The following is a 137,331-nucleotide window of genomic DNA, read 5'->3' on the forward strand; positions in this document are numbered from 1 at the left end:
GCCTATTTGCGCCAACTTAGGCTTACACAACCATGTGCTATTCGTTTCTGTTTGTCTGGGTTTTTCCAAAGGAGTCAGGTGTTGGTACTTGATACAGTCTGTTGCAGATGGCTTTACTTTTTAGGATTCCTGTTATACCTATTAATGAATTTTAAAACTAATTTCTAGAACTTAGCAGGAATGTTTTAAGACTTTAATTCTTACAATATCTTATGTCTTATGTCAGGACAGTGTGTTTGTTCCCGAATAAGACTTATTTTTTTGAAATCGTGTCATGGGCATGGAAAGAAACGTCAAAAGTGAGTAGAGTATGAGTCAACAAATGCCTTAATATTGATCTGTTACCGTCGTTGTCGTTATTGGAAGCTCTCGTAGATGTAATACTTTTCCCTTAGTTCTCTTAAGAATCAGCTTTGGAAAATGCAGAAGTAAAATTCAAACTTTCAGTGATTATATTTTACCTTGCGGTACTCTCAACGTTAGTTTTTTAATATAAGTGATTGTCATATATTTCCATCTGATGTGCTGTGAAACCTACTGAAGAGCTGTGTTATCTGATTAGGATTTTGTTCAAATAGTGTACTTTCAATATATACCTTCCTTAATGTTATAGTGCAAATTATCAAGTGCTTCCATTGGTTAGTGTACATGTAATCTTTCAAAAGGCAGTATTTCATTTTCCTTTTAAAATTGCTCATATAGTTTTTCATGTGTTTTGGTACTTACACATCCTTAACTGTTGGCTTTGAGCGTTCCTAGAAAAGCTGTTTGGACGCTTACAAATTGTTATTTTAATTTCTTTTAGTAAAACAACACAATACCGTTTATTTTGCATGTATATCATAATAACAAAAGAGGAAATCTGAAAAAAAACATACTTTAAAACAAAGCACCTACTACTTTGAATAAAGTATTATTTTGATTTTTTCAATTCTTGTATCTACACACCTTCAGGAAATATTTGTTTGTTTATCGCCTCAATGATGTAATATATCATAAATAAAAGTTCATTCTTCAAAGTTATTTCAACACGATTTTTTTTCTTAAAACTATTTGTTTTTTTTCTTATATAAGTTAACTGAAGGCCAATATAAAAAAACTTTGTTTGGTTAGTTGGCTGCATATGACAATGCTAACATTTATATAGTATCAGTTATTTAATTACCGGTATTTGGCTGGAACTTTCTAGCCACGCTTCTAATTAAAATAAAAATACAAAATTTGTTAGAAAGTATGTTTTTTTTTCAGATTTCCTCTTTTGTTATTATGATATACATGCAAAATAGACGGTATTGTGCTGTTTTTCTAAAAGAAATTAAAATAACACTTCTTAAATTTGTTTGACTGAAACACTTTGCTGTGTTTACCTTCATCAGGGATGGTTAATACCCCAAAATTGTAAGGCCAAGGATGTATAAATACATTAGCACATAGAGAGGTATATGGTCAAAAGGGACAAAAAAGAATACCTCAATAAATCCAAGATCATTGCCTGAGGAGGTATGCACATTTTGTCATTACCAAAGCACCTACTTCTTATTCGATGAACCTGTCGGAGACTTACCAGCAGGGTATCGACCCAGAGCTAGAAAAAAATAAAATAACACTTTCTAATTGTGCGGCGTCCGAAACGCTTTTCTACATCACCTTTATCTGGAACGCTCATATCCATTATATTGAAAGCCAATAACGTATAACTACATAGACACGTGAGGAGCTATTAATCAAAAGAGACATAACAATAACCAAATCAATCTAAGGTTAAGCGGAGTATTTTATTAGCACTATATTTAGAATTAATATGAATTCGACGACAATGAATAATGGTGTATTGACTGATAAAAGGACGTAAACGCATCCATCACTCAACGTTGTTTAGTCTTTTTTAGAAAGTTGTTAATTATTTGTTCGATTTAAAGGCAAATCCTCACGTTTAATCACACGTTGTGATGCGTTCAACTTCATGATAATTATGTTATTCCAATCGCATTTACCGAAAAGATTGTAATAGGTTTCAATTTTCAAATATTTTGGCATCAAAAACCAAAGAAAACATTAATTGTCAAAATCCGCAGCTGGGGCAGTTATATTGGTATCGTCTATAAAACCAGGTTTAATTCACCATTATCTACACAAGGAAATGCCTGTTCCAATGTAGGGATATGACAGTTGTTTTCCATCTGTTTGATGTGTTTGGGCTTTTGATTTTGCCATTTGTTAAGGGACTTTCCGTTTTAAATTTTCCTTGGAATTCTGTATTTTTGTTATTTTACTTGTAAATGTATTTTCCACCACTTGGTCAATTACACTGCTAGTGAACTGTTTGTCCCTGAGAGAGTTTTTGAGCACAATCCTTGGTAGTTTTTAATGAATTACTCCCCAAGTAATAAAACAAAACCTTTTAAAAAAGGATTTGTCAGCTACTTTGTTTTGACAATAATAGGATCAATTATTTCAGAATAGCGCTTTCCTGCAATCAAGTGGCTTAATATTGCATCACGTTTGTTATACTCGAAGATAAAACACATGATCTTTTTCTAATCATGCAATGTCCGTGTTTTCATAGTCTTTTTACTATTTTATTTCAAGGTAAAACCTCAAGCTCAAGCTCAAGCAAGCTCAAACAAATCTTAATGTTACTATTAATTCCTGACGCAATGTCCATTAGTACCTGGCAAATCAAAAATATGTATCATATGTTGCATAACCAATCCTAAAACAACCCTGCAACTGTGTTTGAAACATTAACAGTAACTAGCCAGATTGGATGACTCTGAGGATAGATTCGGATACTGATAGATACGATCATTGCAGAAAGGGCTTGATCTGTCGACACATTCGGTCTGCCGCCGATTGGAGATCATACGAAATACTCAGTATTTGATGTTAACTTCCTTTGTATATTCTCTAATAGAGAATATGAAAACGGAGAATGTGTCAAAGAGACAACAACCCGACCAAAGAGCAGAAATCAGGTCATGGATCGCATTGAGGAAATCCTCCCATTAACACCTAGTCCTTTGTTAATTCTATGTTGATCATTGTCATTTTGTGCTTTTGTTTATTTCACTTTGGCAGTTACTAACATGCCAGCTCCAGACCTCAATTATACTCATCGAAAGATTATTTCTTCATCATATGAAAATCAACCACAATCCCTCCCGTTAGTTTAGTATTATGTCATCATTAATTATGCAAGAAGAACATAACTCGTATCATGCCAAACATTTGTTTTTGAATAACTGTGTTTATTTTCGATGCAAAGACCCTATGAGTGAATCCATATGGATTTTTTTTTAAAAATGCCATATTTAATGACTTAAAAACAATATCGTAACTACATCCTTTGTGGATAAGTCTGTTCAAAAGTTTGGTTAGTTTTTAAGGTTATTGACGACATTTTTGTGCCTTGTAAAGAGTTTTACCATAAAAGATGGAATGCGAATACATTAAGGTATAAGATGTCTAGATCTGCAAGTTGATTTCTATTTACGAATGACGTCCTTGTACCGATGATAAAATTGAGTAAAAATGTTGACAAGTTTGTGATATCGACAACCCTGGTGTAATAATTTTTCAGAAATACAGAAATTATTTTCGTTAAAATAAAATATATTGTCACATACACCAGCGAATCGAGAAAGTTGAGATATAAACTCCATACGATGGAGCCGATGGTACGTCACCATCTAGAAACGGAAATTTAACAAATCATCTTTTTTATCGCGAAATGTAGTATTAAGCTTCCTGTTAGAGATATAAGTAGCAAGATCCAGGAAAATGCAGTGTTTATTGTAAGTATTAGCTTTATTTAAAGTGAGTTCAACAGGAAAGATTTCTTTTAAATGTAAATACTGAAGTCGTCATTATTGAGAGTCAAAATATCATCCAAATATCTAAAAGTGTTATTACAGGTTTGTATCTGATGTTGTTTCGATGTGTGTTTACTGATGTAGACATACATTGTGATTAGTAACATCACGGAAACAGGTCTGTAATAAGTGGTGCATTTTGAGTCCACCTCGGAATTCCGATAACTGGGCAATATACGAAATCTCCATAGCAAACAAAAATGTTATCTTGTAAAAATTTAAGTACAGTTAGCATTTCAAAGCAGGCCCAATTGACATAGTTCTTTTGTTTATCGTTTCTAAAAAATTAACTAAACGAGTTCGAACATGTTGAATATATATATTCACATTCTGACTTTTTAAAAGCCCTAAATAGATTTCCAATAACAAGTTAAACATTGCATATCCTACCAAATACTTACATTATCGAAATCAATATCACGTGCAATATGCATGAAGTGCAGAGTTAATGGAACTACAGGTATATCAATAAAGAACAGCAATCAATAAAAAGTGAATATATGTAAATATTTTAGGAATACGAGAAGATTTCACATGTGCCTAGACACATATCAAGCTTTGTTAGTTCTTTGAATTTTAATTGTCGCAATTTTCATTTCTAATTATTTCTTCTGCAAGCTCTCTCTGCTTTTTCAACATTTTCTCCGCATAACCTGAAACAAAATTATTCATTATAATCAATAAGAAAAATTTCATGTGATAATACATAAGACTAGCATACAATCATATCTAGATAACAAATTTGAATACGATAAACATATATTCGAAATTCAGCTGAAAATCATTAGACATGCACGAGTAATTGCTAGTACTATCAACTTAACGTTTGAATGTTCCAGGAAAGAGATTAAAAAACTGATGTTTAGAATGGAAAATTGTTATACCAATATAGTCCGACATTTGAAGTTCAATATCATTAATAGCAATTGAGAAGGTAGAAGCTATGAAACAGTAAATGTCAATGAATTGCCCATTACAATTTAATTTTCATGTATTTTGTCATAAATTTTAATTAAAATGACAAATTAATTTAATACATAATTATCACTTATTTAATATCACGATAAACTGAAACTGTCAACTTCACAATCCGAATTTCCAAGGTTTATGAAAGTAACCAAAACCTGTTTGTAAGAAAAAATCTACGTTAGTTGGTCTCTAGTGGAGAATTGTCTCATTGGCGATCATATAAAATCTTCTTATTTCTATAAAAACTACTTCATAAAATATGAACGAAAGCATGCCGATAATACAACATAAAAATGAAATATGATACAAGATATACATTTTTTATTAAAATTTAAAAGAATAACCACACCAACCACATCAAACCGACTCTTCCCAAACAAAGACTGGTATTGATGCATATACTATCAATGGATGTACAGTAGACGTATAACTTCATGTTGACAAAATTTTCATATCATGTTAAACAGATCTAGACAGTATATTTTACCAAAATATCCTAACATACTCATTAAAATATAAGAACAAAACCTGCCTTTTGGTCTGTCTTTGAAACAAGGACAACACGGACACTTTGCGACATAACAGACACAGCCTAATGGCCTCATGAAAAGATTTATTGGTGAAGGAATTCTATTTTCATAACTAATAACCACTGAATGTCTATGGTATCGCCATTTCTGTTTTGACTTTTCTGTTATTGAGTTGAATCGTGCACTGCAAATGAAGTCAAATATTTTGTAAACATTGAATACTCAGACATATTTGACAGGCTCAGCAACATGCTATTTAACGCTATGCATTTTAAAGTCGAATATAGAACATCAATCACACGTCTTTCTGAAGATGAAAGTCAACTGTTACAAAATAGTCAAAGAAGTGATTGGGATGTATGTAGGTTAATAACGATGCTTTTAATTATCCATGTTTGCATCGGAGCAATCAGCATGGAATGGGTTGACTATAATTAAGAATTGTTTTGTTAAAGAAGACTTTATTGTTAAATTGTTGATATTTTCTTTTTGCATTTCCATATGTAATCTTTTGTTTACTTCTTTTTTTAAAGTTTGATCTCCACAATACATTATGAAGGCAAATCCGCTGTAAGAACGCAAATTTGTGTCTTACATTTGTCTATAAATCACATAAATTGTTGCACATTGGAACTTTGGTACATTCATAATATATAACCATAAAAGTCGCAGATAATGAGACAATGTATGAAATCTGAGGTTGTTGTAAAATTGTAATACATCAAATATATACTTGTATGTAAACATTTAGATGTAAATATTTTAACATTAAAAACCCAGGATGTTGGCATTATAATTGTATAGCTATTGTCATATTTGATTCTTCGATGACATTAATTTTATAGCTAAGATACGAAGAAAACCCGATTATGGGTCCAGTGCTATCACCAATATATACGTTTAGTCATAAAACTACTGTCATTCTATATAGACGTAGGAGAAACAAAAGGATGCATCAACAGCGCTTAAAAAAATGTCCATTCTATTTTCTAATTGATTTGTTGATTTAGAAACTCATAGTTATGCCGACAAACAGGTGTCTGGTAAAGCATTTTTTTTAAATATTTTGTCTTACACATGCTGTTGTTATAAACAAACTTAAAACAGGCAGTTTATGATAATATTTAAATCTATGCAATGTTCAATGCATTTTCTGTAACTTGAATCGAATACGAAGCTATAGAAAATATTTCACATTGAAAATTTTGGTTGCTACCTCAAGAAATACAAATAAATAAAAACTAGACATGCACATTTGTAAACAGAATTATATTGTTGGTTGCAAGAAAAATTGCTCGCAGTTTCAGTACTTACAGATTTTTAATAAAAAATATGTATGCAAACCTGAACATAGCTATGACTATGTTTAATAACAACCAGTTGGACAGCATCATGTAAAACGCTGCTATTACAGGAGTTATCCAGTCCTTAGTGGGACACCTCTCAACCGTTGGATCATTTCTCCAAACTGTTGTATTATCTGTACAATTACTGTTATCTGACGTGTCGAATGCTACAGTAAACAGTGTAAACCCTTTATACTGCAATGTTAGTTCTTCAAATATCTAATGTAAAAATGAGCTACATGAGTAAAAGACCAAATAGCCTATTTTATGCGCCTTAGCTAATGCAACTTGATTTGTACATGAAAGCTCTATGACGTTGCCTTCTTTTCGGCAAAAAGCGGAAATTTATAACATCCCTTCTTAGATTCAAATCTACTGTTAAACGTGAGAAAAATTTATTGCTTTATGTTCGATAATAAAGGATTATTTAAAGTTTTGATTAAACAATGTTCATATTTGGGGAAAGCACGAAACTAGGGTTCTTGTAGTGTTTATGACCCCCCCCCCCAATTTTTTCATCATATTTTGTTCCCAAAGTCATTTTAAAACATTGAAACAAAATTTTAAGAAAAAAATCACTCAGTCTGGTAGTACTAAATAGACTGTTTGGTCTTTAAAGTAATAACTTAAAAAAAAAAACATGATCGTGTGTATATTTAGGTGCCATTTTTTCACACCCTTTATTTAGACTGTAAATATATTATTATTTTTCAGGTAGAATCAACTATTATAAAACATTTAAAACTAGTCATGGATTCATGTTAAAATAAGTGTATCATCATTCTAAATATTATTTTCAATTAATGTAGATATTTTTGTGGAAGTTTCAATCTGTTCTAACGCCATATGTTTGTTAGTGTGTTTAATACTTGGTAATATGACAGCTTTGCAATTGAATTGATCTACAACATGCAAATAATTTCCTTCTCGTATGCGCCAGAATTCATCTCCGAATGAAGACTGTATTTTGCATGTAAAATCACAAAAATACTGAACTCCGAGGAAAATTCAAAAAGGAAAGTCCCCAATCAAATGGCAAAATCAAAAAAACAAACATATCAAACGAATGGATAACAACTGTCATATTCCTGACTTGGTACAGGCATAAACATTACATATTGAATAACAAAACAACACAATATATGAAGTGCAACGAAAAGGTAAAACATTACTGCTACAAATTATAAATCGATAATACAAAAAATACAGTAATACAAGTTTCAATGTCGCCAGATTTTCGGGAAGGTTTTAAACAACTCGAATATAATGAGTGTCAAATAAATTCTACACCAGTCTCAAAGGGGATTTGTTGCATCTCTAAGAAACAACGAAGTATATATTCATAATGAGGTTTACAAAATAATTGATTCAATCACTTGTAATGCAACTATGACTACAATCTTTTAAGGACACAGGCAAATTGACGACATTTAAAAAGATCGGATGAAAACAACTTAACATATTATAATGATTCTAATATCGTTTCAGGGCCTACACAAGCCAATAACGGTTTTGGAAGAATGATTCGAATATTTAACTAGTATAATATATTTAATCTTTGCGAAATTGATTTTTCCGATTTAATCAGTTCATTTAGCAAATGTATAGCATAGGCTTTAAATTTGTAAGTACTTTCATACAAATCCCATCCCTTGAAATTTAGAAACATTATATATCGTCTACACCGATTTCATCTGGGTTCTTCTTAGAATATTTGTAATATTCATTTTTCATTTATATTTTTTGAACACGTGATTCCAATTTCGATTTATCAAATTTGCCTTGATTGAAATTGAGTCATTTGGAGGGAAAACGGGTCATGGAACATTTTTGCATACAGATATATGCTTTATGACGTCAAATCTTTCCGGGAAAAAGCAACAGTTGGAAGATCATGTATCATGCTCAAAAACGTTTAATTTGCAATGCTTTTATCTGTTTTTCTGGAATTTAAGACACTAGTGACACCAAGTTGAATAACCAATTGCATGTTTTGTCAGCAGGATTAAATATCCACAAGGCACACATAATTATGATTATATTATGACGTTCTTTTTTCGCTTTGTAAAGCCATGTTTTAATTCCTATAGAAAAGGAGGTGCATAATATTGGCGTCACAATTATAATTGCAACATTACTTGTATTTTGAATAACGCAACACAATAAGGCACAAGGTACGATTACGTTGAAACGTAACAATAACTGTTTTTGTTATTGTCACGTTGGACACTAATTGCCGGAATGTTAGGTTGGGTTTGGAACCGACTAATTACTAACGTAACAATAATGTGTGTGTCTACAGTGGTTACGTTGCGTTATTGTTACGTTAAATTTATCAAACTTCTAACAGACTAGTTTTGAACACGAATTCTCCGATGTGCTTGATAATTAAATAGTTTTTATGTATTAATTATTTTAATATTATTCAAGATAATAATACAGGTTAGTAGTGCCAAAGGCGAAAATATATAGTTCAATGGTTCGATATTTGGAAGAACAGTATTCACTTGTATGTACCTAACTACACACTCACGCTCATAACTTTCAATACACTTTGAACAATGGACGAAGTAATTCCCATAACCAAATTTTCATTGGGTGAAAAATTAAAACTTTGGATGCGTTTGAATAAAAAAAAAGGAAAATTAAAACTTTGGATGCGTTTGAATAAAAAAAAAAGAAAAATTGTACAGTTATATAAATGGAGCTCGCTAAAAATTGATACATCAAAAGCAAATTTTGACAGAAGTGAACTAAACTATTGTGAATTTGTGTGTGCATATATCCACGGAAGACGTAATTTCGTTTCAAAATCAGATAAAGGACGTCCAAACCAAAGGTATGTTTTTTCTTCCTATATAAATATCAATGTGTTATATCATCAATACGAATTTAAAACAATTACATTCATGTGGTAAAATCGAAGTTTAAAAAGACACAGACTTCAAATTATCCGTGTTGTCGTGCTAGGTTGTATATTTAAAGCCGAATTGAACATAACATCAGTAATGGAAGGAAATGAAATAATATCGACAAAAATTTTGGACGAAAATATAAATATATCAAGAATAAGAAAAAAAAGGTTTTCACCTGAAGCATGGAAGGCATTGAAATCTGGTACAATTTCAAAAAGGAAAATTTCAGAGTGGAACTGTTTAGTGTGCAAAACCGACGTGCACATTGCAGCTTCTCTCGTTTGTGATGGCTACCAAAATGCGTCGGGCTAAAACATGCACCAAAAAGCACAGACTGGATATGCAGAAGCTGTCATTGTTAATAAGATATGTCATCTGTATGCATTATTTCATCACTGAACTGTTTACGAATAAACATGTTCAAGTTGTATTTTAATATACTACACACATATGAGACATACTATGTATATTACTATTACCATTATACATTGAAATGCATTAACATTAACACAACGTAACCGGAGACACAAATAGTATTGATACGCTCGTAATTTATCGGTTCCTGACCCAGCCTAGCATTCCGACAATTAGTGTCCAATGTAACAATAACGTTATTGTTATTGTTTCGTTTCAAACGTTATCTGGGCCAGTGCCTTAAAATAAAGGTAAGTGTTGGTGTTCCACGTTTAGAAATTAACTACAATTATTCTTTAATAAAGTTGCATATATCTATTCATTTTCTAATTGTGAAACGGTTTGTTTTCTATAACGTTTTAGCTTCATCAAACAAAAAATGAGTGAGTTTCTAACGTGTCTTTTAGATCCATTCCTAAGTACAAAAAAATTAAACATTCCTTTTAGAATCGAAAACAATATATCCCGTCATGTGCTATGGTTAAATTTAACATTGGGTGGAATTATAAATGTCAATATTCCGCATTTTAGTATTTATAGGCCAAACACATACAATATAATCATGAATCACAAAATATATAAAATTAGATCTTACAAAAGTAAGAGGCAACTTTAATATTTAATTCCTTTATGTGATCCAAAAATAGATTCAACACCAGAGTACCCATTTGATACGTTACCCTTCTTATACTCTTTTTAATTCTTACCTTCCAGTATGTCCAAGAACGGCTCGCCGTAAACCTGCCATTACGGTATTTTGAGTATTGTCCAAATTCGCCAGTTCTGAATTCCATCTGGAAATGGTTTGACATCATGATTTGGATATATGTTTGCATGATAAACCGTACCAGCAGCAATAATCAAAATCATCAGAATGACCAAGTAATACAATAAATCCATAAGCTGAAACATATGCACATATAAAACAGAGCTATAAAGACTGAATGCTTTCTTAGATAAACATCTGAAAATACATTATTGTTAAAATACAGATACCTGACAAATATTTCTGTCCTGAGATTTATCAAAGTTCTTTCAATGAACTTTCTTTGGTACTTGAGATTACAAAACATTTAACAAGGGAAACTGGAAAATCACATTGCTAAGATACAAAACATCAATATGAATATCGTAATTGAAACGACTAGACTGAAAACGGTCGCAATGATCTAACTAAACAGTTAATTATTAAATTGGTAAAGATGAATATTTCATAAACTCCAATTTCTCACGGATGACATTACGGTTGTCTTTGGTTCACCGTAAAATCCGGCAATTTAAGAAAGGAAAAAGGGAGGATAACAAGAACTCATCATCAAGAAATAAAACGACAAAATAGCAAACAATGGTCATTTAAACAATTCAGAATTCTCAGGAAACATGATGCGTAGGACATACTTAAGAAAATGAGGAACACAGATTCAGTATGAACATTCTAAATAAGAGATACAAAATTCATAGTATAGTATAGTAAATAATACTTGCCATTTCTTTGATCATAATAATGATGATACCAATATTTTGAAACATTAGAAGAATATTGAATGAGCGAAGGAACATAAGAAACAATGCCAAACTATATATTCTTCTAGTATGAACAAGTATTTCCTCGGGACCAACTGCATGCATTATGAAGGCAGTGATGTACAAAACATCACATAAGATGTCCACAAAGTTCCATATGTCAAAAATATGCAGAAATATACGTTGTGGCGACCAGTTTCCATCTTCCGGCCTTATCTAAAATATAGAATGGAAAGGAATAAAAAGCAACAGAAAAAGCTGTCAATTTTAATTTCAGAAAACCTAGTTCAGTTGTTTTTGTTCTTGAAACGTATTCAGTTTGTAAAATGGAGTAGTTCTAAGAATAAATGAAATAGTTTCTTTTTCTTTCTCGTCTTAACATTACGATAAAAAAGGATTTAATAAGTAACATTTAGTTTAATAGTTTATGGTTATTTAATTGATAGCATTAACGGTACCAATCTTATTGACCAGATGTGCAATTCGACAATTGTTGTCTTTTCGGTGACTTTTAAAGCCAAAAGATTTTAAATTACAAACAAAATTCAAAATTAGTAATACTGATAAAACAAATAGCAAAACAGACCAAAAGTAAATCCATTCCTTGACGAGGAATCAGAGGGATATGTCTATTTCTTATGCTCTGGGTAATGGTAATTGAATTCTAACTGTAGATAAAATGTAACTACAAGAGAAAAACTCAAATGGTATTTACTTTGCTTGTTTAAGTTAAATGTTATGAAAGCTGTCAGTCAGATACAATAACAATTTCCTGAAGGGTAGAAATGATTTTAAAATTGAAAACAACACCTTCTAAACGACATGCATCCGATGCGCTATTCTGGATTTACCAGGAATGCTCAATGCTGAATATTTGTAAGCCACGGATGTATAAGAACCGAAACATTTAAAGAGCTATATGACCAAAAAAGGACATAATAAGAATATTCATCTTTGATAAACTAAAACATTGATGGACCATGTATTTTTCTCTTCGAAATGTAATATGTTGCAACTAGAATAAACGCGCACACTATTACTATCTACAAGTTAATCTTAGTGAAGAATTATTATGATGATCCTACAATGAACAATTGATAATTACTTTTTTTTTTGTAATTGCATTTTATGCATTGTGGGCATTTACATTTTGTACACCTACATTGAAATTTGTATTTCTGCCAGATTTGAAATCATACTTATATCTTGAAATCAGTTCACAGTGATACATATTTAGTTAATATAATATTTACTTCAATTTGCAGTCCAACTCAACACTCACGTAATGAATTCCGAAAAGATAATTAAAATATATACTAAACAATGATTTCAATTTGTTCTCTACAGAGAACATTTTATATATATTCACCATAAAAAAAGCAAACCTACTAAATTAAATATTTCTTCTATGAAGTCGCCGATTATCCAGACGGAAACTATCCATTCCAATACAGACACGGAATTGTATTTCATGTCAGTCATTAGGAAAATCGAGAACATAATGAGAACTGCAATAAAGAATGCCTAAAATAAAGAGAATAAATATCAAAATGCAAAGCAGTAAATGATTATTCATATACGACGTTGCACACTATTATAGAATAAAAAAGAGGCGGAGTATTTTTTCTTGGTGTTACTACTGTGTTTACTGTGCCACAATGTACTGTTAAACTAAATCAAAGTCTGAAACACTTTTTAAGAACAGTTTTTGAATACATCGACCCAGTTTAACATCAATAATTGGTAGTACGGAATGACTGACAGAAGGATCACATAAATTCAAGTATTTAAGTGTATCGTTTTTTCGGAATGTCGAATTCTTATCAAAATTATATTATTCTTTTTCGTAAGGCTCCAAGTGAGATTCAGTTTCTGCAATTAAAATTATTTCAACGTTGATTATGAGATATTTGTTTTTAATAAATCAAAGTAATATATCGCATGTGTTGACGAATTATTTTATTTCTAGATAAAAACTGACATACATGACAAATACCAGTATTCTTAATTATGGGGAATTTAATCCTAATCCTTTTGAACAATATCGATCGGTTCATTTAAAAAAAGGTGAGTTGTTAGGAGATAGAAACTACGTGACTATAAAGGTATAATCAACTAAAAACCACTATAAGTAGTACTCAAACTAAGTACGCTCACGTGACGAAGGATAATAATGCTTTTGTCAAGGATTAACAAACCGTTCCAATTAGAAAACTTCCGTCCAAATCAGAATAAAATCAAATTGATACTTGTGGCGTCTTTTTACGATCAATACAATTAAGATGTTGAATTAGAACTCGGAAGATCTTCTAATTTTATGCATTTAGTAAGATTTTAGTTACCACATCAATCATCATTCTGCTCACTGGTGCTGTAATATATTTATACCATTTTTGTTCTCGGTGGTGGTGCTTGAAGAAAACAAAAGACATAAAATGGGCGTTACATAATGGTTATCAATGTAATTTAGTTTAACACGAATGTAGTAACTTTTTTCAGATAATTTAAAAAAAATGCAAGAGTCTCCAACACTCAGTCAGGATTCTACTTCGTCAAAACTATCTCCCCATTACGCCACAAAATTTTTTCAATCGTAAAAATGGAAGCCATTATAGGGATGACGCGCTGTCAATTAGCTCTCGAAACCCAATAAATTTATCCATATAGCATCATTACGATCCTTATATCTACTAGCTATTTAGCATCGTTTAATGTACTTTTTGGCCCTTAGTCAACTTAAAACTACCGTCTGATTTGCTGTCAGGGGGAATTTTCTAAAGTTCAACAACACCTAAAAAAAATTCTAATTTAATATATCTTTGAAGGGCAGACTAAAAATTTTCAGAGATTGAAGACGGATTACCCTAGATAATACACACAAAAAAATTTAGGTTTTTGGAAGATATGTATTTTTAAGATTCACCTGTAAAGTTTGTCGTCAAGGGTTTTCAGTAAAAATTTATTATTCAAACACCAACTCTTGTAATGACTAATTAGAAAGGTATTTACTTGACCCATATATTTCATTTTTTTAGGACTGTGAGTTTTTAATGTTACTATATCAACCTGTAGCCTAAATATATAAAAATAATAGAATATGAAGCGAGATGATGTGTTAAATATTTTTGCTTTATACGTTTTGAAGACAAAATAGTCAACTCAAACACGCCCAAACGTAAAAAGATGTACTCGACTTTCCCTTTTCCATGAAATTATTCCCCATTTTTAGGATATTTTCCCCCAAAAACTTGTTTATTTTTCTGTGGAATATTTTTCGGCGGAATTTATGTTTATGAACAAAAAAGATCCACATGTATTTACAACTACCACAGTCCACTGAACTATGAAAATTTATCTTTAATTCAAAAGTCAACAAAAACCTCGAAGCTCTATACTACAATTTAAGTAAAAACACGTATATAAGATGCATACAATTCTAAATTATGCACCTACAATAACCTTTTAAAGCTCATAGAAACAGATATAAAAAATTCGAATATACCATCTTGGCCTATTTTACCTTCTCTAATAAAGAGTTCCATTTCTTTTGTTTAATTTAATGAGAAAACAAATGTTACATAAGTTACTCTTCGACTGTTTGGGTACTTATACTTCCCTCGGATTTCAAATGTTTGGCTTTGAGCGTTCCTGATGAAGGTAAATCCAGAAAAGCGCTTCGGACGCCTGAAATTATTAAACGATTTAACGTTGTTTTCAATTTTTTACTATTGTGACGTATAGTTCCATTCAGTTTGCGGCGTATCCATGTTTTCTATACACATGTGGCAGATCCCCAAATTATCGTCAATAAATTTTAAGTTTTAAAAAATGAATGACTCATTCTGTCTTTAAAAGTAATGATCTGGAAGCGAATTTTTTGTTAAATTTAGATTAAATCAATTAGACAGTAAATAACTACACGTTAATGCCAAGTGTTTAATTCCTAACAAAAATGAGAAAAATTAAGATCATCATTTATATATAACAGAGTAAATGACCAAAACCATATTAATTTCTTTCGAATAGCTATACCTTGATAAAGGCTGCACACTCCGGGTGTTCAGCATTATTTTCAGTGTCATTTGTGTTGTCCTCATTATTAGCTGGTCTATCATTTCTATAGGAATACAGACGTTTGTTTGCATCTTTCTGTGTAGAAGTATGGGAAATAAATTCTTCCATGCCAAACTGATGTCCAAAATGAAGAGGACTTTCAACGTATTCCCAAACATCAGAAACATGATCCAGTGCATCAGTTGCCATTGCTTCATTATATGTAAACATTTTGTCTAGAAGAATTTCGGCTCTCTTTGAAAATAGGCTGGAATTCACCAATAGCAAACGTATATAGCAAATAAATTCATTCATACTAAGAAGAGATAAAGGAATAGGGGGAAACTGGAGAACAAGAAATGAAAGCTCAAAGGTTTGACTAAACACAATAAAAGAAAGTAAAGAATGATATTCCATATGTCTCATGGTAGAAAATATGTATAAACATGGGTATACTATGGACAAGCTTACATCAGACAATCATTCATATAATTAGAAATATCGAAATATCAAACTAAAACTCATAAAGCAAATACAGTTGATATTTGTAAAAAATAATAAAATAATTGAGGTATAAATTGCCTTACTAAGAATGGTCTTCTAAGTTGCGTTGAAGTGAATCCTCAAACCAATTTTCTGCAATCTTAGCCATAGCCTTTAGATAGCAACTGGCTATCAAAGCTGTCACTGAAAATTTACAATAAAAGACAATGACAAATTTTAACTCAGTCTTTATGGATATCTTGCAAAATTTTACGTCCTATATTAGAAAAAAACAACCAGCAACACTAATCGAACAGATGGAGAACGATTGCCATATTTCTATATGCCACACAAAGAACACAAGATGGGGTTTACATGTTTGTAAGAATCTAACTTCAACTGGCTATCAAAGCGGTCACTGAAAATTTACAATGAAGGACAATGGCAAATTTGAAATTTTGTATTGATATCTAGCACAAGTTGACATCCTTTATTGGAAGATACAATCAGCAATATATTTGTTATTTTACTTTTTACACTTACAAAACAAACGGAGAACGATTGTCATATTTCTATTTGCCACACAGGATGGTATTTAAAGGTTTCTAAGAATCTTACTTTAGTCATTTTGCTGACAACTTTATAAGAGTGTGTTTAACTTCTAGTCTACAGAAGACCGTAACTTATCTAAGTACATCCGGTCACTATAGTAATTGGCTAGAATGTCAAGTAATCTAGCAGCCGAAAACACCAACACAAAATGTGTATCTCAAGTATAATTATATAATAACACTCTCCAGCAGATATAGTTTGGAATTTTATTGAGTAAATTGTATTTCAAAAAAAATATTTCAAGGTTTGAAAACATTTTAACTTCTCATTCTGCAATGTAGATGATGCCTTTTTTCCAACTGAATAATTACAAATTTGGTGACGGTTAGTGAATTGCGAACTTTTTGTTAATGTAGCAGTGTTCTAACAGTGCCTTTATATAGAATATATATCTCCCAGTTCCTAATATATTACAGGAAAGTGTTTCCTATTTTTTTTGCTAAATGGTTGTTACTGCTTAAAGGAAACTATTAAACGAAGAATTCCATTTACTAACGTTAAAGTTCGTTATTGGAAGAGGCCAAATGTAATTATTTGCGAGATGCAAAGATTAAAGGGGAAAATTCTATTGCTACACCAAATAAAAGCAAAGATTTAATTGTTTGATTAAGAATACAAGTACGAATAATTTCCCATTATGTGAATAATAAATGGATGTTTTCATCATAATATTAACGATACTTACACATTGGATTGTTACATGTTGTCCATAATTCACTAGCAACTGTTTTGTTATTTGACAAGACACAAAATCTAAAACCACTGTCACCTTGTTCATGTTCAAAATTCTGTAGGTCTTCCTTTGACTCTTGTTTTCTCGTTTTCTGACAACAAGTTACCAATCCAACTCTTGTAAAGCAAAGCCCTAATGACAGTAATGCATGCATTCTTAAATTTAGTTTAGAATGTTGTTAGCTTTGTTCATTGTGTGACATATTATTAAAAGGGATACAAAGTTTACGGTTGAACGGGATTTCAGTCAATTGGATAACGACAATGAACATCTTTATACTTAATTGGGTTGCATATGACATTTAAACAATGCCGAGTGTTGATCTTTCAGTGCTGGTATTGCGTGAATTTTTAGAGGAATTTGATAAGGCTGGACATGGACAGTGTCTTTTCATGGCTCAGATAGGTATTTGGTTTCTTTCAGCTTAAGATATCAAACCTAAGATACGTATTGGCCGATAATACACATTCCAAATATATAAAAGCACTTTCCACAATTTAATATTCACTTAATATTCAAACAATTGGTGCTATCTGAATTTATTCAAAGATAAGTTATCTGTTGCTGTTATGCCATCGAAACGTTGGTTCACAATCAAGTATTTAGATATGACGCATGTGGATAATAAAATAATCATCATTAAAGAAGTTAAATAATGCAGGACCGTGACAAATCTGTACAGAAATGAGACTTGAAACCAAAATTACTTGTCTTGCTGTGAAATTTCAAATATCAAGTACTATTTAAACACTTCCCGATCGGAATATACATCTTTCGGTCTATTTTCAAAATAATAAATAGCTTTAATAAACACAACAATGTGCTTGCCCAGTATTCAAATTGTATGAAATGTATGCTAAAGAAAAAACAAGATATGCGTAAGATAAAATCATATGTCGGGCGAAAGTTTTCTCCAAACGTTTTAAAGACTGGCTCAAGATGTCATGTTTAAAAATTTCATATATATCGTTTAGCAGAAATGTATTGCCTGGCAAATGTAAACATAATTGCATTTCAACATAATACAGTTCTTGATCAAGTTTAAAGTTATGACGTTATACAGAAGCTGTGACAAATGAGAAGATGTAGTATGATTTCCATTGAGATAAATCGCCACCAGAGACCAAATGACATAGAACAAGGGCGAAAGATACCAAAGGGACAACTATAGGTCACCGTACGGCCTTCACCAATGAGAAAAACCTATAGGCTATACAAGGTCCGATAATGACAAATGTAAAACAATTCAAACGAGAAAACTAACGGCCTCATTTATATACATAAATTTAAACGAAAAACAAATATGATATACAGCAACAAATGACAACCACTGAATTTCAGGCTCCTGGCTTGGGACAGGCACACACAGAATGTGGCGGGATTAAACATGTTCGCTGGCGCCACACCCTACTCCTAACCTGGGACAGTGGTGTAACAGTACAACAAAAGTGAAGGCTGAAGTGCCAAGGGAACATTCAAAGCTCATATGTCGAGAAAACTTAACAACGCAATTTAAAAAAACGAACGACGACGAAAAGGCAAACACTTTTACATAAAACTACACAACAAATAACAACTGACCAATCCGAACTCCTCCAAAAATGGGGGAGGGCAGTTTTAGGTGATACGGGAATGGACTCAGATCGTGCTTGATGATTATGGTAAGTACAAATTTTGTGATGAGTCTCATTTGATGATGTAACGATCGCGAAAACGGGAGGACTGGATAGTGGTATTACGTAATATCCGTGGTCGTCTGTGAAACAGAAATTCCGTTATGGTCAATTAAATGGCATCCATAAAACTGTCGGATGGATGATTTCAACTTTAACACTTGGAAACCTTGGTTCAAAAGCTGTCGTGGAAGCAGCAATCCTTTATCATGGAAATCATGATGAGAAACGCACGCTCTGCACTATGGTGTCAACTAGAAGATGTATACTTCATATGCAGCAACTGCAAAAATGCTATAACATAGAGGTTTCCTTTATTTCAAGTTTGATGGGATAGATGCGGTTAATATAGTCACAAAACTTTGAACTAGTAAGTAAAAGGACATCACCTATATAGCGGAAAGTGAAGTTAAAAAATAATGCAAGCTCCATTCTATTCTTCTGGGAGTGTTTTATGTAGAAATTGTGATTTATCCAATCATAAAACAAAATATTTGTTTCTACGTTGGTATTTATTCGTATGAAGCAAAGTAGGACGAACTATTGCAATCTGTGTTGCATTGAAAATTACGGATAAATGTATGATTGAACATACGAAAAGACAGACAATTTCGTTCAGTATATCATCCACTTTGAAAATTCACAATAAGTCCTAATATTTCATGTTCAGATATTCAAGATGATGTTTAGATTTTGATTCAGAAGAAAAGTCGCAGACTACCATTCATTTATTATAGACCACAATATTTAAAAAGGGTAACAGAAATTACCATATATACTAGTAAGCTGAACTGACCGGTCATATCACCAACAACCGACCTCTTCGACAAAATATATAAAGTGACAAAGACAACCGAACAACCTATATATAATTTGTTTCCGCCTTATCTGGTACAAGCATAAGATGTAAGTATCTATATTTGTGTGACTGTGTATTTTGTGTGATGTGGGATTTTTAACCCATATGTTTTAAAAGAATGATATGACAGAAGAATACAAATTATAGATCTTGACAGTACTGGTATGCACTTTATCATACGTGTCATAATATATCTTACATTTTAACAAGTGATTTCCTATTTGGAATTCAGCATTTTTTGCTGATTTCGTTTGCACATGTTGGTCTGTCGAAGTGTCCTGTTCGAAGTAGTCAAATGCCTCTGGACTAACATTCTAATAAGAAGAAGAATACAAAGAATAATCAAATCCCTATACAACTTACCTACTGCATATTTTACCAAAAATGACAATGGTCAGGACTATTCTTTCCAAAATAGATATAACGATATAACGACGAAGAAATATGACGTATTTATTGATATTGCAAAAGGTATTTTGTGGACTATAGTTTAAATGTGACTTAATGTTGACTTTTAAATTTGAATTTGCATATTGTATTTCACAGTAATGTTAAATAACGAGCGCACAAAGCCAAATGTCCTCGCCCAATGTCTTAAATACCGTGATTCGGTAGCATTCTTTGTTTTAATTTTACCGCTTAAAGAGTATCTAACAAATACAAACCTTCCATATATCGACTACAGTATGACCTTCGTGCTCATTTTTCTTGTTCATTTGAATTGTCTGAAAAAGAGACGTATTCAAAATAATGCATTGTAAAATATTTATTGCAGATACTGAGTTTGAGTACTCTTTTACTTTAACCTCTGAGTAAATTTTTTACCTATTATACTAATCGTTAGCATTATATACATGTTTTCAATTTTACTTAGGTACGTATTGCAATTTTAAAAGAAAATAACACTGTATACATTTTGTGAGTCTGTAGCGCTTTTATTAATCTACGCTCAGACCTAAAGCTTTGAAAGCCATAGGCGCATAAATAAGTAATATGATCAAAACGGTCTTTAAAAGAATAATCAAATTCATCTAAATTCATATTTGAATGAGAGAGTTGGAACCTTAGCTTTTTAATAAATTCTAAATTATCAACGGTAAAATATTTTATTACAAATCATATTACTACTGAGATGATGATACGTCCGGGGATCAACAATATACCAGCAGTGGTATCGACCCAGTGGTAGTTAATAAAAATACACTTATATAATATAAATTCAGTGCGTCCGAAGCGCTTTTCTTGATTTAGCCTCATCAGGTACGCTTAAATCTAAACATTGGATTGCAATGAATGTATAAATACATAGAAACGTTATAACCTATATGAATTAACATGATTTTGAAGATGAGTTAATTGTTTCTTTTTTGTTTGTTAAATTCGTCGTAGATTTTGGTTCCCAAATGTTTTCTTGATTGTAACAGGACTTTATTATTAAACGTAATTACAAGTATTTAAATATGTTTTACAATTGGTGACTTGCCACGTTGTATAACTTTTAGCTGTATATATATGTAGGACTCTGAACAGCGATGGCACTCCGAACCGCGATGGTCACGCTGATGTGCGCTGGTTAGATCACACTGAAGTGCGATGGTGGCATTGTTACGCTATCTTGTTGATAGCTACGCTGAAGTGCGATGGGTTACATAAAGTATAGTTTTAGTGTTTTTTTCATGTTCACATGTCGATGAAGAAATAAATATGTTTGCTAGAAGCTAGAAGCAGCTTTCTTGTTTATTAAGTAAATCATCGAGAATATTTCCATAATTGTAACGTTGTAGTTTTCTTTGGACAAAAAGAAGTCAACATCCATACAATCGTTTTAGCCGCTACATGCAAAGATTTTCTTTCCATTGCAACCAGTGCTTATTTCAATGACTGAAAATGTGATAGCTGTTTAAAACGCAATATAATAAGTGCCTAATAAACTTATCACCGTATGTGGTCTTTACTTCAACTAGAGAAAATACGGAATGTTTTTGTATAGCCAACATGAATACAAGTAAATAAATTCTTACTACTACCGGTAAAGGGAAATGATTAGTAAACGGGAAATTTAGCCTCTTTGTAGCAGATCCTTTTTTCGAAATTTAAAGCAGTTTTGTTTTTTACGAACGATCGTGCCTGAAAATCTCTAACTACATACGGGTCCGCAGACAGACTCTCCGTCTTAGGATATTACGGTAAACGTAGAACGCATGAGAGCTGAGATTACTATAACACATATAATAATCTTAGATGAGGGGAACAAAGTAAAGATAAACTGTTAACGCAGAATAATGTCCTCGTGCTGCAAACTTAAAGAGAACGAGCTCTCATTTAGTATGAAACTATAACTAAGGACATATATAGACCATCACACTTCAGCGAACAGACCATCATACCTCGGCCAAGACCGTCGCACTTCAACGTGACCATCGCACTTCAGCGTCACCATCGCACCACCAAGTCCTACATATTTATATCCTTTAGAGATAATTGCGTTTTAGTTTACCTCTTTCTATGGGATCTCAACATTTTCTTACCAACTTTTTTGTATTGATAAAATGTTTACTTTTCTATACAAATCTTTTACAAAACTGTCATCAAACTTGATATCTCTGTTCTTCAAATGCCGTATAACATCGGTTGTTTGGTCAATGATTGCTGAAGATACAATCTCTTTAAACTGAAAAATTTGAATGTGATTAAAAACGAATTCCAACATGACTGCCGATTTCCGAAAAAAAAAAAAAATCAGAGGAAGACTTTGAGCACGCAAATTTTCGAAATACTATAATTGTTTTCAATTCTTCTATTACAATTCAAGTTTTAATTATTTGTTGATACTGAATCTTTTCAATCAAAATGACCATTTGGAATTTAAACTTTATATTGAAATTATTGTTTATCTAAACATACGAACCATACGGTAATGCATTTGAAATTGGTATGTAGAGTTACCTGTTCATTGCTTTGATTTGATGAATTTAAACAGTATCCACCGAAAAGTTCTCTTTTAGAGAGCCAATCAATATCGACAACATATTTTGAAATTGAGATGACATCAGGGTCAACTTTTTGAAAAGATGGCACATACAAACTGTAGTCTGCCTCTGAAACATGAATGCAGTTGATTTAGTTTCACGAAGTGAAGTAATCTATTTCGGATCCAAGAGTTGAAACAAAAGTTATTTGAAATGAACTTCGAAGTTTTAATATAGACTTTGTATCGATCTTATGAGTTAAGTCTTTTTCAACTAATTTTTATAGTTTGTTCTTATGTTGTGCTGTTACACCACTGTCCCAGGTTAGGGGAGGGTTGAGCGCTCACAAACATATTTAATCCCACCACATTCTGTATGTGCCTGTCCCAAGTCAGGAGTCTGTAGTTTAGTGGGTGTCGTTGGTTCATGATTGTCATATTTGTTTTTCGTTAATTGTTTTGTTATAAATCAGGCCGTTAGTTTTCTCAATTGAATTGTTTCAATATTTTCATGTCGGGGCCTTTTATAGCCGACTATACGGTATGGGTTTTTCTCATTGTTCAAGGACGTACGGTTGCCTCATCTCCTTATTTTCATATTGTTTAGTATGATCAATATTGTAAATATTTTTTTTCAAACTTAAACATGTTAAACATGTGTGTTTATCGTGTACTATATCATAGTTTATATTGTTATTCATTACCGTTTTAATCATATTCTGTTATGCGTGTATTTTAGCCATTTAGAAAATTCTACATAATAAGCTATGACAATTAGTCTAATCAGATATTTAAAGAAACAGCATTTATTAACAACTTTTTGGCTTTACGCTTGAATCTCTTTAGGTTGATATCAGCTTTTCCAACGTTTGTATTAGGTTTTGAACCTCAAGAATTTTGGCCTCGAGCATCACTGAAGATACATTAATTGTAGAAATGTTCATCTGTTGCAATGAAATTGGAACCATTACTGTTATATTTGCAGGCATGCATATATTGATGATATAGGATACAGTCGCAGAATTACCATAGGAAGGCAAATTTTAAGTCAAAGACAATAAATCTATGGCATAATAGTAAATATATATACCTTGATCATATGACCAAGCTCTGATTATCCCATCTGTTAACCGTTCCCAAAGGCTTTCTGGACTGTCGCATATCAAGTCAAATATTGTGATCTGACAAAAAAAAAAGATGACATGATTGCTTATGAGAAAAGCAAAACAAATTATGATACAAATAAAACATGCACACATATATAAGGTAACATAAATGTTTATCAAATATTTTATTTCATAACTTATAAAATACACTATTTATAACAGGGGCGGATCCAGCCATTTTTAAAAGGGGGTTCCAAACCCAGGATAAAAAGGGGGGGGGGGGGGGGGGGGTTCCAACTATATGTCCCCATTCAAATCCATTGATCGTCAAAAAAAGGAAGATTCCAACCCCCGGAACCCCCCCCCCCCCCCCTGGATCCGCCACTGTATAAGAATGATGATCATGATAATACAAACTAAATAAATATAAATAATAACTTAATTGCAAAACCGTCACAACCTAGACCATATTTCCTGATTTTTAATTCAATTAACATTTGAAATAAAAAAATCAAGATTAATCTATTAAACCAAACAATCTTTTAAACGAAGTCCTGAACTATAACAAATAATCATTTCGTTTTGCGTACGACATTTATGTTTAAAAAAAAAAATCACTGAAACAAAGAACCCAATTGAAAAATAAACAAATATGCAAAACAAAATTAGAAAGATAAATTACCAGCCAATATCTTTTGGCGATGATATTTACAGCTGTTTCCATTCTCGTATATATGTCCTCTGTTATTTTTCTATTAAGCACCACAGGGGAAACTTTTCTGAGGTTTCGTATGCTTAAAGAAAATAAGCATACATGTAGTAGTAAAAATAACAACGGCCTGCTTTTTGTAGTCTACATGCAATACAAATAATGAAAAACAAACTAGATAGACAGTGTTTAAACGACAACGATTGAATAACAAGCTCCTAACTGTATGAAGTGTTTTGTAGACTTGTTTGTCTTTCGTGGATTTTGTTTTTGACCATGGCATTTTCTGTTACTCTTCAACTTATGGGTTTTGAATATTACCTTGATATGGTCCGTCTTTTTCTTTGATGTTGATACGACAGTTTTCTGTAAATTCACTGTTCATCAAACATGTTATATGTGAAACTCATGTTAATCTAAGATTTTCTACCCACAGCCATTTTTGGAAAACACTTTGGATCATTTAGGTTTTCAATGATCTTCAACTTCGTTTTTCAATTTGCTTTCCTATTCATACTAAAAGCGCGAATGAAAATATAAAAATGAGTGAAGATTTTTACTTTTAGTATCTATCAGATCTTTTAATTTTCATTTAACAGTACATATTTATTCTTACTCTTCAATACACATTGCAAGTAAGTCCGATACACCACCTGACCCTTTTGTTACCACTACTGAAATATCACACTGCACTGCCCTAGCAACATGTGACAGTGTTTCTAAATCCCCGTTAACAACAACCAACACAACTGGCACTCTAACTGTGAAAAGGAAATAATATCATTATGAGCAACTGTACCGAAAGCAAATTATTGAAAGTATAAACTTTTAAAAGGTAACGGATACTTAAGGATATCCAACAAATCCTTGGTGCGCAAATTTGTTAGTTTTATTAATAGATTCGATTCCTGGGATTTGGAGGATGGGGTAGGATGATGTTGTGCAGACGGAATATTCACTTTGACCAGTTCCTAGGCCAGCTTTTTTATTATTGATTTTATATACATTTAAATCCTGTAAGAATATTCCTTTTTATTCGGTCTTGACAATTTCATTTTTTCCTCAGTTCTTTGCTGATTTAATATTCATTTTCACCATCCCTCGTCCATTCCCACCAGAAAATCATGTGATCGCCCCTTAACAGTCATTTTGATACTGAAGTTTAAATTTATAAATTATGTAATTTATATTTATAAATCGCATTATGAATTCGATGATCAGTTTTCGACAAATGCTTCTTCTTTTGTGTCAGGTTGAAATCCTAATTGCAACCTGTGTTTTTACATCTATTCATTTATTTATAATGTAGTTAATATCGTTGGCAATAACATGTATGCACCCGATAATATTTTGGTTGTTTAAGTTTAAAGTAAAAACATTGTATGATGTTTTACAAACAAAAACAAATCAGAATGATCTATATATAAGTAAAAATAAACGGTCGAATTAAAACATATATTGTTTACCTTTATTGTCAGTTTCATCCCCAAACTTAACAAAAAGAGATTTATTAATATAACTTTCTAATTCTAGACGTTTTATATTATAATCACGAGTATTAGTCTCCTGAACCATTTCTTCCTCATCTTCCTCGGATGGTAAAATCTGTATAATGCATGAAAATATTATTCAATGTAAACCAACGATAGCACATACTATACTGTGTGTTAAAACAAACGCCCAGAAAATTCCGAGATTTTTCTGAAATTCAAAATTCGATATTCTGGATTCAATAGTGATGGCACATCTTTTGTTTAACATCCTTTTCTTGCGCTTATTTTTTTCTATTATCTTTATACTTTCAGTTTTGATACATATACTTTTCTTTATACAGTTGACAATGTCGGTTTCAACGCAGGTTGAAGGTATCCGTATTATTTCGTCGGCATTCGTTTATTACGGCGTTAACATCGACAACAATAATCCCGGAAGAAACCCTTTACTCTAAAAAATATGATGAACTAATACATATTTTGAAATATTTTAGGCCTTACTTAAAATTACTTTTTGTTTGCCCTAACAACATGAACAAGGCACAACTGAAAAGCTCTCTTCTTGGCAATAAAATTGAAGTACTGAATTTCGGTACTGATAATAAATTTCGGAGGAAGCTAGAAAACATTATATCAAAGTTCAGATAACTAAATGAATGTAATTATTGTTTTCTCGTCTTTCACTTCGATTGTCAGTTGGCTTTGGCAATACTCTTCGGTTTATCCATAAATAGCCTCGATCATCCTTGAAGAGACAATAAAAGGCTGGAAATTGCTCTTCGATAAACTGAGTGAAAGCAAAGCAAGGGGAAATATTGAGCAATTTGACAGAGTAAAACTAAATTGAATAACACAAAATCAGTTGCAACAGAGTTCCAATATAATGACATAGTTACGTACGTAGCTCGACGTACGGACCTTATAGGACTGGTTATTGCCAACCATTGAATTTTAATAAATACGTCGCTCAAGTTTAAACGAAGTATTCCAAGACTTTAAAATCATACACACAACTTTTTCGTCCATATTAAACTATTTAAAAAATGATTTAAAGTGATGGAAATCATGCATTTTTATTTATCACGTGGTATTCCAGATTACCGCCTTAATTTTCACTGACATAAGATCACGTATAAAAAAAAACACGTATTCCTTACATATCAAACAGTCGATGTGAGTTATCTTTCGTGGTTTTGATTGTGACAATTATTTTTCAATATACTCTGCAAATGAACGCTGCATTATTATATATTTGACATGCTTATTTTTTTCGTAGTCCGATATTATTTCTTTCTTTCTCTATCTATCTACCTGTTTATTTGTATTTTTGTGGGGAAAACATTTTTAGACAGATGTTATTTTCTGACGATTTCAAAATTGTCAAAGTCAGTGTTTGTCAGAATATCGCTTCATTTAACTTCTAAATAAAGCTATTTTCTTTTTTATTATAAAATGTAAAGATAAACCAATTCCCTAGATAGATTTTATTTTAAAAGGTGTGCTCAATTAAGGATTGTTTTGTGTTGTTTTTGTTAAACGGAAATGCTATATGAGTCCAAATAGAAAAGTCTTTTCCAGGCAAACTATTTTTTATATCCCTTGAAGTATATTAACTTATAGTATTTTAACCATTTCATCGATAAACAGTTTGTAGGGGTCACCGAATTTATTTTACTGCATACATCATTGTAGTGAATGTGTTAGGTAAGAACCAAACAAAAACATAAGATATAAGATTTTGATGCCAGATGCGGATCCAGGATTTTGAAAAAGGGGGCCATAAACTAGGCAACGTTAGGAGTAATACATTTTAAATCCGCCTTTGGATGCGCTATGCAGTTAAGTCGGCACACTATTCTTTTTTCTTGTCGATGTTTCATTCTCAATCCAGTGCAGAAGATCATGATTTTGCGCAACGCTAAAATAAAGTATCAACAAGATGCAGGACAATATATAAATGTATACGTGTTTGTTTGAATATGCATATTCAGGACGAGATGAGGAATATGAACCCGACTTTATACTAGACCGATACGCTGATCCAAATTTTTAACCAGGTAGTTCACACGGTCCGCAAGAAAACATGTCACCCTACCTGGATCAACTATTCTGACTACGAACCAACCAGTCTTTGCGCTTACTCATAAATATCGCAAGCATGGCAGAGAGCCAATCTTTTATTTTAACCGGACTATAGAATCGAACCAAAGACTGCCCGCACTCGCGCAGCGGCGTATCTTCCATAGAGCCAATGAGGTCTCACCAATTTTTTGACCATGCATTTAAAAAAGAGAGATGAAGAGAAGTTACATTCAGTGTATTTCATAGTATAGAGTGACGACGGTTCAAAACGCTGACTTCATTACCCTTCACACACTCATTCCTCATGATTAACTTAACGGGGTTATATTTCAAAGAGACAGCAACCCGACCAAAAAGCAGAAAACAGCCCAAGGCAACCAATGGGTCTTTAACTCAGCCAGAAAATCCCGTACACAGAGGCGGGCTTCGGTTGGTTCCTAAACAATAATGAAACAAGTTCAACGAAACGGATGACACACTTAACTCCGAAACATACAAATGATTCAAAATTAAAAAAAAAAAAACCAAACAAACAAGACTTACTATGGCTAGAGGTTCTGATTTGGAACAAGCGTAAAAATGCGATGGGGTTAAACATGTTAAATGCATTTCAGAGGAGGTCATAAATATAATTCTGTCAGTTATTTTTGTTTCGATCAGGACCTGTCTTTGATAAAGTACTGTATGAATTTAATGCGCACTGAAAAATGTTATCATTTCATGATAAAATTTCACAATCTGGATTTTTTATAAAAGAGGGACGAAAGATACCAGAGGGACAGTCAATCTCATAGATCGAAAACAAACTGACAACGCCATGGCCAAAAATATAAAGACAAACAGACAAATAATAGTACAGATGACACAACATAGAAAACTAAAGACTAAGCAACGCGAACCCCACCAAAAACTGGGGGTGATCTCAGGTGCTCCGGAAGGGTAAGCAGATCCTGCTCCACATGTGACACCCGTCGTGTTGCTTATGTTATTACAAATCCGGTAAATAGTCTAATTCGGTAAGTCACATTCGTGCAAAGGGAAGGGTATTGTAGTTACGACATAAGGAACATATTCGATATCATCTGTGAAACGGTTATTCCATAACGGTCAACCAACTCGTGATGGCGTCCGTAAAATTTACGAAGGGATGATCTCAACTTCACCATTTAGAACTCTTGGCTTAATAGCTTCCTTGTGAGCAGCAATCCTCTATCAAGGAAATCATGATAGGAAACACAAGCCCGGGAATATCGTATTCGTATTATAAGATGCTCGTTGTGCCAGTGTGTGACCAATCAAGAGTATGGTTACTTAAACTCTCCCCCCCCCCCCCACCCTTGAAGTAGGTGGTTTGTTAAAAGTCGAAGGATGTACCAGTATGTACTGTATACAAGACCCTATTCAACAGTATAACCTATGCTTAAAGGGGTTGTCTGTTTGGTTGTCTGGGATGTATAAATACACAGGCACGTCCAGTCGGAATTGGGACATTCAATCAAATGTAGGGAAAGTGCAATCATTTATTTAGTTCTATATGTAACAGAACAGATTAAATAAAAGAGGGCTACTGAGGGGGCTTGTTGCAAGACAAAATGTCTACTCCTGTCTAACCCTCCTTTTCCAGTTGCAGTTGACATTCATGCTGTTATCCTGGTCTACCCATTAATCTAAAAGGATCATCCTACTTAACAAAAACTGCAATCGAATATTCCAAACATATTTGTTTTTTATATATACGTATTTGTACAGGTTAAATGCCAAACATTTCATAGAATTTATTTGTGAGCAAAAACTTTAAACTACGCATACATTTGTACAGACTCTTCCTAGAACCCATGCATCATTATAATTAAAGATAAGAAGTAAAAATATAACGATTTAGTAAATAGTAATGGTTTTTGTCTTGAAGATGCATACTCATACTTTCTACTTGATTAAATTCTACGGAAAGATGACAAAGTTTTATCAAAAAGATGCATCAGTGATCTGAATTTCTGCCTATGAAAAGGTATCTTGAAATATTTTATAGAAGTATGCTTAAAAAAGAGTAAGTCGTGTACACCTTTTACATACCGGCGTGTTTGAAACTCCTGTTTTAACCCTATTACTCATAAATCAAAAACGAGAATATCATCTTGCTTCAGATTTTATTATATTTATTTTTTCAAACTTAATTTTGATTCAATAGTTTTTAAGAATTCATACCTTGAGAAATAAATATATGGGTCAAGAGAAATGACCTAGTAATGGTCGGTGCATTTGATTACCGGTAAGTATTAGATACAATACAAAGGTAACAAAGAAACAGGCCGGTAACAACCGTTGCCGGATAGTTTTTCTGCACGAGTAGTCAGGTTAAGGCCTTGACCTGACTACAAGTGCAGAAAAACTATACGACAAGTTGTTTCCGGCCTGTTTTTTGTTACCTTTGTTTTGTATCTGACTTGTACGACGTTTCAAGAAAGAAGTAGTACATTTTGCATTTGGAAGAGGTAGCAAAAAAAACATATTAGAAACTTAAATGGTCATATGCCAGTTAATGAAAGTTACAGTTTTAACACATTTTTTTTTCACTTCCCTTCAGCCGAGAAAAAATTCAAGAATCTAATAACTTTATGAAAAGAACCATTCCAAGTAAAAGGTGAATGTCGTACACATTTGAGACTTTTTAAAATGCAACTTTGCAAGTAAGTAATGTATAAAAAAGATTTCAGAGGTAAGCAAGCTACCATGTGATTTTTATTGGGGAAAAACGGAAAAAGGGGGGGGGGGGGGGGTTAAAATAAATTTAAGATAAACATGCTTGATCCTTTTTTGGTTGAACAAATGCAGGATGTGCCATTCCATACCCACAATTCCCCCTTAAATAAAATCGTAAAAATCGTACGTTTGCCGCCAAATAAACGAATTCAATATATATGTGAGTTCAATAAAAATATAAATGTAGCAAAATAATGAATTTACTATTCCATTAGTGAATGAAATGATATGGAAAAAATGGATTTTGTCTTTTTATTTGATATATATAGGCATATATTTTGGATTTGTTTTCTAAGTTCAGGTTTTTATATGTCTCTGATAGTGTTGATCAGGAGCAAACACGTGTCACTATATGCTCCAATCGCAGCTTACCGTCCAAAATTGATGACATAAGTTGAATGATTTTCTTCAAGATTTGCTACATATTTGAACATGCATTATGTTACACGGACATTTTTTATCTATAGGATCAATCGTGCATTGGTGAGTTGATAGGGATTTTACCTTTTGATTAGATTTGATTTTTTTTATATATATTTCTTGTCTTTTTTATTGATATATAAACGTCGGTACCAGCTTTTCTTTACCTTCAGCAATGTTCAGAATACTATTTATGTCCATATATTGAAAAAAAAAATACATTTACGGACCGACCATTTACGATTTAGCTTCAAAAAGATGTTATGTTCTTTTCTTAGTAAGACAATTATTTAGTTTTTTTCAACGCTATCACACAATTCTTTTTTTCGAAATTAGCACTATTATATACGGTATTCGAAAAATCAGGAATCAGAACATAATTTTGTCATCTGCTTGACCACATTATGTTTTTTTCTCATAAAATTGGGGATCAAAATATTTTTTAGGAAAAAACCATAACCCCTCTTTTGAAGTTAAATGGTCAATCCCTTAGTGTACTGATATGAATAGTCATTTACTGGAATTGTTTGGAAAAAAATATTTATTGATGCTAAAGTAAATATTTTAATCAAAAAGACAGGAAATATTTCGGTGAAACAAAAAGTTCAAATCTAATTGAAATTTAAAGTGCCCATGAACTCACTGATCATGCACGGGTGATTCTATTCATAAAAAGAGTCCGGTAACACTTAAAAAGTGTCCGTGTATCATCTAAAAAGAGTCCGTGTAACACCCGTTGTACGACTTTGCCCCCCGCAGAGCTATAGAAAAACAGTACATTAACGGATGTTACACGGACTCTTTTTAGATGATACACGGACTCTTTTTAGTTGTTACACGGACACTTTTTATGAATAGATTCACTCGTGCATGATCAGTGAGTTCATGGGCACTTTAACTTTCAATTAGATTTGAACTTTTTGGTTCACCGACATATTTCCTGTCTTTTTATTAAACAAAATATTTACGTTAGCATCAATATCTTTTTTCAAACATTTTCAGTAAAATACTATTCATATCAGTACACTAAGGGATAAGACATTTAACTTCAAAAAGGGGGGTATGGTTTTCTCCTTAAAAAAGATATTTTGATCCCAAATTTTATGAGAAAAAATTTACTATGGTCAAGCAGATGACAAATTAATGTTCTGCATGATTCCTGATTTTCCGAATACCGTATAGTGCTAATTTAAACAAAAATATTTGGGTGATGGCGTTGAAAAGTAAATAGTTAATATACTCAGAAAAGAACATACCGCCCCATTTATGAAGCAAAATAATCGGTCAATAAATGTTTTCTTCGTTATATGGACATGAATAGTATTTTGGACAATGCTGAAAGTAAAGAAATGATGATACCGACGTTCATATTTCAATAAAAAAAGACAGGAAATAAGTAAATAAAAATCAAATCTTATCAAAAGATAAAATCCCTATCAACTCACCAATGCACGATTGATCCTATAAAAAAAGGTGTTCGTGTAATACACGTCCAAATAAGCAGCAAATCTAGAAGAAAATCATTCAACTTATGTCATCAATTTTGGACGGTAAGCTGCGATTATACCATATAGTAACACGTGTTTAATCCCGATCAAGACTTGCAGATCTAGAGACGAGCATGAATTTAAAAAAAAATCAAAGTATATGCCTGAATATATATAATATTAAAACAAAATCCATTTTTTCATAACATTTCATTCACTAATGAAGTAGGAAATTCATTCTTTTGATACATTTATATTGTTATTGAATTTATATATACATATATATCAGTTGCGGATCCAGCCATTTTAAAAAAGGGGGTTCCCAATCCAGGACAAAACAGGGGGGGGGGTCCAACTATATGTCCCTATTTAAATGTATTGATCGTTCAAAAAAAAGGTGTTACAACCCCCGGGACCCCCACCACTGAATATTGAATTCATGTATTTGGCAACAAACGTGCGATTTTTACGATTTTTTAAAAGTGGGAATGGGGGGATGGAGTGGCACATTCTGCATTTTTTCATCAAAATAAAGATCACAGCCTGTTTATTTTAAATTAAATTAGGCCCCCCTCCCCGCTTTCCGTTTCATCCATAAAAATCAAACGTTAGCTTACTTACCACTAAAATATTTCTTTAATATATTACTTTTTTACGAAGTTGCATTTTAAAAAGTCTTAAATGTGTACAACATTCATCTTTTACTTGATATGGTTCTTTTTTATCAAATTATAAGATTCCTGATTTTGTTCTTGAAAAAAACTCTCGGTTGAAGGGAAATGAAAAAAAAAAGTGTGTTTATACTATAACTTACATTTACTGCTTTATGGCTATCTAAGTTTCTCAAATGTTTAGTCTTGCAAAATGTATTATTAATTTACTTTCTTGAAACGTCGTACAAGTCAGATACAAAACAAAAGTAACAAAAAAATAGGCCGGAAACAACCTGCCGTATAGTTTTTCTGCACTTGTAGTCAGGTCAAGGTCCTCGGCTATCGCCTCGGACCTTGACCTGACTACTCGTGCAGAAAAACTATCCGGCAACGGTTGTTACCGGCCTGTTTCTTTGTTACCTTTGTATTGTATCTAATACTTAAAGTTCTGTTTTTCTATACCTCTGCTGGGGGCAAAGTCGTACAACTGGATTAAGTGTTCCCTTAAAATGTTGTTGTTAATAAAATCACCCAGAATTTAATAACAAAATATGTAGAGATTTAAAATAGCAGATTTGATCAACTTTTGAATACTATTTATTCTAACAAAGTAGGTGTATTCAACAAACCAAATATTCATGCAGTCTATGCTCCCCTCCGTCATGCTTCAATGCAATAGGCCGAGATACGTTCAGATAGGTTGGTTATGTCGAGTAATGTTATTGTATTTGAAATCTCTATTAAGACTTAAGGATCAATGATCTGTTATGTTGGGGGGAAAAAACGTTTGAAAGAAAATAAAGAATGAAATGAAAAACTAACATGCAGATTTTATAAACAATTATTGTCATTGGAAAGTTCAAAACTGGTCGAGGATTACATTCTCTCTCTTTCTGAAGGCATTGGTTAACGTTGTTATACGTTATTTTTGCCATCAATTGCAAATGATAATTATAAGAAAGGTTTCAACATTGATAGTAAAAAAAAAAAAAACCAATAGAAAACGTTGAATGGAAATGATATGAAGACAACGTGTAAATTTTAGAACTCTAAACTTTGAACTTTTCAACTTTTCATATTACCTTCATATCAGTTTCAAAATACTGATACACTGTTTCAGGGATACCTTTCAGTACAAAACTGTTGATATCTTCAATTTTCCGCATCCATTTCATTTTTCCTTGATGATAGAGAAATCCACATCCAGTAATAAATTTATTTCATCAGCAATCAAAGCCGGGCTTGAGAGTAACCACCACTCTAGTGGCGGTATGAATCATATGTGGTAATAAAATAAACCTCAAAAGGTCTCTCAAAAAGAGAGGCGACGGATACCAAAGGGACATTTAATTCAAGTCTGTCAGAGTACATTCATACAATATAAGTCTATTTCCTATTGTAATAGTATACAAACATCTGACGTCTCTACGATTTACACTTGCACCTCATTCCAATGCTTAAAGACAGATTTAAAGAACTAGTCCAACTAGATTGTCTATCGCAAATAAACTTATCTTGTCTTAGGAAGAGATACATCATACTTTGTACAAAAACAAACCACTCTGATTTCAATAAACAATTCTCTGAAACTGGCATTATCAAGATGCTTGATTTTTTTTTACTGGCAACATATTTATTACGTTCAGAGAACGTCTGTTTAAAAAAAATGAATTGGGGACTAATGAAGCTCCGCTTCTTACCAACTTGTTCCTTTATTCATATGAGACAGACTTCACACAGGAGCTTCTCAGGAAGACCGAAAAGAAGCTATCATTATCCTTTACATTCAAGTTCCGCTGTGTACTAGTTGATGATGAACTCTCACTAAATAATCCAAAGTTTCCTGATAATGTCAAACGAATCTATTCAATCGAATTTGAAATGATACCAAATAGTTAAATCTGCTTCATAGCTAGACATCCGTCAAAAAATTTACAATGAGGGTCGGTTGAGACAAAAAGGAGGATTTCAGCTTCCCAACTGTAAACTTTCGATTCTATGTGGCGACATTCCAGCAGCGCCTGTATATGGAGTATATGTCTCCCAGTTGATATGATACTCCATGGCTTTCGTTTCCTGTCATGAATTCCTTACTAGATTGTTCTGCTTTCAAGGAAGCTATCGAATCAAGGGTTCCAAGTGGTGAGGTTGAATTCATCTCTTCGAAAGCTTAACAGCCGCCATCATGATTTGGTCGACCGTTATGGATTATCTGTGTCACAGATACTACATGTATGTTTCAATTGTCGTAAGCATAATCAGGCCTCTCTACCTCGATTGTGACATCTCCGAATGAGACTTATCACCGGACCTGTACTCGCAAGACCAAACGACGGAAGTCACAAGTGGAGATGGAACAGTTTACCCTTCCGGAGCATCTGTGTTCACTCAAGGTTTATGATGATAATGTTTGCGGAGTGTTCGGCTTTTCTTCTTTTTTCGTGTTTTTCCATGTCGTTGTCAGTTTTTCAAATACTAAATAGTTTTGAATGTTTCTTTTTTATATATAAAATTCATCTTTGACATCCCATGTATTGGTAACGAACTGCAGCTGTTTTGTTATATTTTAATCACATAAACGGAAACATGAAAATGAAAACCAGAAGTATTATTCTAAGTCGAAAACAAACTTCTGCAGCTGTCATCTAAATCTTCATAAATCATCAGAACATTAAAATTAAAAAAAGATAAAATCGAAGTAAGACAGATCATCGTTAACTGTTGTGAAACACGCAAATCTACGGAGCCCTGTTGGTCTCACACAGATTATAAAGTGTCTTTTAAAGTCCTGCGCTGAAGATGTGTAAAGTCTAGCGCTGGAGATGTAAAGTCTAGCGCTAGAGATGTAAAGTCTAGCGCTGGAGATGTAAAGTCCAGCGCTGAAGATGTAAAGTCTAGCGCTGGAGATGTAAAGTCCAGCGCTGGAGATCTAAAGTCTAGCGCTGGAGATGTTAAGTCAAGCGCTGAAGATGTAAAGTCTAGCGCTGGGGATGTAAAGTCTAGCGCTGGAGATGTAAAGTCCAGCGCTGGAGATCTAAAGTCTAGCGCTGGAGATGTAAAGTCAAGCGCTGAAGATGTAAAGTCTAGCGCTGGGGATGTAAAGTCTAGCGCTGGAGATGTGTAAAATCTAGCGCCGGAGATATGCAAAGTCTAGCGCTGGAGATGTAAAGTCAAGCGCTGGAGATGTAAAGTCAAGCGCTGAAGATGTAAAGTCTAGCGCTGAAGATGTAAAATCAAGCGCTGGAGATGTAAAGTCAAGCGCTGAAGATGTAAAGTCAAGCGCTGAAGATGTAAAGTCTAGCGCTGGAGATGTAAAGTCAAGCGCTGGAAATGTAAAGTCCAGCGCTGGAGATGTAAAGTCAAGCGCTGGAGATGTAAAGTCTAGCGCTGTAGATGTTAAATCAATCGAATTATACGAATTCCAAACAAAAAGAAATTAGAAAATTCAGCAAAGAGTCAGAAACTCACTAAAATAAGTAAGAAAATACCAAATCGAGAATAAAAAAATTTATAGACAGAAGAAGAAATAGAGCACACTATGACCAGCAAACAACCATTAGATAGCTGATAGTGGGGGCATAAAGAATCCTCAGATAGCTGATAGTGAGCATAAAGAACCCTTAGATAGCTGATAGTGGGCATAAAGAACCCTCAGATAGCTGATAGTGGGCATAAAGAACCCTCAGATAGCTGATAGTGGGAATAACGAACCCCTTGATAGCTAAAAGTGAGCATAACGAACCCTCAGATAGCTGATAGTGGGCATAACGAACCCCTAGATAGCTGATAGTGGGCATAAGGAACCCTTAGCTAGCTGAAAATGGGCATAAAGAACCCTTACATAGCTGATAGTGAACATAAAGAACCCTTAGATAACTGATAGTGGGCATAAAGAACCCTTAGATAGTTGATAGTGGGCATTACGCAGCAAAGAACAAAACACCCTCAGATAGCTGATAGTGGGCATAACGAACCCTCAGATTGCTGATAGTGGGCATAAAGAACCCTCAGATAACTGATAGTGGGAATAACGAACCCCTAGATAGCTAAAAGTGGGCATAACGAACCCTCAGATAGCTGATAGTGGGCATAGCGAACCCCTAGATAGCTAATATTGGGCATAAGGAACCCTTAGCTAGCTGAAAATGGACATAAAGAACCCTCAGATAGCTGATAGTGGGCATAACGAACCCTTAGATAGCTGATAGTTGACATAATGAACCTTTAGAAAGCTGCATTCTGGTACAGGATTGTGTGAATGTTCGCCAACGTCGCCAACGTCGCCAACATTTACAAAATCATTACTGTTCGCCAACGTCGCCAACGTCGCCAACATTTACGAAATCATTACTCTTCGCCAACGTCGCCAACATTTACGAAATCATTACTGTTCGCCAACGTCGCCAACCTTTATGAAATCAATACTGTTCGCCAACGTCGCCAACATCGCCAACCTTTATTCTATTCTATTCACTATCAGCTATCTAATGGTTCGTTATGCCCACTATCAGCTATCTATGGGTTTTTTATGTCCACTATCAGCTATCTAAGGGTTCTTTATGCCCATTTTCAGCTAGCTAAGGGTTCCTTATGCCCAATATTAGCTATCTAGGGGTTCGCTATGCCCACTATCAGCTATCTGAGGGTTCGTTATGCCCACTTTTAGCTATCTAGGGGTTCGTTATTCCCACTATCAGTTATCTGAGGGTTCGTTATTCCAACTATCAGCTATATAAGGGTTCTTTATGCCCACTATCAGCTATCTAAGGGTTCTTTATGCCCACTATCAGCAATCTGAGGGTTCGCTTTGCCCACAAACAGCTATCTGAGGGTTCTTTATGCCCCACTATCAGCTATCTAATGGTTGTTTGCTGGTCATAGTGTGCTTCATTTCTTCTTCCGTCTATAATTTTTTTTATTCTCGTTTTGGTATTTTCTTACTTATTTTAGTGAGTTTCTGACTCTTTGCTGAATTTTCTAATTTCTTTTTGTTTGGAATTCGTATAATTCGATTGATTTTACATCTCCAGCTCTAGACTTTACATCTCCAGTGCTTGACTTTACATCTCCAGCGCTGGACTTTACATTTCCAGCGCTTGACTTTACATCTCCAGCGCTAGACTTTACATCTTCAGCGCTTGACTTTACATCTTCAGCGCTTGACTTTACATCTCCAGCGCTTGATTTTACATCTTCAGCGCTAGACTTTACATCTCTAGCGCTTGATTTTACATCTCCAGCGCTTGACTTTACATCTCCAGCGCTAGACTTTGCATATCTCCAGCGCTAAATTTTACACATCTCCAGCGCTAGACTTTACATCCCCAGCGCTAGACTTTACATCTTCAGCGCTTGACTTTACATCTCCAGCGCTAGACTTTAGATCTCCAGCGCTGGACTTTACATCTCCAGCGCTAGACTTTACATCTTCAGCGCTGGACTTTACATCTCCAGCGCTAGACTTTACATCTCTAGCGCTAGACTTTACATCTCCAGCGCTAGACTTTACACATCTTCAGCGCAGGACTTTAAAAGACACTTTATAATCTGTGTGAGACCAACAGGGCTCCGTAGTATCCTGTTGGATATATAGTCTTTTTCATTTATTTAGACAGTTCGATTTTCCGAACATTTTGCTGAGGCGTTTCAAAACTATTAACTGCTTACAAAAGTTTTGCAATTTAAACATAGATATTTTCGTTGGCTGCTATTTTTGCGATCTCAATACTTTTCTCTCGCAGGGGCTTAATTCGTGCATCAAACGATTATATAACCGTTCATATAAAAAAGTTTACTTTCTACAACTATTCATCCGAGGTATATTTTCGCACATTTTACATGATCGGGAAATTAGCGAAAATAGCCCCTGCGCAGAAATTTCAAAGTGTTTGACATACTAGTATTGAAACACAAAACTTGCCACTTTGAACAAATATGTAGTTCCATATGAATAACTGGAGATATTGCTTTTCGCCAATCAAAAAGCAACCAAACGACAACACTTTAAGTTATGAATTTTATAATGTGCTCTTACAAGTGAGAAAAAAAAACATCTACTTAACGAGAAAAAATAAAGATATCATGTATACAATAATGAGACATCAAACCTAACGACAAATTATAACATTAAGAGGTAAACATTGTGTATTTAACAAAAGGCGATTGTATTCTCAATACATGTACATACATTGTAGTTGACATTTATTAAATACAGTAGATATTAACTAAATACATACTTCCAGCTCGTATACTGATATTCTTGAATGAATTCACTAAAATTGCTTTGTTCTTTTTACTATAACCATGCACAAGTTTGTTGTATTCACCAATAACAGACATTATAATTCGTGGTTCGCCTTTTATAGCATCTAACGATATTGAAGGTGTAACTAACTTATCCACTGTTGGTGGGTCGATGACCTTGTTAAAGAAAAGGAGAACCTATATTACAAAATTTATTGAGATTTAGATAATAATATTTGTTATGAACGTAGAACATTACATTATTGAGTTATGTTGTTTGCAGGTATTATTATACAGTTCACTGGATTTGTTTGGGGATTTTTTCCAATAATAGTTCATACATAGAATAACTTCTTACTCTTTAATAAAACTTAATAAATGCATGTCAATGAAAATCTTACTAAGCAGCCTAATTATGAAAATTTACCGGCTCTTGATTTTCCTTTTGCTGAACATTTGCAAAATCATCCACTAAGGTAGCAACTGGGTCTACATCCGTTCTACTGTATAAAGGACTGATATCTAAGGACTGGAGCTCTGATGTTACAGAAAAACTTGTAGCAGTATCACCACTTTCTGATGATCCATCACTTTCACTACTTACAGTGTCGGAGATAAAAGTCTAGAATTAGAAAGAAAAAAAACAGATAGACAGACAGATAGACAATAGTAAATTAATAAATTGTCATTTTTAGTTTATGTTCTACATGACAAAGTTATATAACCTTATTTTATCAGCACTGACAGCGGAAAAAAAACGTTTATGTTCCTCCAAAATTATTTCGAAAGTTCGCAAAATAGATGTTCAAGCAACGCTTAAAAGAGTAAGAATATAAAATGGGAACCATTCAAATCGTATGTCGAAAAGGGACACATTATGCATTGACAAAAACAAAAAGATAAACAAAAAACAAAAAACAACACGTCATGAAAACACTACATGTAAAACAAACTGATTGATTAAGTAAAACGAACGGAGGCCTATAGTTACTTACATCTCCGTCATTTGGTCTCTGGTGGATAGTTATCTCATTGGTTATCAAACTACATGTTCTTTTTTATACCAACTAGTGCGGTAATGAACTTTCTAGTGTCTCCCGTTGATTCGTATGATTTTTTTTACGTGACTCGGCATTTATGCATTCCGCCATCAGGTTTTTTGACTTCTTAACTTTGGTCATTCCTGGTGCAGGTGGGTCCTGAGGTGCTATTCGGACCCAAAGGAGTTTTACAGTATTGTTTCTAATTTGTTTACCCTTGTATTTATATTGACTTAATTTTTACTTTATCGAGAAAGTGTTTACTGTATACGGTAGGTACTATCAACGACAAAAACTTTTTTGTTGACGTCATTATCAACGTCAAATTTGCTATCTACTACACCTTTTTTGTTTGCGTCTTTATTAGATTATTGTGTATTTAAAAAAAAAGAAGATGTGGCATAATTGCTAATGAGACAACTCTCCACCAGAGACCAAATGACATAGAAGTTAACAGCTATTGGTCACCGTACGGTCTTCAACAATGAGCAACACCCATACCTCATAGTCAACGTTAAAAGGCCCCGAAATGACAATTGTAAAAGAATTCAAGCGAGAAAACTAACGGCCTGATATATGTACAAAACAATGAACGAAAAACAAATATGATATACAGCATCAAACGACAACCACTAAATTAAAGGCTCCTAACTTGGGACAGGCACATACAGAATGTGGCGGGTTAAACTAGTTTGAAGGCGCCAACCCTCCCTCTAACCTTGGACAGAGGTGTAACGGAAAAATATAAGAACAAACTATAAAAATCAGTTGAAAAGGGCTTAACTCATCGATACAAAGGAGAAATACATGGCAGGTACTTATACATCCCCGCAACAACATAAAAAAAAGACACTAAATACAGGTCTGAGAGTACTCGCAGGTACTGACAGCTAGTTCAAAGCCAATAACGACTAATAAAAAATCATTGAACTAAGACTAAAATATCAATCAGTACACATCCAACATCCAATGGATAATATTTGTTTTAATTTGTTTGTCAGTTGTGTTGTATGTCTGTGATGTATGTTTACAGTTTTACACATTTTTGGCTGTTGGATCACAATTATTATCACATTACCCTATTATATCTGGGTTGCTCATCCAATTGTGTCAGTATAACGGAATTATAAACAACTGCCCTACGAGTGGGATGCTTAGCTAGCTATAATACCAGGTGTAACCCACTATTTTCTACGGAAAAAGCCTGTACTAAGTCAGACATATGGCAGATGTTTTTTTTTTTAGCTTTTTTCGTTGATTGATAGCGTTTGATTTTTTCAGTTTTTACTGACTTCCTCTTTTTGAATTTGCCGGTATTTCTGTTATACCGTTTTAGTTATTCAAGACATTGAAAAAACGAGTCGTAGAGATGATAGTTATCAACACAGGAAAGAGTATTGGAATGATATCACAGCTCCCTGAATATCTTCGTTGTCATCTGTTACATGTGTAAGACAAATTTAATTGTCTTTCAAGTTATAATGTCTTTAGTAAATATTTCGAAGATACGACTTTAACATTAAAGATTAATAACCCTTGTTCAAGAATAATAAAGTAGCCATCAGCCTGCAACAAAGTATAATCTGAATAGGATAATTCATACAAGTCTTGAACTATCGTTACTTCTTGGAATTATATATTCCATACGTAAGTGCTGTTAAAATCAAAAGATCATAATTGTAAAACTGAAATCATCTTCCTTGTCCTGAAGTCAAGTTCTCTGTCGACATTCAGTTTTTATTTCTTTGCCTTAGTGTAGGTATGAAAAAGACTTGACTGTATCTGTACATTCTTTGGTAAAAGATATTTCGCGAAAAAAGTATAAAGTTTTCTTTATCTACTTACAGGTAACAATGGTTTAGAAGGTACTAGTATCTGCACCATAAGTCGAAGTGCGACAGCATATCATGTCTCAGCCAAGACCAACAATTTATTGAAAAACAAAAACAAAGATAGTCTTAAGTTCGTATTACTGAATGGAACATGTGTTCGATGGTTTTTGTCTTTGTTGATATGTTTTTTTGAGCAGGAGTTAGGTATTGGTGGTTAATGTAGTCTGTTGTAAAAATAAACCAAAGTAAAGAACCAATGCCTTTTTTATTTTTTTTTCATTATCAATGCTAACCTTAAAATAATTGAATAAGTACAAAAATGTAACATGTTATTATCAAATGCATACTTACCTCCGTCTCTTGAGGCACATAGGATGTTGCGTCAAGTCTCTAATAACAATTGCAAAACGATAAAAGAGATATCAACAACAAATTATATAATCTTTCTGTTTCAAATAGCACTTTTTGGTAGATATTTTTTTAGCATCAAGGTAAATTAGCTAGCTTTGTACTTTGGAATGAAAAATAAACTTATATATAATTAAAAAATAAATCGACAAATGTAAAATGAGTCCAGTACAATTTTATATTGCAAATTATCAGATCACACACAGTTATTGAAAGCTAAGTAAATGCATCTTTATTTTCATGAGGAAATATTTCGGGTATTTTTAGTACAATAACATAACTGTTTTTTTATAATAAAAGTGTACCATTTTTTTTCTTTACACTTAAACTTCCTTTAGGGGAACAATAACTTCCGTAAGACATATATTTAGATATGTACTTGAATGAGGCACACCCGCAAAAATGATAATAAAAATCATCAAAATTTTGGTAATAAAAGCTCTCATTCTAGGTATGTCTCTCTAAAGTTTAGGTACCATAGCATTCATTGTCGACTTTGTGTCAGTTATAAATAAATGTTCAAATATTTAGTTTAATTTAAAGAATTGGGAGTGCATATTTACGTACTGTTCCATTATATCCTGAAACTTTAATATTTCACAGGAAGAATGACTTATAAATCATAGTTCTTATAAAAGTAATCAAATATATGAAGGATATAGATAACTTACGTGGACTGAAAGCTTGACAATCTATAAAATATATAAGAAAAACTCAAATCGGAGTATATTAAAATGAATCCTAATATTAAATAATTTTCAGAATAAACACAAAACTCAAACATGTCTTAAGACCAGAATGTCAATAAGGTTAGGAACGTTAGAGGCTCTGAGGAGCCAATATTATTGACCTGGCTTCTAAAACAAATGTTCACGAGTCTGACTTTTCACTGTCCCGGAAGGTTTACTATGCATTAGAAGATTGATGCGTTGAACTCTTAGTATCCCCTATATATTTTTAGAAATGGAGTACGCTAGTTCAGAGGCAGATGGGTTTATGATATAAGTAACAAATTATACATGTAATTAATTACAAAGTATCAATGGTAAATTTTGATAAAATTGAAACGAAAAAAAAAAAAAATATTCTATACCTTTCATACTTAGATAAGTTTGCATTAGTCATTATTAAATGACGACGAAAAATGAAAGCGAACAAAAATAACGGAATAATATTAGGAAAACAAATAAATTGGTTTCCTAACTAAAGAGAAAATAAGGACATGGGAGTCGTATCGTGCACACACAAACACTATTCAATAAGCTACTCATGGTTACACGAAATAGCATCAAAGAAATTAAAACAAAAAAGCCATGGAACAAGGGTCTTGAAATATATCTTTTTTTGCAATATACAAAAACGAAATGTTTTGCTAGAATATACAAAAAACACCCCTATTCTTTCAAATATGATTGTGAAATTAGAACTCATTTGAGTCATAGTTTGAATATTAAGTGAATAATCATTGTCTTTCAACCATTTGTTCCTGTTTGAAAAGAAAAGTGGTTGTCTTATAATTATTGATAATTACAAACTAACTACGGAGATCTAATTCTGGAAAACGTTCTAAGAGAGACCGAACATCGAATTAGTTTATGAACGCACCTCGCGCATGACTAAACCATTGGTTGTGGATGCTGACGAGGTGCGTAATTTCTATATTCGAGCTCCATTACTTGTTAATTTGCTTATTTAATAATTCTGCCGAATATATTAGGAATCAAATGAAAACCATTAAATATCTTACTTAACTTTAATTTTTTCTATGACATTGTTGTGGTAAATATAGTACCGAACAAATACAGCGAAATAAAGTGAAAATGACAATACTAATAAATTTAATAAAACTTTAATAAAAGTTGAACTTACCTTTTTCTTTTTCCTTGTATAGCCCTACAAAATATTTGCTCTTTAGAACAGTGTGCTACATTAAAGAGGCTTTTCTAAAAGAACGTTAAAAGCCCTTTGTTTTAAGGGATCGTATGTATTTGTATAAAGTGTATACAACAGAAGAAACGTAAAAGAAATAAGATGCAGGCCTGGCTGTTTCTAAAATAAAAGTATTTTTAATCTTAAAGTACAAAAGCGACTATAAAAAAAAAAAAACTACACAAAAAAAAAAAAAAACAGAATTGAATGTCAGAAGGAGAAGGACAGCCTGTACGTATCTAGAACAAAAACATGCAAAAATCATAGACCATATAGTGCGTTTTGGCGTTGATTCATCAAATTTATTTTAAATACTGCTGAGCGACCTATAAAAATTTATATGTGCAAAAAAAGCAGATATAACATGATTATATAAAAATATCTATGTTTAGCTGTTGCCTCGGCTATCCAATGGGGACAACGTATCGTAAAGTTTTACAAGTAAAAATGTACATGTATGTATCTTTACTATATGTTGTGAATAAGACGAGATGCACAGATGCAAATGCATAACATCTCAGAGCTCCTCAACATCATAAGAAGTAATGCAGGAGATCCCAAAACTTTAGTTCGTATCCCGCTGTGGGATGTATACATTTTCAGATTCAAATACGCAGTTTTAACATTGTTGGGATAAACCTAATAAATTGGGAAAAGGGACTCCAGAGTTGTTAAAATCTATATTATATGCTTTCCAATAATGTAATATACTAACTGCATTTTTGCATTGATTTTTTTTTTTTGCATCTATGTAGTTTCCTTCATTATGATTCTATATTTAGCCTCTGATTTATCTCTTTTGGATGGTTAGGTGTGGTGTCAGACCTTTGTTACGAACGAAAACGAAATTACAAGCACAAGTTGATATCATAAGTACTGAATACTTACTTTTTATAAAGAATAGAAAACCTAATGAAACAGAACATACATAGATATGAGATCTTGAATGCCGAAATACGAACAGAATTTACATATATATGTTTTGGTGTTGGAACATGCCATAACAAATTAATTAACTTCGATTTTTGTGTGTTAAAATATGGGCATTAAAACGCATGATATTTTAGTTGTTCCCTTTCAAAAAATATATAAGCAGCATTCTCCATGCTATGACAACATAATGTATTTGTTTAATTTCAAATTTTGGATCTTGTTGAAAAGTACACGTTTATTTCCTTTTTTATTTGAATATGCAATTTGATTTAAAAGCAACCAAAATTAAGAAAAAAATGAGAATGGAAACGGGGAATGTGTCAAAGAGACAACAACCCGACCAAAGATCAGAAAACAGCCCAAAGCCACCAATGGGTCTTCACCACAGCGAGAAAATCCCACACCCGGAGGCGGACTTCAGCAAGCCCCTAAACAAAAAATACATCATTTATATATATGTATATATATATAGAATTTAAATCAAAAGTAAGGTACCAGAGAAACCTAACATTAATTGTGCGTAGTCTTACAAATAAATGGACAAGTGAAGTATGGATATAATATATCGTTCTTGACGCAATTGAAAAAGAATCAAAGGTATAGCGATTTTATTGTTGATCTTAATCTCAAAGTCACAGCGAGGCCTTCATCATGAAGGAAAACTCTTACCTCACTTCAAGTTCAAGCCGGCCCATCAGCCAGTTTAAGCAAAATAATATGTTAGATGTCGATCTACACATGTTCATTGAAGAACACAGCTGCGGGATAATATATAACAAATGCTGTCATAAGTTGTCCGACATTCTCAATGTAAAATAAAGAAACAATACAAGCAATAAGACAAATACGGTGAATTTGAAGATATATGTTAGATAAGTTAACAGGAAAAAACAAGCACGTATAAATAAACAAAATGACAGAAGATGAAAAATGAAGTGGCGAACATCAAAATAGAAATATCTCAGAAATAAATACGTCATAATTGTAAAAATATAAGAGGATTAAACTTAAGTACGGAGAATTGTCCATTTTGTCAGGAAAAAATATCTGGCAAGTGACAGAGGTACCAAACGTTATTGTATCTGCTTAACTAAGATCGAACATTGTTCTCCAAATGAATTAAAAGTTTTATTTTGCACTTACCGGATCGGAAAATTTTCTAACAATCCAGATTTTAGCAGCATTCTGAAAAGGGAAGTAAAATATCTTTTAAATAAACAGACATTTTATAAAGTTTAAATTATTTTCGTCATATTTATAGTTATTGTTCGTTGTCCGTATGAATTCGGATTATATAGAGTTTAAGTTCATTTACATATAATGATGTGTTGGACAATTTTGTTGTATGCAAATGTCAATTTGAATATTGTTATTTGGGCTGTGTTTGGATATACGCCAGAGGTGGCCTATGGTTATCCATAGGTACCTTTGGTTTGATATTCTATATATCAAAATATCAAACCATTGGTACCCAAAGATACATATGGGTAACCATAGGCTGCCTTAGGCGTATATCCAAACACAGCCTCGATTATGGCTGTGTTTGGATAATTGCCTATGGCGCCTATGGTTACCAATATGTACCTGTGGGTACCCATGGTTTGATATTTTGATATATAAAATATCAAACCATTGGCCGCCTCAGGCGTATACCAAAACACAGCCTATATTACATATGGTTTGATGTTTCTTGCTTCTCATTGGTTTATTTGGTCACGTGTTTCTCCAATATATATTTTGTATTTTTTTCACTATTTTGACATATTGGCTGTGTTTGGATATAGGCCTGAGGCGGCATATGGTTACCCATAGGTACATTTGGGTACTTGTAGTTTGATATTTTATATATCAAAATATCAAACCATGGGTACCCACAGGTACCTATAGGTAACCATAGGCTGCATTAGGCGTATATCCAAACACAGCCATTGACTCGACGTTACTATTTTCAAAAATGATATTGACTCCATGTTACTAAAAATAGTAACATCGAGTCAATATCATTTCCAAAAATAGTAACATCGAGTCAATATCATTTTCAAACTTACACTTCTTACATTTGTACGATTTTGCCCCCAGCAGAGCTATGGAAAAACAGTACATTAACGAGTGTTAAACGGACACTTTTTATGAATAGAGTCAATCGTGCAAGCAGTGAGTTCATAGGCACTTATCGTACACCTTGTGACCTAATTACCTGGTTTTATAAATATAATTTATATGAAAAGTGTTCATAAAGATTATATTCATAAAAAAGTTAACTATGTCCCAAAATGCTGAAATTAAATAAAGTGTCTACGATGTTACTGACTGCAAGAGTAACTTCAACCATAAAATGTTTCCAGGTAAAAACCTCTGGGTTTGCTTAGTAGTTAAGCTGAAATCTTTAGAATCGCCTAAATCGAACTATCCTGAGGATATCCCCTTTTCTCTTCATGTTCAAGGAATTTATTTAAGTCGAATTGTGATAGCGCATAATCAGTCTCAACGTCAAATAAACTAACACCCATTTTGGATATAGGGATGGAAAATGAAATAAATATTGTGTCACGTGATAAATACCTAAAAAAACAAATGATTTCCAAAAAAAGTGGATAAAAAGAAAATTAAAACGGGACAAAATCAATTATTATTCATAACATTTCATTCCCCATTAAAAAAAAAGAAGAAGAGAGAAACAGCTTTTTTTGTATTTATATATTTTGTTTTTTATTTTATTGATTTCATATTTATAGATATTAGAAGATGTGGTATGAGTGCCAATGAGACAACTCTCCATCCAAGTCAAAATTTATAAAAGTAAACCATTATAGGTCACAGTACGGTCTTCAACACGGAGCCTTGGCTCACACCGAACAGTAAGCTATAAAGAGCCCAAAAAATTACTAGTGTAAAACCATTCAAACGGGAAAACCAACGGTCTAATCTATATGAAAAACGAGAAGCGAGAAACACTGAGGAACCACATCAACAAACGACAACTACTGAACATCAGATTCCTGACTTAGGACAGGTGCAAACAAATGCAGCGGGTTTAAACGTTTTAATGGTACCAAACCTTCACCCTTTTTCTGAAACAATAGTGTAACATCACAACATAGAAAGACACACTATAAAATATCAACTGAAATAGCTTAACTCAATCAAAGGACATATTAACACCATTGAACATACACTGAACAAATAAATTTGACCTATGACACAATGTAAATACAAAATAAATAAACTAAGGGAAGAATAATAAAAGTAACATGTTATATCGGTAAGAAATGTTAAACAATTAAAGAAAAATAATATGCTCGAACAAAAATACCATCCATTTGCAATAACTTTAAACACAGGTAAATGAAAATAATTTTGTTGTTAGGTATACGTGTACAGTACCAATAGAGAAAGGAAATATTTTTACAAAAAAAATAATTTTGATGTTCATAGTACGAAGTGAAAATTTATAGTTATACCAAACACTTATCAAAGCTTGTATATAGACCAGATATAACCCTGAATAACATTAAATAACAAAAAAGCAATACAATTAGTATCAACAGGTCAAATAAACAAGAAAGTACGATTTGAGAGTACTAGCAGTTACTGACAGCTAGTTAAAAGCCAAAACAATTAATAATAAAAAATCATGCATCAGAGACTAAAATCAACGAATATACATGTTATATTTACTTTTGTCTGATTACTTTTTTCTTATTTCATTTTCATACTTTATTGAATGTTAAAATGTCTTAACCCTGCTACACATATTTTTGTTGTTTGTTTTTAGTACTTTTGGGGGTATGAACCAGAGAAGGGGACAATAATCCCCCACTTTCAAAATGGGGAAGGGAGGAGGCAAAACATATTTCTTTGTTTGGTTTTGTTTGTTTTTAGGTATGTATGCTTTTTCTTGGTGTGGAGGGGTATATATAAATGCAGGGGCGTAGGAGCCGGGAAAGGGGGGCCATACTCGCATTACCACTTGCAAAAGTGAGAGTCAAAACTATAAGCCCCCCCCCCCCCCCCCCCTTTCCACATACACACACACACACACACTTTTGTTGGCAATTTATTTGTTATTAAAATATAAAATGGCTACGAAAGAGGACATTTTCTTATTTCTAAACTATTAAACTGTTAAAATAGAAAATATAGTTTAAAGGTCTTTTTTTTATTGCCAATTTAAGAAGTCCGTCTCCCCTTTCCCAACTTTTCAATCTACTCCTACTTCACTGATATGTATCAAAGAAATAAGCAATTATTTTACTCGCACACAGCTTATAGAATTTATAGAATTGAGAAGCGCTAGTGTTCAGCCAAAATCCTTAATTTATTAAAAAAAAAGACTAAATATCTTCAAACATAGTAGCTCATAAACCGGTATGCATATTTTTTTTTAGGTTCATTCTTTTTAATTATGCAATCGTCTTTTAAATGCAACATGTATTACTTTCTAATTAAAAACGTCGTACATGTCAGATACAAAACAAAAGTAACAAAATGAATGGGATGGTAACAACCAGTCGTATTGTTTTTCTGCGCTTGTAGTCAGGTCAAGGTCCTCGGCTATCGCCTCGTACCAGACTCCTCGTGCAGACAAAAACTATACGGCAACGGTTGTTACCAGCCTGTTTTTTTTTGTTACCTTTGTTCTGTATCTAATACATGTAATATATAAATTAAGTGCTTTCACTCAGTCAATACGTTATATATGGACCTGTTAGATTATATTGAAACTCGGACTTCGTCCTCGGTCAATATAATCTGAACAGGTCCGTATACAACATATTGGCCACGTCAAAAGTCCATAATTGATAAATATTAGATTATTATGTTATTAAATATTGTTTGCAAGAGAAAAGAACAAGTTACTGCGAGTTTTATCTTATTTATACGAAGGAATTTATTAAAGAAATACTTAAAATTCGGACCAGCAGGCGAGGAAGAATGTAATGGTTATTCATTGTGTCTTCATTGTTTCATGTTTCCAATTCTTTTTGATTAATGATTCAATAAACTACATGGTAAATAAGGTCAAAATTAACGGTTCAATGCATGCATTATGATTCAAATCAGGTTGAATTATTGACTTCCAGGTCAATAATACATCAGCGATGTTTTTTTAGATTATTTTGACAAAATTGTACCCAAATGGCTGCTAATAGCGAAGTTTTATTTCTATATGCCGCTTTTAAAAATGTTTGAAACAAAACAAAATCAGTTTTTATTTTTTTTGGGTCTAATTGGTAGATAACGCCCCTTTAATGTTGACATCAACCAGTATAACTATATCCCAAGATTTCTTTTTTTCAATTTAAAGAACAAAATAAGTCTTTATGCTATCATGATCTCGTGATTAAGTTTTTATGTACATATGTTATAAATAACACTCCCATTTTAAAAAAAAATTGAAATGGCAATTTTGTTCGATTGATTGTTGTTTACAATGCTTAACGTCGTAGTCTGTGGCAAATATATCATGCTTGTTCAGTACGTGAACAAATTAACAATAACTTCAATGAGTAAATCCAGCAAAGCTGGTCGATCGGGATGGAAGTTGAAAATTTAGACTGCAATTGGGAAAAAGTGTATGTTGGATAGGGATAATAGTTTTGCCTTGGAACACGTACAGAAACCTCAATGAGTGGAAGCAGTGATTTTTTAACGTGCCAAGAGCGTGGCATTCTCCCTTCATTGGCGTATATATTACCCGTTCCGTTGGACGTTGAGAAAAAAAATAAAGATATCCATTGAGGTTACGTACCGATTCTAGAGACAGGTGTTGAGTGTGTATTGAAATAACGTACCCATTCTAGAGACAAGTGTTGAGTATGCATTGAAGTAACGTACCGATTCTAGAGACAAGTGTTGAGTGTGCATTAAATTACGTACCCATTCTAGAGACAAGTGTTGAGTATGCATTGAAGTTACGTACCGATTCTAGAGACAAGCGTGGAGTATGAATTGAAATTACGTACCAATTTTAGAGACAAGTGTTGAGTATGCATTGAAGTTACGTACCGATTCTAGAGACAAGTGTTGAGTATGCATTGAAGTTACGTTCCGATTCTAGAGACAAGTGTTAAGTATGATTTGTAAATAATTTATGCTCGTTTAAATTTTTGAATAAAAACATAATATAGTACGGCTTACAGACACACGATTTTTATATCATTTTTGCAAATTTGACTACGTAACTCCCATCCACCTGAAAATGCTGTCAAATAGATGGCAGGTTTTATTTTCCATTATGCTCGATCTACTTTGAAAAGTTCAATTGCTATGCACATCAAATGTGTAGTATACATATCTATATCATTTATGGAAAGCTTAATACTAAAATATATGATAAAAGAGATGATTTTTCATTTCCTATCGTTAATTATCCATTTTTAGATGGTGACGTTCCCTTGTCACCATCTTACGGTGTTTATATATCTCAACTTGTACGATTCGCTCGTGTATGTAACAATGTTTTAGATTTTAACGAGAGAAATTTATGTATTACTGAAAAATTATTACACCAGGGTTTTCGATATATATCACAAACTAGTCAAAACATTTACTAAATTTTATCATCGGTATAAGGACATCATTCATAAATATAGCTCAACATGCAGACTTCTTATACGTTCAGGTATTTCACATCCAACTTTTTATGGAAATATTCTTTATAAAGCACAAAAATGTCAGTATTCACCTCTGAAGCTAACAAAACCTTTAAATAGACTTATTAAGAAGGGATATAGTTACGATACTGTTGTCAGGTCATTAAAGATTGCATATTTTGGCGTTAATATTGATTCACTTATAGGGTCTTTGCATCGGCACTAGACACATTTATTTAAAAACCAGTTGTTGGCATGACACGGGTTATGTTCTTCTCATATATATCATGATGGTATGATACTAAACCCCTAACGGGAAGGATTGTGCCTGATATTCATATGATGAAGACATAATCTTTCAATCAGTTTAATTGAAGTCTGGAGCTGGCATGTCAGTTAACTGCTAGTTTGTTGTTATTTATGTATTATTGTCATTTTGTTTATTTTCTTTGGTTACATCTTCTGACATCAGACTCGGACTTCTCTTGAACTGAATTTTAATGTGCGTATTGTTATGCGTTTACTTTTCTACATTGGCTAGAGGTATAGGGGGAGGGTTGAGATCTCATAAACATGTTTAACCCCGCCGCATTTTTGCGCCTGTCCCAAGTCAGGAGCCTCTAGCCTTTGTTAGTCTTGTATTATTTTTAATTTTAGATTCTTGTGTACAATTTGGAGTTTAGTATGGCGTTCATTATCACTGAACTAGTATATATATTTGTTTAGGGGCCAGCTGAAGGACGCCTCCGGGTGCGGGAATTTCTCGCTGCATTGAAGACCTGTTGGTGACCTTCTGCTGTTGTCTGTTCTATGGTCGGGTTGTTGTCTCTTTGACACATTCCCCATTTCCATTCTCAATTTTATTATTAAAAGATACATTTAAATCGAATTTTATCAGTTTGAAAACTTGTGATAAACCACACGCTGATTTAATATGTCTCGCCACACATGTATCTTTTCGGAGCATTGCACTCGGCCTTTTCCTTTTATTCATTTGAGGAACCAATTTTACCACAATATTCCATTTCCAAATTTTAAAATCTCCGGTAAACCTCGGATTTTTAAGTTTGAAAATACATGTATAACTATTTCGAATATCGTTATCAACGGGAGGATGTAGTATAATCTGGAATATTATCTTTGCACATCATTATGAAAGAAGATGTCGTTTAGAAATAAAGACAATGTCTTATTGCATTTCGGAATATGCTTTGATGAATTATGACAAAATACTTACAGGTAATGAGTCATCTTCATTATTGGAATTGTCAAAATACCTTGAAAACCGGAGTGCAAAATTCTGCAATATAATTAAGGTTTTAAACTCATATGCGCACCTCTAATTTTAGAGAGAGAGAGAGAGAGAGAGAAAAAACCCGTCAAAAACGGGAAACTATAAATTACTGACATTTTAACCATTATTAAAAAAGTCCTACATTGGTAATGTACTTACTGTTGATAATTTCGAGTTGATGCAACTTGCCAAGTGTATTTATCCAAAAGAACCTAAATTTAACAAAGCTACGTGTGGTTATAACCACCAATCTGTAGACATTATGTATTAGTATTAGTATAATGGAAACTGAAATACAAATGTACGATAAAAGAAACAATTTCATCTTTGCTATCCTTTATTTTGTACGGAGATGATCCTCTTAGCTTACCGTATCCTATAGCGTGTACATTCCACAGCTTGTACGAGTTGCTAGAATATTTTTTAATAAGGCTTCCTTGTCTTAAGTCATGAACCTGTAACTCATTGATTATCATTGGTTCATATCTGTCATATTTGTTTCTCGTAAATTATATTGTTAGTCATTAGGCCGTTATTTTTCTTGATTGAATTGTGTCACGTTTTTTAGTCTGAGCCTATTAAAGCTGCCGATACGGTATTTTTTTCTCTCATTGTTGAAGGCCGTATGGTGACCTATAACTGTTGTTATCGCACCTCGGGTAAGTTAGTGATGATATGATTGGTATAACGCCGTCACGTGGAACGCCTTACTGATCTTAATAGGGTATCATGACGTCACGTCTACTATTATTGTTATTGTATTTCATTGTTTATTTTTTACATTTTATACAAAACTTGACAGGAAAAGTCTCCTGTGCGATACGTTTGTTATACGGATCGCTGCTGACCCACTACGGATCTATAGAGGGTTAGTAATTACTGGAAGCAAACATTTTCCAGTAAAAATACTATTAACCGGTTTATGGTTTCTAAATTATTGCTAGCCCGGCTTTGGGTATACTTTTTATCCTTTTAGGTTTATAAGCTCTTGATTCCTGTAATAAGATTTTTATTTTTAAATATCCTGGCTCAGTGCATCACTGAAATGCGCATCTAGTGCATAAAAAATGGTATCGATAATGCTATTAATAGTCTTTTTATGGGAAATACTGGAAGTAAACATTTTTCCGCACTTTCTGTATTCATTTGTAATAAAACACTTATTTACTGGCTATTCGGAAAAATAAAGTTTATTTCGGGCCCCTCGACACTGACGTATATCAACTTGTTTAATGACGTTAGCAAAGCATTTCTGTATTTTTTTTCGCCCGCTTCAATTAAAAAAAAATATGTTTTACCCAAATTATTTCATTTGGAACAGTTAGAATTGCATTATACAGAGAATAATCCTGCATTGTGCCGAAATATTTACCAGTGTCTCTCTGCATAATAGAACACTTATTTACTGGCTATGAGGACAATAGAAAGTTTATTGTACCCCTTGACGCTGCACGTCGGGATCTTCGCGTCGGAAAATAGTTGGTGTCCCGAAGGATAATAATCTTTCTCTTGTCCTCATAACCAGTACATAAGTGTATACCATTTCATAGACAGTGAAGCGTTGTGTTCAAGCTCATTTATTTTATAATCAGACTATTTATCTTAAATTTTCATTTTAATGAATATCGGTAAAAATATGAATATATCCTATGGAAGGTGTGTTTGTGTGTGGCTTATAAATAAATAGACATAATACACGAATATCCTCTCCTGCATAACGACGGAAAGACTCGTGATAAATAATTCATACGTAACGAAACGAAAACTCGATCTTTAGGTCTCTAATATCTACTACTGAACCAAAAATAAAATGTCTAAGAATTTCTAATGATAGTTATTTCGTGAACAAATTGTCATCTTAAACAAAACAAACTCAATCTTTTTCTCGTTATTGATTATACACAGTTACATATACAAACAAAATCTACTTGCATAACAAAAAGACGTGACGTTTCTCTCATTATTGAAGGTCGTACGGTGGCTTATAATTGCTTACATCCACTTCATTTGAACTCTGGTGGATAGTTGCCCCCACACTACATCTCCTTAATTATATATGGACAACAGTTGGATTTCAGAACGACTGACATGCCATAAGTATTGCAAAACAGAGACATAAAAATAAACAACCAGCGGTGAACATTTTTAAGACTCGTAAAGAATTCATAAATATTCATATTTACCGAACTATTTGTCATAATTGGTGATGGTTCACAACACCTAGATATACGTTGAATATAATATAAATCTCTGAAAAAAAGAACGAAAAGGTTAAATAGTTCAGCAAGATGTTATCTTGATTATCAGACATTTTGATATATCTGGTGACGTAAAAAGTAAAATAACAAAAATACCAAACTCCAAGGAAAATTCAAAAGGGAAAGTCTCTTAACAAATGGCAAACTCAAAAGCTCAAACACATCAAACGAATGGAAAACAACTGTCATATTCCTGACTTGGTACAGACATTTCCTTATGTAGAAAATGGTGGATTAAACCTAGTTTTATAGCTTGCTTACATCCACTTTATTTGAACTTTGGTGGATAGTTGTCTCATTGGCAATCACATCTCATATCCTTATTTTTATATTAACCTCTCACTTGTATGACAGTTGCATAAAATTGCATTATACTATACTGACAACAACGTATGATTATGTTTTAATTATACGTAAATAAAATAAACTGCCAGTTAGAGGTTATCTTTTAAAGTTATAGCTTGATAAATATAGGTGATAAATAAGCGCTTCGAACGGAAAACGGGGGAAATGTACATTCTTTGTTATGAGAAATATCTCCCTTACATCAGGAAAAAATATTTTCAAGGCGTCACCTTCCGCCTCGTCGAAAAAATGGTCAATACGGCGAAACAGTACTCAATGCATTTCATCAACATTTAAAACAAAAAGCTAAGTGTAGTGCTGGTAAATGAAAAGTCTTTTCCGAGTGAAACAGGGCTTCCCTCCCAAGAAAGTAAAAATAACTTAGCATGGCGTGATGGACGGAGAGTGTGGTGTTAAAAGATTGAGCTTTAATTCCATATTTTGTTAAATTTTCTAAAGTGGAATCGTACTTTTTCATAAATTCTGCCTTTTGTGAAAAAAAGGTATTATATCTTTATAGAAAACGATATATGTATTTCGTTTGAAGTTTTTCTAGTACAAACTTAGTACGCATTGATCTCTGACACGACCACGCATGTCCAGTTAGAACCAGCTGTGATTTCACTCTCCATTAGAATGTGAAAATAAAACATCTTTATCATAGAAAGGGATATTAGATTTTGGCACTGCCAGGCCTTTGATAGACTATCTATGTTTTTTTACTTTATAATTACCTGTCTTTTCTCTTTTGGTTACTGCCATGGCGGTTTAAAGTTTCGAGGATAGTGAGCGTAATTGCCTGTACTGGTAAAAAATTTGGCAAGCGCAGTGAGACAATTTTTTTATAACGGCTTTATGGGAAAAACAAAATTTCGACCAAAGAGAGAGGGCGTCCTACGCCTCCCTCTGGATTCGCCACTGGCTGTCTCATTATTCAAATTTGATGGGTTACCCAAATAAATTGTCAGAAAAGAAAAAAAAAAAAAAAAAAACGGCATCGCACTTGCATGAAAATCATACAAACTTTCTATAAATTTAGTTATAGCGCATGTCACAATGTTATTTGAGTTCATTGTAATTAACAATTTACGTATACCTGTCTTAAATCTTAAAATAGAAACTCGTTTAATTGATCAACCTATTAACGTTTTTAAACTATATTTGTTTCCTGATTCATGTAATTTCTGTATTGTATAATGTCTGTCCTTTAAATAATGCGTTTGTTTTAATTGGTTTTCAAAAAACTATTCTAAGAGAAAGGAACCATCAAAGCAAGAGGACATATTTCTGAAAAGACTTGATAATAAAACAGAATTACTCATAAAAAATTAAAGAAACCACAAAATAAATACAACTATTAACTGTTACTTTATGATCGTACTTACCAAATGCATTTAGCTCAGAGCAACATTTCAGGGAAATATTATAATAGTAATATATAACAAATAAGTGTGCCTTTTGGTCCGTTTATTCTCTCTGTAAAATTCAACATTTTCTACTTTCCTTTTCGCTACGTGGAAGCTATTTAATATATTGTATTGTGTGATATGTATATATTTGTTAACAATATGCACAGCATTGTTCTTTAACAATGCTATTGTTCTTGTAAGTTCAAAGGAATAATATTTAATTTCATGTCTCAATTCAATTGTCAGCGATAAAATAACTTTTCGACACACTTTTTGTTTATGTACACATGTACGTAAATCGATGTTTGAAATTTTAAAATTATGAAAAAGTAGGTGGAATAGCAATCATGTTTTATTGGCATAAATATTTCAGGAATATATAAAGTCATTCAAGAGTGTAATAACTATACTAGGGTAGTCATTACAATCTATTTAGTTTTCTCCTCAACTTTTAAGTGAATAACTATAAGGTTTTAAATAATTTGTTTGTTTGTTTGTTTTTTTGAGTCTTGTACTGAATTTCATTACATACCTACAAATTATCATACACTTGTGAGTGTGGTACCTCAGCAAACTAATTTTGCGAAACACAGCAACTATGCATTTTTGATTTTGATCCCACCTCCGTAGAATGTAATATAATGTGTAAATTTTTTGTAAAATATCTTTTCCGTTTCTGGCAAGTTAAAGTAATAACATTACGTAACAGTTTTTGCTCTCTACAACGTTTGTCATGTTTCTAGTAATAGGTAGATGCTATTTTACAATAGTGATCTTTAAATTATATTTTCTACACATTTGTGTTTTTGTTACTTAAAGTAATTTTTCCTGATGTCTAAATACTGCTACGAGTGCATGAACTGTTCATTTGTAGGACAATATACCACTCATTTTGTGTTTCATTTGTATATGTTTTAGGTATGTTTTAGGTTATATTATATATATATATATATATACATCAAGAATCTTTTCATTAATACTATGTTACTTTCACGGATAAAATTTTGACTGCATCAGTTTGCTCTAGCAATAAGAAATCATCTATTTGAAATGAACCCGCATGCTTTTAATATGCATTCAATTGAAAATGAAATAATACGGTTATTTAAAAAAAATGCACGTTTTACAGTCGGAAAATCTGAAACAAAAGCATGAATTTCTTTGTAAACGTTTGTCAATTGATTTTTTAAGAAATCCATTTATCATCTTTGGACGTAATTACATAGTCCTTACCAAAAATAAAGTAATATTTTAGGATGCATATGTAGAATAAGTTCCAAAATACTTTTAAATACTGTAACTAGTCGTTGTCGGATGCACCACTGTAATACCACCATTGGACTTTTCCCGAAGTCCGAGAAATAACTGCTTTCTAAAAATCTTGATTTACTATCGCTTAAAATATAAAAACAGCAGTAAATTCAATGACAAAATTTGTCTTTGTAGAATCCACCCGTTTATGGCGCTGATTTTGGCTCATCACCAGCTATATTATTCAATTCGCACGTTTCATAAACTTGGGAAGGTCTGTCCTGCTATTACCGAGACCTTCCACATCAACATCAACAAAATTATGTCACATTTTCAAAACAAAAATATAAATAAACTTTAAATATCCTTTACACTACCATTTCTAGTAACAGAGACTGCTACATATTTATTTTCTTGTTTGTGTATTCTTAAAAAAAGTAATGAAATATGGAATACTACTATTTGAAAATGCATTAACAATTATTGCGCTCTTGATACCTATAATAGTGTGCGGCCAAAAACATGAATAATGGTATACAGTCTCATACAATTACACAAGCTAGCAAGCAAATTACTTTCGACATTTCACGGAACCAGAAATACTCAAACAGAGGTATACAGCACCAATAATTTATCTGCCTTTATGTTCTTCTTATTTTACCATCAAGACCCAAGGTATAAAGATTAGAAGATGTGGTATGATTGTCAATGAGACTAATCTCAACCAGAGGCTAAAGGACATAGACGTTAACAACTATAAGTCATCGTACGGCCTCAACATTGAGAAAAACACATACCGCATAGTAAGCTACAAAGACCCAAAATGAAAAAATATAAAACAGTTCAAACGAAAAAAACTAACGGCCTGATTTATGTACAAAACAATAAACGAAAAAAAAATGATATACAGGAACAAACGACAACCACTGAGTTACAGGTTACTGACTTGGGACGGGCACTTGCAGAATGTGGTGGGGTTAAATATGGTGGAGGCGTTAACTAACCCTCCCTTAACCCGGCACAACACAAGAACAAACTCTGCAACGTTTTATTCGCGATGCTTCGAGTCGAAGGAGTACCACTTTATCTGTATGTTAAATAAACACCATACCAACCCTCTTAGCCGACTCATCCACAAAACAAAAATATACAACCAATTTTAAAGACATTTTTATTTAAAAACGAACAACACTACCTATTTTGGCTACAAAATATATCGGCGATTGGTTAGTATTCCGCAAACTTAACTGTGCTTTTCTTATCGCAGGCGTGTTACTTCATGCATCGAAAATAGACAGATACATGCATTCAGAAAATAACTAACTGGAGTGTGCTTGTTTTACTCCAGAACGCTAAATCGCGTTTAAGCTAACTTAAAGTATAAGTTATTGGTCGATATTTTGGTTTCTGATGCAATTTTTTGAACTGCATTGGAATATCGACGATATGCTATATGTAGCATTTATACATTCAAAGATACGATAAAAAGTTAATACAAGTGGTCTATAACGATTAAAATGTACGTAAAAGCGGTAAATAATAGGCATTTTGTACTTTAAATTGCAATTTACAGAAAACCCCGTCACACAATTTTATGCATTGTTATATTTTATTACTGTAAACATTTCCGTTTGAACGATATACATTTAAAAGTTGTTCGCCGGATTCGTTTTTGCTGTCTTAATCATAACAGTGTCGTGCACGACTCAGTGTCGCAGACCTTAGTGAAGACATATTAAATCTGTACGTGTTATTTCCACTTACACCACATCATTATAACGATTGAAAAGAATTCCTAGTTCAAGTTTTTATCAATATTAATGATTTAGTTTCTGGTTTATCCAGAGAGCATTTCTGGTCAACTGGAACATACTTTCAGCATATTTGACCATTGCATTTTTTATCCCGTCATTATTCAATGTGCTCTCAAATATTTTTTAAAGTGTAATATTTGCCACTGGAAATGATGTTATCAATCATTCATGTAAATACTAAAAACTGTATGAACTTGAAAATGATTTTAATTAGAAACATAAAAGATAAAATATTGCGTCATAATGTCTTTAGAAAGGATGTGTACATTCAGTTTTGAAAGATATTAAATAAAAGAAACGAATGTTAGGAAATGCATGCAAAATATGTGATTTGATCCCAAACCAAAAGGGAACTTTTATTTATATCATTACTCTATGTAAGACTTTTTAAAAGGTGTATTATACTTTAACTAGTCTCTTACTTTTGCAATCGCCTTTGTATAAATAGGTGTGTTTTCAATACCAGACTCAAGCTAGCGAACACTAAGCCAGCGAACAATAAGATGCATCAAGCTAGCGAACAATTAGCCAGCGAACAATAAGAAAACGCGCCAACATGATCATGCCTAAAAACCGAAGACTTGCAATAACACAAAACGTCCTTTTAATTCTAATGAAACTAATTTCCAGTAGGAGAACGAAATGCAATTCCATTTTAATACAGACATAGTTAATTAGTTATTCGTGTATCTAATACAACTGTTTTTTAACCGGACATCTAAAATTCCTATTAGGTAATCCTTTCTCTTTTTAGTGCTGTCTGATTAGACATGGGTTTGTTGTTTTTATAATAATGAAACTAAACTAGTGTACATGTAACGATACAAATAAATCTTCTACTTTACATATACGTTTGAAAAGAAAAGAAAAATAAATCATCTGATTTTGGAACGTCCAGTATTTTTTGTTAGATTTTCTTTAGAAATAAAAGCATTAAACGCAGTTTTCTTCTTTTGTCAAAGAACTAGTTCATTTTTCTAATTATTCAAAAGTATGTCGTCACTCTGGTAATGTATTTACTATATTTCGAAAGGAAGAGTGATAAGTGTAAGAGAGGCACCCAAATAGAACGTAAAAAGAATTGACATAAAGATTTTAGTCCAAAGTTGAGGTAGGGTGACCCTACCACCATCCAATTTTAATTCATAAAAAGTCCCTACGGCAAAGCTTTTGTCCACACTAGGTACAAATGATAGGCAATTGCCTTAGGTTGCCTGGACCCAAAGACCCAGGTGGGTAAAGTTACGGAACTTTTTAAAGTGAGGTCCAAAGTTGGGGTAGGGTGACCCTACCACCATCCAATTTTAATTCATAAAAAAGTCCCTACATCAAAACTTTTGTCCACACTAGGTACAAATGATAAACAATTACCTAAGGTTGCCTGGACCCAAAGACCCAGGTGAGTTAAGTTATGGAACTTGTTAAATTGAGGTCAAAAGTTGGGGTAGGGTAACCCTACCCCACCCAATTTTAATTCATAAAAAAGTCACTATGGCAAAGCTTTTGTCCACACTAGGTACAAATGATAGGCAATTGCCTAAGGTTGCCTGGACCCAAAGATCTAGGTGGGTAAAGTTACAGACTTTTATTATTGAGGTCCAAAGTTGGGGTAGGGTGACCTAACCCCCACCTAATTATAATTCATAAAAAAGTCCCTACGGCAAAGCTTTTGTCCACACTAGGTACAAATAATAGGCAATTGCCTAAGGTTGCTTGGACCTAAGGACCCAGGTTGGTAAAGTTACGGAACTTTTTTAATTGAGGTCCAAAGTTGGGGTAGGGTGACCCTACCACCACCCAATTTTAATTCATAAAAAAATCCCTACGGCAAAGCTTTTGTCCACACTAGGTACACATGATAAGCAATTGCCTAAGGTTACCTGGACCCAAAGACCCAGGTGGGTAAAGTTACGGAACTTTTTTAATCGAGGTCCAAAGTTGGGGTAGGGTGACCCAACCCCCTCCCTTCTTTAATTCATAAAAATGTCACTACGGCAAAGCTTTTGTCCACACTAGGTACAAATGATAGGCAATTGCCTAAGGTTGCCTGGACCCAAAGACCGGGTGGGTAAAGTTACGGAACTTTTTTAATTGAGGTCCAAAGTTGGGGTAGGGTGACCCAACCCCCTCACTTCTTTAATTCATAAAAAAATACCTTCGGCAAAGCTTTTGTCCACACTAGGTACAAATGATAGGCAATTGCCTAAGGTTGCCTAGACCCAAAGACCCAGGTGGGTAAAGTTACGGAACTTTTTTAATTGAGGTCCAAAGTTGGGGTAGGGTGACCCAACCCCCTCCCTTCTTTAATTCATAAAAAAGTCCCTACCGCAAAGTTTTTGTCCACACTAGGTACAAATGATAGGCAATTGCCTAAGGTTGCCTGGACCCAAAGACCCAGGTGGGTAAAGTTACGGAACTTTTTTAATTGAGGCCCAAAGTTGGGGTGGGGTGGGTAGAGTGACCCTACCCCACCCAATTTTAATTCATAAAAAAGTCCCTGCATCAAAACTTTTGTCCACACTAGGTACAAATGATAAACAATTGCCTAAGGTTGCCTGGACCCAAAGAACCAGGTGAGTTAAGTTACGGAACTTGTTTAATTGAGGTCCAAAGTTGGGGTAGGGTGACCCTACCCCACCCAATTTTAATTCATAAAAAAGTCACTACGGCAAAGCTTTTGTCCACACTAGGTACAAATGATAGGCATTTGCCTAAGGTTGCCTGGACCCAAAGACCCAGGTGGGTAAAGTTACGGAACTTTTTTAATTGAGGTCCAAAGTTGGGGTAGGGTGACCTAACCCCCACCCAATTTTAATTCACAAAAAAGTCCCTACGGCAAAGCTTTTGTTCACACTAGGTACAAATGATAGGCAATTGCCTAAGGTTGCCTGGACCTAAGGACCCAGGTGGGTAAAGTTGCGGAACTTTTTTAATTGAGATCCAAAGTTGGGGTAGGGTGACCCAACCCCCTCCCTTCTTTAATTCATAAAAAAAGTCCCTACGGCAAAGCTTTTGTCCAAACTAGGTACAAATGATAGGCAATTGCCTAAGGTTGCCTGGACCCAAAGACCAAGGTGGGTAAAGTTACGGAACTTTTTAAATTGAGGTCCAAAGTTGGGGTAGGGTGACCCTACCACCATCCAATTTTAATTCATAAAAAAGTCCCTACATCAAAACTTTTGTTCACACTAGGTACAAATGATAAACAATTGCCTAAGGTTGCCTGGACCCAAAGACCCAGGTGAGTTAAGTTACGGAACTTGTTTAATTGAGGTCCAAAGTTGGGGTAGGGTGACCCTACCCCACCCAATTTTAATTCATAAAAAAGTCCCTACGGCAAAGCTTTTGTCCACACTAGGTACAAATGATAGGCAATTGCCTAAGGTTGCCTGGACCTAAGGACCCAGGTGGGTAAAGTTACGGAACTTTTTTAATTGAGGTCCAAAGTTGGGGTAGGGTGACCCAAACCCCTCCCTTCTTTAATTCATAAAAAAGTCCCTACGGCAAAGCTTTTGTCCACACTAGGCACAAATGATAGGCAATTGCCTAAGGTTGCCTGGACCTAAAGACCCAGGTGGGTAAAGTTACGGAACTTTTTTAATTGAGGTCCAAAGTTGGGGTAGGGTGACCCAACCCCCCCCCTTCTTTAATTCATAAAAAATACCATACGGCAAAGCTTTTGTCAACACTAGATACAAATGATAGGCAATTGCCTAAGGTTGCCTGGACCTAAAGACCCAGGTGTGTAAAGTTACGGAACTTTTGAAATTGAGGTCCAAATTTGGGTTAGGGTGACCCTACCAGCACCAAATTTTAATTCATAAAAAGTCCCTACGGCAAAGCTTTTGTTCAAATAGGCACAAATGATAGGCAATTGCCTAAGGTTACCTGGTGCCAAAGACCTAGGTGGGTAAAGTTACGGAACTTTTATAATTGAGGTCCAAAGTTGGGATATGGTGACCCAACCTCCTCCCTTCTTTAATTCATTAAAAAATTCCTACGGCAACGCTTTTGTCCACTCTAGGCACAAATGATAGGCAATTGCCTAAGGTTGCCTGGACCGAAAGACCCAGGTGGGTTAAGTTACGGAACTTTTGAAATTGAGGTCCAAAGTTGGGGTAGGGTGACCCCCCCCCCCCCCCCCCCCTTCTTTAATTCATAAAAAATACCATACGGCAAAGCTTTTGTCAACACTAGATACAAATGATAGGCAATTGCCTAAGGGTGCCTGGACCTAAAGACCCAGGTGGGTAAAGTTACGGAACTTTTTTAATTGAGGTCCAAAGTTGGGGTAGGGAGACCCAACCCCCTCCCTTCTTTAATTCATTAAAAAGTACCTACGGCAAAGCTTTTGTCCACACTAGGTACAAATGATAGGCAATTGCCTAAGGTTGCCTGGACCCAAAGACCCAGGTGGGTAAAGTTACGGAACTTTTAGATTGAGGTCCAAAGTTGGGGTAGGGAGACCCAACCCCCACCCATTTTTAATTCATAAAAAAGTCCCTACGGCAAAGCTTTTGTCCACACTAGGTATAAATGATAGGCAATTGCCTAAGGTTCCCTGGACCTAAGGACCCAGGTGGGTAAAGTGACGGAACTTTTATAATTGAGGTCCAAAGTTGGGATATGGTGACCCAACCCCCTCCCTTCTTTAATTCATTAAAAATTTCCTACGGCAAAGCTTTTGTCCACACTAGGAACAAATGATAGGCAATTGCCTTAGGTTGCCTGGACCCAAAGACCCAGGTGGGTAAAGTTACGGAACTTTTTAAATTGACGTATTGAGATCCAAAGTTGGGGTAGGGTGACCCAACCCCCTCCCTTCTTTAATTCATAAAAAAGTCCCTACGGCAAAGCTTCTGTCCACACTAGGTACAAATGATAGGCAATTGCCTAAGGTTGCCTGGACCCAAAGACCCAGGTGGTTAAAGTTACGGAACTTTTTTAATTTAGGTCCAAAGTTGGGGTAGGGTGACCCTACCACCATCCAATTTTAATTCATAAAAAAGTCCCTTCATCAAAACTTTTGTCCACACTAGGTACAAATGATAAACAATTGCCTAAGGTTGCCTGGACCCAAAGACCCAGGTGAGTTAAGTTACGGAACTTGTTTAATTGAGGTCCAAAGTTGGGGTAGGGTGACCCTACCCCACCCAATTTTAATTCATAACTACGGCAAAGCTTTTGTCCACACTAGGTACAAATGATAGGCAATTGCCTAAGGTTGCCTGGACCCGAAGACCCAGGTGGGTTAAGTTACGGAACTTTTTAGATTAAGGTCCAAAGTTGGGGTAGGGAGACCCAACCCCAACCCAATTTTAATTCATAAAAAAGTCCCTACGGCAAAAGTTTGTCCACACTAGGTATAAATGATAGGCAATTGCCAAAGGTTCCCTGGACCCAAAGACCCAGGTGGGTAAAGTTACGGAACTTTTATAATTGAGGTCCAAAGTTGGGATATGGTGACCCAACCCCTCCCTTCTTTAATTCATAAAAAAGTCCCTACGGCAAAGCTTTTGTTCACACTAGGTACAAATGATAAGCAATTGCCTAAGGTTGCCTGGACCCAAAGACCCAGGTGGGTTAAGTTACGGAACTTTTTAGATTGAGGTCCAAAGTTGGGGTAGGGAGACCAAACCCCAACCCAATTTTAATTCATAAAAAAGTCCCTACGGCAAACTTTTGTCCACACTAGGTATAAATGATAGGCAATTGCCAAAGGTTCCCTGGACCCAAAGACCCAGGTGGGTAAAGTTACGGAACTTTTATAATAGAGGTCCAAAGTTGGGATATGGTGACCCAACCCCCTCCCTTCTTTAATTCATTAAAAATTTCCTACGGCAAAGCTTTTGTCCACACTAGACACAATTGATAGGCAATTGCCTAAGGTTGCCTGGACCTAAGGACACAGGTGGGTAAAGTTACGGAACTTTTATAATTGAGGTCCAAAGTTGGGGTAGGGTGACCCAACCCCCACCCAATTTTAATTCATAAGAAAGTCCCTACGGCAAAGCTTTTGTCCACACTAGGTATAAATGATAGGCAATTGCCTAAGGTTGCCTGGACCCAAATACCCAGGCGTGTAAAGTTACGGAACTTTTATAATTGAGGTCCAAAGTTGGGGTAGGGTGACCCAACCCCCACCCAATTTTAATTCATAAGAAAGTCCCTACTGCAAAGCTTTTGTCCACACTAGGTACAAATGATAGGCAATTGTTTAAGGTTGCCTGAACCCAAAGACCCAGGCGGGTAAAGTTACGGAACTTTTATAATTGAGGTCCAAAGTTGGGATATGGTGACCCAACCCCCTCCCTTCTTTAATTCATAAAAAAATTCCTACGGCAAAGCTTTTCTCCACACTAGGCACAAATGATAGGCAATTGCCTAAAGTTGCCTGGACCTAAGGACCCATGTGGGTAAAGTTACGGAACTTTTTTAATTGAGGTCCAAAGTTGGGATAGGGTGACCCTACAACTACCCAATTTTAATTCATAAAAAAGTCCCTACGGCAAAACTTTTGTCAACACTAGATACAAATGATAGGCAATTGCCTAAGGTTGCCTGGACCCAAAGACCCAGGTGTGTAAAGTTACGGAACTTTTGAAATTGAGGTCCAAATTTGGGTTAGGGTGACCCTACAAGCACCAAATTTTAATTCATAAAAAGTCCCTACGGCAAAGCTTTTGTTCAAATAGGTACAAATGATAGGCAATTGCCTAAGGTTGCCTGGACCCAAAGACCCAGGTGGGTTAAGTTACGGAACTTTTTAGATTGAGGTCCAAAGTTGGGGTAGGGAGACCAAACCCCAACCCAATTTTAATTCATAAAAAAGTCCCTACGGCAAACTTTTGTCCACACTAGGTATAAATGATAGGCAATTGCCAAAGGTTCCCTGGACCCAAAGACCCAGGTGGGTAAAGTTACGGAACTTTTATAATTGAGGTCCAAAGTTGGGATATGGTGACCCAACCCCCTCCCTTCTTTAATTCATTAAAAATTTCCTACGGCAAAGCTTTTGTCCACACTAGACACAATTGATAGGCAATTGCCTAAGGTTGCCTGGACCTAAGGACACAGGTGGGTAAAGTTACGGAACTTTTATAATTGAGGTCCAAAGTTGGGGTAGGGTGACCCAACCCCCACCCAATTTTAATTCATAAGAAAGTCCCTACGGCAAAGCTTTTGTCCACACTAGGTATAAATGATAGGCAATTGCCTAAGGTTGCCTGGACCCAAAGACCCAGGCGTGTAAAGTTACGGAACTTTTATAATTGAGGTCCAAAGTTGGGGTAGGGTGACCCAACCCCCACCCAATTTTAATTCATAAGAAAGTCCCTACTGCAAAGCTTTTGTCCACACTAGGTACAAATGATAGGCAATTGTTTAAGGTTGCCTGAACCCAAAGACCTAGGTGGGAAAAGTTACGGAACTTTTATTATTGAGGTCCAAAGTTGGGATAGGGTGACCCCCCCCCCCCTTCTTTAATTCATAAAAAATTTCCTACGGCAAACTTTTGTCAACACTAGATACAAATGATAGGCAATTGCCTAAGGTTGCCTGGACCCAAAGACCCAGGTGTGTAAAGTTACGGAACTTTTGAAATTGAGGTCCAAATTTGGGTTAGGGTGACCCTACCAGAACCAAATTTTAATTCATAAAAAGTCCCTACGGCAAAGCTTTTGTTCAAATAGGCACAAATGATAGGCAATTGCCTAAGGTTACCTGGTGCCAAAGACCTAGGTGGGTAAAGTTACGGAACTTTTATAATTGAGGTCCAAAGTTGGGATATGGTGACCCAACCTCCTCCCTTCTTTAATTCATTAAAAAATTCCTACGGCAAAGCTTTTCTCCACACTAGGCACAAATGATAGGCAATTGCCTAAAGTTGCCTGGACCTAAGGACCCATGTGGGTAAAGTTACGGAACTTTTTTAATTGAGGTCCAAAGTTGGGATAGGGTGACCCTACAACTACCCAATTTTAATTCATAAAAAAGTCCCTACGGCAAAGATTTTGTCCACACTAGGAATAAATGATAGGCAATTGCCTAAGGTTGCCTGGACCCAAAGACCCAGCCGAATAAAGTTACGGAACTTTTATAATTGAGGTCCAAAGTTGGGATATGGTGACCCAACCCCCTCCCTTCTTTAATTCATAAATTACCTACGGCAAAGCTTTTATCCACGCTAGGTACGAATGATAGGCAATTGCCTAAGGTTGCCTGAACCCAAAGACATAGATGGGTAAAGTTACGGAACTATTGTAATTGAGGTCCAAAGTTGAGGTAGGGTGACCCAACCCCCACCCTATTTTAATTCATAAAAAAGTCCCTACGGCAAAGCTTTTGTCCACACTAGGTACAAAAGATAGGCAATTGTATAAGGTTGCCTGAACCCAAAGACCTAGGTGGGTAAAGTTACGGAACTTTTATTATTGAGGTCCAAAGTTGGGATTGGGTGACCCAACCCCCTCCCTTCTTTAATTCATAAAAAATTTCCTACGGCAAAACTTTTGTCCACACTAGGTACAAATGATAGGCAATTGCCTAAGGTTGCCTGGACCCAAAAATCCAGGTGGGTAAAGTTACGGAACTTTTGAAATTGAGGTCCAAATTTGGGGTAGGGTGACCCTACCAGCACCCAATTTTAATTCATAAAAAAGTCCCTACGGCAAAGCTTTTGTTCACACTAGGCACAAATGATAGGCAATTGCCTAAGGTTACCTGGTGCCAAAGACCTAGGTGGGTAAAGTTACGGAACTTTTATAATTGAGGTCCAAAGTTGGGATATGGTGACCCAACCCCCTCCCTTCTTTAATTCATTTAAAATTTCCTACGGCAAAGCTTTTCTCCACACTAGACACAAAAGATAGGCAATTGCCTAAGGTTGCCTGGACCTAAAGACCCAGGTGGGTAAAGTTACGGAACTTTTTCAATTGAGGTCCAAAGTTGGGGTAGGGAGACCCAACCCCACCCAATTTTAATTCATAAAAAAGTCCCTACGGCAAAGCTTTTGTCCACACTAGGTATACAGGATAGGCAATTGCCTTAGGTTGCCTGGACCCAAAGACCCAGGCGGGTAAAGTTACGGAACTTTTATAATTGAGGTCCAAAGTTGGGATATGGTGACCCAACCCCCTCCCTTCTTTAATTCATAAAAAATTTCCTACGGCAAAGCTTTTGTCCACGCTAGGTACAAATGGTAGGCAATTGCCTAAGGTTGCCTGAACCCAAAGACCAAAGTGGGTAAAGTTACGGAACTCCTACAACTTAGGTCCAAAGTTTGTAGACCGTATCTCCCGACTTGAATTCTTAAAAAAATTCTCACGGCAAAGCATTTGTCCACTCTAGTAACAAATGATATTAATTGCCTAAGGATGCCTGGACTCGAAGAACCCGCAGGTGGGTAAAAGTTCCTGAACTTCTACAACTGATTTTACATTTGGTGTTTGCACACCCTATCACATCCCAAGTTTAATTTTGTCAAAAAATCATTCCGGCTAAGCGTTTTTCTCACTAGGTACAAATGATAGGCAATTCCCTACGTGTTACCTGGAACAGATGGGCCGGGTGGATAAATTCTTGGAACGTTTGCAACTGAGGTCCAAAGTTGGGAAATGGAGACCTTTTCCCCTCAAAACTTTAATTCGTCAAAACAATTCGCTACGCGGCGAAGCTTTGACCACATAAGGTACAGATGAAATTCAATGGCATAAAGTTGCCCGGATTAGATGAACCTGGTGAGTTAATTCACGGAACTACTGCAACTGAGGTTCAAAGTTGGGATAAGGAGATCATTCCGTCCAAACTTTAATTGTTATAAAATTTCCTACGACAAAGCTTTGATTTTGTCCATACTATAAACAAATGATAGGTTAGGCCTTGAAGTTGCCCGAACCAGATAGCGGAGGTGGGTAAATTCACCGAATTTCTTCAAATGAGATTCAAAATTAGGGTATGGAGACCCCCAACCTCCCAATTTTACATGTAACCCTTAACAGATTCCTTTTGTCTTTTGCCCAGACAGTAGTGTGAAAAGGCCGATTCTGCCGCACTCCCCCATTTTAAGGAGAAATCCTGCATAGGACCCCTAACCCCGAGACTAAGATGCAATCCGACAGCGTCCCTTCTTAGCGTATAATAAATCATGACTTTTGTACAGAATGGTTTCGTCGACACAGATGACTGCATCAGCGAAGACACCTTTCAGGAAAAGGTGCAGGACCAGAATCAGGAAAGCCATCAAATGGAAAGACTTGCCCACCGAGGTGATCTATAAGATCTTGGAGGTGGCTGAAGTGGATGGTAAGTTTGGAAAAAGCAAAATCCTCACCCTGAAGGACCGTCAAGTAGAGACCAGTAGAGTATGGGCTTGCCCCACGCTTAATAAGGAGAAATATTCTTTGCAAGGAGCCTTCGTACGAAGCACTGGGTTCAAGCTCAGCAAAAAGTCCAAGCAGGAGTATCTCTCATACGATCTGTTGAGGAAGTAAAAAAAAAAAAAAAAAAAAAAAAAAAAAAAAATAACCGAGGGCTAGGGGTAAGGACGCAAATTTTCCCAATCCAAAGCGGATTTGGAAAATTTTTTGGTCACTTAACACTTTGATCTGAAGGGTTCGGGAATGAGCGGGGAGCGAGGCGCGATTGGAAGAACCTCCCTACGACGCATGCGCATTCAATTCTTCACTAATTGGGGTAGAAGGTTGACGAAGCTGATCCTTTTCATCATAGCAGTTCTTCAGGCAGACTGCAGGAGCACCGTCTTCACCTGCCAGCTGGAACTTGTAGGTTTTGGCTAATCGCACGGTGTCTCGATGCTTCTTTTATTTCTTGGCGACTCGGCGTGAGATCAAGGACAGAACCATTATCCCCGTGACACATACACAGGCGAGGGAACCTAGGGGAATGGATGCCACGGCACCCACACCGGTCAGAGCAGACCCCATGGTACCACTGGTCAGCAATAGACTGCCTACGCAGCACCCACCCAGGGCAATGGAGATGACCTTATCCAATCGGTTGTAGATCTTCAACGCATGCTCATATCTCCGGATTTCTGCGGTGAGCTCCTCTTCCATGCATGCGATATGACTGGCATCTACTTGATCCATTTATTCATAGGAGCATACCGAGGAGGGGAATATTTTTGAAGGGACTGTTAGCACCTAAGATCAGACCGGCTCCGTCGTGGAATTGCTGACCACGCTTCAAGTAAAGTCCATCACCATAGGTGATCCGGGCGTTTGAGGGTTTGAGGTAGAGACCGTTGCCACTAGGTTTCACGGTGCAAACGCATCCACCACGTTTCAGGTACAATCCAGACCCTAAGGCCTTGTTGACGGCTACACCACCCAGACCACTCAAGGCTCCAACACCCAAGGCGGGTAGAATAGTTTTTGCTAACATGGGAAGTGCCCTCATTGCCAGCCCCGCCAACATGGGTAGGAAGCCACCTACCTTCTGCATGTTTTCCTTCAATTGGGTCGCACTTAACTTTAGGACCATGCCACCAGTACCCTTCTGTAGAAGCTTGGCGATCTTTTGAACCTGGCGGGGGGTGAGCCACATCTTGTGTTCGCCTTGCAGGTTTGCGTGGGACAAACGAATGGAGACCGGACAACCTTTCTTGGCAGCCCGTTGTAGTTTATCAGCTTGACCTTTTGTCAAGTTTAAACCATGTTCGTGATTTATTTATACCTCACGAAGATGAAAGCGGATGGTGAGATGTTCACCACTGAAATCGATGGGCCTACCGTCTTGATCGGTGAGATACGTTTGCATGCGATTGATGGTTCGCAAGGTCACTGGCAAGTATACTAGATTCTTAGGGGTTTGAATGATCTTCATACCAGGACCGTCTGCGGGAAAGAAGCTGTAGATGGTAGACTGCTGTGTACCATTCACATAACTTCCATGGATGATATCACTATTCACCAGAATGCTGTTGATGCTGATGATATTTACAATGTGTTCCCCTTCAGTATAGCCGTTTGTGATCATATCGAACATGTAAATCTGCCGCTCGAATCCCAAGACGGTGCTGATGCTATTGACAACGTTGAAGTCTACTTGATAGTGTCTGGCGAGGGTCAGCGTTGCTCTTAGGGTCGCCCGGTTGGCATCGATGATGATCTTCGTTTTGTGTTTGTTGAGCCGTAGCCGCCGCTGGATCTCATTGTTGATGTCTTCGATGTCATAGGAACCTGTGCTTAGTGCGATGGGAAACCAGTTGGCACCATTGTCGGGGGAGTAACGGAAGGAATTGTTACCTGTATGAATGTTGGGGATGGAGTTATAGGTTTCCAGGTTCACCAATGCCATTTCGTAGGTCTTGGATTCCTTGAGATGTAGTGGGGGGTTAATCCGGGTAAGGATTTGGCTATATTTTTCAGAGACGATGAAGGAAAACCCATGCTTTGGGTCGGTATTATCAACAATTTGCTGCAACAATGTGTTGTCCATTTATTTATGGTAGACCATTGTCACATATTTTTGCGTCCACTTTTCGATACCGTCATACTGCTCCTTGAGTTGTTTACCAGCCTTCACTACGATCGCATAGACTTCGGCGGGGCGACTGGTAAAGAGGAGTTGTAGGTGAATTTTATCCATTTACTTTTTAGTACACGACGTTCATCTTCTGACCCTCGGATTCAAACTGTAGGATTCTGTCGGAAATAACAAGTGCAAACGCCTCGGTGTTGGCTGGAACATTGCGTGCGAATTCGGCCCGGATCTGAATGTCTACCATAGATTCTTTGAGACGCTCAGACTGATGACTCACATCGATTACAAACAAGGGGTACAAGTCGATGTAATCGGAGGGATTAATACCACCATTACTGAGGAGACTGTCCATGTTGTGGAATTTCTTTCTGAAGTCAGAGGCCTCTTTGAACACTCTGGCGATCCTATTTTCGTTAAAAACTGCATTATAGTCAACTGCCGGATAACGTTCAGCGTTGAGGGTGACATGGATATTTCGCAATCGACAGTGATCGAACACGAAAGCATTATGGGTTTGGTCACCACTTTTGTCGGTTTGGAAGGCAACAATGATATATCTAGGCTTTTCGCGACCACTCTTGGCAGCTAGACGCCAGTTAAACTGTGAGGCTTGGGGAACGGCTAGGGAATCACACTGTCTCATGCGAAATCCACAGTGGATCTTGGATTTACTTTGGATGGTTTTGTACAGTTGCATCTTATTTTCGTCTGAGGGGGTGACGTGAGGGACGAACCACGATAGTTTACTCAGGACAATCTTTGCCGGATCGTTGACGGCAGCTGATCTCAGAATGGCATTAGCATTTGAATCGCGAACGAGTGAGAGTTCTGGCCTGAACCCGTACACTATTTTGTTGTAATCATCTGCGAATCCAAAAATATGTTTTAGGGGGATGGCAATTGAAAACGATCCTTTGTTGGTGGGCTTGGTGATAATGTATCCATGGCGGGCTGCAAATCCAGTGTTCTCAGCCTCAGCATCGGTGGAAGAATCCTTATACCACAGTTGGTTGAGACCCTGCGATTTGGAAAAGTCGTCGGGGTAGGTTAACATTCCAAGCATAGTGGTGGCGATGCCGGGGTTGTTAATATGTTCGATCTGCTGACCGGAAAGCCTGTAACTGATGCTCCTGAAGAGATACATGATACCATTATGGGTGAGCGACACAAGATCGCCATCGGCATATGCTGTGTCATCATTCTTGAGAAGTCGACCTTCCACCACGAGATAACTCTCGGCGGGGTGTAGGAACAAATCCTGGGTTTCGATGTTGATTCGGATTTCAGCACCGGCATTGCTCAGCTGGGCACCGGCTTGTGGTTCGTATTCTCGAACCTGATATTCCTGGAGACTTTCGTCGAAGGTCAATCCTTCGGTGATTGTAAGAATGTTAGACATAATGTATTTGTTTATAGCGTTGGACGAAGTCGTGAATGGTTTTGATACCAGAGCCGGAGATGAGATTGTTTAACCGAACTTGCTCTGGCTTCTTGCGTTGAACACTAGGCTGTTGAGAGGTTTTACTGCGTTTTCTGGGGCGGATCACTTTATTAACCACATGGTCGACGCCTTTGGAGGCTCCTTTTTCAACACCTTTCAAGGCCGCATTGGTGGCAGCACTCACGGCCTTACTTCCTAGGGTTTTGGCGGCAGAGGAAGTAAACATGCGTCCAGCCAAACTGGCGATTGTGTCAAACAGTCCTTTACCTCCGTAGGCGTACTTTCGAGCGTAACCTTTCTTGATTTGCAACATTTATTTATAGGATGCTACGATGCAGTGCCTTATATTCCTCGATGCTGATATGTCTACCCTTCTTCATAGCATCGATAATCGACACAATTTCGTTGCGCACACCATTATTTCCTGCTCGGTATGCTGCGGCACACAGTTCCAAGCGATCAAGAAGGAAGAAATATGGTTTGCAGCCCACTACCAAACTTATCCTTCTTGTAGATGTGGGATACGATTTCCTTCCACTTGTAACCCTTATTCGCCTTCGGGGTTCTCGAGAGGGTGGAATTGCCTTGATACATGGCACCGGAACTTTTCAGGATCTGTGCATAGTTCTCTAGGTCTTCGGGATCGAACGATTCTGGATTCTTTTTGACCATGAGTTCCCATAGGCCGGGGGTACCCTCGTAGCGCACTCCATCCACGAAAATATCATCACCACTGAACTCCACCGGTAAATTCCCGATCATGTAGGTGTTGTCTTCCACCCTCAATCCGAATGTATGGTCAGCCTCCGGAGTCGTACCGAGTTTGAGGTATTGCTGAGCTAAGGGTCCAAGTACGGTGTCTGTGGTAAATGCAATGGATAGCGGATCAGCAAACTCGGCTGGTGGGGGAGGAAGGGCTGGCACCGCTGCAGGAAGATCTTCAATCGTCTTGGTAATCTTTGAAGCCGCTTCCCGCTGAGCCTCAACCACAGGCTTAAACACCTTGGAAAGGTCTCTGCTGAGTCCAATCTTGTCGAGACGATGCTGCATATTACTGGCTTGAATCTTCCGCTTGGTGTCTTGCAACTCCCTGGCAAGTGCCTCACGCTGCTTAGGGTCGGTAATCTTGATAAACGTAAGCGTTGAATCGAACGCCCCTAAGTGTTGGTTTGAACGCCCCTAAGCGTTGGTGTGAACGTCCCATAGCGTTGGTTTGATCCCCCCTGAGCGTTGGGTCGATCGCCCTTAAGCGTTAGGAGAAACGCTCCCAAGCGCCTGGGGGAAGGTTCAGACGCCTTTCCCAATCGCTAGGGGTATCGACCGTATCCACTACGGCCCCCTTTTTCTTTGCAAGATTAAAGTGTCTACCACATAGGTCTTTACCAGGGCGGCATGGGTATGTGCACTGATGGCATCGAATCGTCTTGGTAGGGCATTGGGGTTGAGGAAAGCGCTCCACCTTACCATACAGACGGCCAGAGTTCCATGCGTCGAAATCACCTCCACTGCTATCGATCGGGCGGATGATTGTTACGCCGCATTTCCAACACATACTTGTCATATCGACTGAGTCCTAATCGTGCTTGCATTCAAGGGGTGGTCGTGAGGGCTTGGGAGCATTCTCAAACTCAAACTCCCGATCCCGTTGATTCTCCAGGAAAAATTCCTGCAAGTGATCCATTTTTTTTTTTATTTTATAACTCATAGAACTCATCTAATTTGCATCGGTATTTCCCTGCTGACTTGGGGCTTGTGAGATCGATGGTTACAAATCTATAGGGTTGGGACCAGCAATGCTTACACAGAGCGTCAAATTGTTCCTTGGTAAGATCGTTGCAATGATCGCGCCGAATATGGTCGAGATTCTTTGCGTCCTGCTGGAAGAGGCAGAGGAAGTTTGCATTTTCTCGGATCGATTGTCGGGGTAGTTTGAAGTAGTTCTGACACAGGTAGAAACAATAGACGTTGTTGTGGCGACCGCGCACGTAGTAGTCTTCACACGTGTTCTGTTTGCTCAGCATCAAGTCGTCAAACACCATGAGGTTTTTGCGGCTGGGATCGAGTTCCCGGGGGTCTGGTACATCGCTCGCTTGCTCGAAGAAAAAAGTGTCGATACCACTCGGGTGTCGTGGTGGTGGTAAGGCGTCGACCACATCGATCAACGAGTAGGGTGACTTGCTCTTGCACTGTAGGAGGTCTCGAATATCTTCCTTAGGGAAGCCTTTTCCAAGCGCTTGCTGCAACAGCTGGTAGATGGGCTGGTGAAGTGATTTTCCGAAGACGTACAATCGATCGTAGTCGAGCCATCCATCGCGCAGGAGTAGGTTGTTCAACAGCGTTGTTTTACCACAGTCCGACTTCCCAATGATCAACCCTCTGATCGACCGCTGCGGAAGGAGGTAGTGATTGCTCCTCTTGGGGGCGTTGGCACTGTAGGAAATGTCTTCGACGTTCATTTATTTAAATAAAATAACGATGATCATCTGCGTAAAATGTCGTAGGAAGACGGACACAGTTAACCCTGGCGAAACAATTACCAGCAACGGGCGACGGAGGAAGTTTGGCAACTGCAAGGTGTGCGGTGCCAAGAAGTCTCAGTTTGTTGCTACAACCGGTGCAGGGTTCATGAACAAGCTAATCAACCGATTACCCATGGAAATGCATCTGCCCGGACACAACTTCACCGGGCCAGGGACTAAACTTAGCAAGCGACTACTCCCCGATGGCACCCCGAAGGCTTGGTCAAAACCCATTAATCGAGTGGACCAGGCTGCATATCACCACGATCTTTGTTATGCCCAGCACAAGGATACAACCGCACGCAACTCCATCTGTGACAAAGCTATGCTAGCCTCGCTTAACACAATTCCCAACCCTACCACACGCGAACGCATGGACCGCAGCATCGTCGGACCCATCATCGGTACCAAAGCTCGATTCGGTCTGGGTGTTAAAAAAAAAAGTTCGCTAGACCGATGATTTAGCTGTGGAGTTGCACAAACCAGTTCGACGTAAGTTTCAAAAACGCCGTGTGTTAGTGGGTGGTGTGGATGAGACCTGGGCGGCCGACCTTGTTGATATGAGTGCCATTTCTAGGGACAACAAGGGAAATAAGTTCATCCTGAGCATCATCGATGTCTTCTCCAAATATGGCTGGTTGATACCGCTCAAAAACAAGAAGGGGGTGACGATGCGGGATGCCTTTCAAGCGGTGTTCAAGGAGCGTGTGCCCAAGAAGCTTTGGACAGACAAAGGCACTGAGTTTTACAACAAGGATGTAAAGCAGCTGCTTCAAAAGCATGATATTGAGCTCTACTCCACCGAGAATAAGGAGAAGTCGAGTGTGGTTGAGCGCTGGAATCGCACCATGAAAGAGAAGATGTTCAAATATTTCTCGGCCAACTCCACGCGCACCTATATCGATGTCCTGGACGATCTTGTTCGCCAGTACAATACCACCAAGCACCGCTCCATCAAGATGACCCCTGTCGCCGCAAGTCACAAGGAGCATGAAAACAAGGTGTATTGGAACCTTTACGGCAGCATACCTCCCATGAAACCACCGCGATTTCGTGCTGGCGACAACGTCCGAATCACAAAGAAGAAAGGTACATTCGAGAAGGGATACACACCCCGCTGGACCGAGGATGTATTCACCATTTCCCTAGTGTTGAACACTCAGCCGCCCACTTATCGCCTCAAGGATTTCAGCGGCGAGGAAATTCAGGGATCCTTCTATGAGCCCGAACTTCAAAAGACTGATCAAAACATCTACCGCATCGAGAAGGTTTTGCGCCGGAGAACCCGGGAAGGGGTGAACGAGCTTTACGTTAAATGGAAGGGGTATCCCACAGAATTCAACTCTTGGGTCAAAGCCACAGATGTGCAATAGACTAGTCAAGTTTTCTTGTCCTAATTCATAGGACAGGAAAACTCTGCTGTGTTACCTTATTATTTCATGAGTTCCGCCTTGATTCTGTCGATGCGCCGGTCCTCCTCAGTCATGGAATCCAATTCGCGCCGACTCCTGTCCGTCATGTGATAAGACTTCACCTTCTGTTCGATGGTGTTGATTTTCTCTTGAACCGCCATGCTTAGATCCACATAGTTCTTTGCATACCATCCTTTGGTCACCGGTTCATGTGCCGCCACCCCCTCTGGAAGATTAACGATCGAGTGTCCCTGCATATCCAGGGCACCACTCATCATACCACCGGCCATAGGCAAACACTTCGCCACATCTTTCTCGAGACCGTTCAGGTGTTTTTTTCCCACGCCTCGAGCTCTTTCGAGATTGCTTCAAGCGCAGCCTCTATGTCATTGATGTCTTTTATACCATCTTTCATTTGTTGGGTTACCCACCGTTTTGTCACAGCATCCGAGCTGTCATTGGGATGTCCTACGCTAGAAATGCGATTGTCAAAATTCTGTAGCAATCGCCGAAGGGATGCACGCTTTCTTGCATGGGATCCAAACTTATCCATTTATTTATAGAGTGAGAAGACTGCGTCCTCCAGCGACATTCCGGCCGCCAGCATCTTCAACACGTACAGGCAAAAATGACCACACACCACATCCCCTCGCTTGTGCAGTTCATCGGTGTTGTATCGGATCTCAGGCTGTAAATAGTCTACCATCTCGTCAGGCGGTGGCAATCCATAAGAGTCAAAGTAATACTTTGTCGGTCCGCGCTTGTACCAGCAAGTCCAATGCGTTCCAGGACCTTCCCAGCTATCGTTATTCAAGATTCCACATTCGATGCGGTGCGGGCTGGATGGTAGGGTATCTCGCATGAACACTCCTCTGAAACTTGGGATTCCTAGGGCGGCCGGATAGTCTCTCCAATTCCTTATTTGACAGGGGCTTGTGGAGGAGGAGGATGTCGTGCATGCGTATGCTGCTCATTTATTTAGGTATGGGCATTCACACCCGTGCAGAAGAGGAGAGATTGGCATCCGCACCCATCAGAGCCTGCTAATTGCAAAGAGTCTCACCTCAGTTGCGGGCGTCAGGGATTCGATAGTGTCCGTGGGCGAGGGTGCTGATGCCGTCGGGTAGGATGTGGCGCTTGGTATCCTTGGCAGAGAGGGCGACCTTGTTGATCTCCTGGGTGTAGATCTGGTGGAGGTGGCTGCGGATAATATTCATGGACTTGTAGACCTCCTGCTGCGTGTCGAGGCATCTCTTGTAGTCGTCGAAGGTGATGTTGCGCTTGATGGTGGTCTTCGCGACTCCTTTGGCTCTCTTGAAGGCGGCGCCGTCATCCATCTTGTAGGCGTACAGCTGCGGCCGGAGTCCCACAAAGTCGGTCATGCTCTTGCCACCGCACTCGTCCTTGAACATGCCGATGATCTTCTTATTTGCACCGACCGGAATTCCGGATGGGTGGTCGGCCGGATAGTTCGACGTGTCGAATTTCCCCTGGACTTGGGGAGCGATATCCTTGTAGAAATCCTCGGTTCGGATCTCGTAGGCCAAGCTGTCGGTGTCGGTGAAAAGCAGCCGGGCGTCGTCGCCATACATCTGCCGCACGAATCCGTAGTGGAAGTCATACATCAGGATCTTCGAAATATCCAGGATGCATGCTCCCAGGTAGACGGGCTTATCGAACTTGAGCTTCGTCTTCTTCATATGGACGGCTGCCAGGTGGTCGGTGAAGACGACCCGACGATCGAAGTTGGGCTTGGCCACGAGCTTCAGCGCCTGCTTCTCGTTGGTGACCAGCCGGACATCGACCCTCTTGCGGATATTTTCCATGGTCTTGTCGAAGACCGAATTATTCATGAGCTTGAAGAAATCTTTCTCGGCGTCGGACTTGGCCACGGCTCTGAGTTCGGTGTTTTTGTCGATGTACGGTTTGAGCCATGGAGATTGGTTGAACCCAATTATGCGGTAGACCTTCTTTAACACCGCCCCCTGGGAGATATAGTACTTGAGGTTACGAATGTGAAGGGTATATTTTTCACGTTTGCCTAGATGAGGCACCAGTTTGCGCACCCCATCGATTTCCATGGTATCCGGCGCCAAAGGGTAGTCGTTATGATCATCGTGGAGGTGATGGGGGTACTCTAGGTCACATTCCACCATAGCTCCATGATCGTCGGGGAAGTTTAAGACGGCCTCAATCTTTTCCGATTCCAGCCATTTGAAACATTCTGTAGGTAGTGGTTGCGTCATGGCCCACCCGTACAAATTATTCGCGTCCAGATAAGTCAGATACTTGGTGGGTTGTGCTGGATCGTAATTGCTCATATACGGATTGTTAGCCTTACCAAGTCGATGGGAAATCATGGCCACACCTCCCCTAGTCGCATTTTCGAACATCAACAGCATATCCGGATCTGAGAGGAGTTCCAGTCGGACCCCAGTAAATTTTAGCGCCGCGTCGTAAGCTAGCCCTGGAGATGTGAAGTAGTGTGCAGGGTCGAGCTTGTAGTGTTTGATGCTCATATCCCTGAAATCTTCGAAAACATCTTCCAATATTGTTACGTCGCTCTCCAGGTAGAGATTGTGATAGTCCTGCATCGTCCGACAGCTGAATTTCTCGAAGACCTGCTGCGCGTGCTCGTACTCCTCATCGCTGATGTGCGTGCCATAGAGTGTGCTGAAAAATTCCTCCTTGGGCGGTAGCTGCGTTTCCTCCAGCTTGGCGGGCCCATCCATATAATCGTAGGGATATACCCCCTTCCTAAGCATCAGTTCGGAGCGGTCGCCAAAGCACTTCTGCGTCGCGTTGAATTTGTCCTTAGTAAGATTCCCTGCCAAGGCTTCGAGAGAGCTGAGCATAAATCGCATGGAGTCAATGAACCTCATCTCAAGGTCTCCCACCTTCTTGGAGAAGCTAATGTACTTCTCGTCGGTGTTGGGGATGCAGGTGATCTCCCCTTCCCCGAATCCTAATTCCTTCACGAAAAGGTTGGCGTCGTACCCACTCAGGTTGTGGAAGACGATGGGCACGTATTTGGGGAGCTGGAAGTCAAGATTGCACTGGTTGTGTGCGGCGCCGCGATACCTACCCGTGAGGTGATCGTGATTCCGTACCTTATCCTCATCCAATGCGCCACCGCAAATGTGGCAGAGTGTGCTCACCGCGAAGCTCTCCTTATTCGTCCATCATCGTCATGGGTTTGTTGTCCCGATAGATTTTAGATCTTCCTTCTCCATGCACTCCATAAATTTCTTGGCCGCATCCTCCCCACAGTAGACGACCGATTCCTTGTAGTCGCCTTGGGCATACTTCACGCGGTAGCAAAAACCTGAAGGTCGATGTAGCTGGTATGCCTTCGTGTAGGCTCGCGATGGGTCGGGTTGGCAGGTATCCATCTTTCCCGTGAAGCACTAGAAATCCGCGTAGATGGTGAATGGAACCCTCATCTGACGCTTATGATGTTGGAAGCCGGTGAAGGATCCTTCTTCCGGCATCTCGATTCTGACCGCATCCTTTTTGCCGCAGTACTCCATATGATCGTCGAGGATGTCCTGCTTAGAAAAGTGGCACAGGCATCTGCGGCAGAAAAAGAGCTCGTGCCCGTGCTCCCTCACTTGCGAGCTCAAGAGTCGTGACAAGATCTTGATCCAGCAGTAATGCTGCTTGCTATCGCTGGTTAGGAAAAGGAGATCTACGTGCTGCGCGCCGGTGTTCTTGGATATCCTTAGGGGATATATCTGGAGGTCCTCTTCCCCATCCTCACCCTTCTTCAGACCATCATAGCCAAAGACGTTGATGTTAAGGTCTGCATTCCGCCTCTCGAATTTATCGATCGCCTTGAGGGATACTGGAAAGTCAATATCATCGAATTTTAGCTCATCCCCCCCACTGCTTGTACTGGCTTACGCGGTGTGTCGACTTCTGATCGACTTCCCCATGATGTAGGGCTGAGAGAATGGCCCAGCGGAAGCACTCCTGATCTTGGTTTTGGATGTTGATGACGGCCTTCTTCTGAGCGAGTGGCTTTGGGAGTGGTATGTGGGAGCTGCCCCTAAGTGGCTTAAATTCGTTCAGGTGGATCTCTAGCTGCTCGATGTGGGCGAAGGTCCATCCACTACCCTCACGCATATACCTTGACATGCTTTCCTTGATCTTCCCTACCATAACCGCAATCTCGAAGTCGAGGTCTGCTGATTCGGTGATGACTGTCAGGGCTGATCTGAAGTAAGGAATGACGTAGGTGTTTCCCCCAGTGGCGGGATTCATTTTAACCAGCTCCACTTTCAGTACTAGCTGTACCTTTAAGCCCTTCTTTCGGGTGAGGGCATCTTCGATTGTCCTGGAGATGGTGCTGCGACTTACCTGCCTTAATGCCAAATATGGGCATGTCCCACCCCCTAATATTATATATGGGCATATACCGCCCCCTTTCCCCCGACCTAATGACGTCACCGGAAGTAAGTATATATATATCATTTTATTCTGGTATCACCTATGTTGAACAGAGGTAAGGAAGATGAATCATGACGGATGCATGTTGACCATATTATGACTCACGTAGAACCATGCCAAAACCATGAGTCATATCGAATGCACATCCGCCATATATGGTCATGATGCGATCCGACCATTTCGATACAACGAGTCATCAGGATGCAAGATCAGGGCATGACGCATGATTTGAAAAATATAAAAAAAAATTGAAATAAAAAAAAAAAAAGTCATAATTTTTTTAAAATAAATAAAAAAAAAAAAATCAAATAAAACAAATCAAAATATTTTGAAAATCGAAAAAAAATCACTGCATACATTGATCAACCTATCTATAAGAATGCCTGAAGCAAAACGATGGATGAATTTTACCTTTACGTATCCAGCAGATTTCTTTTATGCTTTTTGAAAATAATAACGGTGGCGCATTTACGATTCAACTTCACAAAAGTTACATATTTAAAATATAAAATTTTGAATTTTATGGATTTTTGAAGTTTTGAATTTTTGATAATTTAAATTTTCCAATAAGGGAGACATGATGCCCTTGTATAATGAACGTACCAACAATATCGACTTTGTTACTTATACGGATGTCTGACTCGTCAGATCTACACAACAAGACCAAATACGGTCAACGTACATCTGGTGTGACTCATGCTATTGTCATGTGGTGCGTCATGCCCTGAACTTGCATCCTGATGACTCGTAGTATCGAAATGGTCGGATCGCATAATGACCAAAAATGGCGGGCGTGCATTCGGTATGACTCATGAGGGGGGATTGGCATGGTTCTACGTGAGTCCTACTGTTATATTCATATCCAAATATGGTCAACATGCATCCGTCGTGATTCATCTTCCTTACCTCTGTTCAACATAGGTGATATCAGAATAAAATAATATATATACTTAATTCCGGTGACGTCATTAGGTTGGGGGAAAAGGGAGCGGTATATATACATCCAAATATGGTCAAAATGCATCCGTCGTGATTCTTCTTCCTTACTTCCAGTGACGTCATTAGATGCGGGGGGGGGGGGGGGGGGGCGCAACATAAGGGGCGGGACATGCCCATATTTGGCTTTAAGGGGCGGGGCAAAACCATAATTGGGACAACCACAGCAGCACTGGTTGTTGTGGGGGTTAAAAAATCAGAGACAATACTACTCGTTCACCTTTTACCACGCAATCAAAGAAAAATATATATCAAATGAATCTACAGTTCCATACTTGGAAAAAGACCAAATTATTATTATCAGCTTCTTTGACAACATGTTTTTCAATAACTAGAATACTCAGTCAATCCAAGATGCGGGGTTATTAGTCCAGCTTAATGGAAAGTTCTAGTTAACCTGGTCTAAAGGTTCAGTGTGAGCTTTTTACAATATCTGGCGTCTGTTGTTTGTTGTCCGTAGTCGTCCGCCGTCATCATCCATTTACTTTTACAAAATATTTTCCACAAAAATGATCCGCTAATTATGATCTACTTATTAGTTATTGTCATCAGTTGATTGTTTATATTTTGCTGGTTTTTGCAGATAAATTTCTATATTTTGTTAAATAATCTAATTTAAAAGTGTAAACAACATTCCCTGTTATTTTATCAACTTTTCAACAATAAATTATGTGTTGTGTGAAATGGCTTTCCGTACTTTCGGCATCCTGTCAAATAGTTCCTAAAATAACATTTTTTGTAGAATAAACGTATAGACAATGTAAAAACTATGTAAATGATTACCTTTCAAGACAAAAGTATTTAAGTAAATTGATTTTTTCTTGAAAAAGCGGATTTCGTTTTTATTTTTGTTAAAGGCTTGAGAACTATATTATGTATCAATGTATGGTGCGCAACTTTTTTTATGAATTAAATTAAAAAGGTGATATACCCCCAACTTTGGACCTCAATTAAAAAAGTTCCGTAACTTTATCCACCTGGGTCTTTGGGTCCAGGCAACCTTAGGCAATTGCCTATCATTTGTACCTAGTGTGGACAAAAGCTTTGCCGTAGGGACTTTTTTTATGAATTAAAGAAGGGAGGGGGTTGGGTCACCCTACCCCAACTTTGGACCTCAATTAAAAAAGTTCCGTAACTTTACCCACCTGGGTCTTTGGGTCCAGGCAACCTTAGGCAATTGCCTATCATTTGTACCTAGTGTGGACAAAAGCTTTGCCGTAGGGACTTTTTTTATGAATTAAAGAAGGGAGGGGGTTGGGTCACCCTACCCCAACTTTGGACCTCAATTAAAAAAGTTCCGTAACTTTACCCACCTGGGTCTTTGGGTCCAGGCAACCTTAGGCAATTGCCTATCATTTGTACCTAGTGTGGACAAAAGCTTTGCCGTAGGGACTTTTTTATGAATTAAAGAAGGGAGGGGGTTGGGTCACCCTACCCCAACTTTGGACCTCAATTAAAAAAGTTCCGTAACTTTACCCACCTGGGTCTTTGGGTCCAGGCAACCTTAGGCAATTGCCTATCATTTGTACCTAGTGTGGACAAAAGCTTTGCCGTAGGGACTTTTTTATGAATTAAAGAAGGGAGGGGGTTGGGTCACCCTACCCCAACTTTGGACCGTTTCCCCGATTATAATTCCAATGTTAAAATGAAATAGTTTGTATTGTTGTGATTGCATCCTCTTCTTGTTAATTCAAATCAGTGTAAAGAAATTGTTCTTCTGATTTCGGTTTTTCCGTCTGTTTCCCGATTTTTTTTTAAATATGCCTCCTTGAAAAGCTTTGATTTGAAAATTTTGTCTGTTAAAGTAGCTAAAATCTTTATATCCATTCAGATATCGTGTCACGTGTGTCATTGTCACATAAAACACATTTCCTATTGAAATGTAATAAATAAATTGCCAGTTTTCAATCATTCCTAACGAAAACTGTGGATATTTATTAGCTTTTATTTCAACTTATAATTCTGACTGCAAAATTCTGTACTTTACGTTCCAAAATCGGTATTTTGTTTTCTTTTAAAAAGAATATAAGCATGTGGATTTAATTTTATCTGTACACTAGTTAAGTATGGTCTAATTTTTTTATTTATTCACAATTATCATGATTATAAAGACAAACCGTTTCTACTCAAAGGTAATCAAAAAAGGGAGAGGAGAACCTAAAAGGAATTTTGAAAATCCTACAAGAGATGTCCTGTGGTCAAGAACAATTATGTTGTCTTGAATATATAAATAAATAAATAAATAAATAAACAGTTTTCAATTAATAGTCTTTTTGAAAATGTATTGCATTTCGTCTTCCTACTGGAAATGATTGTTATCAGATTTCAAAGAACGTTTCATGTTATTGCAAGTCTTCGGTTTTTAGGCAAGATCAGTTTGGCGCGTATTTCTTATTGTTCGCTGGCTTATTGTTCGCTAGCTTGATACACCTTATTGTTCGCTGGCTTATTGTTCGCTAGCTTGAGTCTGGTGTTTTCAATGCCCCAAAATTACAAAAGTTCTTAATCTTGCTTGAGTAGTTTTTGGGTAATAGGATACCCCTGTATGAGCAATTGCAATAATAACGCTTAGCTCTCGCATATCTGATTAAAACAAATAATTGAACGCAATAGACCAGGGTAAGACTGACACGATTTAGCAATTAAACTACTCAAGTAAAGTTAACAAGTACCGCATATTGCAAACAATCATCTTTCGAGTGTACCAATTTTCCAGTAAGGTTGATATATTTATAGGTATTACCTGGTTTGTCTTATAGTTTTGTCCTTATATTTTCAGAACAAATATATGTACTCAAGCACATTATTATACTGTTGATGTAAGGTGGTTTTGGTTAATTTTTTTGACAAAGTTTTGGTTTTATGATAGTTGTGTGCATGTATATAATGCTTTTAAGAATTTTAACCTCAAACGTCCATGCACCGCCTTAGAATGATAGAGAAACATATGGGTGCATTAAGAATGAAGAACCATACATTTTATATACCTCTATAACAATTAAAAAAAAAAGGCAAACATCACAAACGCTCTATTTGACATACATGTATGTTATGCTCACACTTCTATGATGTTTTCATGAGATGTTAATTTTTTGCCTTCTTGAATTTAAGACTAAACTGAAATTGAAAAAAAAAATAAATTCCTTCAATTTATTTTAAGCTCATAACTATACTTTTTTTTCTTCTGGGCTTTTAAAAAAATTAAGTAATTAATTTTAAGACACCTGCATTTGGTGTCAAAGTTATATAAAATCTTTGTCCAATATCGGTACGCTCTTCTTAAAAAGTAAAATAACAAAAATACCGAACTCCGGGGAAAATTCAAAACGGAAAGTCCGTAATCAAATGCCAAAATCAAAAGCCCAAACCCATCGAATGGATAACAATTATCATATTCCTGACCTGGTACAGGCATTTTCTTATATAGAAAATGGTGGATTAAACCTGGTTTTTATAGCTAGCTAAACCTCTCACGTGTATGTCAGTCGCAAAAAAATCCATTATATGGAAAAGACATATTAATAAGTTAATACATCAAAGGTCCCGTCGTAATCATGACTGAAACCAGTAAGCTATAATAATTTAGGTATACAAAAAAAAAATTGTATTTAAATATTCAAATCTAAATTCCTCAAATATAAAAAAGAAGAAGTGGTATGATTGCCAATGAGACAACTCTCCACAAGAGACCAAATGACACAGAAATTAACAACTATAGGTCACCGTACGGCCTTCAACAATGAGCAAAGCCCATACCGCACAGTCAGCTATAAAAGGCCCCGAAATGACAATGTAAAACAATTTAAACGAGAAAACTAACGGCCTAATTTATGTACAAAAAATGAAAGAAAAACAAATATGTAACACATAAACAAACGACAACCACTGAATTACAGGCTCCTGACTTGAGACAGGCACATACATACAGAATGTGGCGGGGTTAAACATGTTAGCGGGATCCCAACCCTCCCGCTAACCTGGGACAGTGGTGTAACAGTACAACATAAGAACGAACTATGAAAATCAGTTGAAAGAGGCTTAACTCATCAGATGGATAAAAATACAAATACTACAAATACAAGTGGACGTGGCCGGGTACTTATACCTCCAAACAACAAAAAGACATTAAGTACAGATCTGAGAGTACTCGCAGTTACTGACAGCTAGTTCAAAGCCACTAACAACTAATAAAAAAAAATCATGCATCTAAGACTAAATTATCAATCCGTACACATCAAACATCCAATGTTTATCAACTTCATATGTATAGATTAACAGTCATATTGCCATAGGAGGAACACTTAGTGGTTTCCGGAGCGCATCAGTTATCGCCTGCCAGAATATTTCCTCTCCAACTCTCTCTTTGAATCTTAAATATGAAATGGATTGTAACAAAGTTTTGATAGAACTGGTCATGTGATTAGCATCAATAGTTCAAAGCATGATTAAAACACATGCATCTTTTCCATGGTGACGTCTGCGTTCCTGCACACAATCACATTCCCATTGACACCACTCGCTTTCGGCGAAATCATTACTCATTATTATAACGACTTTCCACGACTCTTTCATGTATTTGTCAACATTTTCTGAAATTGGAACACCGACATCAAAATTACGACGATGAATGCAAAGCCTTACACCTTCATGTTCAATTCGTTTAACAAACGTTGCATGGACCCATTCTCTATCTGCATTGCAATAAACAACAAAAGCATGGAATGCAAAGTCTTCACTATTGTCTAATTGTAAAAAACCATCCTTTTGCAAACGATGTAGATGGAATAAGTAAAGATAGTTCCGAATGTTAGTGTGACATTTGTAGACAGAACACATCGAAACTAGTATGAAAAATCCAGAAGTGGATAAAACTAATGCCATTGTCAAAAGTGGATTCCATGGAATACATATTACTTCCGTTGGATTATATTCTTCTAGAAGAGTATCCTGTAGGTTTTCTGGAAACGCACATTTGTACCCTTGTGGATAGTTAGACAGAAACAAAGCGTTGGGTTTTTTTAATCCAATTACGTAACCACATGAGACCACAAGTACACATTAACGAGGATTGTTTGAAAGATCAAACTGAAGCAGTCGTTGTAAAACTTCAGATTTTATTGATGTTTTATTTATCAGTTGAATTTAATGTTTTTTGCAGATTTAAATACTTTAAGTTTATAAAATTATGAAAAGTACCATCAAACCAGTATCGTATAATATTCCCTTGCAAGTTAAGACTTTCCGATGATACCATTTTTGAAAATATGCCAGTTGGAAGTTTATTGAGTCGCATATTCTTAAGGTTTAAAGTCGTTAAATTTGATAAATGTTTGAATAGTAGAACTGACGTATTACTGTCTGAGGCCAAATAGTTATTCCCTAAGTTTAGAACTTCCAAATTTAAAAAAATACTTAAAAATACTATTTCGATCAAAATTATGTATATCAAGCTTTGTATCAAAACGAAAATTATTATCTTCTTATGACAACAGTCTTAGAGATGAAATATTAAAAGCAGTGGATCCAGTTGTTGTGACTTGTTGATTTTTTTCTATATAGAGTTTCTGAAAACTAGGCAAAACAACAAAGATATCATTAATGGATTCAAAACGGTTGGAATTTAATATCAGGATTTCCAAACTAGGTAAACAATAAAAATAGGACGATTCAAGGATAGACAGGGAACTAGAACCTAGATCCAATACCCGTAGATTTGGAGATATGCTTTTACATCCATGTGATTGACAACAAAATTTATCGCACGTACCACAACAGAAATTTTGAAATTCGTCAATATAGTTTTTGCTTAGATCTGCTATTTTAAGTGTACATTGTCCTTGAAGGTTGAACGTGGACAAACTATTTCTAGACATATTTAACAATCATAACTTTTGTAAAGGTGAAAATACTACAAAAGCATTTCCCGAAAAAGACGCTTCGGTTAAATTTGTCTGGCCAAAAAATAAATCTGGCGGTAGTGTTTTCCAATTGTTGTCTTCGAATCTGACTTTGTCAAGGCTGTCCCTTTTGAACTTAAAAAAGGCAGAGCGTACGTCCAAATTATATACTTGTGGTTCCGCTGATATCTCAAAGTTTCTTATCCATTTCAGGTCATAAAATGCATCCCTTGAAAAATGCTCGATCGAATTATCTACTAATGAGATATGACGTATTTCACTTTTTGTTACGTTAAGCATAAAGTTTTTTGACACATTTGTGAATTTGTTTCCTCTAAAGTAAACATTTTTAACGTAATCTGGAAGTCTAGGTATAATAGTCAGATTTGTACAAATGGCTTCCTTTCTTTGGCTACGACATTCACAGTAAGGCTGCAAACACGGTACTGATGACTAACCGACATGTAATAAAATGTATACAAGTATAACCTTGGGAAACATATGCTGCAGTTTGAAGATTACCAACCTGAAATACAAAATATTGTTGTAAAATTAGAATAAAGTACATATTTGGTACATCATTCTCCCAATTTAAGGCTAGTTGATGTAATTAAATTGTGACAAGACGCAATAAGTATGGGGCCTGGTCAGTATACTGTTATTGACACATCAGACTGTGCTCGTTATAGGAATTTTCGATACACATAACAGGGTACATGTACCTCATACATTTTCGTATTATTCGAAATTATCAGTCCAAAAGTGTTCTACAAGGATCAACAGTCCTGCACATTTAAGTTGAAACCTATACTACCAATATATAGATTCTACATAGTCTAATATTTACACCTATGCATATGAACTACAATTTTGTTTTGAATATGTACTTCTTTCTGGTATTTTCCTGGGCCTGAGTTGATTGTATTACAGCTTATATAGTCTTCCCGAATTATTTGCCCTATATCTATGTTTTTTCCTGCCAAGTTATCTAGCATTTATCTCGATGTGTCCCGTGGCTGTCTAAATGTTTGTAATGTTTTGGCACGCTTCGGTGTGATTGTCAGGCTAAATTATGACAGTATATGATTGATTTCTTTGCCAGATTTATTCTATTAGCATGTATCCATTGCTTTGTTCTTCAATTCAGTTGTGGCTTAAAACGGTGCCAAGGGACGTCTTAAACTTTCAGTGAGATGAGAGTATTGTTGCACCGTGTTGAGGGTCTCTCTGTGACGTTGAGACGAAGAACAGCAATAACAGAGATGTTCCTTTTTGTTGATTTGTTTTTGATGTGCATTTACTGAGATTGTGTCATTCTCTTTCTTTTCTGTTATTGAAGAATACATGCATCATGTGATTGAACACACATGTAGTAAATAAGAAAGACACCTAACAAACTTAAGCGTTGAGCTACTGTTGTGAAATAACACAGAATATATAGCTATATATACAACATGCAATTGACTAAATTTGTAGTAAATAAGAAATTAAACCACAGTCTAACACGCAGAAAAAATGAAATGGCCATAATCATTCTTCAAATAGTAATATAAAAGCAATTATTATAAGTATATGACTCGGCTGTAAACGTCTGTTCATTTAGGAAATATATCTAGTTATTATAAGCAATATTCTTTTTTTCAAATGATTTATTTCTTTATTATCTACGATGAAATATTTACTGATTATATTCAAATGATTATGCTCTCAATTAAAGAATTGTGTCAAATCCGTTTGATTTTGCGCCTATAAAACGATGCAATGGTAACATGCGTGTTGCGTGAATTTTCTGTTTCCTTACAAATAATATGTAAACAAAGTATTTTGTAAGGCAAAAGTGTGATGACTTGAAAGGAAATTTACACCAATTCCTTATGCACCGTCGTAGATCACTTTCGCAATTTAACATCAAAGGGGTATATCGGAATGGTCGAAGCTGGTTCGACCGATTCTGATAATGCTGTTCATTTTAGTATGAACTGTTTGGTGATGGCTAAGTCGTTATAAGGATATAGGATCGGTGCAGGACATACATAGATCTGGAAGCACGAAAAAATATACCCATAGAGAGAACTGTTCGTATATTTGACGTCTAGCTGTGCTATCTTTTTATCAGGACACATATTATTGAATGTATAAGAATTTAAATTGGAATTCGATTATTAGCACTAGCTTATCGTAATCATTTCCATGTAAGACGATTCAATGCACGTATATTTCATAAGTGGATGGTGCGTAAACAATAAAAGACAGTGAATGTAAACAAGTCAAATGTCGTACATTTTCGTCCGAATTTTTCACCAAGATATTCATCGAATTTTAAATGTGGAAATATAACTTGCAAACAGTCGATAAGTGTACATATCTTGGACTCGCATTAACAGAACATTTGGACTACCAGATCATGGGTAAACATGTTGCAGCTGCCGTAAACAGAGCTTTAGGACTTTAATCTAAAAAAAAAGCGTTTGGAGGTTTTCCGTTTTGCACATTTTCCAAACTATATACGATTCAACAGTTTGGAGCACTATCAGCTATGGAGCTGCAGTATAGGGAGATAAACACTTTTCCTCTATAAACGCGGTTCAGAATTTAAACCGATTCGCTTTTTATGGGCGTTTATCGATTAACACCAATCACGGCAATATTCGGTGACTCAGGATGGATACCAGCTAACGTAAACAAGTTTGTAGCTTGAACGAACGTAAATGTAACAGCTGGAACTATAGAATCCGTCAACAATTTTTATCAGCAGACATGATGATCCTGTATAATTTGATATAAGAAGATGTGGTATGAGTGCCAATGGGTCAACTCTCCACCCAGGTCACAATTGGTAAAAGTGAACCAAATTTAATAATAGTCAGACAGTCTTTATTTTGATATATTGTGGTGACATTTTTAGACCTGTTGTGAGTCCTTTCATGACCAGGCATAATAGTCAGACAGTCTTTATTTTAATATATTGTGGTGACATGTTGTGAGTCCTTTCATGACCAGGCATTATTGTTTTTTGTTATTTTCTAACCTGACAATGCAAGACCATATGTTTCAGAATGGTAATATTAACGTTTTGCTATGACCTAGTCATTCTCCTCATCTGTTGCCTAATGATCGCGCGTGAAACATGTTAAACATTTAAATCCAAATTAAAATTCAACCATTTAATTTTGATTTCCGAATGAACGCAGTCCACCCATACATCATTCATTACGTTATCCGATGAATGAAGGGCTGCCGTTACTGCAAGTAGAGTTTGAAAAAGATTGGACATTGACCCGCTGTTTTTTTTTTCAATGTGCCAATTTCAGTGCACTGTAATAAGTTAGTGACATTATTCCAAGATACCATTAGAAACCTATAAGACCATTAATTCTGTACTTTGTTACATTGTAGCCTTAACTTATTTTCAATTGTTTTATGAATACCGTTAATAGTTTGAAATAACTGGTATGCTTATGTTCATTTTATTTAAAGAGTATTAAACCAACGGTCAAATCAAACGAGTAAATGCATGGGATCATGGTTTCAATAATCAGTTTGAATGAAAATGTTGAATTGTATTAAATGAAAACTATACGTTATGAATTAAATATGTCTGAAGCGCTTTTCTGGGTCTACCTTCATCGGGAACGATCAAAGCCGAGTATGTGATAGCTAAGGATCTATAAGAACCAAAAGAGTTGCAGAGCTATATGACGGTAAAGTACCCAACAATAGCCAAATCCATCTGAGGCCTTGTCAACTTTGACTGAGGGAGTTGAAACCTATGTTTTTTTTTATAATTTCAAAAATTATAAACCGACAATTTTAGAAGTGCATGTTATATAAGCAGCTTCTCAATTACATTATTGACAACAGTTACAGACGCAAACATCGACTGCGTGATTTGAATAGGAGTTATAAGTACAACAAGGGCGACTTAATGATACATTGTTTCGTCTCTTCTAGGTAAAGGCAACAGTAGTATACCGGTGTTTATAAGTCATAAATCGATTGAGAAAAAAAAATCCGTGTTACAAACTGAAACCAAGGGAAACCCTTCAACTTTCAGAGGAAAACAATGGAACAACAGGATCACTGAAGTGCAACAAAAACAAACACCAAGACACATAAAAACGAACTATTTGATAACAATGCCTAATTCCTGACTTGGTACATGACATTTTAAGAACAAATGGTGGGTTGAGTCTGTTTAATAGCATGCCAAACCTCCCTGATGATATTCAAAACCTAGGTCTGATGATATTTTAAACCAGATGTGAACTACATTATCATAATTGGAAAAGAAAGTAATGGAAACATTATTTACTGCTGTAATCAAGGATTGAATTGTTGAATACAGTACGAGACATTCTTAGAAGATTATGTAATAAAATATTAATTATGTTAATGAGTCATATAATATTAAGCGCATTAAATCTAAGTCAAAACGAGAATTTATATCAAACGAAAAATAGAATGAAAGATTGTATTACATTTTCCAACACAAATGAATTGTCATGAAAAGACAGTTAATTGTCACCAGAAAGAAGTTATAATGTTGAAACATACAATTAAGTGAAACAGTTTTAACAAAAACAGAATTAACAAATAAAAAAATACTATGAAATGTAAGCAAATAAAAAAAAGGAACATACCCGATCATATTTTATTCACAAAGGGTTCGATTCAGTGTCAAACAAACTGTAGATGAAAAACTAATTTCTGAAAAGTATTTGTTACATGAAAATCAATACTAATTGCATATGACATAACAGTACCATATCCTCTATATTTAGTCGTTTATATAACAATAACGCATGTTAAATGGTACTTATTGTTTGAACAAAAATCTTTCCGGTTTCCTTTTTTTATACATATATTTGAGGTTTTTAAAAAATTAAGTTTTTCCGTTGTTAAAATTAAAGTAATTAATAAAAACATGATGTTAATATCTATATATTAGAAGTTGCCAACTGACTCATATCTCATATCGGATGTTATTTATTATTTAGTGATATATTGCGTTAGATTTCACATGAGTTTTTGATTAGATATATGTCAATTAATATCAACCAGGAAAAAGTGTTTTATTCCAACTAACCTTCAGACCGAATCACCACAATGCATGTTACAATTATTTTGTAATACGCTGACTTTTGAACAAGTTATTTACTTTAAACGGTATTTTATGATGCGATGTTTACAAAGGTACGCTTTAGTTTGCTTATAATTGCAGATTGAATACTATTTCAATATGAACATGTCTCGATGTAATGCTTTAATGGATGTAGTCTAATTGGTGTTTTGGTAAAATGTCTTTCTATGAATCAATAGTCTTAAAGGTACGGATGAGTCAAGGGGAGGGGGGGGGGGGGGGGGGTGCGATTCGGACGCATGAGGTTTTGATAGCATTACCAAACTGTCATACAAATGTCAGGTTTTAGTAGCTATAAAACTAGGTTAAACTCAACTCAACTTGGAAAATGCATGTACCAAGACTAGAATACGACATTCTTCCGTTGTTTGATACAATCGTGCGGTTTATTTTGATTTGTCAGGTTTTATGGATTTTTAAGATAAACTAGGAATTCGGTATTTTTGTTAATAATCACAATGATACTTTTTTCTTAAAAACTTAAAACGTCGATGTAATGACAAACGTTCAGTGACAATTGAAATGCAAGAAGGAAATCTTCAATTTTAATAGTTAGTACAAAATGTACATGTTTATCTTATATAATTATGTTGTAGGTATCACGTAACGTAAATGCTTAGAAAAGAGACTTTAACCTACAAAGTTGTTAGTGCCGATATCAGCACTTGATGATTTAAATAGTATAGGAAAGCTGACTCAAGAGTCTATTTTCATGACCTATCTAAGATACATATTATGCAAAATATCTTTCTGTTACACTATATGTTATTGTATTTATACAAATATACATATACATGTTTTTATTTCAAATCCACTTGAAATATGAATATACAGACTTTTAAATATGTTCTAAATAAATGCATTACCAAAGGTTCAATATTCATATCGATTTAATCTTGATATATAAATGAACAATGTAATTTCTTCTAAAACCAAAACAAATTTTATTTGGTTTGTTTTGCACAAATCACAATAACAAGATATTAATCTATCCATCTATATCATCAACTTTTTGCTGAGACATTGGTGACGTTTTGTAAGATGTGAATGGCAGCTGCAATCTAGTAAATATCGAATGAGTTGTGAAATGTATATCCCATATGCAGGTGAAGTTGTCATATTGCTGCTAAGGTGGGAGAAATTTATAATTTCAAAATTAATAATATCTCATTTGTCATAGATTCTGGCACTGAGATGACTGCTTATGTCAAATTCGAGGTGCAAGTCATAAAATGAGACAGATGAAGCCGTGTCTTTTGTTTCTCTTTTTTAAAGTTCTGGTGGATATAATAATACGTGTTTGATGTAAATGAGGAGTATAGACGTCAATAAGACGGCACACAAAGAAACATGTTTATCACATAATCATCACTACTATAATATAGTGCGGTGACAAAATAGGAAAAAATCGAATATTAAAAGAGTTTAATTTCATTTCATAATACACGGCTAAAAATTTGCACAGTCCTAGGAAAATGATTTTACTTGAATTTAGGATTGGTCGTCAAAAAGTCGTATGGTGCAGTTTTTTTTTTATTTTAGCGTTAAGCTAGCAAATTTGACTTCAAATGCAGATCATTAGTGGCACGCAGTTTGGTTTTTTATTCAAAAGTTGCACTAAAATATATTTATTTATTTGTTTTATTCTAACGTCACACATAATGCTTTATTCATTAGGCGAAAAATATAATCTTAAATGCCTTTTGATGACAAATTATGAAGGTACAAATAAATGTAAACAGGGACATTTTGTGTTTCACCGGATTCCAACATCATAGAATAAGCCGCTGATGAATGAATTATATCGTAATTACTAAAAAATAATAAAACTGCAATTTTTCTATTTATATATACATGTTTTTATGAGGTAAGATTATTCAAAACGATATTTTTTAAACTTTCAAAAATCTCTACTATGCAATCATTAACTTTAAAAAATACGGAAAGTTGTGTCCGTCCCTGATTGGGCTGCATACATAGTTTTCCTCAAATATTTAGGACTTGATATTACTTGTTTTTGTTGATTTATTTGGATGTTCGTAATTCTTTTTTGAGGTTTTGTTGTTATAGTTTTATTCATATTAGAGGAAAAATAATTTTACAGTTGTTGATTTAAGAAATGGAGATCCGATAAAATCCCAAAAAGATGATAAAACTGGGAAGTCCGTTGTTATTTTCTTAAAAACAGAAGTGGGATAATTTTTTTAATTACCCTAACAGTCAACCGCCTTATTTTGACACAGTTGATACCTGTGTAATGATGGATCATGATGAAATTTACAGGAAAATGCGCGTATGAATGTGACTTTTAAAAGCTCATTCTATTGTTTTGGAAATTTTTTATTATTAAAGCGGACACGAATGATGCATAAGTCAACATAACATAACGGTGTTTGTAGTCCACACTGCAATTGGAAATGCAGAACTTTATCAAAGACCTAAAGAAAGCCATTTTGCTTAGTTCTTTGATTTCAAATTCAGATATATTGAAGGCTTCCTGTCTCTCTGTAATCCACATGTCAGTCAGTCAGTACTTACATTTCATATATCCCAGTGAGCATGTTATAAAGGAGACTACAGAAACTAAAATGTCTGCTTCATATCTTGACCTTTTCTTTGATATTGACACAGATTGACGACTTCAAACAAAAATCTATGACAAACTTTGGATGACGATTTTAACTTTCGAACTGTCAATTTCTCCATGTCTCAAGAGTACTATATCCTCTTCGCCATCATATGGTGTTTACATATCTCAATTGATGCCATATCCTCGTGCATGTTGACCCAGTACAGACTTTATGAACAGCGGTGGGCTTCTAACAGAAAACTGCTTCAAACAGGCTGCAGATATCAAAGGGATATTCAAACTTATAAGTCGACGACAATATCACAACGTCGTGGAAAAAGTCGAGGAACGACGTCGAAGAACGACATAAAGACAAATTAAATTTTACAAAACACTACATAGAAAACTAAAGATCTATTCCAACCTTACTGAAAACCGGAGGTTATCTCGTGTGCCCCCGGAAGGTGTACAAAGACAAATTTACAAAAACAAGTTGTTTGCCATCAGCAGTGCGATATCAATGCTAACCCTAGTTCAGATATCAAATCAGTTATACAGACCAGACCGTAGGGCAGAACGATCACTACAATCGGAAACATTCCACAGACTACAGTCATGTAATCATGGCAAGTGTATACTGTCGATCAGAGATGGTTTTTTTCTTGACTTTTGTTGAGAGATATTTAGATACTGGATAAAAGCACGCTACATGTGGTACACAAACATTTGACCACCACTCTATTCCAATGCACAACAGGTTAAATGTCCGGAGCTTAACATTTATATTTGCAATACTATAGGATTTGTGGTTTAAGAATTTTGTCGTGTTCTTTAACCAATTTGGACCAATATTGGTATTCGAGAGTTGCTAAACCTTCCATGTACGACCATATGTATTCCATCCAAGGGTTAGAACCTTGTAATAACATTCCCACAATACAAAAGTCATTTGAAATCTGAATTACTTATTAAAGTTACGTATGTTTAGTGCGATGTTAAACTATCATGCATAGAAGAAAATTTCTTATCTTGTTTGGGATTGAATAACCGAAACTTTCACAATTTTTAAACACAAAAAAGGCGGTTCTATCATTAAAAAAATCTTTTTAAAGTTGTTAGTCTATTTTGTAATGAATTATATTCCTATTAATACATTTTATCCCATACAAAACGTCATGACATTGTTTAAACTCAATTATAAGTCTGCCCTGAAATAATTTTTATGCCAGTTTTACATGTACCGAGTTCAACGTTTATGCCCAAAACACAAGTTTCCACTTTCATTGGGGGTATAAAAGATAGTTATATTAGCAAATACATGTTTGTTCAAATTTTTCTTTAGATTTTGTATAGTTTTGACGGCCGCTGTTCTTATAATTTGAAAAAATACATCTTTTTAAACTATAAACCAGCCCCTTTTTGTAAAGGAGCATACGTTTTCTCGGAAAACTCATTTAATGATGGGTTTCCACTTTTTTGATGAAAAATAGAATAAGGAAGAAAATAGATTCAAGTTTTCAATCATTCTACTGCAAAAAGGGTATTTAATTTTGAATTGGATATTCAATTTTGTTTTTCCTTGAAAACGACATGTGACCTTTGATCTTGATTTCTGAAAAACTGCACCATATTTTCTTTTGACGACCAAATTAATTTCAAAGTACACATATTTTCAAATTGAATGATATATGATATAGCCGTGTACTATTTTGACGATAAAACTTTTATAATTCCGACTTTGGTCACCGGCCTTATAAGTTGTGAATGAAGAAAATAGAAACTGTCACTAATCGCCATCGACAAAACACTATCTCAATAACAACAAATATTTAGATTTGATGCATGCCATTATGCCATCATTGAAGAAGTTCATTAGCAAATAAATTGAGAATAGAAATGGGGAATGTGTCAAAGAGACAACAACCCAACCAAAGAGCAAACAACAACCGAAGGCCACCAATGGGTCTTCAATACAACGAGAAACTTCCGCACCCGGAGGCGTACTTCAGCTGGCCCCTAAACAAAATGTAAACTAGTTCAGTGTTACTGGACGTCATACAAACTCCGAAATATACACAAGAAACTAAAATTTAAAATCATACAAGACTCCCAAAGGCCAGAGGCTTCTGACTTGGGACAGGCGAAACAAAGCGGAGGGGTTAAACATGTTTTTTGAGATCTTAACCCTCCCCCTATACCTCTAGCCAATGTAGAAAAAAGAAACACATAGCAATACGCACAGTAAAACTAAGTTTAAAAGAAGTCCGAGTCCGATGACAGAATAGGTAACAAACGAAACTAAGCAAAATGACAATGATATATAAATTAGCAAAGGACTACTAGCCAATGTAGAAAAGAAACGCACAACAATGCGCACAGTAAAACTCAGTTCAAAAAAGTATTCTCCAGAACTGCTAATTAAAGAAACAACAGGCAAGGCGTCTTCTGCCTTATTTTTAGACTTATACCTCGAATTGGACTTAGCAGTCATCCAAGTACCAGAATCAATGACAATCGAGACGATTTTAATTTCGAAATTATCAATTTTTCCCTACCTTAGTAGCAATATACCAACTTCACCTGTATATGGGATACACATTTTCCAACTCATTCGGGATTTAGGAACTTGCAGCTGTCACTCAAACTGTGCAAACGTCACCAGTGTCTGAGCAGAAAGTTGATGAACCAGGGTTATGTTAAAGAACGTTTCTTTAAAAAAAATAATATCGGAAGATACCAAGACCTTGTTGATAAATAATTCGTATCAACTTCACAAGTAATACAGGATGGCCTTGAAGTATAGATTCTTCGCACCTACTTTGTTTATCATCTTAGTTTCATGTTATAGTGTTCTTTTATTTGTCTTTAGTTTGTAAATTATTCCTTTTACTGTTCAGCTTATTTTTGATAATATCCATTTGACATGGGTTCTTATACATCCCGTCATTGTGTTATGGGTTATGGTAAATTTTAGTATTCTTGTGTTTCGTTTTTGCTAATGTTTATGTGCCTTTGTCTGTATGCCTTTTCGTTGTCCTATTTTGACATTTTTGAATGATTTTATAGTGATTAAGATTATAACACAATGTTGACTGCTATACACTATTATTTTGACATTTTTAACTATTATGTCTGTTTGTTTTGTTTACACATTGTTGTTTATATATAATGGAATTTTATGCGACTATCACACAAGTGAGAAGTTTAGTTAGCAGAACAACCAGGTTCAATCCACCATTTTCTACCTACAATGCCTGTACCAAAACAGGAATATGACAGTTGTTATCCATTCGTTTGATGTGTTTGAGCTTTTGATATTGCTATTTGATAAGTCGTTTTGAATTTCTCTCGGAGTTCGGTATTTTCGTTATTTTACTTCTTACCAAGTAAAAAAATACATTCCATTACAAATAGCCAACGGACTATCAATTAATGAGACGGAAGTGTTCAATTGTAATAAAAAAAGTTCCCCTTTGTTTTTGCAATGTGAATGTACAATTTTACGTTAATATGGGAAATTCGTATATGAAAGTTACAAAAGGACATTGATAGTCTCTCATTATGCCACGAAATAACAACTTGAAATAAAAATACATGGCAAAGGATGGAATTTTGTATTAATTCGTTAAGTAATTTTGTCCTTAACAAAATACATTGTCTGCATACGATGACCAGTTGTTGATATATCAGACATTACAGTAATTGTCCTAACTAAATGTTAACTAACCATATAATAAGTCTACCGTTGCTTACAGATTTTTTGAATTTAAGAATAATATAAACATTTAAAAGTGTCTTTATTTTTTTTGCAAAAGACATCAATCAATTATTGATACTTATACCATTAACGCAAATATTACAAAGTTTCATCAGATTCCGTTTATTTTTAAATGCGAAATTGTATATTTTTATCAAACCATACTTTTATATGTAAACCTGTTTGAAAATTCACATGAGTTTTTTTTGAAAAGGTAATATGAACATCATAGTACCGGATATTCCTTAGTTAATCTATCATTTCAACTTCACACATTGAGTGGTTTTTATGTACTTGCATAATGATGGCGACATTAGCACAAATTTGTAACAACATAACAATCTGTTTAGACTATCAAAGAAATTACTTGTTATAAGTGATCAATAGCTAGATATATAAAGTGATTTTATAAGATTGCTAACACGTCAATCAATATTTGAATACTGATAAAGAAAGCAAATATTTTCTATTGATTTAAAGCTATTTCCAATCTAATTTTTGCATAAAATGTTACATTACTAACGAAAATATACAACGTTTGCAATAGAAAGCGCAAGTTTTGCTACAATATTTCATTACATAAATTAGTAGCTTTGAAGAACGTATGTAACAGATGTCTATTTTTTAAAGATTTTAACTTAATAGACATTTTCGAAAAAAAGATAACGACATCTTATACATATACCGACAGGACGATAGGAAATCTTTCGATAAGGGATTATCTCAACGTAAACAATGCGCATGAGTAGTTTTATTTATTTCGTATATAATCGATCGTTTCAATTTCTAACTAAAAACCTGACATGGTGAAATTAATTGTGGAAATGCGCATCATGTGTAGACAAACTGGCTTCTGAATTTTTGTTAAAGCAATCTTAAAATATTGATATAAGTATAAAACGTTGTAACAATTATATGATCCTGGTACCTTGATTGTACATATTATGACGTTGATTCTTAAATACCATTTACAAAGATATAAAGACATCAAAATAAAAGTGCCAAGTCAGCATTTGTTTCCTTGCAACCTCCAAATTAAGAGCCAAATGCTGATTTCAGTTACTGCACGTTCGACCGCGCGGTTTGTGTCTTTTACGCCGAAAACATGTTTTTATATTTGATGAAATTTTTTCTGTGATGAGATTTCCCCTTTGAGGGGTATGTAAAAGAACGTCTCGTCCTATTTCTAAAAAAGTTCATCGAAGGTACCAAGACCTTGTTGATAAATAAATTCGTATGAACTTCACAAATAATACATGATGGTCTTGAAGTATAGATTCTGTGTACTGATATACAAAAAAGAAGATGTGGTATAATTGCCAATGAGACAACTCTCCACCAGAGACCAAAATGACACAGAAAATAACAACTATAGGTCACCCTTCGGTCATCAACAATTAACAAAGCCCATACCGCATAGTCAGATATAAAAGTCCCGGAAATAACAAATGTAAAACAATAGAACACTTTCGAGTTAATCCATTCCGTATATTTTCGGCACTTAGTTTGTATCTTAGTCATGTGACACCGGTGCATGTTCATTTCCGGTAAAACGGAAATGTCCTTCAAATTTCAAAATGTAAACGATTTGAAAGGTTTTCTGCAAAAGAGAGGCGTAACCTGTTACTTTTACAGAAAAGATCATCTGGTTAAACACTGTGATCTAGCATTGGAACTTCAATTGCCTATATTGAACGAGGAGAATGACGTGGAACCTGACATCACCGTTTCAAGTTTGACAAGGGGGGAAAGGAGGTCATAGCTCCTGAGATTTCTAATGTTGTGTGGTCCGCTGATCTGAGATTTATTCCTAACATTGAAATTGGTGACATATTGGTATACATGCTGTATTATTGTGGTTTGTCCAGTAATAAACTTAAGAGTTATAAAAGGGACAATGGGTATCAACTATTACAGGCCAACCATATTGATTCTGTGAAGATTAGTTCTCAATTTGATGGAAACTGCTTTTATGTTGGTGATACATGCATTCCAGAAACTAGACAGAAAGAATTACCATATGATGTATGGATTTTGGTTAGACCTTCGACTATTACAGGCCAACCATATTGATTCTGTGAAGATTAGTTCTCAATTTGATGGAAACTGCTTTTATGTTGGTGATACATGCATTCCAGAAACTATACAGAAAGAATTACCATATGATGTATGGATTTTGGTTAGACCTTCGGGTGAAATTGTTTCTGGCGGTTGTTCTTGTGTTGCGTAAGTGTCTCCTTGTTGCATTGATTCTTCTTTCTAGTTTGTTTAGATTTATTATTGTTGTTCACGTTGTCCAAGGTTCAATATATTTTCAACTAGCATGTCTTTTGTCCAGTTGTTTTCATGAATTAGATTGCATACAGGCTACCAGGAATACTGTTGTTTTTCCCTTCTTTTTGAATATATTGAAAGGTTGAATGTTTTATCAGTGATCTCATAGATTATCTCGCTCTTTTTCCTTTTACTCTAGTAATTCAAAGCATATAAAATGGTTACTGCATATTAACCATTGAATGGATTGGCTGCTTCTAAATGTACATGTGTATTTCTGATTAGTTAATGTTACACATGTAGGTAATTCTGTAGCTGATTCATCCTACAAAGTTTTGAAGTGAAAGAGTCTCTTAACAGCTTTTTTTAAAAGTTATTTTACCAATTTCTTGCCAAGAAAATTGAAATTTAAATCAACCTGGAAAAAAATGGCAATCTGAATCGGTAGTTTCTGTGGCAATTGAAAAAAACACTGACTTGCACTTGATTGTTTAAAAAGTCATTTCTGTGTTTCTTTCACTAGCTTCATTATTTCAACAATTTGAATGATTTCTGTATTTTCTAATGCCAGACATGATGCTGAGTGAACAATATGTTGGAAGATTAAGAACCAGATGTAGCAGAATGTGGTAAAAAAAATTTTAAGTTGAGTAAACAAAAAAGTAAATATGTATTAACTGTTATTTACATGTTAATTCATCCTATTCTTTTAGCCATTTTCAATGTAAGAATTTTGCTTAATATGAGAACTGAAGTTACTGCCTAGCTAATTTATAAGAATTAAGATATTAAAGTACTGAACATGCCGTTCAAAGGCACAGAAAAGAAATGTCACAATACCGAAGAACACCTAGCTGTAGCGTTCAACTGGCAATTATAGAAATGGATTATAATTTTGTTAAAATGAAAATCACATGTACTCCTTAGAATTCATAGCATAACTAGGACATTTCATACATGGTACAAATGTACATGCAGTTTTTGTTTTATGGTAACAGTATTCATAATCAAAACTTTATTCCAACTCTGAGATAACTAGTCTTTGCTCTTACCAACTCCTGGATGCTGAGAAATTGTGCATACACAAATGATATAAAATTATACATTTAATGAATAATTCATTATTCAATCAGTGCCAAAAGTAATACCTTTATCTCACCGTTAATACTTTTCTGAAGTATAGTCATTATGTTTTCATATAATTTTATTTTAAGTAGCTCTATTTCCCTATTTGCATTGAAGTTTATCTAATTACACTTGTCTTGTCTGGTGGAATTCAAACAGTTTGCAAGTTACACTTTAAATTTCAGAGGTAATGGGGCATGCAAGCATTGTATTGCTTTGCTATTTTCCATCGAGAGTTTCATTGAAAGGCATAGAGACAGGTTCACACAAGCATGTACTGATGTTGAATGCATTTGGTATAAACCAAAGAAGAAATCAGAGCCGATGGGAATTGATGAAATAGAAATCAGGCGAGGCCCTTCCACTAAACAGAAAAAAAAAACCCCATCCATGACAAAAAATTACAAACCAGCCAGTACTATTGAACACCGTGTTATTGAAAAAGACCTGTATAAATTGTTTTCAGGCACAGACTTCCTTGTATTACAAGTCCTTGACCCTCCAAGTGATGCATCTGAGGATGAAGCAGAAGCTGAAATCCCTTCCCTTTCTGATGCTGTATCATCTTGCTCATTGTCTGAAGGGAAATCTTTGGGAAGTTATTTGCAAACTGTCTATTCAGGTGAAATCATTTCTAAAATTGAGGAAATAACAAGGGGGCAATCGGATAATAATACATGGTTTGAGCATAGGAAGGGTAGATAACAGCTTCTTTGTTTTTATTCTGTCTGTCATTTTAGATTCAATGATAAACCAACCAATTACATTTTAAGGAAAGTATTAGGGCAGGAATAAATGTTATCATGTCCTTCAATTAACTTTGGTAAAAGGAATGCACCTGTGGCTAGACAACTTTACATTGAAATGTATAGGACAAAGCACAAAAATGTCCAAATTAACAATTGTGGTCTATATGTTTGTACATAATTTCCGGTCATGGGAGCCTCCCCTGATAGAGTAGTGTCATGCAGCTGTTGTGGAAAGGGGGTATTGGAAATTAAATTCAGTTTTATGCATCAGAATATAAAGCCTCTAGATGCCTGCTAATTAGAGAGTCATTATCATGTGTACAAAGATGAGAACAATTGTCTAAGGCTGAAGGAATCATCTTCATGGCATACCCAAATACAAGGTAAGATGGGGATTTGTAAAAAGCAATGGTGTGATTTTGTATTTTACACCAAAAAAGGAATTGCAGTTGATAGAATCATCTTTGACAAAAATCAATACAAAGACATTATTGTAAAATGTGAGCAATTTTTCCATAAATATGTTGTACAAGCTATACAATCTGACTGAATTACCATTGAATTACCATATAATGCAAAAATTTTTAAAAATTCCAAGTAAATGCTGCTGTCAATCTTAAAGTATAATTAAAAGTTTTTAAAAATATCTAGAAACTTCTATCCTACAATGTCCTGCTTCAAATTTGAAAAAAAAATCCATATTTTTTTAATTAATTCAATTTTTAGAAGCTTTTTTTGAAACACCAGCAAGACTGTACATGTACCTAAATTAAATGTGATGCATACAAAAACAAAATAATCCATTTTTTGTTAAATTGATACAAATGGGGAAGAAAATTAAAAAAATTAATCTTTTAATCTTGATGGTACATCTTAATATTAAAGCAAACCCTTTTTAAAGGGTATAATTAAATTGCCTTGAAAGGTTATTGATGATTTCAAATAAGTGTAAAGATTCTATCTAGATGGTTTGTTGAAAAAGTAAGACAAACATCAATTAATAAAAAGGAGCAGTGCCATTTAAGTGCAATTACATTGATTTCTCAAATATATTTTCTTCAATTTGAAACATGGAAAGATAAACAATTATTTTGCCTAACTGTATCTGAATTTCAAAAACAATTAAGTTAAACTGAAATAAAAGAGAGGTTTGTAGCTGAAAATTAGTTTTCAGTGCTAAACTAAAAGCTAGAAATTCATTTTTTACAAGTAAACACATGAATTTGATAAACCATATTTCAGAGAATGAAGATCTTATATATGAAAAAGAAGTTACTGTAATAAAACAATGTGAATTGCAAATTTATGGTTATTTTTTTTCACTAAAGGTGATTGAAGGTTACACAGCAAACTGCAAACTTTTGTTAACGTTTTTGAAAACGGTTTAAGACTCAACGGTAAAGTGTTTGATAAAATCTTGAAATTCTTTAAGCGTCCAACTGCCCGTTCCACATGAATTCTCTGTTTAGCTATTTTTTTGGTTTTTGTAATATCTCTAGCCAAAAGACATCTGCCTTTTCCTTGAGCACATTTTTTTGTGAAAGGAGGAATGTTGAGTGTTGCTTTCCTTTTCAGTAGTAAGTCACGAATAAGGAACCCTCTATCTGCCATAACTTTATCTCCTGCTTTGATATTATCAAGAAATCCTGAATGCTCTGTGATGTATTTGTCCGATACATTACCACACCACAAAATTGAAACGAAATTAAATGCTGCTGTAGGAGTAATAGAAATTAGCATTTTGTATGTATTATGCTGCTTGTATGTGCTGTATGTACGGGCTTGAGCTGAAAGCGTTGTTGGCTTCGGAATAATTATCTCGGTACTGTCAATTATACATGTTGGTTTTGGAAAAGTTGTTCTAAAAGATTTCGGAAAATGTTTTCTGACTTGTTATGAATTTGGCCACTTTAATAAAGGAATAAAACAGTATTCATAAAATTGATCCAGGTTGAAAAAAATTGTGAAACTCTTGGTTCTGAAACTCCAAAAATATTTGCCAAAAGAAATTAAGGTAGAGCTAATCTGATTTTTAAAAGTGTAATTAAAAATTCATTTTACCGAGACAGTTTTCTTGAAGGCCCAGGTTTTGTTGTGGAGCTTTCTAACTGGTATTTTGCATCATGGTGCATTCCTTCATGTAATCTTCAGTACTTTGATGACGGGGATGCCTTGTCAAGTATAGCTGTAAGAAAATAATATAATTTATCAATCTAGGGCTTGACTAAAGATTTATATCTTAAAAAAAAAGATGAAAGAGTCATAAAAATCAATTATAATACATTGACTAGGTCAGAGGTGATCTTTCATGGTGTGTTACACTTTGTCTTTATGTGTTGAACCTGTTAGAAAAATAAGTGATGATAATCAAGTTTGCTAACACAAGCTTATAAGGAAGTGTTAGCTTTAAAGTATCAGTATAGAAGGAGATGGAGGTATAGGTCAATGAGACAGCAACACAATGACAAATTTAACCAATAAACATCTACAGGACAATAATGTATCCCATCCCTAGATTTTCCATCATCTATCATGATAAACTTAATGGAATTCCATGGAGTATTGGAACCAGTTTTCCATGGAATTCCATGGAAAAAAAGAGAAAAAAAGGAAATAGTAATATTTCCATCTGAAACATTTTCCATGGAATTCCATGGAAATATTTTCCATGATATTTTTCAATGGAATTCCATAGAATTATATTCCATGATGTTTCTTCTTTCATGGAATTCCATGGAAATATTTTTATCATTTTTCATTATTGTTTGTCTTTTTGTTTTGTAGCCATGGTGTTGTCAGTTTTTTTTTAATCTATGATTTTAAATGTACCTCTGGTATATTTCACCCCTCTTTCATAGCTGCAGTACCGTTAAGGTTTTAAGTACAATTATTTTCATTGAATCTATATTAAATAACTATACAATAAACACCCTCTGCGTCTTCAAGGCATAATGAAAGACCGAAAAAGAACCATCATCATCTAATTTGATTGACTAATAGTGTTTATGCTTAATTATGTCGCAAATAACAACGAAATCAGAATCTGATCCGAAGGGATTCTTCATTAAGTCTTCAAACTATATCTGTTCATGTTCTTATTTCTGTCTTGCAAAATTATTTTTCATTCACTTGTTAGTTGCATAAAAATATGTCGATAAGTTGTCGCTTCAAATCCATATAGACTTATAGAAAACTATGGAACGCCACAGCTGTCTTACGTGGAACTCTGATATTACGTTATGTTGGTTTATTATTACTTAATGATATTTTGTCTTACATAATATGGTTTTGACATTACGTAATTATGTTTTGATATAACTCAATAGAGATTTCCAATAAAATGACATACGTACCTAACTCGACGTACGCACGTAACGGGACCGGTTATTGCTAACCTATTAATTTTGTTAAATGCGTCATTCAAGTTTTAACTAAGTATTCCTAAACTATTATACCCATTCAGGATAAATTTGATCAATATCAAGTATTTCTAAGAAATGAAAAACGAAAGAAATCATGATTTTTATATATCACGTGATTATTGAGATTCCCGCCAAAACTTCACTGTCATAAGACCACGTATATACACGTATCTTTACCTATCATACGATTGATTTGAGTTGTCTTTCATTGTTTTGACCACGACTTTGTTTTTCGATATACTTTGCAAATGAACTTTTTATTATTTAATATTTTACATGCTTTTATTTGTCGTTATCAGATTGGTGTCCCTTTTTTCTTTCATCTCATAATGTTTTATATTTAATTTCCTTGGGTATTTATTATATGACAGAGATTATTCTAGCAATTTCAGAAATATCGAATTCAAAGTGTTAGTCAGAATTTGTCTGTTAAATGTGATAACTGGGATTGCATCATACTTTATTAAGCATCATTTCAAACAATCTCTTCTTCTGCAGTTAATCTTGTTTATTTACAATCTCCGATTTTTTTCCCAAGGGAAAACGTTCGACAAAGGGATGTGTATATTTGAAAATGATTAATACAGGTCTTGTACTTCTTTAAATTTTAATAGTTGACATACACTTTTCTTGCAAATAAAAGTCAACTAACATTAAAAAAATGAATTTTGTAATTAATAATGATATATGTAAATAAATGTGTACACCAATTCGTTATATAGATTGTAATTTGGAAGGTGTACATTGTACTTGATTAGCTATTGATGACTAATCTGCATATAAACATTGACTGCTGTGGATAGTAACAAATCAATTATTGTTCATAGTAATTGGCTAAAAAATGTCCTGTCCAAGGTATCTCTGATTAAAAGTGGACGAGAATGCCAATTTATATACTTGTTACACTTTTAAGACAACTACATTGCCACTTCAGTCTTTACAGTAATTTTCTTTTTAAAATGTACTTTTAATAAGTAAGGCTTGATACTGTCATAAATGTTTTTGGATTAAGACAACTCTTACTAATCCAATTAGAAGTGGATTCTAAAACTATCACATATTGATTGAGTTAAGCAAAAATTTTTAGTTTCAATTTTTGTCTCGCGTTAGAGGTATATATTTATATATAAAAGTTAAACTCTACGACATATCCATGCATAGGATCACCATTGAAGGTGATACACGGCTGAAAACACATTTAATATCAATAATTACTTTGAATATGTATATATGTGTAAACCAAGCTCTCTGAAGGAAGGTTTTTACAAATTGTTCTTATGTCGTGCTGTTGCACCACTGTCCCAGGCTTAGGGGGTGGGGTTGAGCACTCATTCTTTATGTGCCTGTCCCATGACAGGAGCCTGTGGTTCACTTGTTGTCGTTGGTTCATATCTGTTATATTTGTTTTTCGTAACTTGTTTTGTTTTAAATCAGGCCGGTAGTTTTCTCAATTGAATTGTTTCATATTTTTCAAGTTGGTTCCTTTTATAGTCGACTATACGGTATGGATTTTTCTCATTGATGAAGGCCGTACGGTTGCCTATCATCGCTTACATCAACTTCATTTCTTATTGGCAATCATACCATATCTCCTTATTTTTTGTTGTTGTTCTTTTTAACTAAATACATTTAATATTCTCAGGTAATTTAACATTTTAAGAATCAGCTTTCAGTACCTGGGGTTACTTTAAGATCGGTACTCTGTGTCTTTCATCATAAAAATGTAATTGTGTAGGGCTTAATTCAATATTGATTAGTTGAGCTATTTCCAACTGAATTTTACAGGGTTTTCTTTTCTTATATTGTGCTGTTACACCAGAGTGTTGAGCGCTGGTAAACGCGTTTAATCAGGCCAAATTCTATATTGGCTTTCCCAGATGCTTTCAATTCAGTGGATGTCGTTGGTTACTTTCTGTCATTTTTGTGTTAATTTTACTCTTGTAAAAATGTTTATTTTCGTTTGAAAAGTTTACATTTTTAAAAGTCAAGGCCTTATACACTAGTATCTGATAATACGGTATGAGTATTTGCTTATTGTTGACGACAGCACGAGCCACTGTAGTCGTAATTCACACCATTTGGACTCCGTTTGATAGTTTGACCCCAGGAGTGTAAGGAATAAATCGAAAAAAAAGAATGCATGCTAAGCATACTAATGCTTTTGAAGAGAAAATTGAAAATATTTGTTGAACGGACAGACTGGCGGACGGACAGACAGGGTGATTGTAATATGAGTGCGGGTACAATATTTTGTCAGTGTATGTATCTTAGATGCTAGTGGTAAGGAAGTCTGGATCAAAACGGGATAATCTTTACTTGTTAAAAATATTTTTTACTATTTAGAATAATAATTGCATGCCTACTGGATATTAGTACAATTGTAAGTCACAAGGATAATGGAAGCTGTGAAACACCATTTTACAATAAAAACTAAGCTGTTTGATACAAAGAAACAAGGAGAAAAATCAAACAAATTATGCAAAATAAAGTGATATCAAAACAAGTGTTGCTAGAATAATAATATATGCACTTAAAGCATAAACTATATAAACAGGTTTTTATTAAATATGGAATTGACTGGTAGCAGGCCAGCCTCGATTACGGGTTCAATTATTTTGTTGAACAATTCGATCCAGCGAATCGCTATCATTTCATCATCCTTAATATATATGTAATATTTGTCGCTGGATATAAGACATACATCAGTTTTATCATCATCATAAGTATTATAGCTTGATGCTAAATCTTCGTCGTATTTATTATAGCTTGTAAGTTTTATAGCTTGAGGCTAAATTCTTATCTGATATTTTAGCCAATTTATGTCGAGAACTTATTTTATGCATGCATCTCTTTGCTACATAATTTTTATAAATGTCCAAGTTAAAGCCAATAGAGATCATAGAAGTATGTTTATCAAATGATCATGTCTACTCATAATTAAAACAGTAAGAAAGGGATTGACTCGTCCGACTAAAACGAAGCACAAAAACAGCAATTACTAGTATTTTAAAATAAACTCCATGTACCGATCTTAGAGTATTCACAGCTACTGAACACTATCTTAAAAACAACAACAACTCATAAATACAGAATAATTATCCAGTCTAGAATATTAATCAATTATTTCGGTACTGTTACACCACTGTCCCAGGTAAGTGGGCCCGTTAACATGTTTTACTCCGCCACATTATGTATGGCGGTGACTGTCCCAAGTAAGGAGCCTGTAATTCAGTGGTTATCATGTGTTGCTGTGCTTTCGTTCATTTTTTTGTACATTAATTAGGCCGTTAGTTTTATCGTTTTTGTTGTTTTACATTTGTCATTTTGTGGCCTCTTATAGCTGACTATTCGGTATGGGCTTTGCTCATTGTTTAAGGTCGTACGGTGGCCTATATTTGTTAATTTCTGTGTCATTTGGTCTCTTGTGAAGAGTTGTCTCATTGGTAATCATATTACATCTTCTTTTTTTGTACATATCACAAATTAAGTAAAAAAGTACATAAACACTCTAGAAAAGCAAGACCTTGTGTCATGTCAAAAGCACAGAGTGTCTGTAGGACCATTAGTGTTCATAACTGTATAGCAGATTATATGTAGTTTCTATAAAATGTAATGATGATTTATCAGTAAAAGATACATGTTTATTTGTTAGTGGGATTATATATAACTAAATAAATGAATATTTATATTATAAGAAACATCAGAAACAAGAATATGTGTCCATTTGATTACACGCCAGTATCACATTTCCGTGTTAAGTGAGCTCCAAATCCAGGAAAAAATCCAATTCAGTATGTAGTATCAAACTTTTAAATCTCGTGCGAGATGTCTAATGTTCAAACATTGTTGTTTTTAAAACGTATTTATCAAAGTCAAACGACAATCATTTAATTTTTTTTTGTGCTATACAATTTGGGATTATAGCCGGATTCAAGATATTTGAAAGAGGGCGTAGTTCCCAATAATTGAATTTATACTGCCGAGCGAAGCAACGCGAAAAAATATTGGACGATTTTATACTAAACATTTGTATATTTTTAAAACGTGGAAAATGTAAGATGTTCAAAATTACTAGGCGATCGAAAGGGGGGAGTACGCCTTCTACCCCTGTATCTGCGAATGCATGTTTAGGCATACATGATCAAAACCTCGTCCCATGCATTATTATAGTTAAAGACTAAAAAGTACTTTTTGATAAATGTATCAATGATATGAATGTCTGCCCACGTCAAATTATCTTGAATTAAATTATAGAAATTTTTATTTTTTTTTTTTAAAGTTAGTCGCGTACACCTTTCACATTCGGGTGTGTTGGAATCCACTTTTTAAACGTTAAACTTATAAAAACAAAAAAAAGGGATAACCTTCTCGCTTCGGATTTCATTATTTTGATATTTTCATGCTAAATGTTTACTTGGTAGTTTTTAAAATTCATATGTTGAAAAGAACTGAAATATGGGTCAAGTGAAATGATAAGAAATGATGGGTGTATTTGATTACAAGTTGCTAGCTTACTTATTCCATTAAAATATTTTTGTCAATAAAATCATTAAAAATTTAATAACAAAATATTTAAAGATTAAAAAAAGTAATTGGGGTTGATTTTTACATTAAGTCTATATCAGCAAAAAATGCGTGTTCAAAGTGCAAAAAATGCATGCAGTGTATGCTCCCCTCCGTCATGCTTCGATGCAATAGGACGATGTACGTTCAGTTAGGTCGGTTATGTCGAGTAAAGTCATTTTATTGGAAATCTCTAATATGGAATAGTCATAACTTAATGGTATTTCGATATTACATGATATGGTTTCGTATTGACTTGTATAGTTTTATAATTACTTAATATAGTTTTGTCATTACTCGATGTGGTTTTACCATTATTTAATGTGGTTGTGACTTTAGGCAATGATGTTTTAACATTACTTGATGTGTATGTGACTTAACGTAATGTAGTTGTTATATTACATGGTGTGGTTTTGTTATTTCGTAATGATGATTTTTCAATTTTTTATATGGCTTTAACATTACGTAATGATGTTTCAGAATTTGACAATTTTACACTAGATTATTTTTTATGCTTTCATCGTTTTTTTTTTTAATTCTTTTCTCATGGTAAAGTAAGTTTGATTATCCATTCTGTTTCTGCTGTAAGAAAAACCAATATATGTCCTCATTAGACCTTATGCTATTTAATACTGAAAGGTATCTACTTTGAAGAAAGTCTAAGTTAATGTCAATGCAACAGTTATTCTATGTTTTACCTCTAGAGATAACATAGAAACAAACATAAATTCAAGATCAATTATATATCTTTCCAATTTTTTTTTTAATCCTGAGTATTGATTTCCGAATCATAACCTTATTAACAGAACATTTATCTTGCATTTTTTGAAAGATAGGAGTAAAGATCTTAATACACGTATGTCAATAATGATCACTTTTCTATCTATGTGGACTAATTAACCATATTATTACAAACCTGCAAAGAATCTTTTAATGCATTTTGAGATTCCTCAGAATAATCGATTTAGCCAGATGCATATGCGCAGAATTTGAATACAAACTTAATATAGATCTTCTCAACGCCAGTCGTGTTAAAGGACAGTATATGAACGAAAACCGAAAGTAGATGCAACATGGCGGAAATTTCCATTTAACAATTTTTGGTTGGAGGTAAGATTTCTCATTTTAATTTGAAACCATCCTTAATAAATAAATCATATACTGTAGTATTTATAAACTGTATGAAAACAAAACAGATGCAGACAGACAAAATATTTAAATATAAACAACATCTACGTCTTCATTTTTGTATTAACTTACAAGTCATAACTATAACATAATAATCTTAAGATTGCTTATACATGACATATTGAGCACCTGCGATCACTAGATTATTTTTTTAAAAGGACTAATAGATTATTTTTTATGCTTTCATCGTTTTTTTTTAATTCTTTTCTCATGGTAAAGTAAGTTTGATTATCCATTCTGTTTCTGCTGTAAAGAAAATCAATATATGTCCTCATTAGACCTTATGCTATTTAATACTGAAAGGTATCTACTTTGAAGAAAGTCTAAGTTAATGTCAATGCAACAGTTATTCTATGTTTTACCTCTAGAGATAACATAGAAACAAACATAAATTCAAGATCAATTATATATCTTTCCAATTTTTTTTTAATCCTGAGTATTGATTTCCGAATCATAACCTTATTAACAGAACATTTATCTTGCATTTTTTGAAAGATAGGAGTAAAGATCTTAATACACGTATGTCAATAATGATCACTATTCTATATATGTGGACTAATTAACCATATTATTACAAACCTGCAAAGAATCTTTTAATGCATTTTGAGATTCCTCAGAATAATCGATTTAGCCAGATGCATATGCGCAGAATTTGAATACAAACTTAATATAGATCTTCTCAACGCCAGTCGTGTTAAAGGACAGTATATGAACGAAAACCGAAAGTAGATGCAACATGGCGGAAATTTCCATTTAACAATTTTTGGTTGGAGGTAAGATTTCTCATTTTAATTTGAAACCATCCTTAATAAATAAATCATATACTGTAGTATTTATAAACTGTATGAAAACAAAACAGATGCAGACAGACAAAATATTTAAATATAAACAACATCTACGTCTTCATTTTTGTATTAACTTACAAGTCATAACTATAACATAATAATCTTAAGATTGCTTATACATGACATATTGAGCACCTGCGATCACTAGATTATTTTTCTATAAGGACTAATAGATTATTTTTTATGCTTTCATCGTTTTTTTTTAATTCTTTTCTCATGGTAAAGTAAGTTTGATTATCCATTCTGTTTCTGCTGTAAAAAAAACCAATATATGTCCTCATTAGACCTTATGCTATTTAATACTGAAAGGTATCTACTTTGAAGAAAGTCTAAGTTAATGTCAATGCAACAGTTATTCTATGTTTTACCTCTAGAGATAACATAGAAACAAACATAAATTCAAGATCAATTATATATCTTTCTAATTTTTTTTTAATCCTGAGTATTGATTTCCGAATCATAACCTTATTAACAGAACATTTATCTTGCATTTTTTGAAAGATAGGAGTAAAGATCTTAATACACGTATGTCAATAATGATCACTATTCTATATATGTGGACTAATTAACCATATTATTACAAACCTGCAAAGAATCTTTTAATGCATTTTGAGATTCCTCAGAATAATCGATTTAGCCAGATGCATATGCGCAGAATTTGAATACAAACTTAATATAGATCTTCTCAACGCCAGTCGTGTTAAAGGACAGTATATGAACGAAAACCGAAAGTAGATGCAATATGGCCGAAATTTCCATTTAACAATTTTTGGTTGGAGGTAAGATTTCTCATTTTAATTTGAAACCATCCTTAATAAATAAATCATATACTGTAGTATTTATAAACTGTATGAAAACAAAACAGATGCAGACAGACAAAATATTTAAATATAAACAACATCTACGTCTTCATTTTTGTATTAACGTACAAGTCATAACTATAACATAATAATCTTAAGATTGCTTATACATGACATATTGAGCACCTGCGATCCCTACGATTTTGTTTTGAGTTGGTTGTTTGGTGTGGAAAGTTCTTGTTTTTACTGTATTTATTTTATTTTTTATGTCGTGTTTTGTATGATATTGTTTGTTGTTTCAACGTTTTACGTGTTTATTTGCATGATGTTGCCCGTTTGACTCCGACTTATGCGTCCAGGTATCACGTTGGTATCTTCCACTTCTCGTTCACATCGCTTATTTTACTACAAGTCACACCATTTCTCACAAGGATAAATATAATTGAAAAGTCAGCCAATAAAAACATATTTGTATGTTGGACTTCAATTTGTACGGACGTCATAATGTGCAATTTTAACTTTCAAAATATATGTGAAAAGTCTATCGGCTAACACGTAAATACCGGAAACACCTCCCTTGTCTTTCAATGGCGTAAACATTTGACTAAAAATCACTAAGTATATATGCACATACGTTAACAAACAATTTCCGAGAAACATTTCATGTGACGAGGATGACCATTTAGAAAAAAAAAGCGGGCCCAGGGAATTTCAAAGACTTTTAAGAACATTCGATCTTCACAAGAATATGCATAGAGATAATAATTACATCAAGAGGAATTTATCGAAACCTTTCCACTTCGATATATACAGAAGACTGAAAGTGCGAGTTTGATATTTAAAGACAAAATTTTCCAAAAATATGTGTATTTGTTTATACATATTTACTTTCATGGCATTTGAAATATTACGAATGACCTAACCCACCTTGCTTTTTTCCGTATTTTATTTGTAGTATAACGTGGCACGTTAAGTGCCCCGTACATATCTAAATTATAAATGATAATAATGATATTAACTCCTAGCCTAAGTGTAATCCATATTTCATAGACTTTGAAAAAAAAGTAGGAAGGTCTTATTGTCATTTAAGAGTTTAAGGGATCCCATTAACCTTTTGCAGTACACTTTTAATACAAAAGCGCGTTGACAACTGTCATTATGGTATTTTGCACACGTTTCTAAATTGTTCGTGTTTCAATCTAATCAATTCCGGCGTAGTCAAGAATTGAAAACAATACTGTTGATTTTCTTTATCGTGTGAGATATTGATAAACTATAAACATAGAATCCTGTTCTATATAAAGGGTTATGTTTGAGAAAAACCATACTTAACTATTATCTGAAGATGTCAAAAAAGATATCGATAATTTTTTCTTCTTCATATCAACATAGTTATCATTTAATGAATTCAGTTTTTGATACTTTATTTGAGAAATATTGAATATGATGAGTTTGTCCTCCCCCCTTTATAATGATGTCGTATGTCCGTCTTTTCTCGTTCTATTCTGCTTGCCTCTTTTTTTTTTAGCTTGTTCCCTTTAGCCATGACGTAGATTTATTTCCGATAAATTTTGGTACGTTGTGTTATTCCTTAAGATATGGCTGAACAATTCTAATATATTAACCATTGTTAAAAACAAACACAACGTATGCACTTGTTAAAAAATAATCACGGCATACTTTTACACGTTAGTTCAGAATAAACGCCAAAGCGACAAACTGGTTTTTTAAACACTTTAAATACACAGAACAGGAATATGTAAAGTGAACCATAAGGCACTTAATGTAGTTGCCATTCAAACAAATAGTGTTTGGATTTCCATGCACCCTTCTGACCCTAATTATGATGATTTTTATTTTACCACGTATAATTTGATATAGCTGTAAGACAACATTAGGACCTCGATGCCAAATGAGCCTGTATCCTAACACTTGCCATGAAATTTGAATTGTTATTACAAATGTCAGCTCATTTTTTAAATGATAAAAATATATCTAGCAAAAGAAAACTATCCAAACCATATGTAAAGCTGTAATATATATATCATTTCACATGTTTTTATCTTGGTTTTCTGAAGTCTTTTTTTATATAACCAATTAGTAAGGTAAATAACGAGGAAACCACTATTATGTATTTCAGGTTGAAAATTGACAGAAGATGACAACAACAGGAGTAAGTTATTATCATATTTTGCGTGTGTTTGTGTGAAACTCTAATTTTGATCAAATGGCGTTTGTCGTATATCGAGGATTGAAAAATAATGTCTTGTATTAATAATATGTTCTTATATTTGTCTTTATGAATACACCCTGTAATGTTTAATCTGTGTTTTATTTGTAATATCCATTTGACGTGGATCTGTACTTGTGCAGCCCGCCATTGTGTTATTGTGTTATGGTAAATTTTTGTATTCTTGTCTTACCTTTTTGCTCGTGTGCTCTTTATCTAAAATCATTTTGTATTTATTTGTAACATATGACGTGGCTCTATTTATACATCCCCTCATTGTGTTATTGTGTAATGGCAAATTTTGTATTCTTGTCTCTTATTTTTCCCAATGTACTTTGTTGATATGTTTTTTTTGTGTTTCTTTGTTGCATATTGGTTTGTTTTTATAGTGATTAAGATTAACACAATGTTAGCTGCTGTTTCTCTATTTTTGACATTTTTATCTAGTACGTCTTGAATTTTTTTAAACATCGTTGTAAATATAATTGAATTTTATGCGACTGTCATACAAGTGAGAGGTTTAGCAGGCTATAAAACCAGGTTCAATTCAGTATTTTTTACATAAGAAAATACCTGTACCAAGACAGGAATATGACAGTTGTTATCCCTTCATTTAATATGTTTGAGCTTTTTTTTTGCCATTTGACTACGGACTTCCCGTTTTTAATTTTCCTCGGAGTTCGGTATTTTTGTTATATTACTTTTCAGTGTCGGGAACAAAATGATTTGTTCGATGTTTACGTATGAAGTAAAATCACAAAAATGACAAACTCTGAGGAAAATTCAAAACTAAAAATATCTTTTCAAATGTCAAAATCAAAAGCTCAATCACAAATGGATAACAACTGTAATATTCCTGACTTGGTTCAGGCATTTTTTTATGTAGTAAGTATCCCATCATTTAAAATTTTTGATTTGCTTCAAATTGCACTTTTTGGGTTTTTTTTTTTTTGCTACCATTTGACTGGTTCCTTGCCCTTAATAAAATACATAAGTTTTCGGGTAAAAAAACACGTATCTCACATCATCATATAAAGCTAGACATGCATCGTATATTTAAATAAATCTATACATAAAAATAAATATATTTGATTAATGTTTGATACACCAACTGAAATAAAAATAATGTTGATTCACCCATATACTAAGAACTGGATGTTTTTCACCCAGAAGTGACATTTAGATGGAAGTGTCCTTTAATTTCCCTCGATCTTATGTCAATATCCTCTAAATGGCTTGTTTATTTTGCATGCATCATGCTAAGTATTGTATGTACATAATATTATTCTTTAAAATGTATTTTGAAAAAAATCTACATATTTTTCTTCTAAAATTTGGTAACATGGCGTGATTTCCTCTTCAACAATAGTCGATGTATTATTAAAATATCGATAGATATTAAAGATTTCTGAATAAAAAAAGATTTAAATTAACCTTGTAATTGCTCGCAACATAGTTTTTTCCCTGTTAAACATTGATTCGCAAAAATTCCGGTTAGAGTTGAGGTGTGCTCATAACCATTTTATTTCATTTGCGAAGTTAACGACATCTTTAAGTTTTTATGTACATTGCCTTTGTAATACAATCTATATGAACGGTAAGGGTAAACAATATAGGCTTTCTGCAATCAAGAAGCGATCGGATACAGAAACGAAACGACTAGACCAATTCGATTTTTTTAGGCACACTATTTCCATTTATTACATATAGGTGAAGAATTAGCTTCTCTTATAAGATAACAAGGAACCACATGACATTCCTTATTCTTCAGTATTAATTTCCATCGGTCATTTACAGAAAAAAAACGGACCAGTAAACCGGTTGTTAACAGACAATTACATGTTAATGACCGGTGGGGCGTGGTTTCTCTGTTTTTCATGTTATTGACCTGTGGGGCGTGGTTTTTCTCTTAAGAGTACCGGTATGTCTCTTTAATAAAACATTTTCCTTTTTTCAATTTTATATTGAAGTTGTTGAACTATTTACCATATGTGTTTTCGTTAATTATAAATTCATAGAAAACTTTATTTTGTATACATATACTGAAAAATTGCACGATAATGAATGGCAGTGACTGGTCTTTATTCTTTCCTATAGAACTCGTACAATAACTCGAGTTTGCTTTGAACAATTTGAAGTTATGAGAATTTTTTAAAACATGGTTCCTCAATAAAATAAACATAATAGTTATTGAAGAGCTGGTCATTATCGTGATACATGGACTGCCCGTAAGACAGTGTTATTGAATGCGACAGCGATAATGACCTCGTCTACGGCTAAGTCATTATCGTGATACATGGACTGCCCGTAAGACAGTGTTATTGAATGCGACAGCGATAATGACCTCGTCTACGGCTAAGTCATTATCGCTGACTAAGTAAATACCACTGTTCTATGGGCAGTCCACATATTACGATGATGACCAGTTTTTTTTCAATAACTATTATGTAAATATAGGCATTTAGATTTGATGTGAAACAATGAACCGATATCAGGGAGCAAACTCTTCATCTCTGTATTGCATACAATATTATATGCTAGTAAATCATAGATATTTTACTGGATTACACATTCAAATAACTTTTAGTGAGGTAGGCAATGACTGATTTCCTTTGCATTGTGTTGACTATGATCAAAACATATTATTCAAGCATGTTTTTATATATAGTTATTGTTTTTTTTAAAGTAAATGGGTTGTAAAAGTGTTTGTACATTCTCTTTCAGAATTCCAATTTTATGAAATATTCAAAATATTTTCCTAACAATCAAGAGTATGCAAGCAAAGTTTATAAAGATTTCTCGGTAAGTTGTTTTTGTTTATTATATTAAAATTGAAATTATAATTCTGTGTCATCTAGTCTCTTATGAAGAGTGGTTTCATTAGATATCATACCACATTTTGTCATTGGTATATTTGGAAATATATTCAATATGTCAAACGCAACCAAATAAATGTATGCAGTTTTCTTAAAACAAACTAAGAAAATATAAAATATAGAACTATATCCCCATATCTTAATTCAAGTCCTTTATTATTATTATTATTATTATCATTATTATTATTATCACTAAATAAAAGTTAAATTGCCCCATAATGTGTTCTGATTCATATGATGTGACACTAATTTATGTCGGTGCCAGGAAGTGTCTTTTATAAGATTAAACACATTGTTTCTAGAGGTTATTGATGTGTTAACCGGGGCGATTAACTCACAAACTGAATAAAAGTCCAAAGGACTTTTATGTTAAGTTTGTGAGTTAATCGCCCCGGTTTACACATCAATAACCTCTAGAAAAATGTGTTTAATCCTTATAATTCTTAAGCCAAATATTCGAGATTTAATTTAATGTAATGGCTACTATATTTACTATCAAATGCACAAATGACATGTCGTAACTAAGGAGTTAGCCGCCATATTGACTTTCTAAAATACATAAATGTTCGATAAATGCAACAGAATCTAAAATAAAATAACACCTACCTCAAAATCTTTATTTTAATGACATATTATTCGAATGTGAAGCGTACAAGTAACGAAATAATCTTTCGCTTGAAAGTTTTCATTCGTATGACGTCGTGTTTTGCCATGACATAAATTCGCTAAATCATTCGTGAAATTTCGCGGAATTTTTAAAAAAAATTTTAAAAATTTTATTCATTTTCAAAGCTTTAATGCATTATTTCTTTTTTGTTATATATGCATTAGAATAGAAACAACTGCTATGCATTTGTTTTTCAATCTCAATTTGCTGAAAATCCCGGGATCCCTGCATGCATGTGTATCGCGAATGAATAGATCAAAGTGAAGGTTACGAAAGTAGTTTCGGAAACATGGTTTATCGAAGTGTAAACTAAAGGAAAAAATTCAAATTGACCAATCCAATTCAAGTATTTATAGATATGCAAATCATATAAGAATTATTTGATATTATGCGACGCTTGTATGAACGATAAGTTTTTCCTTAACAATTTTTGTTCCAAACTTTATCGTCAAAACATTAAAACATTTACATATTTTATTGAAAAATATTATTCTTCTTTATTCAATTTTTATTATATTTATCCTTATGATTGAAATCATAAATTGTCTGTCATAATATAATTTTCGTTTAAAACAGATTAAAAAAAGACGAAAGAAGCAGAAGAGGTCAAAATCAGCTGATGCGAAATTTGAACATTCACCAACGGTATATATCTACTACGTTATATGTTCTTTTTTATCTAATGGTAATGTGTATATACATTACGTAAAGTATAAATTATTGTCTAAGAAAGTATACCCTTCAAAAACATGTTGATATTGACGTTTTTGATATACATTGTTTTGTTGTTTTTTTTCGAATAGTTTAATATAAACGTTTTGGTTACATCAAAATAATAGATACATACCAGAAACAAAAAAAAGTCGCCGAAAACAATACTTAAAATTGATGACATGTCTTGCGTTTGAGAAAAAGGTCTTACAGGATTATCAAAACAGTTCAAAACGAATTTAGAACAACGACAAAACAAAATGAGAATGGAAATGGTGAATATGTCAAATTGACAACAACCTGACCAAAGAACAAACAACAGACAAAAGGCCTCAAAACGGTCTTCAACACAGCGAGAAAAAGCGCACCTGGAGAAGGTCTCCAGCTGGCTTGCAATAAAGATGTGTACTAGTTCCGTGAAAATGGACATCACACTAAACTCCGAAACATATTAATGAACTGGAATAAATAAAAAACATACAAGAATAACAAAGGCCAGGGACTACTGACTTGGGACAGGCGCAAACATGCAACGGGGTTAATTGAACATGTTTTGTGAAATTTCAGTACTCCTGCAAAACCTCTAGTCAATGAAGAGTAAAGAAACACATAGCAATACACACTTTAAAACTCAGTTTAAAAGTAGTCCAAGTCCATTGTCAGAATGGATAACAGGAATACTAGGCAAAATGACAATGATACATAAAATAACAAAGGCGTGCTAGCAGTTAATGACATGTCAGCTCCAGACCTCGATTAATTAGTTTTCCGTCATATGACAACCAAGCACAATCCCTCCCGTTAGGAGTGTAGTATTATTCCATCGCAAAACCTTGAGAAGAACATACCTGTACAATGTAAATAAAGCTGCTGGATCTAGAATAAATGTGTTTATTTCAGATTGAAATACCTTATTGGTGAATCAATATTAATTTCAAATATGGATGTTGCAGATTGTTCTATAACACAATAATAATTTTTATGATATTTTTACTAGATATATGTTCTAAGAACACAATCACATTTAAGCATATACTTAGATATATATTGTCTTCACACGTCTTTTTGAGTTACACATGAATTATTTGATGAATGATTGTATATTAGCATTACCTTATTGTGTTTATAGATCTTAGATCCAACAGACCTCAAAGTAACAGTAAGTTTCAATTTAGTTTTACTAATTTCAACATTGAGATCAAATCTTTGAAAACACACAAGTGTTGTATCTTACAAAGTGTCATGACAGGAATGTTTTAACTTTGTATTGAATAATACATTCCTTTTATTCATTACCGAACCCAGCGCTTCCATGCAATTAATGTTTTTTTCTATCATAATGAATTGATATTATTAACTTTATGATATAAAACAATCATGTATTGAACACATTTGAGCACACCTTTCAATGCATTTTGTCAATTGGACAATTAATTGCCATATGAATATATTTATACAATTCAGGAAATATATTTATAGATTCTAGAACCAATAGACATCCCTCCTGAAGCCAATCACGAAGAAACTGTAAGTAACATCAAATTAGAATGATGACATATATATTTCAGCATCGTGATATAAATGAAAGACTTATAAAAACAAAAATAACACAATCCGACCAAAGAGTAGAAATCAGCCAAAGTTAAAAAAGATTAATGACAAATACTGTTTCTAAATTTTAAAAACGATTGTAAATTGGTTGGAAAATGAACCTATTATCAAAAGCTCAATAAATCGAATTTGCATCAAGCATTGAAATGAAAATTTGTAAATGTCAAAAAGAATCAAGAACTTATTAAAAGTGAAGGACTTTCCATTTTGAATGTTATATAACTTAAAAACAAAGATGAGTAGCATTTAACTTTCAAAATATTCTGGTTTTTTTTACGATTGTTATCTGCTATTTTAAAATCAAACATGGATGATGACACCTAAGATATCTGAGCTACAATTTCTTAAATTGTTTCAACATTAAGTTGTTATAAAGTTCACATCCGTACTTACTACGTATTGGCTAATGGGCTGCTGATACTATCGGGGACTTACAGTTCACATGCAGAGATACACGACCCTGCCGTGCAATGTATGATGACCTATAATTATTTACAACGTTCTCCTTATGTTTAGACATCATTGCTTAAAAGCACCTGCTTATAAAATTTAATCACGATTTTGTTGACCTTTTCGACTTTTCAGTCTCTCAACCCACTAGTCAGATGCTTTTGTAGTCCTAGAAATTGAGATACCAGATCAATTTACTGACCTGTAGTTGTGTCCTATTCTGGATTATGCCACTTTTACTGACTATGTATTCTCATGTCTGATTATGCATGCATATCAAGAGACCCTTACCCTTTATATTCACCAGGGCCTGCATATGTTAGAGCTTCTGCGATTCCCTCAGTTTGTGTTTGTTACCTTGAATTATAAGATCGAAATCGATTAACGTGATTTGAACATTCATAAACTAATGTCGCTTTAATTTATTGAACATTATATAATGTAAAGAAGCTGCTTTCAAGGTTATGCTTATTTTCATTTTTTTTTTTTATCTTGTTTTAATACTTTTTATATACAGTTGAACAGTAGTTGAAAGCTAATAAGTTATTACACAAACTATATAGATCTGTTATGATACAATGGAAAGACAATCTATTTTATACTAGAATTATGAAATTGATTCATTTCCACATTTGGGAGAACAACATTGAAAAAATAAATACCAATCTAGACTACTGAAGATTACTGAAAACTAATGTTATTATCGAAATATCATAAAATCGTTCTGTATCTAATTACATATTGGTTAGGATAAATTCAAATATTTGTATTCCAATTTTAAGCCATGTAACGAGACTAACTACAATGTATTGCCAAACTTAATTTGCAGTCAAGGAATTGGACTTACAAAAAAAGAAAGAAGGTATGTTATGTTATGATGTTATGAGAAATTAAGCTATACACTATCTTTAAGCTGCAAATGAAATATTTTCGTTAAAGATATCCCAAACGAAACAAAACGTCATAAATAATTATAAAGCGTACGTTCGATTAACATAATGTACCATATTACAATGAATATATATAAATGATGAATTAAAATTCACCGTTCTTTTTGTGACGTCATTATTAACCTTTATCTGAAGGGATCATCATAGAAAACATGGACGTTTAATTTTTGGTTAAAGTTTTAAGACAGGAAACACGAGGCAGAGGCTTTCGATGAAAAAAATATTAACATGTTTGTTATGATAAATGACCGACGTTCATATCTGAAAAACAATGTTAAGCGCTCGTTTTGTCCTATCCTAACTGTGATTGAAACACAGAAGAATTTGTTAACTTTAAAAAATGATCCATATTTTGGTTTTAATAGGGATGTAACGGGAACATTTGTACCAAAAATTTGACAGAAAATAGTCCACGTTCACTTTCTCACACATGTATGCATCATATTAAAACACGTTTAGTCCTCGAATAATGAACCTGAATAATGCATAGTTATGCAAATTGTTCAGTAACGTTAAGAAATATATACCAATGCAAATGGAATGAATATACTTATAATAACAAAGAAGATATGGTACGATTGCCAATTAAACAACTCTCACAAGAGACCAAATGACACAGAAATTAACAACGAAAGGACACCGTACGACCTGCAAAAATGAGCAAAGCCAACACCGTATAGTCAGCTATAAAAGGCCCCGAAATGGCAAATGTAAAACAATTCAAACGAGAAAACTAACGGCCTAATCCATCTTCAGGAAAATGAACGAAAACAACTTTGTAACAAAGCAACAACACAGAACCACTGAATGATAGGCTCCTGACTTAGGAAAGGCACTTACATGCAGAAGGTGGCGGGGTTTATTCATTGTTATATAACCCAGTTCAATCATCCTTTTTCCTTTGATTATATATTGATGAACTATTTAGGAAATGATTCTATAAACTTATTGTGTAAAGACGATAAATATACCTTTTAACTTATCATATTCGCTTTAATAAATTGAGGATAAAAATGGGGAACAACAACCCGACCAAAGAGCAGACAACAAACGAAGGCCACCAATGAGTCGTGAGCGCAGCGAGAATCCCGCACCCGAGGGTGGTCCTCAGAATAGAATTGTTGGCGCATGGTTGACTTGCGATATAGGGATATATCATTTAGTGAAAACATCATATATACAAAAGAGTGATAGTTTTTGCTAAGTCAATATTTTTAACAATTGAAAACGACTTAGTATCATAATTTACAATTATACATAGTTTAAGTCTTTTTTTAAGTTCATCGGTTTTCTCGCTTTTCATATTTGTCAACTTATTCTAGTTACACTTCTTGTTTGTTATTTAATCTGCATTGGGTCTTTTTTTGTACAGGGACCACATATAACAAAACAAAACAATAACTTCTTGTTCTTAGTAACTTAACACCAATAAATATATAATCTTTCAAATATGTCTTGTCTTACTTATGCGAGATTACATTTTTGGTCGGCACAGTTATGTAAAAAAATGGTACGCAGGCAGGTTGATGCTGTTCTACGGTAAATTGGGTATTTATTCATAACAAAATCTTTGAAATTATTTAGAATTTTTATCAAGTAACTTTCATACCCAGAACTAATTTTGATCATACCTTATATGATCCAAACTTTTAATTTCTGTTGTCTCAGAACTGCCCACCTGGTTACCATGGTAACGGGCGACATTGAAAGATGGCGTGTCAACCTTCAACTTCACGAGCCCGGCACACCCCAAAGAACTACACTAATGAATGAAAATAAAGTTGTATTTGGTTGATAAAAATGTTTTCTTTCCTGTAACAGCTGTTTCTTTCTGAAATTATGCCCTTTTTTAATAGAAAATAACAGAAGTGACATACAATCCAACCATGGCTACACCAAAAACCAACTTCCCTGTCCATTTAAAAGCGTTGTGCTCATTTTAAGATCAAGAAACAGCAATCACGGTATTCATGAGCTTTTCAAGAATAAATATGCCAAGTTTTAAATAGATCAATAAATATTAACGGGGTGCGCCAATGCCATCTTTATAAATGAATGAGGCATAAGTCCTTTCGCGGTTATATGTAAACACTGAAATGATTCAGATCGATTATTCCCCTTTTTGGTGTCAAAGTACAGGGAAAGAAATAAACGACATTTTGTCATTATTTTGATAGTTATTGACTTGAAATGGACACATTAAAGATGTCAAACAATGTTATTTTTAACATTTTTATACTTGAATGTGTTAATGAATCTTAAAAAACATTTAACGTTAGCCACCACACTTATACACTTTATAAGAACCTTCGTAACCTCATGTTCATTTCTAACTCCACATGTGTGACGACTATAAATAAAATTAACTTGTTTACTTACTTAGCTTCAATTCTCATAGGGTTTTTAAGACTTTAAGATGACGAACGGCAATAATTTTTTTCTAAAACAAATGAAGAGAACGTAATAAGCCAATTCTTCCAAATTTTGCGTGTTTCATGAAAAATATTAATCTGCCCAGACCTGATAAAAATTTTGAAAATGTTCTTTTTTAAAAACATTTTTAAATACTTCACTGACATTAGTATGGATCGGAAAACTGTCACATATGTAAATGCATCTTTCCAGAGACAATATTTGCTTTAAGCTAGAATTTCTCTATGTTCATTTGCTGAAAATGCATCATTCATTCATTGCAGTCTCTTCAGTATAAAATTTATTAAATCAATTAATTTGATAACAAGTCCTTTGGTCCAGGATTTAAACCAGCAAAAACTATAATACTAGGTAAATAATTATATACTCAATTTTTATTGTTATAGAAAAAATTAAAATAAGAGGTGAAACTATTTGTTTAATTTAATAAAGGGGTATGCATGTGAAACAAAGACTTTACTTCTTGAGTTCATCATGAGTATTAATTAATTATTAAGTACATAATGTCTATTTAGAAAGTTTCATAAAATACTTATAATTATTCATTCATTTCAAAACAGTTTTCTCACACTTAATATCAAAAGCATTGTTCAGGTCACATTAAACTGAAAATCCTTATCACAATACATACAATATTTTTTTTTTTCCATGATCCATTATAAATGTAGACAAATATCATCCTGTTGATTTTTATATGTTATTGTTTCACTGGAAAATTCTTTATTCTTTAATTTTTCTTTTGATTCATGTCACATGCAAAGAATATTCCTATATACCAGTAAGCACATGCAGTTACCAGCCTGCCAAATATGATGTTTGGATTATAATTCTCACTCATTTCAATATGTATAGATCCAAAATTATCTCAATAACTGGCATATCATGAATAATGATGTGAACATTTCGTTTTTTGTGTTGATCTTACAAGAAAGTGCACAGTCCTTTCCTCTGATGTAATACTTTCATTCCTTTTCTGCAGTGTTCCTGAGTCAGTTTAAACATATAATTTTTCCTTTTTATATCCATTTGTTGAACTGAAAATTATTTCATTCCAAAGTTTTTCTTTCAATTCACATGTGACATTCCATGGATTATTTCCTATTAAGCTCTGTAGTTATTGTGTTATATATGTCTTCACAATTATTATCTTTAAAACTTTTTTCTTTTCATGCATAGATCTAAAATTATCCCAAAATATGATTATATATATGGTCTGTCCTTGTGTCTGTTGAATTTCAAGTAAAACAAGTGCACAATATTTTCCTCTGATTACTTTTTCAATTTCAGTTTGTAAAAACTATTATTACACCATTGATTCCAAGTCATCTTAATTATAATACTGAAAAAAAAATATTGTAATAGTTAGAGGCAATCTAAATGGTATTGCATTCATGTTATGATACACATAGTAAACTTCAGTTTAAATTTTATTTTCCTAAATATCATTTAAGTAAATTAAGCTTGTCATGAATAAAACTCTGTGGTGATTTAAAATGTACCTTAAAATTAAGTCCTTTCTGTAAAACTACAATTAAACTTTAACTACAGGATACTTTAACTGATATTTATCCATCACAATGCTTAACCACTTTGTTATTTTTTATAACTTAATCAATCAATATTCATTTGACTGAATCCAACTCAATGAATCAGAAAAATTATGCAAACCTACTGCATAAGGGTCAAAATGGGGTTCACTTATAGGGAATAATTAGGGGAGTGCAGAATAAAGAATGAAAAAATGAAAGGACACAGAAAAACAGGGGAAAAAAGAAAAGAGAATAATCGGGTGTTAAAACATAAATAAAGACTAGAGAAATTTAAAAATTCAAAGAATAAAGATATGAAGGAGCCCTATCCAGACCCTTTGCTGACATACATTATAAAATTAATGCTTACATTGTGTGGACCTCTTGCTTAATATAATTGAAACATGTCTTTAAGCATTAATATTGTCATTTTAATGTAACAGTATGGTGTGAATCATTATACAAAAGAAGTTACAATAATTACTGAAAGGTTTCAAACTAGATTTACACATCCCATTGTAAATGAACAAGAATAAGACTTATGTTTATTGTTTTAAGTGATGCTTGTCAAAATGTGGAAAAGATCTACACAAAGAAATATAATTAAAACTGACAGATTTCAGATACAAATTTTGATAGTTAACCAATATTTATAACAAATAAACATTAATCTATGGACTAACATATATTAAAGTAGAATATATTAATTAATGTAAAAATTTAAATGTACACAAAAAGGGATGAATGAAGATGATGGTATAATGAATATCAGATTTAAAACCATACACAATGAGATTTTTTTTCTTTAAATTATGGCCATAATAAAAAAAATAGCTATTATATATATTTCATGTGCCTGCCTTTTCAATTTTAATAATATTCTGGCAAATCATAAGTATGATTGCATACACAGTGCCATGCATGCATTTATTTTAAAATATTTTCTTTCTCTTTATATGTTATCCAATGAAATAAACATAAAGGGAAATAATTTTTCATGTGCAATCTGAAGATTCATGCTCAAAACTTACTGAATAGCTATGTCTCGTGTTTGCCTCCAACCTAAACTTAAAAACATGACATGCATCAGAGGCGAATAGGGGAAGGGGTGGGGTGCAACCAGGGTGCTCGGACTTCTTACAAGTTCCATCCTTTCCTTTTGAAAATCATGGCATCCAGTCTGCAAAATGTCACAAATATTAATCAATGGTCAATGAAGAAATTATCCTTTAAATCCTGGACTATTAGATAATGTTTAAGTCACAGTTTAAACGAGTTAAATACTTTTGACTTGGATAGTTTATTCATTGGAAGTCAAATCAGATGCGGATCAAGGATTTTCAAAAGGGGGACCCGGGGTTCCCTGATTCAGTAACGTTTGGAGTGGGACATGTCAAAAGTCTATGCATTAGCCATTTCATTTAGCTCAATTAAGGGGGCACCCTTACCTTCCCTTTAATTTGCCTCCGAGTTTACTTCTCTTGTTATGTTGACATCAAAACGCCTAAGTTGCAGCTTAATCTAGATTCTAGATTCATACAAAATCGAGACGCTATCTTCAATCAAATGAAGATCTACAAACCTCGGCAATAATATTAGCTATAATAGTGTTTAACAAACTTACCTCAAAATATAAGCAACATTCATCTTTAGACGTGATTTTGTTAGCAGGTCTATCATAACAAGGTGCCCGATCAGCTGTTCGTGACAAGCTCAAATTTGACGTCGAATAAACGTTTTAGCCAATCACGTTCCGCATAGTTTAGATTATGACGTCAGATTTAGATTTCGATGCAATCATCGAAAATCATTGCTTAATTTTTCTAAAGTGCATTAACCTGCCTGCGTACTTGCTGGCACAACCATCTTCAATGACAATCATTATGGACTGTAAACATACTATGTATTAAAATTGAGAATGGAAATAGGGAACATGTCAAAGAGACAACAACCCAACCAAAGAGCAGACAAAAGCAGAAGGCCACCAATGGGTCTTCATCGTGGCGAGAAAATCCCGCACGCGATGTTGGTCTTCAGCTGGCCCCTCAATAAAATTGTGTACTAGTTCAGTGAAAATGGACTGCACACTAAACTCCAAAACATATAAATGAACTAAAATTAAAAATACAAACAAGACTAACAAAATAGGTTACAATGAACATTTAAGGCAATTGCAATGGTAGATTTAATAATATTTTCTTTTAAATATGTAAATATTTAAGCTAAGAAAGCTGTGATAAAGTTACTACTTTCAAAAAAATTTGCAATGCCTTTGATTTAGTATATAATATGATTTAATTCCCGTCCAAAAATACGATGTTGTTTCTAGCATCCCGAAGCTAGCACATGTGCAACCCAAACAGAGGCCGTCGATACCATACAGACATATACACAGACAGATAATAAAAGCGTGCATGAAATGGCAATTCAGACATTGGATGAGGAAGTTACTGATAGCCCAAAGGTAACTGTAGCTATGTGTATGATATGTTTTAAGACATGAAATTGAAAACACATAAATGACATAAATGCAAACTACTTGGACTATGGTGAATAAGTAATATTGAAAGTAAGTTATATAAAGCAATGTGTGATTGAAAACGCATAACAGTAGACTACTTGGACACTCAATATTTGAAAACGGAACTAATTTTAGTATTATCTTTGATACCTAATAAACTAGTATTTCCTCCTATGCATCATGATGTCAACATCTAGCATCAAACAAGGTTGCAATTATGAACTGCTTTTTTCAAACATCCTCCTCCTCCTCCTCCTCCTCCTCCTCCTCCTCCTCCTCATCATCATCATCATCATCATCATCATCATCATCATCATCATCATCATCGTCGTCGTCGTCGTCGTCGTCGTCGTCGTCGTCGTCGTCGTCGTCGTCATCGTCATCATCATCATCATCATCATCATCATCATCATCATCATCATCATCATCATCATCATCATCATCATCATCATCATCATTATCAATAATTTTTACGTATGTGAATCAAGGCAAATGTGCTTGGTTACCTTTACATACCAACTTAATTTAGAAAATCATCCAAAAACAACTTACACTTATTTTTATGTCATTGGGAAATCAGTAAAACAAAAAAACAAAAAAAATCGTGTCTAAAGTTTGGAAAAACAAACACATATATTGTCTAATTATTTTCATAGATCAATTTTGTGGACACTTCACAGATACCAACATTTGAGGTAAACGTGTTTTCATATTTTTAATTTTATATCTTTACAAGTATTTGTCTGTTCCTACCTTGTGGGTTTTTTTTATATTATATTCACTTAAAACTAGGTAAAAAAATAAACTGTTGTAATATAAAAATACAGAAATACGATATGATTGCAATGAAGACATATCAATCCAGATAAAAGCATGTTAACATACACATTTTGTGTAGTACGACCTGCTATCTCACAAGAAAAAAAAAACGAATTGTAGAGTATAAGGGTAAACACAGTGAACAGATCTAGAGTCTTCGGACAAAACAGTGAACAGTGCAAAATTTTTAGCGCGAAACACAAAGTTACTGCTAAAATGCTCTCACCATATAAATTCTTTTAGGGTTATGGTTGAGTTTTATGTTTGTCTGCTGTTTTGTTTTAATTCGACATAAAGTTCTCGGACATAATTCTAGAAATAGCTTCATAATGTTCTGTATCATCTTAATAAGATTTTTTTTTATAATTTATGACACAACTTTTTCATTATTTTAGTTTGTTGATACACAACAGTCTTCAACAGAAGATACACAGGTAAAAACGAATTAACACATGAAAGTAGTAAATATTCGATCGCTTCATATGTATCACTGTATCCTTTAATCAAGATTCAATGTGTGCCATTCAACTTGTAGCATGATTTTGTCGATGGCATTAAGATACGTTATAACGTTGATAAATCTTTTAGGAGTAAGTTTGTTGAGAACATTGAGAAATCAAGGAAAAATATAATGCAGTCAACGAACCTCCTACTCCATTCGCTACATATGGGTTACATATGGCAATGTTAAATGATTCAAATAATGCATAAAAAAAAATTGATCAGCTGCCTTTACCTTTATTTACATTTCTTGAAAAAAAAAGGAAATAATGGTATGTCAGTGAATATTGAGATTCGAACTGAAAATAATTCTAAATTTGCATCTTATCAACGTTATTAATGATGATGAGTAGTTCGATTATGTGCTTCGATAATTATAATTGTTCTCATAAAATGTATTTTTACTCGCTAAATGGGCAAAGCTCTAAATGGGATGATTTATACAACAGCAACTTCTATAAACGAAATACATTTATGAATGTAGATGTAACTTTTCATATGATTTAAAAAAAAAAATGGTCAAACAATGATCAAATGATATATAGGAAAGACTTTTCCAATAGTCAGTAGTTTGCCCGTATGTCGTGATAAGTGTAAATCCAAATACAAACAATATAATTGTAAAAATATTATTTTGTCAAAAATGTTATTTACACATGTGTATGTCGGTAGAAATCAACAACTCCGCCTCCAGAACAGATTTGGATTGAGATGAAGAATTGTGGCGAGCCAAGAATAGTTGTTTCTGTGATAGGTGCTTATAATGAAAGGATGCCATCGTATGCATGGGCTGACCATTCGTTGTTTATTAAAGCCCTTAACCATGTGGCAAGATATGCTGGAAGTAAAATTATTTTACCTACAACTCATAATAATTATAAATGTAGCTTGAACTTAGGAATTTCAATGCATAATACACAATTCATATCAAAACGAACTCTTGCATACAGTTTCATAGACTAAAATTAAGGATTTTTTAGCAATGTATGTATGCTTTCATAGAACATGCACCAACGTGAATAAATACTTTGCTATATTGAAGACGTAGATTACAATATGTAATAAAAAGAATAAATATATATTGGGGAATCTATCAAGACTCTACCGCCTGGGGCAGCTTTTGAACATTTGACATTATACCTTTAGCTACATGTATAAAGAACCTATTCAATCGTTCACACATATAGAAAATACAAATAAGTATTCATGTAAAAAATGTACATAATCGCTTACTAGTATTTCATTCGTAATTAGGTTCTAATTCTTGTTATGACCTACTGTTAAAACTATAGTATTTCCTTTTGAAAAAACATACCAGAATACTATAGAAATTCTCCTAAGGCTATTTTTCTATTTCGTATCTTAATTATCAATGTTAATGAATGGACAGAGGTAATATGATTGTTCAATTCTTTTTTTTTGATATCCTCACACATGATAATATTTTAGGGTTGCAAGAACAAATGTCATCGTATATTTTTCTCTGATTTTTTTGTCTTTCTGTAGAAACATTAATCTCGAACAAAATTGAAAATTTTATACCTTTCGAAAACATATTTAGCGTATTACGATGACTAATAACCATATCGATGAACTGTTTAATGCAGATGTTACTAATCAAACCTTCAAATTTAAATAGGTTGTGGTTTTATATTTAAAGAAGAAGATACAGATTTTCTACAAAGCATTGTCAAAAAGTCTTGTGCAATTGAAGGTTTACCACAAACATACGGATACTTCTCCGTGCATCTTTTAGTAAGATATATTCATAGATAAATTTTGAACGGCTCTTATAATCTGAATATATCTTCAAAAGCTGATTTTAATCATTTTCATTTTAAAAAACAAATATAATGCACACCTTGCAAATTCCTTTATGCATGTTGGAGTGGTAAGTCATCAGCCTTTTCTTAAATTAGAAAAAAACATGCATTAACCTGAAAATTAGATAGATATTATAAATGCTTTGTGTTAGTAATGAACAATAACAAAACATTGACTACTGGACTGTAGGTGCTTAAGTAGTCATAGTACACGCTTTCATAGATTTAAACGGATTCAAGTAAATGACAAAACACTTGGTAATACAAAAACAAAGTGTCTTACATTATTATTTTATGACAAATATTACAAACCTATATAAACAAAGCATATGTTAAGGCCAGTAATGGAATTCGAACATGTTTAAATGATCACATATATGAAGTAAATCATTTTATTTTGGTTTAGAATGACGAAAAGCACGAACAAGAAATAATAGAAGTGAGTACAATATTTTGGCAATACATTATTTGATGTGTTCAAAAATAACCTACAAGGTCTAAATTTCTGGTGTGTACATTGATAACATTACTTTATATCATTGAAAAAGACAAATAACACCCTTAAACAAAATTGAAGTTAAATAACAATTATAATATGGCAATAAAACAATTTGTCTTAAGTTTAATGGATGGGTTAAGTTATTCATAAGCAGAAGGACATTCAAAATAACGAAAGTTAAATATATGTGTCCGATGTACTTCTCTGATATCTTTGTCACCACCCAGAAATTCAATTTCAAAGCTAAATCTTTCTATATATATAATCAAAAAGTTGTATCTGATACCGTAAATTGTTTTTTTTTGTTGTAGTTTTATTTTGGTTTATTTGGTGCCTCCAATGAAAGTGCCAAAATTTAACACACGAAAATAAAGCAAACACTAAAAATTGAAACGCCAAAATCGGTATGACAATATCGTTATGTTAATTGTTGGGGAAAACATTTTATGTTATTATATCTTCCGTATATTTCCTACAATTCTATACATAGCCAAATCTGCAAATAAATACCTGATATAATTTGAAAACAACATTATACAATTTAACTTAATTGTCAATTTTCTGAAATTGTTAAGAAAACACAACATGAACTTTTATTCACACAAGTACTATTGCTGATTAGACTCCTGTATTGGTAATTAGAATATCAAAACTGCTTGTAGTCCTTTATCTTCAATTAATTAACATGTACTGTCAGAGGCATAAGGATTAAAATTTAAATCCTTGATCATCAAGAGATTAACATGTACTGCAATAGTTTAAATTTTAATTCATACGATATTTGTAAAAAGTAAATGATCTATTGAAAAAGTGATTTTAAAGATTTTATCTCGTATTTTCTTTCAGCTTCGAACGACGATATACGGAATTTTTGCAATTCCATCCGTATCTGATTCCTTCATTTAGTTAACTTTGTTGTGTTTGTAGTATGAGAAATTCAATGATATTTTGTCAATAAACGGGTAAATAAAAGCAAATGTGTATGAATGAGCTTGCTCACTACTATTGTTCCAAAACTGAACATTTCAATTGGACGAAGCACCAAAAT

At 34.5% G+C, this 137,331-nt stretch overlaps 4 protein-coding genes and 2 long non-coding RNA genes across 10 annotated transcripts; 2 read left to right on the forward strand and 4 right to left on the reverse strand.

The window, feature by feature from the left end:
- Positions 1-4,075: 4,075 nt before the first annotated feature.
- Positions 4,076-34,859, reverse strand: LOC127704663 (transient receptor potential cation channel subfamily M member 1-like). 5 transcript variants are annotated; one of them, XM_052208797.1, is made up of 18 exons: positions 34,744-34,859; positions 26,233-26,371; positions 25,383-25,527; positions 24,740-24,851; positions 24,042-24,132; positions 22,930-23,081; positions 22,541-22,654; positions 20,649-20,708; positions 20,183-20,297; positions 17,404-17,583; positions 16,211-16,310; positions 15,603-15,891; positions 13,913-13,981; positions 12,960-13,094; positions 11,532-11,786; positions 10,754-10,949; positions 6,716-6,884; positions 4,076-4,525 (listed from the first exon to the last, which is right to left on the reverse strand). In XM_052208797.1, exons 1-16 carry the CDS (start codon positions 34,834-34,836, stop codon positions 10,794-10,796), a joined length of 2,205 nt encoding a protein of 734 aa, XP_052064757.1. In that variant the 5' UTR covers positions 34,837-34,859; the 3' UTR covers positions 4,076-4,525; positions 6,716-6,884; positions 10,754-10,793. The 5 variants fall into 5 exon arrangements, with proteins under 5 accessions (XP_052064757.1, XP_052064756.1, XP_052064759.1 ...); XM_052208796.1 differs by lacking the exon at positions 4,076-4,525 and adding an exon at positions 5,379-5,555; XM_052208799.1 differs by lacking the exons at positions 4,076-4,525; positions 26,233-26,371 and adding an exon at positions 5,379-5,555.
- Positions 34,860-39,865: 5,006 nt separating this feature from the next.
- Positions 39,866-58,060, reverse strand: LOC127706582 (uncharacterized). The gene is made up of 9 exons (XM_052211238.1): positions 57,925-58,060; positions 56,120-56,186; positions 53,880-53,942; positions 47,190-47,231; positions 45,054-45,077; positions 43,856-43,876; positions 43,128-43,166; positions 40,332-40,526; positions 39,866-40,081 (listed from the first exon to the last, which is right to left on the reverse strand). Exons 2-9 carry the CDS (start codon positions 56,132-56,134, stop codon positions 39,866-39,868), a joined length of 615 nt encoding a protein of 204 aa, XP_052067198.1. The 5' UTR covers positions 56,135-56,186; positions 57,925-58,060.
- Positions 58,061-63,722: 5,662 nt separating this feature from the next.
- On the reverse strand, positions 63,723-65,447 carry LOC127706488 (uncharacterized). The gene is made up of 3 exons (XR_007984483.1): positions 65,351-65,447; positions 63,975-64,011; positions 63,723-63,807 (listed from the first exon to the last, which is right to left on the reverse strand). It is a non-coding gene; the product is annotated as an uncharacterized LOC127706488 (long non-coding RNA).
- A 22,699-nt stretch (positions 65,448-88,146) lies between these two features.
- Positions 88,147-95,006, reverse strand: LOC127706483 (uncharacterized). The gene is made up of 2 exons (XR_007984479.1): positions 94,872-95,006; positions 88,147-90,757 (listed from the first exon to the last, which is right to left on the reverse strand). It is a non-coding gene; the product is annotated as an uncharacterized LOC127706483 (long non-coding RNA).
- A 10,480-nt stretch (positions 95,007-105,486) lies between these two features.
- On the forward strand, positions 105,487-106,395 carry LOC127706583 (uncharacterized). The gene is made up of 2 exons (XM_052211239.1): positions 105,487-105,776; positions 106,191-106,395. The coding sequence occupies exons 1-2, from the start codon at positions 105,487-105,489 to the stop codon at positions 106,393-106,395; spliced, it is 495 nt and encodes a 164-aa protein (XP_052067199.1).
- A 15,228-nt stretch (positions 106,396-121,623) lies between these two features.
- Positions 121,624-134,924, forward strand: LOC127706584 (uncharacterized). Its single transcript, XM_052211240.1, has 9 exons — positions 121,624-121,695; positions 123,013-123,081; positions 124,277-124,306; positions 124,627-124,674; positions 126,038-126,070; positions 132,450-132,584; positions 133,298-133,336; positions 133,856-133,894; positions 134,634-134,924. The coding sequence occupies exons 1-9, from the start codon at positions 121,630-121,632 to the stop codon at positions 134,922-134,924; spliced, it is 750 nt and encodes a 249-aa protein (XP_052067200.1). The 5' UTR covers positions 121,624-121,629.
- Positions 134,925-137,331: the final 2,407 nt, after the last annotated feature.

This window comes from Mytilus californianus, unplaced genomic scaffold (assembly GCF_021869535.1).
Source record: "Mytilus californianus isolate M0D057914Y unplaced genomic scaffold, xbMytCali1.0.p SCAF_6, whole genome shotgun sequence".
In the NCBI taxonomy this organism is placed as follows: domain Eukaryota; kingdom Metazoa; phylum Mollusca; class Bivalvia; order Mytilida; family Mytilidae; genus Mytilus; species Mytilus californianus.

Excerpts from the sequence above, each read along its gene's own strand:
- LOC127706584 (XM_052211240.1), top strand. The coding sequence starts at position 121,630 with ATGAAATATTCAAAATATTTTCCTAACAATCAAGAGTATGCAAGCAAA. Across the intron at positions 124,675-126,037 it reads AAGCCAATCACGAAGAAACT|TCAAGGAATTGGACTTACAA; the intron begins GTAAGTAACATC and ends CTTAATTTGCAG. Across the intron at positions 126,071-132,449 it reads CTTACAAAAAAAGAAAGAAG|CATCCCGAAGCTAGCACATG; the intron begins GTATGTTATGTT and ends TGTTGTTTCTAG.
- LOC127704663 (XM_052208797.1), bottom strand. The coding sequence starts at position 34,836 with ATGAAATGGATGCGGAAAATTGAAGATATCAACAGTTTTGTACTGAAA. Across the intron at positions 24,133-24,739 it reads TCGCCAAAAGATATTGGCTG|ATCACAATATTTGACTTGAT; the intron begins GTAATTTATCTT and ends TTTTTTTGTCAG. Across the intron at positions 20,709-22,540 it reads TAAAAGATTTGTATAGAAAA|ACAATTCAAATGAACAAGAA; the intron begins GTAAACATTTTA and ends TCTCTTTTTCAG.
- LOC127706582 (XM_052211238.1), bottom strand. Across the intron at positions 43,877-45,053 it reads ATACAAGGAAAAAGAAAAAG|ATTGTCAAGCTTTCAGTCCA; the intron begins GTAAGTTCAACT and ends TATATTTTATAG. Across the intron at positions 40,082-40,331 it reads AAAAGGAAAATCAAGAGCCG|GTCATCGACCCACCAACAGT; the intron begins GTAAATTTTCAT and ends TTCTTTAACAAG.
- LOC127706583 (XM_052211239.1), top strand. The coding sequence starts at position 105,487 with ATGACAAAAAATTACAAACCAGCCAGTACTATTGAACACCGTGTTATT. Across the intron at positions 105,777-106,190 it reads CAATCGGATAATAATACATG|GCTGAAGGAATCATCTTCAT; the intron begins GTTTGAGCATAG and ends CAATTGTCTAAG.